Raw genomic sequence first — 118,554 nt, 5'->3', positions numbered from 1 at the left:
GAAATTAAAAGGCTGGTATCACCCTTAATTTACCAACAGAACGTAATCGAATTTAGACCTGGTGAAATCGTAATTTTGTGTCATGCTTTGCAGTTTTACATGGGAATTGCTCCAAGGATACCTGTAGTCTAAATAAACGAGGCTGCTGCACAGTATCAGTATCTCATTCCTCCTGGGGTTAACCTACCTTTACACAATGGTAAAACTCCCCTCAAATGATATGATTAGAAGCAGCTCGGCACAGCGTATATGATATGTTGATATGATGTGTTATTGGAATGCCGTAACACTGTAGGAAACAATACAATTTAATATGACATGGTACAATGTCCAGTAGGATATGACAAGGTTTGATATGGCAGGACACCGCATGAATAGGGGACGGTAGGTACAAAAACGATTAAAACAGTACACAGTATGACAATATAGTACAATGCAGTTTTATACAAACATCAGCATGTTATGTGCCTTGATACAACAGAAAAACACAAGATACAATTCAACAGGAAATAAGTTGGTGCAATGCAGTTTAATTCACCATAGCTCAGTGTAAGATATGTTACAGCACAGTATGACACGTCATGTGACAGTACAGTGCCATATTAAACTGAATAACGCTGCCTTACAATGCATCTCCATTTTTTCCTGCTACTGTAAGTTTGCTAAATGCTGCTTCATGGTGATTAACCTCCTAGGACACTGTAGTACATATGATGATATTACGTTTTGGCTCCCTACAACATCCTTCTGCTATTAGATTTTTTGTGATAATTGTCCAGAATTTCCATAGAAGTCAATATAAATTTGAATATTTTAGGGAATTCGCTCTAAAATTTTCAAGTATTTTTATGGATTTTTTAGGGAAAAATTTTGAAGTTTAATTGGCAGTTTTGGGGAAAATGTATTTTTAAACTTTTTTGGCATTTTCACAGGAATTTGGGAAACTTTGATGTTTGAGGGATTTTCTCCCCCCACTGTCAGCCTTTTTCACTGTAAACTTGGGAAATGTATTTGTGATTTTTTTGGCAGTTTAATTTGAATTTTTGGGGGGAATTTGCTTTGAAATTTTCGAGAATTTTAATGCAAACTTGTTTGGAAGTTAGAAGGAATTTTCTATTATTTTCATGAAATATTGGGGAATGGTTTTGTACATTTTTGGGTTTAAGAAAAATTTCAAGAATTGCTTTGAAGATGTTGGGAATTTTCCTGAAAGTTTTCTGGAATTCATTCATATGGAATTTTAGGCAGATTTTTCACTCTCTATCACTTTTTAACCCTTGGGGGTTCATGATGATGCTGGCATGATTTCATCATCTGCTATTTTTGTCAAATGATGGCATAAAAAAAAGCCACATTCAGCATCGCAATCAGTTGGAAGGTGTGATTTTTAAGCTCTTGTTCTATTTCTGTTTGATGTCAATAGGCCAACAGGAAATATGATCATTCAAAATGGAAAAAAAAAAAATGTACACAAAGGGTGCAGTGGAACATACTGTACAGGACTGCACTGGTATTTTTTCATAATTTCAGCATTTTGTAATTTCTGTTTAGAAATACAATATATTGTTTTAAATAACAGTTTTAAAAAATCAGTTTTTTGGGGGGGTTGCATTTTTTTTGGAGGTCCTATTAAACTTTTTTTTAAAAGTTTTTATTTCATGAAGTTGAGGTAGTGCAGAAAAAAATGATACCAAACATGAGCATGGCAGACATTTTCAGAGTGGTTTATATTTTCACAAGAAAAGTATTAACAAGATGGCAAAATAGCCATTGAGACATTTGGGTAGTATTTGAAGAAAATTGGGGTTACTTTTTATTGAAAATATTGAAAACATTTAAGAATTTCTCAGAAATTTTAGGGAATTTGTGTAGTCTTAATTTTTCAAGAAATTCAGAACTTCTTGGTGGAAATTTTGTTTATGCTTGGCCTCAAAAAGTCCTTGAGGTCCATCATCAAAATAGCAAAACAATGACTCCACTATCCCTCTCTTGACTGACACCTTTTCTTACTGACTGACTGGTCGACACTCGTCCAAAACAAATAACTCAAAAACCTAAATGTATCAAGGTTTACTTATCCCAAATAATTGGAGATGCTAAAAATGCATTCCATACAAAAGTTCAGATCTGCGGAGGTAATCATTGGCTCTTTAGGACAGAGTACACCTTTATCATGTCCATACAGAAACTCTCATGTATCTCTTTAGCATGTTTATGGAGAGGGAGTTAAAATATTTCAGCCTCTTCCATAGAGCAGTGATTGGTTCTTCCTTTTCTGTTAAAGTACAAAACCGTGTTTAACGACCACTTAATCCACTCTTACTTTAATCCTCCTCTGCTTTACCAAAGTAGTGATCTGTTTCATTAGCCACACAATTTATTTACCCTGATTTAAGTTCTCCGTCCTTAAGATACCTCGTTCTGAGAAGCTGCTGTTTAAGTTTCTTCCTGTAATCTTGTCTCTGTGTAATCAGGGTGGAGGCAGACTCAGGTGGACTTTCACCTGTTCATTAAACATTCATAATACCGCTCATAATGTCTTAGACAAAGAATTTATCTCTGCTGCACTTCGTCCAGGCTGCAGCAGCATGCATGTTACTATAATCTGACCTATATCGTGTTATATAATTATAACAGATTATTGAAAAAACATCTGCAGGATAAGGTCACAGAGAAATTATTAGATAAGGGATGCAGGGTGTGAGGTCTATTTAGCACTTTAATTTTAGATCACACAATGTTTTATGTGGTTTGTGTTTGGTGGTTTTAACATCAGACTACAGATGGTTTAAAGGGGCCTCATGCTACAAAGGGCCATGTGATATTAAAGATGTGCATCAGATATGAGGTATTATATACATCTAGAAATACTTTTAGTAATTATGGTTTGTATTTTGAAACACTAGAATAGTTCTTGGGACAAACCTACCCAGCTACAGTTTTGGTGAAAAAGTGAAAGATGAAAATTGTTTTCTGGTCTTTAAAAAGACGTCTCCGTTAGGATGCCCTTCTAATTAAATATTTAAAAGTATTTAAAAAATAAAATATACTCATGAAATTATGGTTGCATTCTTCATCCAAGACAACAAAAACGTAGCTTTCAGAAACTATTTTGGGCTGAGTTTGGACCAAATCCAACTGATTTTATCACATGTCCATGGCATGGGATTTATTTTACATCAATCCAGGAATCACCCCATAGACAGTGATTGGGAAGGGACGAAACTTTTAAAATAAAACTCAGAAGGTGACTGGTAAAGGGTTCTGTCCGTCACATTCATTCTAGGCTAATCAGAGCAACAAAACACAGAAAGTAGTAGGCATGTACCACAGAGAGGTAAACTGCATGATGTGAGCTCGACAGTCATAACCTTGCAAAGAAGTTGATTGATATTCCAGATTCCATGTTTGTCATCCATCTTGCAAAGCTCCAATCTACAACGTTTGTGCTGGACAATCAGCCCCTTTTCAAGGTAACAAAGTTGTACTGTGAGCAGACAGCAATGTTTGCTACTGGTGCAGCGATTATCTTGGATGTTGCTGGCGACACAACTGGACCACATTTCCTTATGAACGTAAGAGAAAAGAACAGCTCTGAAAGCTTTTCATGACAGAAAAGGTGTTTCCACTCTTCCCCCTACCTGCTTTGACATGAGTTTGTGACTGTTACATATGGATTGAGTTAAACTGTGCACCAATGTCTACAATGGCTGCCACCAGGGTAAGAATTAGCTTGGATGTAGCTGTAAAAAAAGTGGCAGATTAATCAGAACTTCACCACATTTCCTGATTAAAGCAAATACAAAGAGCCACATTGAAAGCGTCTCTTATCAGAGAAGATTTTTTTTGCATGACTTCTGATAGGCTTCGACATTATTTTAAGCACCAGCTAGCCTCGCTGGTCAAACACTACGACAGCGTTAGCATGTATAGCTCAGGTTAGCACTGGAGCTAAATGCCTACTACATCATTTTGTCTTGCTGCTCTGATAGGCCTGAAATGAATGTGTCAGACAGAAGGTTCATCCAATCACCTTCAGAGAATTTTTTGTTAAAGCCCCACCCTTTCCAGATACTTTGTATGGAAGGTTTTCTATAACCTTGTTTATATGAGCCTGAGGGTAAGTATAAACTTTTGCTGAAGCCGGTCAGAAGGAAAGAAAACACATATTTTCCACTGAGAAAAGTTTTCAGTGTGGTTCTTTTCTCTTCTTTTAATAAAGAAGTGTTTTCAAAAAGCTGCTGAAGCTAGATCCATGCTAATCTCTTCAGTTGCCACCACTGTTTACAGACTTGCAGTCGTTTTAATTAGACCACGCCCAAAGCTCACGCCGCTTTCTCCTCAAATGATGCTGATTGGTCCAGTCATTCTCTGACCAGGAGCAAGCATACCAGTCTGAGGCTTTGCAGGATGGATCCATCTGATGACAGACATGGAAATTGGATAATCCATCGATGTAGCAAGGTTAGTTCTTCATAAAAGAGAAATCAAAACAGGTTTGACAACAAAGGATGAAAAAACCTAAACTCAAAACTGATCATACTGAATTTAACACTTAAATAGATAATATGGTCTGATGACCAATAACATTTGTGTAAAATATGAATATTACATTCAAAAATGCAAAGTGGAGCAGAATGAGTCCTTTTACAAAGGCTTTTTAATCCCTGACATAAATATACAAGAACTAGAGCTACCGCCTAGTGGGTTGTGTCATCTGCATACAATTGTCAGACAATGAAAGTACAGTGAGGGGTCAAGAAGAAAGGCTGAGGAAATCCCTCAAGGTGTTCATGAGATACTGTACTCACAAGAATGACCTGGACAGTTGGAAAAGGCAAAAGCAGAATGCCTTCGGCTATGTCTATCAATGGCGTGGAGGCACAGATTTCTGTGAGTATATTTGCCTTTTCTTTGTGCGGTCTCTAACTGAGGTTGTAATTTCTCAGAATAAGAACAATACTTTGATGAAATGTGCATATTTAATCAGAAACAGGACTTTGTGCATCCTCCAGTTGATGGTTTATACAACTTGAATTGTCTAGAATAGTTTCCAAATGTTTCCTCACCGCAGCAGTGGCCTTTAATGAAATACGTGTTCGCTGTTAGATCGTTGGGAAAATGAAATGTGTTTCTCATGATTGTTGAAATTCTATAGTACTCGTCCTCTTCAGCCTCGTCACCTTACATAAGCTGTTTTCTTCTTTTCTTGAGGTGAAACTGGAGTTATCCTTCAGTCACATCTGGGTTAGTGTTCCTATCTGAGCTTTTTCAGGTCAGATAATGTTTTTCAACTTTTAAATAGGTCCAACGGTCACTGGGTCAGAGAGAAGCAGAGAACGTCTGGAAGCGGAGATAATGTTCAACTTTGCAGAGACCCTCCTTGCTGACTCAAGGTTTCTAGACTTTATGGACCTCATATACTAACAAACTATGAAGACTTGGTATGGCAGTGTGGAACTAAATAACAAGTATCTAATCAAAAGGACTGCTGGTTATGTGCCGAGATTCAACATCAGTGGAAGTACAGTGGTGGGTCTTGAAGAAGGGCTGCGATGGTTTCTGTGGTCCTGTGATTGCTAGAAATCCCAGAGGCCGGGTCCTCTGGGTAGTTTGGGCTCAAATCCAACCTTTTCCTAAGGCCTAGTCTGAACATGGTGGTGTCTCCAGACAAAAATATTCAGCCACCTGATCATTACACCAACAGGAACTGTAATGACATTGTATTCAAATAAATATACTTTAATATGGAATTAGACCCCTTTAGTTGCTTTAACAACTTCCACTTTCAACCTGCCAAGACAACAAACACTACAGATTTTTGTAAAACTTCCATTATTCACAGTAGGTATTGATCATGAAGGGTATTTGTAAAGTGCATGGTATGGAAACAGTCTGTCGTTTTCATAACTTTCACCCTTTAAACCCATCCCTGCTCATTCGGAGGGTTCATCTGATATTCTCTAATCCTTTTTGGAGATATCAATACGTTTTATGAAATATCTATGCACTGCCCTCTTATCAAAGAGTCTCATACAGAGCAGCATTAGCCCATATATGAACATGAACATGCTGTTCTCTGCAGCTCATGTGATGCTCCATGACGATGATGATGGCCGTGGTGGAGATATAGCCGGGTACCCAATGAGAAGCTGCAAACAAGCCTCTGTTTTCCTCCAATAGGATGGAAAGATACTCTACTCTGCTATATGTGAGTGCGTGGAGGCCACGTGTGGTCAAGAGGAGGATGTGAGGAGATTGGTTAGGATGAGAAGGCGGGGCTTGACAGCTATTACATAACACACAAAGCCCCCTATCGAGTATCCTCTTCCTCATCTCCCTCCTTTTCTCTCTCTTATTCTCTCTCTCTCTCTCGCCTGCATGTTCACTCTCCAGCTCTTTCTGTGACACATTCACACATCTTGCTGGGATCCTGGGGTGTTTTTTTTTTTTCTACCTCATAGTTTGCTGTATAAACATTTACATGTTTTGACTAATCGTCCTGTGGGCTGCACAGCTTGGAAGAGAAAAATCAAAGACGCACAGTTGCTATGCCAGCAAACACAAGTACTGTCCTCGAGTTAAGTTTCTTACAGTGGCCACTTTATTAGGTACAACTCAAACATATCTGGTTCCACATCAAAAGGTGCTTTATTGCTCTGATTCCCAACCTTTTGTTCTTGGGGCACTTGAACACTTGTATCCACGCAAAAAAAAAGTTTTTGTTTCTTTTTTAACTAACTGTTAAGATTTTGTTATGCTTTGTATCTTATTGTGGTTTCAAAGGTTGTGTGTTTTTTGTGTTCCTTTTTCTCCCTTTGTTGCTGACTGGTGGAAGTGGTTTAGAGGCTTTACAACTTTACAGCTGTGAGCTGCCTCAGGCAATCAGCACCTGCTCGTATGCTCCTGGTTAAAGCATGAAAGGTGCCAGAGTATGCCATCTCCATGTGTGGCATCGGGCTCAATTTCGCTCAGTATTTTTTAAAGTTTCTGAGGGAAACTAATTACCTTGTTAATTCTGGAAGCAATTTGTTTCAGTAGGCCCTCATTAAGTAGCTATTCCAAGGCAATATATGTAATTATCTAGTTGTTTCTAAAGAATGAGGTGGTAATTACCTAGTAATAAGGTGCAATTTACAAGTAATAACTCATAAATATGGTGATTTTAAGGAAGTATTTACCAAGTGGGAATGTATTCATTATCAAGTCATTCCTTCTAATATTGTGGCACTCCTCTTGTGATTAGGCGGTATTTTACCTTAACACTATACAACTACGGTGTCATCGGGCATCATGTGGAGGTTGACTGAAGATGAGATTTCCTAACCCGCTAACCCTTACCTTGAAACTAACCATCTCATTGCTATGGTGATTCTATGATAAGTCTAAGGTATTTTAACAAGCAATTTCTTAGAGACAAGATGATCGTTCTCTATATAGATTACTTGATAATGCCAGGCCATTTCTTTACTTTGACCCACTAATTAAACTGGGGTTCTAGCTGAATCATTTTCATGTAATTTCAGGGTTAGTGTTAGGGTTTAGGGAAAAAGGGCCCGGTTGCTTGGGTTGGTCCTTAAGGTTGGATGTGTTTTTACGCATCCAGAGATGGTCTTTATAATGATCTGCATATCTGAAATCATGACACATTCAACAGATCGCCTTTCCTCCCCATCTGATGCTCACTTTCACCCTTTAAACATTGTCTTCATCATGTCTTCATGCCTAAATGTGTCGACTACTACATGTGATTTGCTTGTGTACCTAATAAAGAGACCACTAGTTCTTTCCAACTTTACAGAACACTTAAAGAATTAGAAAAAAGTGTTACAACTAGCCTAAGGTTAATCTGACACAGAGCTAAGCTAAGATGTAATGGTGGAGTGGGGCATCCATGTACTGTCATCTGGCTTTGATTCAGCTTTTTATAAATCCTTATTAAGATATGTCTGTGAGTGAAAGCAGGTAATCCAGTCATAAACACTGTTTGTCACCTTCAATTCCACTCTCACGCCTCAGTTTGTTTGTTTGTGATATCTTTTATTGGTTATCTCAGAGCTCTGTAAACTCTGGAACAGTGACCATCATCTTAAGAGGGCTGGTCATCATCCAACAACAAATGGCACGTGCAAGAGGAGAGAGGTTATTAGAGGCTGAAATACAGTAGCTTTAATATAGGCTTTCTGTATAATGTCCTTTCATACCATCACATAAAATGATTCTACAAGTTCCATGAGTTCATAAAAGCATGTAAGAAAGTCTTGTTTATAAGAAGTGTTTATCTAGTCTTTTTTTTTAAATGTGCATTGTGCCTTCTGCATGTCTGCAGTACCAAAAGAATATAATACATTGACAAGTAGAGTCCTGAATCTAAATGTTAGAGTGCACAAAGGATAGACACAGAAACATCAAAAACAGTACAGCAGAAGCTTTGAGGAATGAAGCAACATGATAACAAAATGAAGGTGCAATGAAGAGCTTTCTCCGTGTTTCATGGCTGCACATCTGCAGGGTCACTGAGTGTTTTCTGAGGTTTTCTGCTGAAGATAATAACTTGTTTTGTCTTTATGTGATTCACACAAACTTTCATGGACTCTTCCTGCAAACCATGGCATGTCAGCTATGGCTGGGAGAATTTTCTGTGCTTACAAGAAAACATTTGGGTTATTTGTGGGAAGAAACTGAGTAGCTCAAAGGGAACTTTAAACCCGCTTCATATGATATGATAGTAAAGACAGAATGCAGATTTCTCCTGCTTACAGAGCCGATCTGTACCAGGATGCATTGTAGGTAATCTGATGCTGCAGCGTCAGAAGTTCATTTTCCAAGATGGTCTGGCTGCAGACTGCAGATCTCAGTTGCCCCACATTGCAGACCACTGCAGTGGGTAAAGATTAGGTAAGAGCTAAAGTGGGGTTTAGGATTCCAAAAGTTAAAATGAAAAAACTGCATAACCTCGTTATAAAATGTTTGATGAGGATAAGTAAAAAGTGTATTTACAGTAAAATAGTTGTCCTCCATAAAAACACTCATATAGCTAAGGCTAGAGCTAACAAAGCTCAACAGAAAGTAGATAATGTAACTACATTACTAATGTAGCATGAACCAAACAAATGAAGCTATGTTAACTACATGGGCAATGGAGCTATGTAACTAACAAAGCTAAAAATAAAGCTAACAAAGCTATATCAGCCATGTAGGTAATGTAGCTACATAACAGACAAAGCTAAAAGTAAAGCTAACAAAGATATGGTCTATATGTAGATAACATAGCTATGTAGCTAAGATTAATAAATCAAAGGAAGCAAGGTCAACTACATAGGTAATCCAACTACATAACAAACGCAGCATAAACTAAAGCAAATGAACCTATGTAAGCTACATAGGTAATGTAGCAAAATAACTAACAAAGTTTAAACTAAACAAACAAACATACAAAGCTACATTAGATTATACTACGTTTGCTTAAGGTAAACCTGCTTTAGAAGTGGCTATGCAAACAATGGCTCACTAGTTACATTGGCTTATGTAGTAACCTTAACTCTGTAGCTAGGAAAACTAGGTTCGCTTTAGCTACAGCTAATGAGGCTAAAGCGAGCCATCATTCGCATAACTACATCCTAAACAGGGCTGAACATGATTTAATCTCAGATTAGTCGTCAGACCTTTTTCTGTTTAATATCTGAGATTTTGCTTAGTCAATAATGTTTGCAATGTGGTTATTTACCTGTGATTGACTGGCAGCCAGTTTAGAGAGTAGAATCGCCTCTAGCCCAGTGTTGGCTAGTCCAGCTCAGGCCCCCGCAACCCCAAACAGGGCAAGCACCATGAATATTTTGTTATGCCTCTCTCTCATGACCTTGTACCAAGGTGGAACACCAGGCACAATCACTGCACACAAAGCAGGACAGTAACAGGAATGAACTGTTCAAAGAGGCCCAGTGAGTGATTTTTGCCCTCAGGGAAGCCTTGAGGTTAATCCAGTTATGCACATCAATCCATTTTGTCCCATTTTGTCCCTAAGAGGACTTTAAATCTCCTATAATGGTTGCTCCCAGTAAAATAAGTCCCCCTTTGAGGAATTCTTGTTTATGTTTTTAGTTGTAGTCACCAAAATAGAGCAATTAAGAGATTAAAGTGCATTAAAAAGCTTAATCCTGATATTTTTAGCCTGTAAATAAACCTCAAAACCCATTTGGTGTTACACCATCTGTGCTCTTTTTGTCCTTGTTTTATAATTCCTCCCTCTGACCTTGTTTACCTCCCGTCCTGCACCAACTTTCTCCCTGACTGATAAAAAAACAATAACCTCTTTGTCCTAATTCTGAGCACTGATTGGTAAGCACTGCTGCCTCTGTGCTGCAGGCATCCTGATTGGTCCAAGGCTCTAACTGCAGGTCAGCAGGTCGACCTTGCAGTAAAGATGTTGATCATCTGACTCAGATATTTACAGTAATAACTGCATTCACAGCAGCGTGTTTAACTCAACAACCAGGTTCAAACACTCTGCTGTCATTATGTAATTTAGAGATGTTTGTTAACGTAAAGACGGCAAGCTGCAGGTAGGAAACATGTCGCTCAATGGGCTGTTTGCACCAAAACACAATGGAACAAAACTGTCCGCAAATTAATGTTTGTATTGCCTCACAAATGACTAATAGCAAAACATGCCTACTTTGATTTGAAAGTAAAAGCTGGTGCCAACTTCATTCTGCAAATAAATTCAATTTCTAATATGATGTTTAATCCTGAGGCATTTGGGAAAAAATGCCTGTTGCAAGAATGAGACACCTATCATTGTGTTTGCATTGGCTTTTAAAGGTCCTGCACTGAATACAAAGTTGGGACTATATGTTAAAATTAATTAAAAAAAGAAAATGTTAATTTTCTTTTCAACCTCTATTCAACTATATCCAGCATAAATCCAACATTTTTAATGTCCAAACTAATTAATTTTTTTTGTTTTTAGGCAAAAAAATGCATTCAGAATTTGATGCATGCACCATACTTTGACAAGTTGGCACAGGAGCATAAATACTGCTGTGTTGCATCTAATTTCTTTTAACAACGCTCTGTAAGCGTCTCCATCGGTTATTGGTTATCGGGTGTTTCCTGCCCCTTATTGTGGGTCAAAGGTTGAATCAATGTGTTACACTTTCACATTGAAGCTCTCTGACTCTGACCTGTTTTCACCCTGCATTACCATCCGCATGGGTGGTTATACCATTAGACAAAGATGGGGCCTTTTGCACAAAGAGGCCTCCAAATATAGTAAATATAAATGTGCATGAGATTGTCTATATGTTTGAAATTACTAACATTGGGGCAAAGAGTGAACAAAAAATGTAAGAATAGATTGTGATCATCCAAAAAGGTCCATGTGGAGGATCCTGTCCCCAACATTAAGGTCCTTGAAGGAGTAGTGAGGCAAAAAGCAGGCACAGTATGCCCCCCTATTGAGTCTAGACACTGGTGGTGGTGTTGATGAGGGATGCAGGATCAGATGAGGAGCGAACTTCTAAGAAGCTGGACCAGGAAACCAATGAGGTGGCTTGGAGGAGGAGACTGAGGTATGCAGGATGAGATGAGCAGAGGACCTGTGAGGATCTGGACTAGATGCTGATGATCTGAACGGAGGTGGCTGGGGTGGAGGAGGGTTACAGTGTCGAGAATGACAGATTTAAAATATAAATATATGTTGTTGTTTTTTTTCCCCAGTTCTACCCAGCCTAGAGACATGTCCAGATATTAGGATGTGCTGAGTTTGAGTTCTGATGCTCTTCAGTCAGCTTTTTATATTGATCATTTCCTGTAGTTCTCTGGATTTGGTACCTGAAAGGAGATGCTTCAGGATGTTATGCTCACTGGCTATGGCTGATTTTAGATTTGTTCTTAGCCCAGGACCTCAAAATTACTCAAACCATCCCTGAACATCCATGCCTGGTGAACAGCTACCAATTTAGCTGCTGTTTATGTGCATTTGCTCTTCATATTCACTTTTCCACTTCTTCTGCAGATAAAAGCCCATCATTTCCATGAGCCTGTGTCCACAGCAGCCCTTGACCTTATTTTCAGAGAGCTAGTACCAGGATTTATAGTTACAAGAGTTGACTTCTGCTTTTCTCCGTTGTATCTGTACAGTCTAGTTTCACATATCCATGTCATGGAATATATTTCACATCTATCTTGGCAAAAATGTATTGATGGTGTTTGAGAAGGACAGAGACTTTCAAAATAAATAAAACTCAAGAGAGTGATGAATGTTCTGTCTGTCACATTTATTACAGGCCAATCAGAGTAACAACACATATGATGCAGTGGGCGTGAACTGAGTTTGACAGTCTGCTGTTGTCATGTAACTCCAGGATTCTGCAGATCACATCAATTGACAGGGCCATCCTTTTACAAATAAGTAAAACTACGAAACCAATCTGTATGAAGGCATCCCATTCTCCATATGCACTCTGAGCTACCAGATATTAAATCATCCTGAGTACTCATCTAACATTAAGGATTACTACTTGGTATCCAAAAATCCAGGATGGGTGTTAATGTAAATCTAAACAGGGTCACAGTGACTTAAAACTTTCTGACATCCAGCTGTTGCTTCATGACTTTCTGAAGCCTTTCTGTGCCACTGAATGTTTCAACAAAATAAAAGTCTGGTTAAACTCTGCACAGATCTCCTCTGTGACTCTGCAGCCATGCAGCTGTGTCCTTGGACAGATGAATCATGGCTCAAGTTCAAGTTTATCAACAAGGTCACTTTTCTGGCTCTGTGGTTCAGAGGCATTTTCCAACAGCTTCCTCCACCTCCTCGCTCACTGAATCTTCACAGGCCTGCCGTGGATTTAAAATCCTCCCCCTCCAAATTCCTCACAGCGAGCCTAGCCCCCACCCCGCCCCCTCTGTTCATGTGACCAGGAGCACGGCTGCTATTTCAGACTGACCTCCAGAACACAGCCGAGGCCTGCAAGGACAATGGATGCATGAATGCACGCATGGACGTGTCTGCACATGCTCCAACACGCCGCCTGTCATGTTATCCTTCTCACCATGAAAGACAGACCACAACGGGCAGAGATCCAGCTCACTGAGGCATCAGATGAATTTTGTCTTTCCTTCAGACAAAGATGGTGAAAAATGTAAGCCTCTCGCTGCTCCTCTGACAAAGCCAGAGCATCAATCAGGCAATAATAACCTGTTCTTGGCAATATTTTATTTGAATTTTTTGGTTTGGTATATGTCTCAGAGTAATATTTCCCATTATCACATTCCTTGTGTTAACATGGATGACATACTCTTTGCCATATTCAGACTTCTGAAGACTTTTGCACTATTTTGGGGATCGCTTTTCACTGCCTTTTGTTGATCCACTCCCTATTTTCCACTCTTGTCCACTAGGTGGCAGCAATGACACTTAAAGCTGGTTTGTGAGTCACTAAAAACAGAAGAAGAAAAAGATATGTACCACCATTCAGTCTCACAGCTGGACTACTCATATATATTGGCTGGATCTGTATTGAGCATGTGCAAAAGTCTGTCTTTGAGACGGGTCTGGCTGTAGGCCCTGAATTTCTGACGGCCACTTTCACTGACTGTCTGTGACGCCATCTATTTCATAACAGAAGTGACATAATTTGTCAAACATATTTCCAGTTATATATATTTTTCAGTTAAACTTTATTCATAACAGAGACTGGCAGTTATATTCATAGAATAACAGCAACATTAAACCATTTCTAAAAAACAGAAAAAGATCAGAGGTCTAATCTGGCATTTAATTATGTACATAGACCCATTTAGAAGTAAATACAAGAAAGGTGCCTCGCTTTAGCTTCACAAACTTTAGCTAAAGCTAACAACACTAAGCTAGCTTTAGAATTAATGTTATTACATAAGTTAGCTTTAGCAACTTGAGCTTTACCAAATGTGAGCTTTACCAACTGTTGCTAAAGCTAATGTAGCTACGCAAAGTATGTAGCAAAGGAGCTTACGTTGCTGCTACATCAGCTTAGATCTATCTATGTTGGTTATGTAGCTTTGTTAGCTACACAGCTAGGTTATCTATGTACCTACATCATCTGCATATCTAAGTAATGTATGTTACTCCCCCAGCTAACAAGGTTACATGAGCTACATTTAGCACACATGAGTTTAAGTGAAGGTGGGCTTAAGCGAATGTAGCTAAAGCTTACATTAGATATAAGGACAACATAGCTTAGTTGCTTACATAGCTGCATTGTGAGCTTTGCTTTAGTTACATTGATTATATATCTACATAGCCACATAGCTACATATTCTACCTAGCTTTTTTTAATCTATGTAGCTTATGCAGCTAAGGGAGTTACATTAGCTACATTTAGTGTATGTGAGCAATAGCAAATGTGAGATTTTGTAAATGTACCTAAAGCTAATGTAGCTATGTATAGAATGTAGCTATATAGCTACATAGCTTATGTAGCTGCTTTGTGAGCTTAGCTTTAATGGCATAGGCTGTTTGGCTAGGTTAATTTCAGAGCTATGTTATCTACGTAGCTATGCTATCTACATAGCTTATGCAGCTAAGGGAGCTACATTAGCTACATTTAGCATACATGAGCTTTAGCAAATAGGAGATGTAGCAAATGTAGCTAAAGCTACGAGTGCACAGCTTTTAGGGTTTTTTTTGCTTCATAAATTCATGCCCAATTTTATTAAAGATAAATAAATACCAGCTTTGAGAGAGATAAATTACAGGTATAAAACTTGTAGTTAAAATATCTGATTTATTAAATTGCTTATGCACCAATAGGGAATTATGAGCTTTTTTATTTTTCCAGCTCATTCCTCCTTTTCTGTTCAAATCTGCTTTAAATAAAACCAGATGGCAAAGTCATAAATGCCAGACTTACTTTATGAGTTTCTTACAACACTAAATTAGATCTTGTTCACCCATTAGTCAGACCCATTTGTGGTAAACCATGTTTCATTTTATCTGATTGCTTATTATCTCCTCATAAAAGCAGTTTAAACACTCTTTCAGTCTTTGTGTACGGCCTTTTGGATGCTTTTGTGCGTGAAAGTCGCTCTACAAATAAACCTCTCTCACCCTGCTGACGCTCAATGAAACCTTTTCATTCAGAAAACCACAAACTGCAGCACAGCCTCGAGTAAACTGTGAGCTGTGAGACGTAACCACAGCTGCAGAATAACTCTGACTCAACATGAGCTGCTGCTTCACTGCCCGCTGTTATTAGGAATGCTTTCAAAATAAATGACCGAGAAATGTCCTCAACATGCCTGACTTTGTAACTTCTCTGTTATGTAATTTAAATGATGTAAGTCTGCAAATGTTTGGGTATACTCGTGGTAAAAGGATTTCTGAATTTTCTTGGTCAAGTGTCTAAAAATATTAGTTATTATGTTTTTTTACTATGTGCTACAGATTAAGAGGTCCATTTTCGCTGGGCTTTGTCTTGTGGAGACCTGTGTGGATATCTAGCACTTTTTCCGGTGTGTATGTGTGGATGTCTCAATTTAGAAACCTCTCTGTTGCTCCAATTGTCATTCGTACCTCTCAAAGGACGTCTTGGGTATACTGGTTTGTCACTGGAACCATAACAACTTCATAAGTCTAGATTTTGTATAAAACTTCAAATTTGCTGTTTTCCGCTTCAGCTTGTTCAACCTCATGTCCCTATCCACCATACCACTGATGTACTGACGTAAGGTCAGCATATTGTGCCACTTCCTCTTTGTGTTTTTGTGACTTTTCTGAGTGTCCATCATAGCGCTGAACGACCTCCTGTTCAATTCTTTAATCTCTGTACTTCTGATCACAACTGCTTTATAGCTGTTGTGCGCTTACACGTACGTGTAGTTAACAACAAGCACCCTCATGGTTTAGCAGCTTTTCTCCAAGCCTCCCTTTCTGCTTATACCGCAACTTAGCCTAGCTTAGCCTCGGCTGCGCTGCCTCTTCTCCATAGACTGTAGAAAGAATTGGACAAACCCGGTGTGATGTCAGTCGTCTGCTTACAATAGGCGGACTCAAACGGCACTTCAAGCCAATCCGTGGAGGCTTCCATATTGAAATCCCGGTCTCAACCGAACTTTGGATCAACCCAACGGCTCGCCCACTAAGCGCAACTTCCTGTCAGCCTGCTAGCTAAAATTCTGGTTGACAGAAACGGAGCCTCTGCCTGCCGAGCTATCTGTCAATCAAATGAGATGCACCAATCAGCTTTCATATAATCCAAACGATCGTGGTACAAAAAAATTCACCCCCCATACAGTGGGAGCACAATAAGATAGTAGCTAATGAGACACGTTAGTGTCAAAACCGGCTGTTTCACACGTGTCCAGACGGGATGTCCGGTGTTCCTGCTGACAGCCTCAAGTGGACACTCGCGGTATAGCAATTTTTTGCACTTCAGCATTGGCTTCATTTTTCAAGATCGGAGGTTGCCGCTTGCTCTTCTTAGAGTGCCAGATGTTCCGTTTTTCCCTGTCCTCCTCTACTGATAATGGTACCTGTGTTACATGTAGTTTATTTGTAGCTCTGGAGGACAGAGTAACTTTTTTGGGAAATGTGGCTCCACACCACTGCATCCATACCTTTATTCTCAGCTCTAGCTAGCCAGGCCCCTGTAGCCGAGGCTAGCATAGCCCCCCTGCAGGTCCCAAGGGGTGCAGGCGGTGGAGGGCTGCAGGGTGAGTGGATGGGTGACACATAGATAGATAGATAGATAGATAGATAGATAGATAGATAGATAGATAGACTTCTATACAGACATTAAAAAGTTTCACAAGTATTCAGAGTACAAAAATGAACAGGAGGTCGTTCATGATGGACTCACAGAGTCACAAAGTCACAAAAATAGCAACAGCACAAAGAGGAAGTGGCGCAATAAGCTGACCTTATGTCAGCAGTATGGTGAATAGGGACATGAGGTTGAACAAAATGAAGCAGAAAAACAGCAAATTTGAAGTTTTACACAAAATCTAGACATATTAATGAAGTTGCTTTGATTCCAGTCTCAAACCAGTATACCCAAGAAGTCCTCTGAGAGGTATGAATGACAATTGGAGTAACAGTGAGGTTTGCAAATTGAGATATCCATACATAAATACAGATAGCCCTCCAATTATAGTAGTAAGATTTCCACACCATTTGTATTTGTGTAGCCATTAGTGCATCCATCTAGGCTTCACTCAGTTGCAACTTTTTCCAATTGAATTTTCCAATAATTCAAATATTATCCAATATCTAAATATTATCTATCTTATTTTGGGCTGCTCAGTAAAAAAATTTTTTTTAACAAATTTGTCACCTAACATCCCTGGACCAGGCTGGAAAAATTCTGTTTATTTCATATGTAGTTCAGTTGTAAAACAGCTGTTTCCCAAAGTATGCTCAGTTTCTGTGGGTGTTGCTTCAATTAAAATGATATGAATGCTTTGTGCCATTGGGACCAAATTTGGTGGAAAAATCTACATCAGATGTCTTAGTGACCATACCGGATTTGGTTGAATATGGCCAAGAGGTGGCATAACAGCAGCATCATTTATCTTATCCCTTTTGCATGTAAAATTTTTAACAATTTGATTTTTATCCAAATCCAATTTTGATTCCATTTTGGCTGCTTCATCTACAACATGAAGCAGTTAAGATAAAATTAGAAACATAGCGTCCATGGTTAAGCTAGAAAAACATACAAGTCTTATAGTTTGATATTCAATACATTCATGCTACAAAAGGCCCTAAAAGTAAACCCAATTGCTTTGACCAGGGCTTATATTACAAAAACTGGTATTCCTCCAGAACACCTCATGCAACGGGGACCAGAACTGGTGGAGAAATGCGGATATGATGTCAGAGTAGCTATGACAAGTTTTGTGTGGCATCATGTGGCACAGTGCATTGTATGGCACTGTCAAGTTACATGGCATCAACCAGATCATACTGCATTTTATAGCATTGCATCATATGGCATAGCATCATACCATGCAGCCATGTGCACCATATCGTACAAACTTTACCCTTTCTACACTCCCAATAATGGTTTTCATAGGGACCCAATTTTTAAGTTTCCATAGTAATTCAAAGTTAATATCATGATCATTACTGTCTGTAAAACACAGAAAAATCAGCAAATACCCTGGGGTTCATAGAGTTCATCTGTGAGTTCTATGCCCCCCTCCTGTGTAGATTTAGCTCAGTGTAATGGAAACATGGTCATTGTTGGAGCTGATAATAAAGGCTGAGGCCTAACTGTCCCTGATGGAGCCCACAGCTGTTTCCATCAGCAGTCTGACGTGTTAAAGACGAAGCCTTAAAATAGAGCACACGCAGCATGGAGTCTGCAGAAGGAACAATAGTGGACTTCATGGATTCACAGGTTAGCTCTAAATGTGGAAATGACGCCTTCTTATCTCGCACATCGTTCATGTTTTATTCAACAAATAGGAAACTCGTAAATGGCATCCATTTCCCATGACCATTTGTAACCTCAAATCCCTGAAATTCACCTTTTTCCATCAGAGGACAGCAGTGATGCTGTCATAGTGAGAGAGTGGTGTACTTTATGAGCAAACAAATGGATTGTAATGACAGCAGAGCTCCGTGTGCAGACCTGAACCAGACCATGACCATTAGAAGAGCAGACCTGCATCCGCTCACCTTCCTCTGTCTGCATGTGACCGATCACACGTCACACTGTAGCTCAGTCTCAAATGTAGGGCATGATTTTATAAAACAATATCTCCAGTTTCCACCTGCATCATGGAGAGTTTTTGGTAAAAACCTCACTGATTTATGGAAACAAAGAATGCATGCAAATCAAAAATATCAGCTGGAGTTGGGCCAAAGCTTCATCTAAATAAGGGCTTCTTCTGTAGTTGTGCTTAATCCATAATCTAACAAAAGTTTAAGTAATGTGTCATATTACTTGATTGGTTTTAATACTTATAGTCTCCCATCACCAAAACTGCCTATCTTTGGTTTACATTCTGATGTCTACAGCTGAGAGCAGCTCTGTGTCTGTACTAAAGTGTGATTTCATATGCTAGAGGTGCCCCAACCATGGCCCAGAGGCCAACTGTGGCCTGCCAGGTCAGGTTAGGAGTGGGCACAAATGCTGATGGCACCTAGCTGGGTCTAACCTTGGCCTTGTTCTGAGAAAGAGGAAAACAGTGGCCTATTTCCCCTGAAGGTGGCTGATCTGTTTCCTTGTCTACTAAACACAGTAGGATGAGGACGCCCCCATGTGGTGGAATACAAGAACAACATCTAAAACGTGGTTGATTATTGTTTGATAAATATTAAGTCAGAGTTAATGAACCTGAGACATCATCTTCCATAACCCTAGATTGTAACATCTTTTATTTTGTATGATTGTTTTAGTTCCTGTAATCTGGACTAGTTTTAGTGATTTGTAGGCCTGAGGCAAAGACCAGTATGCAGGCCTGCCCACAGATTTGACTGGACTCAGTTGTAATTTACCGATCGTATTAAAACCTGTGTTAATCGATAGCACTGGAGCTAGCACAAAGAGTCCAACTATTATTGGGTTCTGATGTTCAAATCATTAGTTTGAGCCACTTTAAACCACTTTTCCTGACCATTTTTGCCAATATTTGTAACTTTCTTCAATTTTGCACACATTTTGTCCATTTCTGTCTTGTTACCCATCTTGAGTTCTCAACACCAGTTTTTGTTCACATTTAAACCCCCTTTAATCACTTCTGCTACATTGTTTTACTTTTATCGTATTTTTGTCACTTTCTGCCTATTTTTACCACCTCCTTTTCAATTTTGGCCAATTTGACAACAACTTTAACCCCCCCCCCCCCAAAAAAGTCTGCTATTTTAAGCCATTTCTGCCACCTTTGTCCCATTTCTTGCCACTTTCTGCCTCTCTTACCCAATTTTTGCCATTTGAATCAAATTTTTGCATCTTTAGACCCATTTCTGCTACTTTTAAATCCAATTCCACCACCTTTTCCTGCCATTTCTACCATATTTTAGCAATTCTAACACTTTCTGTTTCTGCCTCTGTTAACCTGTTATTGCCTCTATAAAGCCCCTTACATCATTTTTTATGCCAATTTTAACCAGTTTCAGTTTGTAATGTCCATTTTTTCCCACTTCTAGGACATTTTTTGCCAGTTTCTGCCAGTTTCTTTTTACCTGTTACTTGCCACATTAAAACTCATTTTGCTACCTTTAAAATCCAGTTTCACCAGTTTTCACCTTTTTTTTATTTTTGCATCGTTTTAATCCCATTTTTGCCTTTTTCCTCATTGTTGGCTATTTTGCGCCACTTTTTTTTTTTTTTTTTTTTAACTTTTATCCCATTTTCATGCTAATTTTAAACACATTTCACTATTTGACTGGCCAGTTTTTTCCACTTTTGACCCATTTTTGCCACTGTCCATTTATCTTTTATGCCTTGGTTATCCAATTTGTAACACATTTTTGCCACCATTCATAAATTTCTACCCCTTTTGAAATTCCATCACACCACATTCCCCACCCAATTTTTGCCACATTTGACCCATTTTAATTGTTTTTTAAGGTTATGTACTACGGGACAAACGAATAAAAAAAATATTTGTTGCTTTGTTAAAAATAGTCAGTAAAAATAAAATAGGGTTATCATTAGATTTTTGGAGAGTACTTAGATTTGGGGGGACTGCGGAAAAAGACATTTATTTTGATCCACTGATGGCATATAACTCCAAGACCTTTTTTATCAGATGTAGACCTATTGATCTGTATATTTAGGAGCATAGTTCTTCAGTTATGGTCCAGATCTGGAGGAATAAATTCTGTAGTTTGTTAAAAATGTGTATTGTGACCACCCTCTGTAGGTTGAAACGGTCTACTGCAACTGAATATTAAAAAAAATGTAGGCTATTACTGAGCTTTTGCTCTGCAAGAAATGTGGTGCCAAGTTTTGTCACCAGAGAGATTAACAGTTAAAGACCTACTTCTTCCATGACCGGTGCTCATCCCACAAACACATGCTCCTCACAAATGTGGCTCCATTTAAAATGGAAATGAACAGGCTTCCAATGATATGTGTTGCAAAGAGCATAGTTAAAACAAAGAAATAGTCTACCAAACACAAATGTCCTTACCTTTTGTGCTAGGTTTAGTAGCAGCAGAATGTGGACGTATTGTGGATATTGTAGTTCTGTTGTCTGACACGGCAAATAAACCAGATTTTCCTTAAAACAATGTTGATAACCTATTTATTGTCTTCACAAGCTCTACTCTGTACCACCTCTGTTACAATGTAACCTCCTTTTTGCAACAAGTGACTAAAAAGTATTGATAGTGGTATCAATAAGGACTCAGATTAAGCAGCATCAATAAGGGAATCCACAAGAAAAAAAAATCCCTTAATGCACTATACTGTACATCATGCTTTTTATTCATTAGCCTAAAAATCTGCCTTAAATGGCCAGTTCGTGATCAATCGGGGGATCTTTAGTTCCAGTGTTACAGAAATAAAAGGAAAGGTGAGCAAACCCTGATCCACGCAGACCAAATACAGACTGACCTCAACTTTAAACCACTGAATGCTAAAGAGGAGATAAAGCAGTCGATGTTTCCCAGGGAGTTTAATTCTTTTATTAGAATCTCAACAATCTTCTAATGACAGGAAATGATAAAACCAGACGGTGTTTTTTTCTACAGAGGAATATCTGCTGTCTGACCGACAGTTCCGGCGTCTCCTCGCTCGTTTTAAATATACATGAGAAGAAGCAGCTCGGAGGAGGAGCCGACAACATAAATATAGAAAACTGTTGTGTGCGCTGTGGAGGAGCTCTGAGGGGGCGGAGACTCAGTGGAGGATGATGAAGAGGAAGGGGCACGGTTTACTCTGTGAGGCCCAGCTTCTTCTTCAGGGACTCGGGCATCTCGGGGGGAGGGGGGCGGGGCAGGCGGAAGTAGACCTTGACGGAGTCGTAGATGAACCACTGCAGGGCGGTCAGAGTACCGATCATGATGATACGGGCGACCAGACCCTTCCACACTCCTGGACGACAAAGACACAAAAACAGAGCACAGGTGAGGACTTGTGTACTGCTGACAAAGCAAGACTTGACCAAACCTGACCAAACACATCAGGCTGCTGAACATCAGATTAATAAGAGCCTTATGGCTTTATAAAATATACAATTATAAATAAATGACAGTTTAAATATTCAAACATCCATGTCCATCCCTACCGGTCACAATAAAGTAGTTTAAGAATCTGAGCGGAGTATAAATTATGGTGTTGAATTACAGATCTATAAATATTATCCATCTTGTAGAACTTTAAGTACTTGTTAAAAAATGAATATATTATTAGATAGCAGCCACATAAAGGTCTTGAACATTTGCAGGTTTCCTAGACACTTTACATTTAAAACATTTTTTAAAGACCTTTCTGAGACCTGAAATAAAAAAATGTATACATTTTGTGTGGAAAACAGTTAAAAACAAGAAAGGTCTGAGACTTCTCATAACACCTGACCAGGATGGAATTTTTTCAGATTTAATGATAAACATTATAAGCTTTAGAGTAATTATGCCTAATGGACTTCATGTACCTTTTCTTTAAATATCTTTATTTTTTTTAAATAGAAGTTTCACCAAAATATCCCTACATGAATCCATACCGAATGATGAATTTAACCAATTCAGGTAATCAGTGGTAATACCCAGGCCCTAGATCTGAGGGTGTAGTGACTTGTTTACAACAAAGACCTTCGCCTTCAGCAAATTTTCTGTAGATTTGACCAGTTGTACAATACTGCTTATGTCGTATTAGTTTCATTTAAATCAAAAGTATGATGCATGAGCATGCACATCGAATCAGATCACATCTTTTAGCACCCATGTGAACAGCAAAGTTTAAATCTCCATCAGAAAAAAAATTAATTGTATTGTGAGAAAATTGCTTTTGTAACTGCAGCTACTGAACTCCCTTAAGTTTGGAGAATCTTTATGAAACAATATCTGGTGGAAATTCAGTTAAAAATACAGAATTATCAATAACAAAATAAAACTACTCCCTTTATAAAGCTTATACTTCAGATAGCTTAAATTTGTGATTTTCAACATGGTCACTTTAAATCAGTAGTTTCATGTACAACAGAGAAGTCAGTTTACTGCTGTACAGTGAATAGAAAGCCTATAGTCACATATCTGGTGGTACGTTGGAGATTTGTTTTACTGCACTAAAATGCTGATGCGTTTACCTGAGATAATCATTTCTCTAAAACCTAACAGGCCATGGCGATAAATATCAATTCAATATAGAAAATGAGGGTGATTGCTCTACAAAGAGGGAAAAGATGCAGAAATGAGGGGGAAAGAGACCTTTAAACCCTTACTGTATAGCCATCACGTTTCTACCACCGTTTCTCATCTAATGAGTCTGTCTTTGTGATTGAAGACATTTCTCCTCCTTTCTTAAACTATTTCACCAATACCTCTTTAAAAGGGAAGGCTCCTTTCTGACAAACTACATACAGGCAGAGCTGCTGTGAATGCTGTGTATGGGCATTAAAGGAAAAAAAGAATGATGTTGATGGAACAACAGAATTTGGCTAGAAAACAAAGATTGGATCAAAACATGTCTTAGTCAAAGTACACTAAAATTTTAAGACCTCTCACAGGTATAAATCAGACTGTTTAGGGCTTGTTATGGCCTTAAATTTTACAAGTCTTTAAAATTTTAAGACTTTAAGGACCTGAAAAACCCTGATTTGGCCAACTTTATCCCATTCGCAGAACGATCCTCTACACAGAAATATCAGACAATTGTCCTTTCTATTGTCCAACATACTGGCTCAAAAGTGTGAGGCACCTCCCACTAATAGTCAAAAGATTTAACTTGTTGCATGAGGAACTTTTTGACAGCACTCTAAATGCTGATCTAATCACACAAGACTGCCTGCAGGGACATAAGCATAAATGTCCGTCCCCCAGACTCGCAGCACTGGGGTCTCCCAGTCAGTTCAACAGGGTTGCCAGTGCTGCAGGTGGGCTGGGGCGACAGGTGGACTGTTCTCACACGCCAATGACTCAAGCACCTCTGACCGTACAGCCACAAAGCTGCTGAGAGCACAGCGCCCTCCAGAGGTGGATCTAAGGAGCGTGTTGACTGATAACAGACTGTGGATGTGTGTAGACATTTTAATATAGATCAGGGTTTATTTATGAACAAGGTAGATACAGACCTTTAGGACCCAGCCTCTTCAGGACCTGGGCTGCAGTGCTGCCCTTCTCTTTGTTCAGCACAGAGACCACGGAGTCAGCGGGGTGAGACACGACAGCACAGAACACACCAGCTGGATAGAGGAAAGGAAAATGTCAGGAGACAATCCTGAAAAAGTGCTCAAAATTAAACAGAAACACTTCCTTGAAGTGTTAAAGAAATAAAGTAGGAGTAGTACAGGGCTAAATCTTCACTGCTCTGAAGTTTAAAGAACAAGGATGAACAAAGGTTAAACTTCAGCTGAGGTAAGTCTGCTCTGCTCAAAACTAGACAAACTCAGGGCTCATTCTCATTTACAGGAAAAGAATCCACTGTGCTAGACTAGAGACTAAAGAAGTCCTGATGCAAGATCTGCTCTTCTCAGAGCTGAAACTCAGAAGATAGGGATTTTGTTTGTAAATTTTAAATGCTGCCTCTGGAAAGGTATCATCTCAGCAAATTTGATGCTTTTTGATTGACTGGAACTGTAATGAGCATGTGCAGAAGGCCTCAGTTTTCAGGAGCACTGCACATTGCCAGTTTCATAGACCGTTTTCTAGGCTTTGCACAGTGACATCTGCAGTGTCTAAAACTGCAAAGGAGAAGCCAAAATGCAACAGAAGGTAACCATTTTCTGCTGAAATCCTCATGTATTCTAAATTTTTATATATTGCCCTGCTTCAACTTTGTATCAGTATTTTCAATCCCAGCTAATTGAAACCTCATTACTACAAAATATGTGACTTAATGCAAAAATTACATTCAAAAATGGAGAAAAAGGCAAAAGTTCAAGACTGTATTTGTTTGTTTTCAATGCTGAAGGAACTACACATCCCTTGAGTCACTGCAATTCCTTTCAATCATTGCAAAGGTAGGCTTTTTAATCCATACATCGATGTTTCTTTGCCATTTATTGTTACAATAGTTCATATTATTAAAAGTACTGTGAAATATTAAGATTGTGTTTATATTAGGTGTATGACAGCATTTATTGTCATCAACAGCTGGCATTTGTCAGTGTCGCAATCAATAGCAAGCTCCATGATTTAGAGACGTCGATGTGACATGAGGATCAAGGGAAGTGTAGTTATTTTCCCCCGCCATGTTTTTCTCCAAAAGAAATTTATATCATACAAATATGGGTCTTCTTCATGGGCATAAACTACCGTTTCACACTCTGGTAGCTTGTGGTTTGTCCATTTTGGATGGTTATCATCATGGCAAATAAAATCTACTATAGAGGAAATTAACAGGATCCTCACCTTTGAGCTCCGTAAGGTGAAGCATTTGACTGCATGTGTACATTCTACTAACATGTATGGCCAATATTAGGGATGCACAACTTACAGGTGTCAATATCAGCCTAACCCATTCAGTATTTGTGCATTTATAATCACCGAAGAGTTAAAATTCTATAAACTGACTCATTTGCTGATTATCTGCAAAGCCATTCCATTGTTCTGCATGTCACTACAGAGCAGTTTGTGAAGATATAAAACAATCCTGGTAACAAATGTAAATACTGTCATGTTCAGGATTTACTCACCAATGTAACCAGCCACGAAGGTGACTACCAGCTGCTCAGGTTTGCTGCACTCACTGCGAGGTTTGGGAACGACATACTTATAGAGCATCTCCACGGTGCGCTCAAAGCAGGCAAACTTCATCATGGTGTAAGGGATCTGCCTCATCCACAGAGGGACCACACCCTTATAGAAACTGGAGAACAAAAGGGGCAGGACCAGAAACGCAACATCAACACGAATACAATCACATTTATCACTGATGGCCATAGAATTACTTTTTAAATTAGGGATGCAAGATATCAAGACCTGCAGATATGAACATTTCTGCCAGGGAATTAATCGGCCTTACACACCAACAGAATGCCATTACCAATAAGTCCAAGATCAGATCCCCCTTTAATTTGCAAACTAATTCTTGTTTTTAACGAAAGTGAATATATGACTGTCGGTATGGTATCTGCTCCAAAAGATTTGGAAATGTTAGCAAAAATCCAGCATCATGCATCCCTACTTCACACATTTTAACATCTTAGCTTTGACTTTTCTTGTTTTTTGTCCGTCCCCCAGACTCGCAGCACTGGGGTCTCCCAGTCAGTTCAACAGGGTTGCCAGTGCTGCAGGTGGGCTGGGGCGACAGGTGGACTGTTCTCACACGCCAATGACTCAAGCACCTCTGACCGTACAGCCACAAAGCTGCTGAGAGCACAGCGCCCTCCAGAGGTGGATCTAAGGAGCGTGTTGTTGATAAAGCTACCTGTCATTTTAAAATGAAAGATGGTGAGAGGAAAGACGTGCACACTTACGCCCAGATCCCTTCCTCGGCGTACATCTTGGGGGCGGCCTCCCTGAGGGTGTTGGCGTAGCCTGGCTGGGTCTGGATACGGACCTTGGCAGCCTCCATGGGAGCCAGAGCGATGTCGGCGAAGAACTCTGCGCTAGCTGAGGCGGCGAGGTACAACGATGTCCTCCATAGGTAAGTGTTTTCCTGCAAGACGGGGAAAAAAAAACACCCATCAGATACGTACAAATACAGCTCAGATATAATTTTGCCCTTACAGGTACACCTGTACGTAATAACGAAGCCTCTGGAAATATCAATAAATCAGCTTTGGGACAAACATTACATGTTTGTGAATATTGGTTTGTTTAAATTCAGAGAACTTTGGATGGAATAGTGACCCAGAATCAAAGTTAAACCAAACCCGAGACACTTAAAGATCTAAACCCCAGTTATCTGGCAGCAAACTTAAAAACAAAAAAAAGTTTCAGCATAGAAAAATCCAACATTTCTCTCCTTTGAGTTTTTCATCTCGGCACTCACCTCTCCCAGCAGGTCGCTGTAGAAGATCTTGAACACCTCATAGAAGCCAAACTTGCAGAGTCCCTGCATGGAGTATCCGATGAAGGTGGGGGCCCAGCCCTTCGCCAGTCCTCTCATACCATCTTCCCTCACAGTCACTGCGAAGCCGTTTCCGATGCTCTTGTATTTATCTGGGTTCACCTGAACAGGTGAAACAACAGCGTGAGTAAGCATGATAACAGATGACTTGCAGCTCTGAGTTCTGCTGTTCTGGGCTGATATTTAGAAAATTATCAGATATTTAGCCACAAATATAGATGTTTTTATCTAGGTCTACGTGTTTTAGCACATATGGGAGTAGAACCAGAAACTACTTTGCTTTATGGACTAAAATTTAAATATTTTTACCATTTTAAGACTGCAAAATATGATTTAACTGACATTTAAACCTTATTTAGTGATATCTGGATGGGAAATTTTTTTCAGGCCATTTTAAAAACGCTAAATTTAAGATATTTAAACAAAGAAACCAAACTTTTACAAGACAACAGAGCAATTCAGGCTTTGACCACATGCATACAGATATTTTCAAGGACCCCTTCCCCAGATTCTAATTCTAAGACAAGAGTAAAGAAAACCTTTCAGAAGCACTTTGTCCTTAAGATAAAAGAACCCTTCACCAATCAAGTCTATCACTAAATCATTGAATCTGATACTTAAGAGCAGATTTTTAAGCATGAGTTAAAAACCCTTAAACTTTTTAAATTTTCCCATTTACCTTTAAAATGTTGGGGACATATAGCAGAATGCAGTTCTGTGTCAACCATGTTTTACTACTGCAGACAACCACGAGTGAGACTGCCCCTCCTTTCCTGTTTTTTAAGTTGCACATGACATCATTTCAATGATGTTTAATTTTCCTTTACCTAACAGTCTTTTAACCAAACCCACCTTGAACACATCATTATAGACCAATCATATCACCTTGTTTGGTCAGCTGTTTTTTCTCCTGCCAGTTTTAACTAGGACTTCATTAGTGAACTGGATTAGAAAAACCGTTAAGGTTTGTATTTGTAGAGAAGGCTGATAAATAAAAATGCCCAATGTTCAGCATGATAGTGTCAGCAGGTGCGTAAAAATTCTGCTGATATTTACAGCAAATATATCAGGAGCTCAAACCAGCAGTAAAAATCATATCTGCCTTAAATGTAGGCAAAAAACCACAACGGCAGCATCAGGTATAAGTGGCTGTCTAGGGCCCTTCACACTCAGGGGGGTCCACTGTGAGGCCTGAACATTTTAAATGAAGCCCAAAACATAAAAACGACCACCAGACTGTCTTCCTCCCTGCTCCTCTCTCACTTCTGCTCAACTCAGCTCCACTTTGTACTCGAGAATGTTTGCGTTATTTACAATTAAAAAGGTGTGTATTTACTGGTAATGGCTAAGAGGAGTCTAGACATATCAGCACATATCTGCAAAAATCTAAAACCGTTCATCCCTAATAATAAACAAAGATTCATGGAGAAGTGGTGGGATTAAATCAGTGCATACTTCTTCCAGCTTTTGTTTTAGATATGCAAAAGTGAACCATGAGTATTTAATAAACTTATCCCACGTTATGCTTTCTATTTCCCCTTCTACAAATGAAAAATTCTAATTCAGTTGAATCGTATATTAATATTATAACCGTGGCTGCTTTGAGAAACTGGGGACAAGCTGACAGTCAAAGATGCTGCCTTTTTAACTGCATTTATGCTTCTTAAGCACTTCGGCAGTTCAACTGTCTGATATAATTACACCACGGCTGACACACAGTGCTTCTCTCAGCTACAGGTATCAATTCTGATGCACCTGCCACATATTTAATGAAAATGATCTGATAGCGTTTGCTGATCAACTGGGGCATCCTTTAACCTTGCAAAGCAGATGGATCTGTCAGTTTTCGCATTTCTGGCTGGCGAGTCTATCTTGCAAAGCACCCATCTGAAGCGTTTTGGCCCGGTGAGAAAGTGACAGGACGAATCAGCGACAAGGGGCAGTACTTTTGGGCGCGGCAGAGTCAGGGCATAAGCAAACAGCAGTTCTTTAAAAGAAGAACAAAGAACGGCAGAGTTGTTTTCTATTCAAAAACGACAAAAGTCGGGTGACATGTCTATAGTCGCCATGGTTCGCGTTACGCTGTTTTATGGAGTACATTCTTCGGTAGCGGCTACGACGTCATGTGTTTGTTGCTCCTATTAGCCTGTAAAGGTGTGACAGACAGAACGTTCATCCAATCACCCTCTGAGGTTTTTTTTTCTCCAAAGGCTCTGCCCTTTCCCAAACGCTGTCCATCAGTGGTTTTCCAGTTGTCAGGTTAGGCAGCCTTAGTTTCACTGTTCAATCACATAAATGCTTCAAGGTTTCAGACAACTGCTGATGGAACCTGCAACTTTTTTTTTTAATAACTGTGCCAAAAATACTTGATTACAAAGTAATACTCTCTGGATCAATGCAAATGTATTTCATAAGTATTTCTGCCAAACCTTCTCCAAATAGCCTCACACCTATGTGGTAAGTTTTAGCTACACTCCTGCAACACCAACAAGACACAGCAACAAAGGGCACGTGCAAACACATCAGATGAACTCATAGACTACTTTTCATGTCCGCACAGATAAACGTGGTCATAAGAAGGTCTCCACCCTCAGCTTAGTCATGTTTTTCTCCTTAACTCCTGCTGCGTGAGCTTAAAGATATCTGTGTACATGTGGACAAAGTGCAGGTGTTTAAAAACTTAAACACCGTTGATACTTCTGAGTCCTGCTCCTTCATTAGATTTGGTTCTCCCAGGCTGCAGGAGATGCCTCCTACTTGTCACTAAGCGTTTTAAGCTTCCATACAAACCTGCAGACGGCACTTGACAAGGTCGAGGGGCACCACTGCTGTGTGTGTGATGCCGCAGCTCAGGATACCCCCAAAGCCGCACAGGGCATAGTACTTAGAGGAGCCAAACTCGCAGCTCTCTGTGGTAGGAGGGACACACAAACATGCAACATGCAGCGTGACATGCACACAAGACAATAATCAACACCACAGCAGAGACACATGATGGACAAGTCCTCACTGTGGGAGGAAAACCTCCGTGTTTCTTAGATATCAGAAATAAATACAGTTAAAGGACTCTTCCATTATTGATGCTCTGCCACTAACATGCCACCATCATTAGGATAAAACACCAAAGGATGATCAATCATTGTACACATGATTTCAAAAGGACATTTAAAAATACCACAGTGATGTCTTACAAGTTTTAGTGCTGATAAAAAAAAAAAAAAAAAACAACCTTACATCAGTATGCCAAAAGTTTTCTAATAACTTGCACATGTTATATGGACGTACTGATTCGGTTTAAAATTGATATAAGCCGTCATCAAACACTGATCAATAATATGACATGAACTGGTATCTGCAGCTAATGTTCATCTGTTGTGTCAGATCAATTTAACACCTACATTTGGTGTACCTAACTGCCGATTCTTTTTTTTCCCCCAGGAAACTTAGTGGACAACTTTAACCCATTTTTGTGGTCAAATATGTTTGCATACTACGAGTCTTATGTGTAATAAAGTGAAACATTGGACAGGCTTAACTGTCAGCCCGCTTTCTTAGCTTGCAACCACGGAGTTTAAATATATTTCAATTATCTTTTTAAGTTGTAGGACAATTCAATGTCCCTTGTAAGCCATTAGCCATGTCTTTCAGACCAAATGATTAATTTCATATTACAGATTTTAGTTGCAGCTCATCTTGCAGCCCTTAAAGGGCTACCAAAGAGCCTTTAAGACCCAGTAGTAGCATATGCACCGTGAGGGACCCCAGAATGCTTTGCAAGAAGCTTGTGGCCTGAACCAGAAAGGCACCTTGTAAGGTCAGCTTCCTTCATGCACACTTAAGAATTTTAAATGTTTATCTATTGTTTCTTTAGTGATTCAAGACGTTTTACTGTCCTTAAACAACTCTGGCTCGCTTCAATTTTTATCTTTAAAACTAAATTTTGGATTTCAGGTCAAGAATTTGATGCATATTCCCAGCAGAACCATGCAAGCAGCTTGAGCCAGGAGGCCACTTTTTAACAGCTTTTCTACCACATAATGTGATATTCATTCATGGGAGAACAGTGTGTTCTGTTAAATTCAACAAACACCCTTTAGAGTGCAGTTTTTTTCTATTGATCTCCCATTTCCCCAATGGGAGATCAATAGAGCTCATTTTAAACGGAAAGAATTATCAAATTACCACCTCTACTCTGATTAATCAGGAGGAAAAACATTGCAAAACGTCACTGTGGTGCAACAAATTTGTGAATTAAATCATAAAAACGCCCATGTTTGAGGTCACAGATCATCAGGATAAAAGCATGTTTCATGTTTTAAACTCATACATTATTCCTTCATTAATCAAAACATTCTGTCTGTTATTCTGAAGAAACTTTCACCTGGAAATTAAAGATTTATCAGTTTTATAAACAATCAACGTCATGTATGTCGTATACCTCTGGTCAGACTGTCCTTAGAGACTGAAACATGTGCTGGTGTCTGACATAACACGTTAAACATTCAGGACATTTTCTCCTTCCCGTCCCACTCTGCTGACCTTCACAAACACCAGTCCTCTACTGTGACCGGGTAGGGGGCTGGGCCGGGGGCGGCGGCAATATGGGCAGAAACAATTTAACACACAGGAACACCGGTGTAGTCATGCAGCCATGTTATGATCACTCCAACACATTAGAATCATGTGAATTAATGACTTCACAATGGGGCTGATACTGTTTCTTCCATGCAGATTTAAAAGAAAAAAACACGAGGGTTATGGTTGGATGAGACGTAACGGTAAAATACGACACCGATCCTCGGGACAGACCTGCATTCTGCATTTGACCAGATCGAGGGGAACGACGGCTGTGTGCGTGGTGCCACAGCTCAGAATCCCACCGAATCCACACAGGATGAAATACTTCTGAGAGCCGAACTCACAACTGTCTCCCTCTGAAGAAAAACAGTGAAACAGCTCTGAGCTTAGAGAGGAGATCATGGTTTGGATGCCTCGATCATCTGCTGAACACTTAAACGAACTCAACTTATCCAACACGTTACCTTCAGATGTCTGACATTCTGAAACCTATACAACCCCGTCTTGCCCTTGAGCAATAAACAAGTGGTTTGACCTGCCTTTCTGCAACTGTTTAGTCTATAAACAAAGCCAAATAAAGCCGGATGAAATCCCTTTGGTCTTCACTTCTAAGCTAGGTTGTCAAAATCCACAATACTTGAATACTTTTTCAGTACCGCAGGGTTTAATGGGATTGAATCTCATTGACCATAGAATGGTAAAGTGAGATCTTCATTCATATATCTATCCAAAAACTATAGCAGGAATCAAGGAGAGAGCAGCATTTGGATTTCAAGTTGCACTGATAATTTTTACAAGCTGACCATGTGTGGGAGTTTTCCTGCATTTTTGGGGGGCATCAAAACATAAAAATACTCACAACTGATTGAGTAGGATGTCTATTTTTATTACCCTGGGACTGGACAGGTATCGGTGTCAATATTGAAGCATAATTCCTGGTTGGGGGTGCACAATATCTGCAGATATTCACTTAAACGGTTCATTAGCGATACTGGCATGAATTGTCATGTCTGCCAGTATATTAGCAGTGAATATCTACAGAATGTGTTCATAAATTTGAGCAGCTTTTACACAATCTACAGACCTACTATGGCTGAAACCTGCTTCTTTATATCCTCATTTTTTGTACTTTAAAGTGTGTATTAGGACGAATGCTGGTCTATGAGCTGAGGAACCATGGCTTAAAAAATGGTTGGCTTGTGGCACTGAAGAGTGAGGCTTTGTGATAGGTTAAATCTGATACAAGAGAGAAATATAATTCTAAATGTATGTATATTAGTATCGGCTTCAAAGATTTTAGAAACATAATCAGCAAAAATTAAATAGAATGCATCCCTAATTCTGCTATTATGATGCTCCACTAAGTAAAACAGAAAATTAAATGACAAATTGTACAAACAAATTGTGCAGTGTGGTAATTTAGCACGTTAAAGTGAAAGACTGCCTTGTTGGGTTGTCACAGTCCAACATTTAAGCATCAGTCTGATTTGAGTAAATAAAATTTATTGGTACTGATACCCATTTGACACCATGCTAATGATACCCAAAGGCACACTAAAGATGTGTGTTTGGTATCACATTAATGTTTTAGATCAGGGCGTCATAAGGCCCAGCCAATGAGCAGGATTCATCAAGCCTGCGACAGGATTCCTACACACTTTTAAAACCAGAACCGACAAAAATAAATCACTTTTACGCAGAAAATGTCAAAAAAGAAAGGCATGCAAGATTTTTCATTACATCAGACCAAGTCCGAATTCTGTGATTTGTTACGATTTGTTGAAAATGTCAAATGGTGAAGGACTAAGACATTTTTTGGACATGCACCCAAATTTAATGGCATTTTAAATCCATTTATTCTATCAATATACTGTATATCAATATTTGTAATACACACACCTGAGCAAATTTGCTAAGCTGATCTTTACCACGCAGAGAATAATATCTTAACATTCAATATTTATATTTTGCTGGGAACCAAAGACTCTAATGTTATAGATTCTTATGACTTAAATTTTAATGTTACAAACCCAATGGAAATTTTTTCAAGGATCTGCAGGAACCCTGTGCAAGATGTTCAGAGATGGCATATTCTGGCAAAAAAATCATTTGTCATGATTTTTTTTTTTACTTAAGTACAATCTGAGTAAAATACATGCACAAATTTAAAAGACGGACAATACATTTTTGACTAGTGATCTGGCTGATTAAATAAAAGCCACAATGGTACCATACGAGCAGCAGTTAAAAGTCTTTAAAAAGCTAGAAATCCCATTAATAGCTGCAAATCTTCAAACACTTGGTACTTTCTAATATTTTTCAATTTCCAAGACAAGAGACTGTAATGATTCAAAAGCTGTGGCATTGCAAAAATATGCAAGTATCAACAATTATTGACAACCTTGGTATAGCAAACAGACTTGTTCTGCCAAGAAGGTCAACAAGGTTACTGTCTGGACCTGAATCTGACCTTTACAGACATTTGACCCCGAGCAGAATGGACATTAAAGTTATTTAGGGTTCAGTTTTTACTGCCCCATCATATTTCATTTAAGCTGGGACAATTTGTTCCCTTCTAGCCAGGGATCATGTGCACTTTAACATTTGGAAATGGTTGTGCAACGTCATTACAGATCCTCCACCAGCACTGTCTCTTTTATACTAAAGATCTTGGAGAACTTAAGTGCGACAAGACGAAACTAGTTTGCTGCAACGTGAAGGAAAGATCCACTTTGTCCTTCCTTGTCCTCCACAGGCACCTTGTCTGCAGCAGAGGCCTGGCAGCTGATAACTTAAAAACACCGTAAAAACAGTCCCTCGTCACCGATAAAAGTGATAAACTAGGAGGCATAACTCTAAAAAGGGCGACTCTGCTTCCCGATAAATCTATCTGATGACTTACGCAATAAGCAAAGGCATTCCTGTGCTAATCTGCTCGGCTAGGCTAAAGTAGCCAGCTAGCTCTGTTAGCCAGCTGCGGATGGTTACCTTCAGATACGGCGGCTGCCGCCAGGTTGCGGCTCCTCTGCCCATGGAGGCTCTGTTGGGGTTCCTCCACCTTCTGGAGGCTGAACAGGGGAGCGCTGAACGGGTTGGCCCGAGCCAGCTGTGTAAGAGCGGTCGGGTACATGGTGGTGTCCTGCCTTCTGGCCGAGCTGCAATGAGCAACAAGTTAGCTTCTCGTTAGCTAGGCTAGCTGCTAACATAGACCCGCCCACACCGGCTCATACACGCGCACACTGCTCACAGTCGAGTGTCCTGTCACGTGCAGGTTAGCGCAGTCTGATTCAAGTAAAACTCGGAAAAACTGCTTTCATGTAGTAAACAAAAATTAGAAATTTGAGTTTTAGGCAAAGAGAGCCAAGTAAAACGGCCTATTTCCTTTACTACGCATTTAATTTCATTAGCTTTTATCGCTTTACCGCTATAAACTGTAAAAACTGTGGTAAAATGCCTCCTTCTTATGCAAAATTGCACCAACATACATTATCTTGTCCACCTCATGCTCACATTATTGCATAATTTCAACTTCTTGATCATGCCCTTTCCGCATCCTTGCAATTATACCATTAAAACAACCACATGGCATTTTTATCTACAGATAATAGACACAGATTAAGGCACAGGTTCATATACTTGTCCCAGTTAAGACAATTAAATGAGAATGAAAGAAGAAATAAATCAAGTAACATTAAATAACTCAAAGTTAAATGACTTTCTTCTAGTTTATATCCTTCTATAATATCCATGTGTCCTTGATTTATGTTTGTCACGGCTTGGGACCTTTCATTATTTACTATCACGATCAAACAAGACACAAAAGGGAATGACATTTCAAATAAACGCTACAAAAATGAATCAAAGAGCGCATATCCTTATGATCTTAATGAAGGCAAGTTTCCCAAAGCTTTTACACTACCCAAAGTTAATATGCATTTTCATTTAACCGCCTTTTTATTGCTGTATTTTAAATAATTATACTCCTTATATCGCAGAAGTCACTAGAAACTCGTTCGAAAATATGAATTCCGAGCATCTGGGCAGATCTTGAATGTAGCATTTCTCTGACGTTTTAATGACCGTGAGGAAACGGTTAGCTTATTGAAGGACTAAACTACCACTCTCACTAATTCATCGTTATTTATACATCAGCTGAACCAGACAGATGTTCATATCTTGCAATGTCAACCTCAAAAAACTATCGCCTTTACGTTAATGTGATTTAAAAATGCCTTTTCTGACTATCTGATTGCAGCGATGCTACATAATGAATGCTAAGCTAAGTTGACCGCTCCAAGGTGGAAGGTCTCCGTTTAACCGAATAACAGAAGAAACAGGACAAAGCGGCTCAAAGACGCAACGATTCAATACAGAAACATACCTTACACGAAGCAAAGTTTCTAAAATAGTACAATAGTAGTATTTTTAAGGACAAATTGACTCACTCTCTTAGTATTGTAAGATGGCGCCTCCGCTTGGCTACGACCGGCTCCTCGGAGAGGCCGAATGACCTCGCGGTAAATCGAGTTGTCCTTTCGTGACGTCACCGGGAAGCAGGGGCGCAGTTTTGCGCTCTCTGACCAATGAGAACGGAGCTGTGAAGCTGTCAATTAAAACTCATTGTCCAATCAGAAAATGGCCTACCAAAATAAGGCGGTGCTTGTGGAAACTAGTGGATCAATCAATTGTATATTTCTTCCTTCATTAAAAGCATTTATATCAACATATGTGTTCCTTATAAACAACATTAAAAATGCGAATCACTGTGTGGAAGTGAGTGATCTTTTAATGACAAACTTGATTTAGAAACACTAATTAGATTAACTGATGGTAGCCGATTCTATTTCTGTCCAGTAATGCTGGACAGTGAAGCCCCCCTCTGGAGAGGACAACAGAGATGGTTCTAACACCTGGCTACACCTGAGGACTGCATGTATCCATTAGCATACACAGGTGCATCTAAAAAGAAAAAACATCATTGAATATTCATTTCCAACTGTAATTTCATAAAAAGTGAAACCTCCACACATGCACAACACTCCAGGTGAAATATTTAAAACACTGCCATTTTAATCCTGATGATTACAGCTTTTAGCTCACAAAGCTCAAATTCACAATCTAAAAGTATTAGAATATCCCCAACACCAATCCAAAAAGTATTAATAATACAGAAATGTTCTTACAAGAATACCCTTTAAAAACTTTTTTTTATTGAAGTCCTGAAGGAGAAACGATAAGGACTGTTTTCATCTCTATGCTTCTTTCCTGTAAATACTCCATACCTGTTCCATATTATAGTCATTGTTCTCATTTTTCATAGATGAATCGGACCATTTAGCAGGTGAAAAATAAAAGATATTTCATCTAATAGCATTAAAATGTCAGCCTCAGTTTCACAGCACATGTATTTTTTAACATCTATCTGAATAAATCACTCCTAGAGCCACAGTAACAACGTTATACTTTATTAACTGGATATTTAATATTTGTAACAGTGATACATAATTAAGTCGAATACACAAAGATTTTCACTTTATTAGAAGGAAACAATAAGAAAATATCGAAGAACATTTCAAAGCTTTGATTCAATCATGGGGCCTCTCTGTCTCATGAACAAAGACGGTCAAACAAAGTACAAAACAAGAAAAAAAAAAAGGTTCAAACTCCGTCTGCAGCTGTTAATGAGTGACAGAGACGGACAGTAAGGCACACTCACACCATGCATGTATGACGTAAAAAATAACCACGTAGTAAAAACTGAGTCCATGTGTTTCTGCGAATGCTACCGTTTATGACTGAGGTTCTGTCCTTTCACAATAAAGCTCAGAGAAAACAGGTCCTTTCAACGATTCGATGATGAAGAAATGAAAGAAAAAAAAAAAATAAAACATGAAGGGCAAAGATGTCGGAGGTAAATTCACAGCGCCCAGGAACAAAACGGCTACATAAAGATTCACACTTTAAGAAAAAAAATTTAAAAAAAAAAAGAGCACCTTGTCTTCTCCCTACGCCTTGCTGTCGCTCGCCACCTCTGCGGCATCACTGGACACCTTTGCAGGAGTGTCGCTTACAAATGGGCTGCTGGTGTTGGTCTCCATGGCCTGATAAACCAAGAAGAGGAACGCCACCACGACAGCTAGCAGGAAGAGCTTCATCAACAGCGACATTCTACGAGGAGCGGCTTTGCTCTGAGCTGCAGGGGGCGCTGCAGACAGCGGCCTAGAGGCGGAGGCATAAACGGAGTTGGTGAGGGCGGCCCCTTTTAAGGGTGTGGGTGTATCCACACCGACTCTGTTGACGGTGCGGGTCTCTTTGTAGTAGGACGTGGAGGAGGAGGAACTGGTTCGTGTGGTTTTTGGAGAGAAGATGTGGTTTTCGTCATTCCACAGGTCACTGGATTTCACCGGGCGGCCTGCTGCTCCTCTGATAGGCCGTCTGCAGGTGGCGCTGTGACAGAAAATTACTGGTTATGTGTGTGTTACTTTTATGCCTGCAGGTAAAACAACAGTTCATTTTTCTCTGACAACAGAAGTAGAGCTCACAGGTCAGGGCAGGGTAATGTATCAGGTTTTTATGATGTACTGACATATTTTCAGAGAAATCTTAATCTGGCAGTTGACGGGTTCACAGTTAAATTGATTTGGAAAAATAAAATGTCTGTCAGGCTTAATGCTTGGTAAAAAGAAAGATTAAAAAGACAGACTAAAAGTTTTTCATTTTTTGCTGAAGCGGTAGCCATCTGCTCAGGAGAAGTTAATGTGTAGAACCTTACTTTGTCTCGTTGTTCTGATTGGCCAATAAAGATGTGACAGACAGACCATTCCTCCAATCACCTTTTAAGAATTTTTTGAAAAGTCCTGCCATTCCCAAACGCTTTATATGGGAGCTTTCCCTAACCTGACACGCCAGATGGATTTGTTTCACACATCTATCTGGTAAACCTCCCATAGACAGCATTTGGGAAAAGGCAGGGCCTTTGAAAAGAAACTAAGAGGGTGATTGGATGAACGTTCTGTCACATTTTTAAGGGCCAATCAAAGCAACAAAACATGTGACGTCACAGCCCCAAACTGAGGCGCGCTGCTACCGACAAGTAAACTCCATACAGAGCTGCATGACTTTTGTCGTTTTTGAAGAGAAAAGAACTCAATGCTCTTCCTTGTTCTTCTTTTAACGAAGAAATAATGTCAAGTTCCGATAAAACTGGCACTTTAGCAGCATCTACACTAATGTCTTCCGCCATAATTGCACCGTCCTCTTCTCGCTGCTTGCTTACGTCATGACTCTGCCATTCCCAAAAGTACTGCCCCTCGTCACTGATTGGTCCTGTCACTTTCTAACTGGGCCTAAACTCTTTAGATGGGAGCTTTGCAAGATGGATTCGCCAGTGAGAAACACGGAAACGGACATATCCATCTCCTTTGCAAGGTTAAGCTTTTCCAGGTGAATGTGAATGTGATAACAATAGATGGAGTTTTAGGGTTCTCCCACCTAGCCTGTTTGGTTTTATTGAGTTTGTTTGTGCTGAGGTGAAAGCTGAACACTGGACTCTGCGTGGACCGAGCAAATGGACTGTGACCTTTCGAAAAGGTGGATCTCAGTCCGCTTCCATTCGCACTCTGGCAAGAGTGTGGTGAGAACACAAACTGACTTCAATTCGGTGTAACTCTGGGAATATTGAGCTTTTTTTGCATTAACTCAGCCTCAGAAACATTCGAGCAAATGTTTTTTCCTCCTCTCATCAGGCTGCTATCTCTGTGAGACATATTATAAAACTAATGGATAGCAATCATTTCCAACACATAAACCTAACCAAGATATATATATATTTACTTTTTTTTTTTCATTTACTTATTTATTCTAGATTTATTTGTGAATCAGAATTATTTTATCTAAAATGCATTTATCTCTGTCCAAAGTGTTAAAACATTGTATGCCAGTACAGTTGCTTCATGAACTGCCAGAAACTGACCAATCAGAGAGCAGGTTTTGGTCTGCTTGTAAATGCCTAAATGTGAATATGGAACAAATTTGATGTCAAATGCAACACATTTGTCCTTGATTTGGACTAGATCAACCAAACAAGAGGTGTTCAAACTCCCATAGAGGGCTGTGTCTGACCAAAACAGGTCAATCTAAGACACAAAAATAAGTAGTTTTACTGCCATGTTGTCTATGTATTTCTTGATCAAGCTAACTCCGTGAGAGCAAAAAGTGCTTCATATTGGATGTCTAGGACTTCTACTTTTGTTGCAGTGGTATCAATTAGGTTTCATAATATTTTGATTTTTACAAGAATCATATCAAAGTTTATCATTCCGGTACTACAACAAGCATTTGTTAATAATTCACAGAATAAAATATCCAGATCCTGTATCAATGTTCTGCTAAAAGATCCAAAGATATAGATCCACATCACAGAACATTATGTAAGACTCTGGTAATTTGTGATCAAATGCTAAATGTGTGTAATATGGGCAATTATTAAGTGTAACTGATAGCAGGAGTAATCTTTGTTGACTTACGTAATTCCTGTTGGACTGTTGATGTCGTTAGGGAAAAGCTCCTTCAGGACGCTTGGCTCCTCCTCCTTCGGAGGCTGCTCACTGGCTGCAATCTTCTCCACCTAAAGACACACAAAAGAGACAGAAAGAATAAATTAAAAAGCAAGAGTATAAATGCTTTTATTCAGGGATCATCAGCCCCAGTGATGCACTAAAACTGCTTGCAGATGCGTGTTTGTACCAGCAGAGGTCTCCCTGCCTGAAATCCGACACCTCTAACCATGTGACCACTTCAACAAAAGGCTGACCACCATGTTGATCCACCTGGTGAATGACCCTCAGCTGTCTACCTTTCTCTCCGACTTGTCCCGGGACGGAGCGGACACAGAGCCGAGCGTGCTCACAGCCCCGCAGGACAACAGGAAGCTGGAGATTTTCTGCTGCTTGTGTTTGAGTGGGAGGACGTCTGCAGGGGGCGCTCTCTCCTTCTAGTCATAGACATTTGTGAGGAAATATTTAAGTAACCAGCTGTCACACAAGTGTGCTTGGAGCCTCAACAGCTGCATGGACACAACCACAAACATAAGACCCCTTACTACAGAGATGGTGAGGGTTATACAGCTCATGTTTCACCAAGGACACTGTTTAGAGAGAAGCACCAGGTGAAGACAGAAACAGAGAGAATTTAAGGATGTTGTAGTGTTGTGATGCATTTCCACCAAGCAGTCCGGTTAGGTTTGGAAATGTTTGTCACTGTTAAACCCTGATCTTGCTTGTGTTTCCACTGCTGATGTCCAGCCTCGTTTGGAGATGGAATCTGCATCTCTGTTTAGACATCTGGATCATTTGGCTCAGCTCAGTAGTATGAGTTGGTCTTTCAGCTCCCAATCTTCATTTGGCACTAGTTTTTGATACCATTAAACAACAATGAAAAAGGAAAAAAGGACACTAGCTCTGAACAAATAAAGATAGAAATAAAGAAAATAAACACAGAAAAATAGAAAAGAAAAAAAGGCATGCTCATTTATCTGTTCCTGATCAAATTTAATGCCTCCTTTCCAGCAATTCCAGACTTTTTAAGACATTCAAAGACCTTGAATAACCAAATTTAATGCATTTTAGGATCTGCAGGGACCCTGGGTGTTGATTGGTTATTTTGGTACCTTCTATGACTTGACAGTTTCTAGTTTTGGGAAGGTGTACTAAACCAAACTGAAACCAGACTGCATGGTAGAAGCTCAGATGTACCTCTCTGCTGGGTTTAGATCCAAACTGGTCCAACTGGGACCAGTGGGAATCTTGTTTCTTTATGGGTGAGATGTGACACATGGGGCTGAAGGAGACCGGGTCGATTCGGTTGATGATCACCACAGGAGAGGATGGTTTGATCGGTGTAACAGCCGAGCGCTGACTCTGCTCCTCATGTTTGTTCTTTACAGAAACAGAAAGGATCATTAAACTCACCACTACAAGGTAATAAAGAAGGAGATCACTAAGAATTCTCGTTTTAAATACGGTACACACCCTCACTGCTGCTCTCAGAGGTTCAGTACTAGGTTCAGGATCCTGAGACACAAACAGAACATCAAAGAGGACAAATCCAGATTTAAGGTTGACCCCCAGTCGACAGCAAACACAATTCAGCTGCTTCTTCAGTAATCAATCAAACATTCACCTGATACTCAGATGGTTTAAATCAGCGCAGCTCTCTCCGGTCACACATTCTGATGTTTAAACTCTGCATGATCACTAAAGCTTTACTTTCAAAGTCAGATCTCTGCTCACTTATTTGTTTGATCCTTTACTGTACAGAGTTCTGCTGGAGAAAAAAGCCCTATACAATGACATTTTTGCAAAATGAGGCCATGTTAATACAAGAATAACTTCAGCTGAAAACTGTAACCAGTGGTGGCATTTTGGCTGGTTATTAAAATGACAATTGTGCTTTTGGTGCCTGAAAATGCAATGCAACTTTTAGAAACCACCAATACGCAGTTCCCCTGACACTTTGAGCATGTGGTCTCTGTAGTTTAGGCTAATTCTTTGAAGTAGTCTTGTAATAAAAAAAAAATTCCTATTTGGTTCCCAAAAACTTCAGGGTAATTTCAAAGTAGAAATCCAAACCTTAGTCTTATTCAGTTTGATCAGTGTGAACATAAATTTACTGTGCTTGGGCGCTGTGACCAAGTCCACTTTAAAGTCTGTGTAAAGTGATAAAAAACAAAATCTGTATTTTAGGTTTGTTGTATGACAGGGCACTGTGTTATGGCCCATCAGGCCAAATTTCAGTCATTAAAAACATCTCGAAGTTTATAAAATTAAGCTTTAAAATCATTAAAATGAGACCGTAAAATCTGCTCTAGGGTGGTGTGAGCGTGTCGGTTGAACGAGCTGAAGCCACACCCACTCACAAGAAATACAATCCTCTAAAATTTTCTCATCCTGTATATAACACTTAAGTTATTATATCTCATTGTATGAGTTATGTGTTATTTCTCTCTCACGTTTATGAGGCGTCTTTGTTGTTAAGTTGCGGCACAAAACACTCCATTTCCTGATGTTCCCCTTGAAAAGAAAAGTCTTCAATGATGCTTCACATTGGAGGCTTTTATTGTGACTAGACTGTGTCTATCATCAGACACTTTACTAAACTTTAGCACTGCTAGGCTAACAGGCAGGAGGAATTAAACCATTGCTGCTTAGAGAGAGACAAAGCCAGTCCCCTTCTTTTAATCATCCAGGACTTAAGAAAAGTGAAATATGGATTAAAACACACCTTCAGAAGGTAAGATGTTTGTTCCTGCAGCATCTGGTTCAAGTAAGAACTAGACAAGCACTCCAGCTATTAGCCTTCTCCCTGACCTTACTGTGAACTCTGGCCAGAGCAGAGATAGAAATTGGGGAATAAATTTACTGTTTTCTGGCACAAATCTCTCTGTTTTGACACTTTCAATAACCTGTAGGCCACTGTGGCTGATAGATTTAGAAAATTTACAAAAACACAGCATGCAGCTGGCTGTTAACTTTCCATAAAGGCAGTGACATCAGCTAACAGCAGACTGTATTAAGATGAACTGCTTGGTGGTTTCATATCATTGTAGCATTGGGGGTGGGGTAATTCCCCATGGGGATCGGGGACATGTTAGGGCACTATTTTTGTCAGGAACCAAGCTATGAATGTGGCGAACAACTTTCTAACAGTCTAAATCAAAAATTTAGCCACACGTAGATCTCAGTATTTCCACATATTTACAGCAACCTTATTCCAACATCCCTTGTGTGCTAAGATACAAATTTCGGATTTAAATTAACATGGACTTCATGAGATGTTTCTTGAGGAGGTTGCTTCAAAAAACATAGCATATAGCACGAGCCCATTTTATTCTTTGAGCTGGGCAATCATGCCTGGTCACTGAATTACCATGCCTAATTGTGCAGGGAATCAACTTTTTAGCAGGGTTAATTGATGGCTTACTTCCTAAGTTACTACACAAAACCCATCAGACAAAAATCAAATTAGCTTAAAGCTGCAATGAACAGAACAAAAAGCGAGTTTTACTCCTCTCAGTAATCCTCTTTATTTGGTCAAAATATCTGATCTGATGACCCAGAAGTTTTAGGAATCCAGTTTTAGCTCTTAAGATCAACAGTCAGAAGATTAGTACTTTAAACTCTTTAAAAGCTCTGAATGCTTAATGGTTGTCATTAATTGAAGACTGAATCTGCTGCCGTTTGGCTGACTTACATAAAAACGATCCAAAAATATGTATATATATAAAAAAAAGCAATCCAACAGGGAACCAATCCACCAAATGTAACACATTCAAGGCTTATAAATCACCACAGTGGGGGCTGATCAGATGTGTGACAAAGTATTGATGTGATCCTTTCAACACAATCCTGCCACAGTGAGTTTACTTGAATATAGCTTCACATTAAACCATGATTTCACCACAGTGCAGATCCCAAACATGATTCTGATTTAATCCAACCTCCATCAGAGCTGTGTCGAGCAGGACGTCTGGTTTATGAGAGGAAACCTTACTTGGTTTAGATGGACGGACAGACAGCTCTTCCTCCTGGAGCTACAGGTTTCAAACAGATGGTGAGCAAGATGAGCTTCATTAGGTTTAGTTAAAATATTGTCATGGCCATGGCCTCCATCAAACGTGCACAAACATGCGCAATTATTGTGCAGCCCCAGGCTTTATCATTTTAAAGATGTTCAATCAAAATGAGTCAAATGTTGACAGCCTTAGTGGTTGTAGCTACCTTCGTGTATCTGTCTGAGGTGGATCGAGGTTCAGCTCGAGCTGGACTGTCCAGTCTTTGAGAAACTCGCCTTTTAGGTTGCAGCTGAACCTGATCGGTCAGTGATGGCCTGAGATCCTCAGGCATGATCTGCCAGGAGAAAAAGGCCGAAGCTTTGAAGAAGAATTACGAAAAGGAAGTGATAACTATGAGCAAAGGATAAGTGACACAGAGGAAATGTTGCCAATAATTTAGTTCTGAAGCACGAGAGTGTGTCAAAATAAAGCCTTCTGCATAGTTTGTATTTGGTTTTCTTTCCAATCTTTTCAACCAATAAGAGCACACAAGAGAAAACTATGTGAGGAATGTGCTGAGATGGAGCCCTTGAAGAATCCAGGTGTGCAGCAGGTGAACACGTGCAGAGAGAGAAACCCCCGCCGTGTGGACGTGAGGAGAAAATAAGAAAGGGATGTACCGTTCTCTGTGATAGCCTCCTGGATCTGCGCTTCACCTGCAGGACTGACTCTTCTTCAGCATCCTCGTCCTCCATCAGCTGGTGTCTCTGCACACATGGTGCACACAGCAGCAGGCAACGTGTTTGACATTTATCAACATTTATGCCTCCTTTACCCTCAGACTGACACCTTTAAAAGTTTCAAGACACTTTAACTGGAGAGATGAAATCCTGCAGTAGTCAGACGACCAGAAAAAGCACATAAAGTCCATTTACTGCCAACGGAATAACAGACTTCACATGAGTTTCATGCCCCTATTGTTCACAGTGACTGGTTAGTTGGCCGGTGGGCGTCTGACGTCAGCACATGTGCATAGCTTGTATGTAAAATGAATCAAATAGTCATTTTTCACCATCACATTACTGTTGATTTACTACCAACAGCGCCAACTCAAAGAGCACTAAATATGGCTAAGTCGAATTCACCTCGTGAGCCTCCTCATTAGATGACAACTTTATTGTTGTAGACAGGAAAGACGAAAATGCGAGCCATGGCAGTGCTGACTAAGGAGAGAAGGTAAGTGGTGGGATTCGTGGAAGCACACAGAAGATCACGCACCTTAATTTACTAAAGCTTCAGTTCCTCTATCTTCAGGTGGTACTGCTCTCCCAGCCTCTCGTATCCTGTCTCTTTCATACTCTTGGAAAACAGTTGAAAAGTGCCCGTATTTTTATTTGTTTTTTCCAGCTGGCCCCTTGTAACATCATTAGACCAAATGTCAATAAGACATTGGTCCGCAGCTTGTTTTGTTTAGGTGACAGATTTACTTTTTCTGGTTCTCATGGTGTTATTTCCTGCTGTTGATATGAAGGTTCAAACTTTTCAAAATAATGCTTTCCCACTGGTCATGTTCCAGACCGTGGTTCAGTTTGGTCTGGACCGAGACCACATCTTTTGGTCAGGCCAAGGTCTGGCTGTTTGGTCAAGACCATGGTCCAGTAAAGGTTTTACACCTCCCATTTAGGTTCATATCAAACTGAAAAGTCTGAAAGTCCAAACAATGTATGTCGTGACGTGATACTTAAAAAAAATCCTTGCGCTTCTTTGTTTTGACTCTATTTAAGCCGTTACGATGGAACAGCCTGCCATTGGTTGTCACAGCCTGTCACCATGCATTGTTGGGTACAAAATGGCTAGCTTTAGCTGCTAGCAGTAGAAATGATCAAGAAATGGAATACAAACTTGATTAAAAAGGCATTCATTGTCAGATTAACTTGAGTAGAGTTCATCTTTAAAGATCAAGGAAAGTCACCTAAGTTCCAGGCACACTAGAAAAGTCTCTGTAAGAGCTACAAAGACATGGATAGCTTCATTAGAACAGCAAATGGCAAGAAGAAAGACTATGAAAAGTTATTAAACTTTTTATAACCTGTGTCACTTCCTGTCGCATATGTTGGTCTCAAAGAGTAAAAAAATAAATTTACGTTTATTATTTATTTCATCATTATAAAATTAATTCTATTTAACGATAGAATCATGGCCTTTTAAACTTTTTAACTCAAGCCCTACTCAGCTTGGACCACTTCTGTCAAAAATGAAAAGTTGTTTTGCCTTTGCATCAAACAACAATGGCAGGTCAATCGAGGAATAAGGACTTGGATTAAAAAAGACCATCGAAAATCCATATCCCTAATTCCTACTTCAAGTGGTTTTCTATAAATGCTTGTTGGAGATCAAATGGACCATAATGCACGGAAATTAGGGCTGAACAATTTGGGAAAATAATTGAATTGCGATTTGATATGCGATCATTTTGTAAGTTCCTTATATTATGTTTTTTTTTTTTTTTTTTACCAACAAACACAAGCAATAAATCATTCTATATCATAACCAACCAATATAAGATAAAACTGGAGCTGATTATTTTTTTAAAATGTCCAATCCTGTTGATTTTGACCCATATTGCAAATTGGATAGAAAGTGATGTATTGAAGGGAGTTATAATTTCTGTCATTCTCATATTAAACAAGAAAAATTTACAAAAAAGTAGGATTATTGTAGACTATTCTAAAAAACTGCGTGTGGATGATTGCATGATATGTAATACATAACAACTCTGCTGCAAATCTTTTTTTTTCCAGGTATTTTGACACAAATTTCAGGCTAAAGAAATATTGCACCTTCTGCGACTTGAAAATTGCAGCAGGCAAAATTGTGATTTAATTTCATTTTCGAGTAACTGCCCAGCCCTAATTGAAATTAAAGTAAATTGCGATATTAGATTGCTGTTACAATTTTAAGTGCTGATGATGATTCCCAAAGCATTCTGGGAGATTTCCAATAACTCAGTTTGAAGTGCTCCACTGGAAAATCTAACTTTGAAAGGCCCTGTAGCCCTAACACTCACCCAACCCCACCATTCAACAACACCCAACTACCAGACGGGGCAGGAGGGGCAAGGGGCAGAATTAGGACTGACAATAACGTGAACACAATAAGAGTACTGACTATTTTAAATGACTCATTTAGGGAGAAAAAATTTTGACATCTCCAATTTTAAAAAGAAAAAGCCTAAGTATCAGCAAGATGGAGCACTATAAAGTCTTCCACAGGAATAAAAAACATGTCTGTAACATGGATCCAGCAAAAGTCAGAAAAGCACTGAGATATTTAAAGTTGAATTTAAAGAAGACAGAAAAATTTAAAGCACAAGGTTGCCACAGCAGAGCTTTCAGCACAACTTAAATTTTGACCTTTACTTCATGTGAATACATCATGGAAAACAGCTAAAAAAGTTCACCTCATCCATCCTTAAATTAAAGAATACCATGAGAGTGTTTACCGGAAAATTCTAGCTAGAAAACACCTCAAAATACACACCTAGAAACACACACCTTATCAGGTCATAGTTGGCACAACTCCAGCTTTTTTATGAGTTAATCCTGAAGGCTCAACAGGTGAATGTTCACCCTCTGACCAGCAGGGGGAGCTGTCACCAACCACATTCAGAGAGCAGCAGCACATTATCATCACATGTGGTGATGACTTCATGCTGATATTCCCCAAAAGACCAAACAGAGGGATTTATAATGCTTCTGACTATCATAGAAGACAAAACAGAGGGTGTGTGGGCGATTTAAGATTTAAAAAAACACATTTTTGGAGGGATGGACACCGAAAATAAGATGAATGGTTAAAAAACAGATATTTGGTCTGAAGCAGAGGAGAGGAAAAGTGTGGGAAGCAGCTCAGTACGAAGCAGCTAATCCACATCATGTGCTTTGAGTCTGACATTCAGCGATCAGCGCTGATACTCTGAACCTGCACGCTCGCTCTGAGCCGAGCTGGGTGTGACTGAAATCCAGGAAAAATGAAAAACCGCTTCCTCTGCCAGCTAGGAGGAAACTCTGTAATCACAAACAGCTGCTGGGAGTCACATCGTACCTGCTGCAGGACGCGATGCAGGAAAAAAATGACTAAACATGAGGAAGAAACCAGGTTTCTGTGCAGAATGTGATCCAAAGTTAATCTAAAGCGTCTGCACATGGAAACGTTGATGGAATGTGTCCATGAAGTGTAAATGACGGAGGGTGATACTGCCGTAGGAGAAAGGGACCAGCTGTGTGCTGTTTTCTTTAAAACCATTTATTATTCTCAGAGGACATCAAGATCCTTTTAATGGCTTTTCTGTCCAATAGAAAAGGAGCAAGGAAAAGGCAAAAAAGAACCTTCTTTGAGAGCTAACTTATGCACAGACAGCCTCTAAAATATGGAGGATTAAGAGCGGAAAAAGTTCAGTTTCTTGGAGTCAAGCACTAAATGCTTTTGAGGGGTGAGGGACTGCTTCCTTTCTTCTTCTTCAAAAAAAGTAGACATCCACATCTTTGATTTATTAGACTTTCAACATTAATCCTCAGGGAAGAATAATGTACCCATCCTGCATGGATAGAAGGGAAATCTTCCCAAAACGCTTGAATATTTCCTACTCTTATGACTCTGCTTTTCTTTCAATTACGCTTAGCTATACACTAGATCAGCGTTTCCCAAAGTAGGAGTCAGGACCCCCAGAAGGACACCAATATGGGGGTCTTAAGATGTCTCAAAAAAAACTATTAACATTTTTATGTGATTCTAAATTGTAGCTTTGTACCTTTAAAGGGACAATGTGTAGAATTTGGCATTTTAGCGACATCTAGCATTCAGATTTTAGAATGAGCCGATCTGTTACCAAAACGTCACATCACTAGGCGACGAGAGCCTGTGAAGACCAAAAAGGATCGTGAGCCGGACATCATTTACAGCAGTGACGAGGTGAGGGTTTATTCATTCCTTTTTGTAACCATAATTTTTATAGATTATAGGTCAGTCTTCTTCTCCACGTGCCTTCCAGGTAGCTTTCAGGACCGGCGGGCAGGTTTGTATTTAAAAATTGTGTTTCTCTCTTTGTCCCCAAAACGTTGCCGTAGACAACATGGCGGTTCAATATGGCAGCCTCCTTGAGGGCGACCCGCGGTAATGTAAATTTATAAAGCTTTTTTCTAATTTTGTAAAAAGAAAACGAAAGTTTAAAGGGGATGATTGTGCACTTATTTTAACATACTTCACATAGATATATAAACATTATATCCCATGTACACCGTTTCTGTTCGGCGAAATGCAACTAAATTCTACACATTGTACCTTTAAAAGCCTTCCATGGCCGGCTGCTTAGAAGCATCCCCACAGCATGGTGCTGCCACTACTGTGCATGACAGGGGGGATGGTGTGTTTGTGCAGTGTTTGCTGTCTGCTAAACGTAGCGTTTTGTCTGATGGCCAAAGGCACCATTTTGCATGAGCATCCCTTTTAAAGTTCACAAATTAGCTATTAGGTTGAGGTCTGGGATTTGACTTGGGCACTCCAGAACATTCACCTTGTTGTCTTTAAACAATTTCTGTGTAGCTCTCTCTGTATGCTTGGCTCATTGTCTTGCTGGAAAATAAATATTCTCCAAAGCAGTAGTTCTTTTGCAGACTGCAAACATCGAAGTGATAGGCACTTCATCCTCTCTTTAGTCAATTTCTCCTGGTTATTCCCAGAGCAGTTTGTTCATTAAGAGGAACTGATGTCACCTCTAAAAAACAGAGCAAACACTGACGACTGAGACTGTATTTCATCAGGGTTTGGCAGATGATAATGCTGGGAACATTATCCCCTACCATAACAAAGAACAAAACCTGGTGCAACAAAGAAAGAAAGGTGTCCTTTCAAATTAAAAGCACATCATAGACTTTTTCCAGACTTTTTGCTCCACAAATGGCTTTGTGATCCTCTTCTGGGTCCTGACCCACCAGCTGAGAACCGATGGTCTAAGGGCATTAGTTCCTAAATGGTGTGGCTTGAGGCAACTCTAGGTATGCCGTGGTGGACTGTTTTGCTTAGATATGGTGTGCCTTGAGATTTTGGCCTGATCTTAGATGTGGTTGGGGCAAAAATACTTAGAAACCATAGATCTGGTTTGTGTTTTAATGTTAAAAATTAGTTAAAACTGTTATGTTTGTCGTCTATAAGAATGGAAGAGTGTCTTGTGTGCAGCCAGCCTCATTGAAGAAGAGGAGTGACATGAATCTGTCTTTACAAGGAAATCTAAATTTGTTTCACTGTTACTGTTGCCAGGATATTAATGGTCAATTTTAAGAGCTGGAAGACTGACAAAAAAACAGAAGTAAAAATTTGTAAAAGGTCTTGAGAAAACTGTACATTGTGACCCAGGGAAATAACGATTGCAAGTGTTTGGAAGAAACCAGGATGGTTGAACACAGTGGTCCTCTTACTGAGAAGGATCCCAGCTGTTGTGCCCTTCACGTAGGATAAAAGAAAGAAAAAAAAACCCCAAACAAACATGGCTGCCTTTTGATGCCGCTGTGCTTTATGTTTACACTGAATTATTGACCTTCCTGTCTGCAAAGGAAGTAAGGATGTTTGGCTTCGTTTGTCTGCTCTGGATCACCTCCGGCTGACCTGTTTCATGTCTTTTTTCCCCTTCTTTCATCATAGATGAACATCGTGCTCTGTTTACATATTTATCAGATCCATTTTTAAGATTTACACGGGCAATGACGTGCAAACATGTCAATATTGATCCTTAAGGCTGTCAGAATAATAGTTACAACCTTTAGAATGTGCATTCAACATCAGCACTTTTCAGTGCCAAAATATTGTCAATGTTTTTATGCAATTCAGACATAAAAATAGACATGAAATAGATACACTTCCCAAGTTTCTGTACTTTTCAATACTATTGAACATCAAAATGAGAAGTTGTATTGTTTAAAAATGCAAGGTATTGAAAAGTATGAGGTACTGAAGGGTTTTACCACCTTAGCTACAAAATCTGATGAATACAAATGCTGAAAACAAGAACAATGGAGAGGAAATGAACAATACTGCTCTACGAGTCTCTAAATCTGACCATGCATAACCAAACAAACTCCGTCTTTCACAAGCTTTTGTACCTTTTCAGATATTTCCATTGAGAGCTAATAAATGCAGGAATTGAAGTGTTTGGTGTTTCAAGGCTGAGTTGAGATACTCTTCCTCTAAATAAAACCATCAGAGGCTGCAGACTTCAGGTAGCTCAGAATGGAAACAACCTGCTTTCTAACGTGTAATTAACTCCAGGAAATAAACAGCTCCCCTATCATTCACGTTTATGGTCTGCAGAGTGCTGAAATCAGACACCGTAAACATCATAACCATGGCTAAGACGGATTTTATAGAGCAGAGTGAAAACAGATTCACTCATGTTTGTTGACACAGAGCTGTAGCCACACATTTTAACGGCTCAGAAATGACAACAACAACTGGAAATAAACTAAATCGATTATTATGAAATAAGAAATAAGGATGCATGGTAATAAGTTTCAGTGACATCAAATATTCTGACATTTTCATGCTTGCCAATCCTGATATCCTCAATATTCTACCCAAAAATCCAATAAAGCAAATAAAAGCTCTTTTAAATGGTTTAATTAGTCCAATGTGTAAATAATAGACTTTCAAGCTGTAATTTTCTTGAAATACACCTCCCTTACTGCTGAAATGTGGTGCAGATAAATGAGCTGTAAATATATCAGCATGATCTTTATTCACTGATCCTGATATCATGCCAATAACAAAATGCGTTCTTGAAGAAAATTGCTGAAGATGCCAGGAACTTTCCTTCCTAGTAGCCCATGATAAAAGGATAGAAAGTGTCTGTGTCAAGGTTAAAACATGTTTCTTACCACGTGGTGTTTGCTGCTGGAGCTGGAGCTGCGGGTGGTGACAGGCGTCTTCCCTCGGCTCCTCAGCGTTCTCTCCACCACTGGGACTGGCTCGGGCTCTGGCTCTGGTTCAGGTTCTGGTTCAGGTACCACTTCTGAAAAAAACAAGGGATAAATCTCAGAGAAATGCATTTTCTTGCCATCTGATCTGCTTTTAGCTTCTAGTCTCATCCATCAAACTTGCAACTGCTTACACGGACCCCTCTATAAGGTTCTGAGAGCCTGTCAGTTCACACCACCGCAAGTGGAGGAGACAATGTATTATTTCCATGGCAACAATTCTGTTCTGCTTTTCATGCCTGACTTATTACGGCATGTAATCCATAACATACATTAAGAATGAGGCACTGATATTGGCTGACTTTTGCTTTTCTAAATAAAGCAAAAATATAAAACTTAAGAAGATCCAGACTCTGGAGCCATCTGTGGGCACTACAACAGAATTCCCAAGGCTCTAATACAAATCTATGCTTTGATTTTGGCCGGAGAGATCATATTTTTAGGAAGAAGGAGGCAGAACAGATCCTAACTGCCATGTCTTTCTAACTGGCATGTGCAGCTGACTTTTTCTCTTGTTTCAGAGGCTCTGATTTGCTGCTGAAACATATGATGTGCCTTACGTCCTAAAACCAGCTGTTGGTGACATGAAAAATGATCTTTGTCAAGTCACCAACCTGTGGCTTCCATCAGGAAGTCAGCTGGCTTGATTCAAGCTGCATGTGCTTAGTTCACACAGCTGCACACTTGACTATGACATCCTAAAGTGGTCTTATTGCATCACAAATCTATCACATCACAAACCTATGAATCGTTTTTTATTCAAGGTGTAATGTTGCTCGTACCATCCTCTTTGTCGCTGTAAAGGTCAGATTCAGAGTTCCCGTTGTGGTTGACTTGTATCTCTGTGACGATCAGCTGTGTCACCTGAATGGGGCCGTCGTCCAGAAGTTTCTGCAGCTTCTTCTCATACACTTTACGGGTGGATGCTGAGAGGACAAGCAGAGGAGAGAGGGTCATTTAAAATGCAAAAGATGACTCACCTAACAGAGGAATAAAGCTGCATTACAGAAATGACAACTATGATCATTTTAATCAACACTGAGATCACATTTATCTATCAGGATTACTAATCTGAGGACTTTTTTGCATTGTTTGAGGTTTATTTTAAAAACATAAATATATCCTGCTACTCATGCTTGCATTGAAACCCTCCTGTTCTTATTAAAAGGTTTCATAGCGATGCTGTTGTTGCAATATCTGTGGGTTAAATTTAGGCCACACCTACTATTTTGGCTCCTGGATATCACAAATGATTTTATTTCCAGCAACATTTGAGACTAAAAATAAGGTAAGCATTGTATTTAAGTGACATCTTGCCTGCACAGCTGTGCCACTAAAGCAGCACATGAGGAACAGCTGCAGGTTTCTGTCTGAGTGTTTTGACTGCAGCTGTTCAGTCACAATGATGCACTGAGAGCTAAATGAACAATCATGTTCACACTTCATAGAAAACGTGCACAGGGGCGGTTCCACGTCTCACAGCTGTGCAAGACGGACAGAGACAGAAAAATGTGGAGGTGTGAGGATCGCTGAGAGAGCGAAAACATTTCTCTGAGAGCAAAGAGTGAAGTCAAAGTGTAACTCAGGCGTGATTGAGTATTTAAATCTAGATTTTGAGCTTCCTCCAGTGCTCTCCACTGGCGTTACCCAGGTGAATTCAGGTGAGCTGGCTGTAAACTCTTATCCAGAAAAGATGTGCATCACTTTTGTACCAGCATGTAGAAACACACATGCATCTGAGCAGGTGTGCAGTGCAGAGAAGAGGTGCGTCTCTGACTAAACAGCAGTTAACTCACAGGATACGACACGTACATGGTGCGATATCAAGCAGGAAAGATTTTATTTTTTAGGCTGTATCACCCAGCCATAGCTGTACTTGTCAAAGAATTAGTCCTACATTGCTAAAAGTGTGAAACTGGGCCTTAATGTATTGGTAAAGATGTTAATCAACATAATTTAGTGACAGAACTCTTGATGATCTGTTGAATAACTTGAGATCCAGTGTAACCACTCATGCCCACATATCTTCTTTGCTTGACAACAGATTTATCATCTCTTTTATCTTAACCCTGCTGTTAATTTTAGTTCATAATCTGAAAAATTGATACGAGTCAGTTGCAGCGCTGTAATGATTCGTTTGATGATTGATGGTTGCTGCTCTGTTGTAATTTCCAGCAAATCAAATATCTTTTTGTTGTAATTAATCTAATTTCTGTTAACATGCTGGCATTGCATGAAACATGAGCACATCTCTTATAACTCACTGTGATTCAGTGTCTGAGAGAAATTTCCTTCTTTCTGTTTTTCCTCTGTTTTCTCCTTGGTTTGAGAAATGTCCATCTATCTTAGTTACTTCTGACAGCTTTTTTTAGGAGCTCTCTTTAGGACTATGATTTAAGGCTGCAAGATTATGGCAAAAATCATATACCAATTATTTTAATCTGAGTTCATCATTATAAAACAGAATTATTTGCTGATTTTACATCTGCATCACATGCATCTAAAAAACCTTGATACAAAAACCTAATAAAAAGGAAGCTAATACATACAGTATACAGCATAGTAAATGTTTAATCACAATTATCAAGTTTTTATAATCATTGGAAGCCAAACTTGTCATTCTGATTAATTGCATAGCACTGTGATAATTAGGGAGAAACTTTAGGCTCTAGTGTTATCTTTGAATGGAAACTCTCAAGGATTATGTGTACAACCCACTAGCATTTGTTTTGGGCATTCAAGTGCTTTGTTTGGAGGCACCTCAATGTGTACTGAAAACAGTTTGTTATCTGATAGTGCAGACGGCATACAGAAGTGGTCTTGGTTCGTCATCTAGACTGGATTGATTGCTTAGACCAGTTGTTCCCAACATTTATTCCTTAATGCCTCCTTATTTACATCTAAGAAAAGCTAAGCCCTCCCATGACCCAGTAGGACAAAATACACCTATAACTTCATTATTTTCATAGACAGAATCCCAAAATAATAGGCCTAACTACACTGGTTCTTGACTAAAGATCTTTGTAAAAACTATTCATTATTATGACCGAGTGTAAGGCTACTTTAGAAAATAATCAAGCAGATCTGTTACTTTGTAAGATAAAACTACAATTTGTTAAGCTTATAAAGTTAATTTACACTAAAATATTACAAATATTTAATCTTAAAAGTTGTAAATGTACCAGAACCAAAACAAGAGCTTTGAGATAATGAAGTTCAAAATTCAGAAATCCAATTACCGTTTTCAGTTTGGTTTCCTTTAACTTCTTGACTTAACACTTTTAAATTACGATTTTTAAACTCTGAAATTTCCAGCTTTTTCTGGCAAATTTCTGACTTTTTAAACTTGAAGTCTGTGTTTGTTTTCTTGTAAATACATGACTTTATAATCTTAAAAAATGTTTTGTTGCCAAAATTTTGACCAAAAAAAACCAAACCAAAACAAAAAACCCCCCAATTTTATTTATTTATTTGTTATCTTTTAGGTTTGCCCTTATACACTGTTTTATATTAGATTTCTGAACATGATTTTAAAAAATATGTACATCCCATTATTTTTCCCAGAGCTGACTTCTGGCTCCCCTAACAGCTCCTTATTTGGTATCGTTTTGCATTTCTTCTATCTCTAAAACAACAACAAAGTGAAAAAGGAAAGCAGCTGTGAACCAGAGTATTGTAAGCATCTGATTCCCAGAACTCAACTCTCTGTGATACACAGTGACGCAGACCAGACCGGCTGGGTGTAGTGCCACTTTTTACCATCTCTACAACCTAACTAGGTCATAATCATGCATGCAAAGAAAATGTGAGGTATACTGTTCAGTAAATACAGCATAAAGAAGTGGTGGTTTGGTGGAAAAGACTCCTCAACTAAGGACAACAAGTGACAGGTGGAGGGAGGCAGAGAGCTGCGAGTCCATCTCACAACAATCACCACAGGTTGAGAGCTAGACTACAGTATTATAGCTGATAGATGTGCAAACTCTATATGGTAAAAACAGACAGTGATAAGGGAACCATCACAAAAGAGAATGGTTTATATTCAGCTATATATCTGGATTTTATGGTATATTTTTGGTTTTAGAAGTCGATGTTTCTTCATAAGTTCTGGGATGTTTAAATGATCTTTCATACTTAACTAAACTACTGAAAAACACCCAAAATAGCTGCAAGCTAAGTACAATTAAGAAGACAATTGTTGTATTATAGAGCTTTTCTACTTATTTTGCAAATGCCTTTCCTCCTATAACACCACTGATAAAATGAAGCCTGGAAAAAACCAACTTACTGAAAAAGCATCGACAAAATCAGACATTTTTGACTGCAAATATCACCTAAAAGTCCTGTCAAATCCTAAAGGGACTTTCTTATGACTTGACTGAGTACTTAATAAAATGTGAAAAATCTGACGTTTTTGATCAAACTTCAGCAGGAGAGTAAGGAGCCCACAAACTAAGCAATTATGTTTTTACAGCGAATTAAAGTCCATAAATGTGCGGAGAAGATCTGCATCTCTTTCACCTCAGTGATTAATGATTTATTCAGAAGAAGACGGCAGAGACTGAGGCATTGTTTCTGCATTTGTAAGTCACGTCTGGAAACACAAATCTGCCCTGATCACTGTCAAACAACAACACGTCAGTTTGTCTTAAAGATTTAAAGGAAACTGATCTGATTTGTCGAGCCTAATTGAGCAACACATTCCAGAAAAATCTCTCACAGACTCGGTCAGACGATTAGCCGACATGTCAGAGTCACGTGTGAATTCCAGCACCTGTGTGTAGCGTGTAGCAGGCACTCACCACGTCCCCCTGTGTGTGAAGTCTCAGCCTGTTACCTCAGTCATGACAAAAAAAAGTTTAAACTTACCAACAATCGGCCCGACGTCGACCCCATGCTTCAGCAGTTCGTCCTTCAGACCCTCGTCTGTCAGCGTGGTCACATCCAGCTCATCAGATCGGACTTTGTCTGTTTTCCTTGTGGCTTTCTGAAAATAACACAAAAACCTGGTTAGTAATGCAATGATGAAGAGTACTGAACTTTTAAAATAAACTTGAGTCAGGAGGATTTATTTTTGTCTAGAGGAAATGTAATCAGCAGTAATGATGTTAAACAGTCAGATGACGGACATTTTCTTTTTCAGGAGTGAGTGGTTTGAGTTCTGTATGCAGAATACTGGCAAAACACTATTAAAAAGTCATTTTTGCGTAAACTACACAGGTCAGATAAAAGACTTACGTTGAACAGTAGCCAAATATATTGATAAAAATGGCCAATGGTATGTGAATAAGAGGAGCTGTAGATCAAACCCTCTGGTTGCAGACTGTACTTACTGAGCTATAGCGATTAATAGTTTTTTTATCGACTTGCTGCACAAAAGATTCACATTTAAAGCAACACAGTCAGATTTTGGAAAAAAAAAACAGCATTTTCGCTGCTGTGAAGTGATGAATGATATCTTACAGGCTTTAGATAAGAGACAATGTTGTCTGTCTCTCTCTATTGATTTCTCTAAGGCCTTTGACACTGTGGATCACTTATCTTATTAGAGCTACTGAGATTTCAGGGCATGCTGATGGATGGTTTGCGAACTCTCTTACTGGCAGAATAAAGGCTGCTCAACAGAGGTGTTACATTACATCTTTACAAATCCACAAGGGGGTACCTCAAGGTTCAGTTCTGGGCCCACCCTTTTTTTATTATTTACATCAATTGCCTTGGATGGTATATTCCTAATACTTAGTTGCACTTTTATGCTGATGATACAGTTATTTACTGCTGTACACCTACTCTGCTGCACAATTGTTAACAAATCTTCAGCATGCTTTTCATTTAGTCCAGATCAGGTTTGTCAGTTGAATATGTTCTAAATGTTTAAAAAACTAAACTCGTGTTTTCACTTCTTCAAGAGCAACAAAAGGAACACTGAGAAAACTGTTACAAATTACGGTCAAGAAATTGAGCTGGTACACTCTTTTAGATATCTAGATGAAAACTTGTCTTTTAAAGAACATATTCCACATGTTGCTAAAAAGCTGAAGGTTTTAGTTGCTTATTTACTACAGAAACAACTCCTGGTTCTCCTTCTGCATCAAAAGAGACTAGATGAGTCTACTTTTCTACCCGTTCTTGCTCAGTGGAAAAAAGGTTGGGAACCACTGCCATAAGGTGTATTCATTTAACATAACCACTGTTTTGGTTTCATGAATTTCACATAATGGGGGAGAAAAGCTGTTCAAAGTGACCGCCTTGGTTAATGCCACAAGTTACAAAACTTTTTAGGATCCATAGCAGCGCATACAGGAGGGCCAATTCTAGCAGCTTTCCTGACTCACTATTAGAAACTCAGCCATGAAATCAAAACATCTCCACACAGCTCGTTGGTGAATTAATACATGTTTACAAGAGGAGTATTGATGATTAAGTATTAAGTCACCAAGCAGTAACTGTTCAGTTCAAATATTTAAGTGTAAACGCCACACCTTCTTGTTCACCTCAACCCTCACCTTGTGAACTCTACCGTTAGCATGCTAACACCAATCCTGTTCCAAAATAAGGTGTTTGTTGAGCCTCCGGACAGTTACAAAAACCTGTTCTCCAGGTTTCTACTCTCCTCCTCCTTCCTCTAGATTAACATTAACCTGTCTGCTGCTTTTAAAAAATGCGAGAAAAGTTTACGAGTGGATCCCAGGAGCTTCATTTCACGCCTGATCTGTGACCAGAAATGTTAAAGCACATGTGAAACTTAGTGAGACACTCATGATTTGGGGAGACAGGCTTCAACCTGATGAGCTTCCTTTAATTTCCTACGACGCCAGAGAGAGAGAGAGGAGGGTAAAAGACGCGGGACGCTGTGAGCAGATGTTGCCTTGGGGCGGTTCATGATAGTAAACAAAGTTCAGGGCTGAAGCTCACCAGCCACCAGGAAATTACAGCGTGTTTGAAGGCAGCTGCAGCTGAAATGAAGCTCTGTGTCTCTGGCTCTCAGCAAATAAAGTATGCATGCAGAAAATGTTAGCAAAAACAACAAGAGAGCACACATGTTAAATGTGCTTTTGTTTTGGTTTAAATGACTGCATAAGGCTGCAGAATCGAAGCAACACTCCCAGTACAGTCTTAGGGTTTGTTTGGCGTTCAGTCCTAAAAATAACGTCAAAAATCAGAGATGTAAAAGGGCTGATCGACACACGCATGACTTGGTTTATTCTTACATGCTGAGGTAAAGATGTGTGGAGGTAAACTTCAGGGAGGGATCCTGAGGGGGGGGGCTTTCTAATACTGCTCTGTAAGAGTCCACATCTACGCTGTTTGACTTATTTATGTGGAAATCTCTGACCAGGAACAAGTGTATCTGCTTAAAGCTTTGGATGATAGATCTGTCTGATGACAGACGTGGAATCTGGAAAATCCATCAGCTCTGGATGGTTGATAAATTCCTGGTTATATGATGCTCTGGATTCCTTGTGAGTTAGAGGCGTTTGTCCCAAAGCCTGCTGCTGTATTTAAACCCTCCACCCTAACAAAGGGTACTTTATCTGTGACAACAGGCAGAGATCACTCCATGGTGAAGTGAAAGTGCAGAGGGAGAGGGTTTAAAAAGGCTCTAGAGGTGAAAAACTCTCGATTTCCTGAAAGTCCAACCACAGTGCTGCTCAAGGACATAATTTGCAATTCATGCAAATGCAATAACCATTAGTCTGGTTTATTGTCCAAGCTACCACAATGGGGATGAGAAATAAAAACATGGGAGGTAGTCAGGAAATAAATCTTATTTGTTATGTAGTAAATTAAACCATTTTCTATTGTTAAATTATTAATTTTTTTTTTTAGATAATAGATCATAACTTGGTGGCAGTGTTTACCACACAATGACAATTCCTGGGTGAGCCAGCCAAGTATATTTGACGACCACTTTTTCTTTTCTTTCAAACTTACACCACATTCCAAATTATTATGCAAATTGGATTTTAGTGTCATTAACCTTCAAATTTTTGTTTTTCAATTAAACTCATGGATGGTATTGTATCTCAGGGCTCTTTGGATCACTGAAATCAATCTCAGACATCTGTGATAATTAGTTTGCCAGGTGAGCCCAATTAAAGGAAAACTACTTAAGAAGGAAATTCCACATTATTAAGAAAAGGGATCTCTCTGCTGCTGAAAAGCCTCAAATAGTGTAATGCCTTGGACATGGAATGAAAACATTAGACATTTCACGAAAACTTAAGCGTGATCATCGTAGTGTGAAGAAATTTGTGGCTGATTCAGAGCACAGATGGGTTTGTGCAGACAAAAGCATAATGAGGAAGGTTTCTGTCAGACAAATTCATCGGATTAAGAGAGCAGCTGCTAAAATGCCATTACAAAGCAGCGAACAGGTATCTGAAGCTGCTGGTGCCTCTGGATTCCCAGTTGTGTATAAACCTACTACTGGGCCACCCCTAACCAATGCTCACAGGCAGAAACTTGCAGTGGGCCCAGAAATACATAAAAACTCATTTTCAAACAGTCTTGTTTACTGATGAGTGCCGTGCAACCCTTGATGGTCCAGATGGAGGAGTAGTGGATGGTTGGTGATTGGCCACCATGTCCCAACAAGGCTGCGACGTCAGCAAGGAGGTGGCGGAGCAATAATTTAGGCTTGAGTCATGAAGAGAGAGCTGGTAGGCACCTTTAAGGTCTCTGAAGGTGTGAAAATGACCTCGGCAAAGTATATAGAGTTTCTGACTGACTACTTTCTTCCATGGTATAAAAAGATGAACCATGTCTTCTGTAGCAAAATTTTCTTTATTCATGACAATGCACCATCTCATGCCGCAAAGAATACCTCTGTGTCATTGGCTGCTATGGGCATGAAAGGAGACAAACTCATGGTGATTCTGTGGGGGATAGTTATAATGCACTAGATGCTCTCGGGTGGGCTGTAACCTCCATCTGGTGGCAGCTCTGCATGCCAGGGAAAATAACTGAGAAATATATATTTTCAAAATAATATGAATTAAGTGAAATCTTCTCATTTTTACAAATTAATGACCATGTGAAATCCTGTCCCGTTTGACCAAAGTTGATCAGATTTTCTTAAGCTCTAGTTTTTGTGTTTAAGTTTAAAAAGTCTCTGCTGCAGTAAGCTGTTATCTTTAAGGGTTTGGTCTTTCATTGAGGAAATACTTTTCTCCAGGAAGAGGAATGTGCACGCCGGCCGTCTGTGTGTGTGTTTTACTGTGTTTGTGTGTGGCAGAGTGTGTAAGCTGTAGAAAGACAAGGCTCGTGTGTAATTAGTTTGTCCTTTGTCTTTCTGCGGTGCATCAGAGTCAACGCTATGTATCTCGTGAAACCAACGATCGTATGTGTGATTACAGGCTGCAGGTATGGTGTGTAGGTGGGGCGGAGAGGGGGACGGGGCAGAAACATTCATTCCTAACATATTTGAGATGGTTCAGTGGAGTCAAAGAGGCTTTTCAGAGTCACATTCCTCAGGACTTTGAGTTTTTCCTCTTGTTTTAATGATATTTTGGAGAATTAGCTGTAAAAGTTTAAAGAATGTGACAGCAGAAATGCTAACATTTGTGGGTAATTCAGCAGAGTAAATCTGCGGCTAACCACACATGTTCCATTGTTATTGAGCCATGCAGTGGGTTACATCATGCAGCCGCAGGTTCCTGCACGCCTCGCCCTGCAGCTCGTCCACGCGGCCTACAGAGACGAGCTGGAAGGAAAGTCTGACAGCGTGTTTTTGGTGAGTTTACTCCAGCGAGCCTCAGTCGTGAGCTCAGGCCCCAGCTATGCCTTTAAAGAACCGGGTGTGGTCTGCTCAGTCCCCTCCTCTTCTTCTCCCGCTCTCGCCTGCTCCTATTATGAAACCGTCTCTGGCTCCAGTCCAGACCAAACCTCGCCGAGGGCCCACAGAGAGCCAGACGCAGAGTAACACAGCCTCCATGTGTGCATGTCTCTGTTATTACACACCGTGGAAGAACCTCACCGCTAAAGTTTGAGCTGATCATCTTTGCATTCCTCACATTTTCTGGTGCAGAGAGACTCCAAACGCACAGAGCTTCATTCTTTGACGGGGGATTTTTGGACTCTAAGCAGTTTTTGTTCAGGGTTTCTTTGAACCTCCAGATGCTCTGATCAGCAAGGTCACACAGACGAGGGTTTCTGTTGCTTTTAAAAGGCAATCAGTCAAATTTAGAGAAAGTTGGGGGGACTACACAAAACTGCAAAGTTGTGCAGAATTCTTGGGCAGTGGTTGAATTTGCATCACTAGATGAATGCAAAAAAAAAAAAAAAAAAAATATATATATATATATATATATATATATATATATATATATATATATATATTATCTGTGCAATGCAATGGCTGAGGATCTGGATTCCTAGCTGATATAATCTATTGTGTCCCCTTGAGAGGACACCACAGAGTTTGGGAGGCATGACAATTTGTCTGGTCTGAAGTTGTCTAAACTGGATACACACAAATTAACTAAACATATCAACTTAAATCTTTATTATTGGTAAAAATAAAGCCTTGACCTCAAGTAGGTCTTCCACAATCCCAAGATAATCTCTCATCTTTGACCACAAAACAAAAAAAGAATTTGCCTACGTACTGTAGATATCTTACTGCTTTTAATGCCTTAGGGTGTCTTTAAAACAACAACAAAAATTGATAAAAATGGCCCTCTAACAGGAGCAGGAACCATCTTATTTTAAATAACTCTTGTACCTAGCCTTGAATAGGGATGAGCACCAAAATCCGATACCAACTTGGCACCAGTGCCAACATGTCTGATACCCACTGAACCAAAGAAAAACACTGAATTCTGTGCCTACTTTTCGGTACCTCACCACCCAACGCAACCCTCTGCCACTCCAAATGAAAGGTTCAGAAAACCATGTGGAATTAGCGCAGTTTATGTTGGCCGACATTTTTTATTTCAGGATTTCTGAAATCCTTCAGTTGACTGGCTATTTGCCTTGCCAACCACTAACTCTTAATCTACAGACTGGTTTACAACGTTAATATCCTTGTATCCTTAAGTACATGAAAGTGGCCCCACTGTTCTTATATATTTCAATATGTGGCCCTAGGTAGAAAAAGTTTGGACTACCCTGATCTAGACAAGTCACATCTGTCTATTTTTCTTTTCCTATGCCCAACTAGCATCTTTTGAAGGTACTTCTCTGAATTATTTAGGCCTACGGTGAAAACATCTGTTAGTTGCGCTATTTTTAATGTTTTAACTGACTCACTTTAGTGTGCTAAAGCATGCCACTATATGGTGGGGCTAAGGTACTGATCATTTTGATTCTGGTCCCAAAATTTCCCTTTTTTTGATGATGTGGGTGGATCATGATTGGTTTATATTAATGGCGGAGGCAGGGAGAGATCATTGATGAGGGATGGCTGTTAATGAGGGAGAGCGTGTCGTATTGAAGAGCTCAACAGAAAAGATTATTCATAAACGATCAGACTATGCAGGAACTTTAAGAACTACCTGAGATACTTTGGCATATGACCAGAAAGGAAGCCCTTTTACAACAGGTAGCCTATATTACATTTTAAATATTAACCAGATTTGGTTTCTTTTTTAAAGGAGGAAATCTTTGACCCGACTTCTGGAAACTATTTATGATGAAGGGGCACATTATGTCAGAAGTTAACTCAGCTTTAGTCACATTGAAAGACAAATGAGGAGCCTTTTGTGAAGGTGAGATTTTTTTTAAAGCAGCCAGTTTGGAAACAAATACTCTCACTCAGACTGAAATGTTCAGTTTAATGTCACACAAATTCTAAAGGGCTTTAAGAATCATCCAAACCACAAGATACAATTCACACCAAAGCTTCTTGGCAAATGTTCCTGTAAGTTTTCAACACTCTATAATAAAATGAATGAAGAAATCAGGGCCTCTTAATTCATACCTGTGTTTCACCAGTAGAGTGACTAAATGCTGGAGGGTTTTATCAACCATCAAAGTTGCTGCAGCACACCAGTGGAGATTAAGTATATATGGAGAGGATTTAAGGCTTGTTTGAGAGAAGGCCTTGTCAGCGTCCTTCATTGATTGGTCACGCCTCTATCACATGACAATTTTCAGAAGAAAACAAACTTCATCCCTGACTTCACAGCTAACTAAATGTACAAAACTAGACAAAGGGTGTTGATGACCTTGCTGTTTAATCCAAGGTCATCATGACCCCAGAATTCACACTCTGATTTGATTCTAGGAAAAATCAGCAACTACATTAACAAACACAGAAATCCTAGAGACCCCGTTTCCTCTTTTGATGATCAAAAATATGCAAACTCTTGTACATCATCTATGCTGCAAAAACATCATCAAAGCATCATTTTTGTGCTGATATTTTTAGTTGTGCAATTTAGACAGCATGCAGATATTTGCCTGCAGTTTTAAATGGATTCTATTCTCTATTATGCATCTGTCTTCTTAAAAAGATATTCATGTTTGAGGCTTTTTAACACTATAAATCATAAAAACACAGAGATAGTATCTAATAATGCATTTAAATAGGGCATGATTGTTTGAGAACAGCAAGCCTGCATTCACACTGATGAAATAAACTGGACCTTGGGGTCATGTGTACTTGGATCTGGGCCTGGGTCCCTGATGTAAAACTTAAAAAAATAAAGCAGATAAAATAGGGCTGATCGATTTGAGAAAACAATCTAATTGCGATTATTTTTTCCTATATTGCGCTTGTGATTTGATATGCAATTTCTTTTTTTAGTTCCTCATATTATGCATTTTCAACCAACCTAAGCAATAAATCATTCTATACTTTAACCAGCATAATATTCAATAGATAAGACTAGGGCTAAATGACTAAAAAAATGTATTTAATTGCAATTGTTTACACTCATATTGCAAACTCTACATGAATTGTTTTTAAAGGTAATGACAGTATTTGTTTATATCATTTTGATGAAGAAAAACATATTAAAAAAAAAGTTTTTTTGTAGACTTCACTTCCTTGTTTCTATGGTGTGTAGAGTATAACATCTCTGCTGCATAAAAATGTATTAAACTGGTATTATGTCACACATTTCAGATTGCAGAAGTATTGCAACTTCTGCAATCTGAAAACTGCAGTTGGCCATATTGCGAATTAATCCAAATTTCGGTCAATTGCCCAGCCCTAGAATGAACATCTTAGCTGAAGCTTTGCTGACACAAGAAACAGCTGATAGGCAAGTACTTCTAAGGTATAAGGCAATCAGATTGTGTTGTGATCAGGACTTCACAGCAGAGTCAAAGTAGCATGCTTTTTATTGATATTTTATCTGCATTTGTTTAAATTAAACGGAGACACACATGGCTAACATCAGGTCTGATAATCAGCTAGGCAGAGACTTGGTCGCCATCTCATGATGTAGGGAATTCCCACATCTCACAGAGATACCAGTTGAACACGGAGCATCACTGCCTCTCACGTACATGCCTGTAAGTGTAGAAAATCATTTTATCTGTGTTTTCAGGCATGTTAGTATGGACTAAAATTAGCTTTGACACAGTTTTACCTTTGAATGACAACAGAGCCGTGTCCCCAGCATGAGAAAGAAGGTCAAAGTCTCTGATACTGATCTGATTGATTTAGACTGCGTGGAGAATGATGTGAAGTAAATATCACACAACCCTGCATGCTATTTTTGAACCAGATTACTCTAAGGTGGGAAAATCGAATAGTCTATGATCCATGTTGTGTTCATGCTGCTGCCCTCTGCTAAAATGTTTTATATTTAATGTAAATGGTGTAAAATGTTGACGTTGTTATGGCTGCAGCATTAGCAAAGAGCAGGAGAAAAACTTCCCACACTCCGACAATAGTAGGGTGGGCCATCCAGGTGTACTTAAAATACATCCTCGTATATCAGCTGGCATTTTTCTTTAAAATCTGTACATCATTGATCACTTTCAGCACCCATGAAAAAGATATCTACTCATGCGTCCTGCCTGTAACAGTCACTCAACAGTCACAGATAATGTATGATATTAAGCTGCCACTTCAGCATTTTCTGCAGCTTCTTGCTGGAAATACCATCCAATACACCTGCAGGTTACCGATTATAATTTCAAAGGGTAATCATGTTATTTGAGCATCTTTATACACCTTGTTAATAAAAGAACTGTAGGAAGAGACAGGACAGAATTACGATCCATAGGAAAAGCTTTAAATGAATTGTGACACCTCCATGCTTTTCAAACATTTTTGAAAAAAAAAAACAACACAATGTTATTTTAATTACTGATAGTATGAATAAGAATCATATTATACACATTGGCTCTGTTGTTTGGTTGCATCACGTTGATCACACACGGCGTAGAGAAGCCGTGGGTCTGTTTCTAAGCTGAAACAGGTGTGGAGCAGGTCATGGCTGGTCTGGACTTGTTTTGGGGCCTGGGTTTGAGGCTAAATGTGGCTTGTATGCCATCTGAATGAAGGGTGTGAGTAAAAACAAAGGCAGTGAGTGAAAAATGACAAACCAAACATGTGGGAGGAGACAGTGAGCGCCATTCATTCTCTGCTGTGTCTGCAGGTGTTTCGCTGCATTTTTCTTCACAGACATGACTCTTCTGAATTCTTCTGGATGCTCTTTGCTTGTAAATTTAAACCAGAGCTTCTGGGGTCACTTTAAAGTCAGTGTAGAGCTTTTCAAAAATTGAAAACCAGATGACAGGTCAAGGGGCATTAAAAATCTTAAAATCTCCCATCCCTACTTTAACCAGCGGAGAGCAGTCTGAGGAACACTTCCAAGGATGGTGGTTCAGATAAACTCCTTATCAAGCTCTAACCAATAAAAGGTCAGCTTAACTGTGCATGCTAATGTACTGCAGACAATGACTTTATCAGTTCACAACTTACTGATTAATTGCTGCAGCTTTACTTCACAGTGTCACAGAGGTGATGTGATTGGACGCTGCTAAATCATTCAAACTAAATGTCTGACATGCGCATTTGAACGCCCGCAGGTATGTAGCCAGAAGCCGTTTCTTTATTACTTTTGGCGGGAGGAACACTTAAAAACAAACAAACACACCTTTATCTGCTTTCTTACCGTTTCTGCACCTGGGCGTGAAATGACGCCAACTCACAGCTCAATCTGATTGAATTATCACGTCAAAGAGAGAATGATTAACATGCAGGAGGAGGAGAAACCTCACCCTATAGATCACAGACGCTGATAACTACAACTTGTTGGTATCCACACAGGAGTTTCATTGAGTTTGTGTTGCTGCAAAAACACTGAAAATGCTCATCCAGCGTGTTGGAGATGATGTAATGAGGGAAACTCTCAAACAGGGGAAGTGAAAGCTGAGGCACTCAGCTTGTGAGACTTTTGGTTTGATGGTTGATGGCAAAGCTGGGGTCCTGGGACCAACAAGGGACTCAGGGGGAGAGGAAAAAGTCCTTCAAGAAGTTACCAAGCAAAGCAAGTGAAGGCATACGTTTCTGTCGTCAGCCATGGGACATATTTGGGCGTGGACACTGGGAGGTGGGGAGCATGCAGATACAGAACAACTGATTTGATTTGGTTTGTCAAAGTAGGCTGTTAGATAAATATTGACCACTTTATTGACTCACCATCAAAAATTAACTTTTCAGCACAGTGCTTGACACAAAAATGAAACAGCAGCAACTAAACTTGGATTTCATGAAGTAATTTAATGTTTTCCATAAGGATAGTGATAGATGAGCCAAGTGAAGTTTAGAACTTAGGCCCATGAGTTGGGTTTATAAATGGGAAAAAAGGCAAAATTTGATTTTTCATAAGGTACTGTTTTCAGTATGGATTCAGCTTGAACAAAAACCTACACCGTGTCAATATTTTCCCCTAATTGATTAATGTCATTCAAATGGTACGTGTTCTTTTTCATTTTCATATTAAAGTCATTAAAGCCATTTAATCAAAGCGTACATTATTCCTGGGTCAGCAAAGGTTCAAACTTTTAGTACAGATGTCAAAATATAATTTCTTGGACGCATCTATTTCCTGAGACTGATGCATAAGAGGGGAATGAATCCATTAAAAGTTGAAGGAAAACTCCTGCACATTATCTTAACTGCACAAAAACACTGGCATTTTTTTCAGGAGCACACATGGTCTTCTTCAACATAATTCTCATATGCAATGAAAAATAAAAATCAAACAACATTTGTTGCCTAGGACTTCTTTTTTGTTGCCAGATCTCCATACTGAGGGATACTTTCGCTCCATGACAGCTCCATCCACTTCTCCAAATGTTACCAACATATGCATGCAACATAGACGATGTTCAGGAGTTTCCTTGCATTTTTTTGAAGATTGAAAGGGATAAATTCCAGGTGTAAGATGTTTGGGGATGATGTTTTGTTGCTTAAATATCAATATCCATTGGCAATACTTCAATAACAAACTTTGACAACGTTTTTGTGAAATTTCAGCTGCAAAATTACATTGCTGAAACACCATCACCATTAATGTTGTCCATGTTTTATGCAATCTAGACAATGTTCTGAAGTTTGCCAGAAACTTTTGGTAAGTAAAATCAATAAATCAATCAATATTTGGTTCTTTCGATTTGTGTTTTTGCTGCTGTTGTAACAAACATTTATGATAAAAATCCATTCTGCAGAGAAATCAAAGTCACTACTTTAAAATAAACTTATGTGAAGTTTAGCTATGTTTAATTCTCACATAAAATAATCCAGAAATACAAAGGCAGACTCACCCTTCCGGAGGACCGACTCCTGCTGGTGGGTATGACCGGCGGGAGCTCCTCATCGCTGGAGAAGGCGTCCAGGGTGGTGGCGGAGGGGTCGGTCTGGTTTTGCGCGGTCAGGTTCTTCAGATACAGCTGCACATAGACGTCTTTGGTCGGGTTCCCGCTCGGCAGCTCCACGTTAGCAGCCAGCAGCTCGCTCTTCAGCTTGTCTTTGGTGAGCACGGACGGGTCCTCCAAGTACTCCGGCATGTCTGCGTCTGAGTGGCGGGGAAAGATGAACCGTAGGCCGGGGAAAGTTATCGAGCAGGCACGGAGAAAGAGGAGGGATAAATGGAGTCAAAGAGTGGGGGCAGAGCAGCTAGCCAGCGCCTCTTACTGGATAAAAATGGTAAAACAAGCACAGCCAACGTGACAGAGCGAATTATTTTAAATGAAAAAATAAGGAACAAAGAATCAAAATACAATAACGTGTCCTCGTTGGTCTCGGTTCCTCTGCCACGCTGAAAAATAGGGAAACGAAACCGCTTCTGCTGTGATGAATCTGCGCCTGGCGAGCGTTGCCCACCAGAACCGGAAGGGCCTGTCCGACGAGGGGTGCTCTGATTGGTCAGGCGCTGGTAGAAGGCGCTTAGTCATTGGATTAAGGGAAAATGCAACTATTGAAAATCAAATCAGTATGTGACGCGGTAAAGGAAGTCAAAGCGATTGTTTCTTGCTTTCTAATAAAAATAAATGAATAAATATAATTTCAAATACGAAAATAATTACCTATTTCACAAAAAATGCTTACGGTATATCATTTATAATAATAATAATAATAATAAAATGAATGCGTTTGATCATATAACTGTGAATTATTCTTGGTTGAACATGAAATAAATTTGTCTTATATACTTCTTTATTTTTAGGTTCTATTACTTCATTTTTGGTATTTTGTGTTTTACAAGTATTGTCATAATTTTTTTCAAGTATTCAGGAATGTGGATTAGCAATACTGTTCATGTTTAATAATATACCTATTTTGTTAAAAAAAAAAATCATCAAATGTGCTTGAAAATTCGAGTTTTACTAATTTAATTTGAAGTGCATACTTAAATAAGCAGCAAACTAAAGCCTTTTTTGCACATTTCAAAAGTTTTCCCCATTTCTAATTTGTAAAAGATATCTTAAGGTAAACCTGGAAAAACAAACAACTTTGATTTCTTTTCAGAGTGTTTTTGTTTGTTTGTTTGTTTTTACATTTGAATGATAAAAAACATTGTTTTATACTGTTGTAAGGGTGACCTTACCTTTTAAGTGCTTAAAACATTGATGCTAGAAATAGGGATACACAGTACAGGATTATTAAGTATACCAATATTTACAGCTTAGCCAGTACTGCGAGTATAAATGTTGTTCAGACTTAAAATTCCAGTCCTTAAAACTTCAAAATCTGAGGAATGAAGATGAACAAAGAAAAAAATGTAAGTTGATGTTGGTCTGTTGGTCCAGACTAAAACTCCAAACATTTTTATTCATGAGCAGCGACTGTGGCTCAGTAGGCAGTCGGCTGTCTCACAAGTGGAGGGTTCTGGGTTTGATCCCCAATTCCTGCTGTCGCATGTTGATGTGTCCTTGGGCTCACTTAACCCCAGTTTGCACCACTGCTTCGCCAGTGGTGTGTTAATTTCTGCGGATGGGATTAATTAATACCAATATTTTATTAATACTAGATATTTACGAGGTGTCATCAAACAGGTGTTTTATACTTTTAATAGCTCACAAATGTGTATATAGTCCCCAGAAATGTGTGCATTCAGATGTTTTCAATGTTAACACTGGTTGAAACGGACTTTTTATCTGTGGTTTTTAAAACTGGTACTGATTTGAAAACATCTAGTGAGAAGTGATGAGGCTAAAAGAACTGCTGATATGACATACTACTGATAATCAAATCACTGTGCGCACTTTTGTTAACTTTGAACTTGACCTATTTGTTAACAGCAAACATGACGCGTGTATTCATGTAAACTTGTGGTAATACATGTGTTTATCTGCAGATTGACTCTGCTTTGATATACTGTGCAGTATAAAAGTATTTGCCCGCTTTCTGATTCCTGATTTATTTATTTATTTTTTGCTTATTTATCACACTTAAATGTTTCAGATCATCAAACCAACTGTAATATCTCACAGAGACAACCCAAGTAAAATACAAAATGAAGTTTCTAAATGATGATTAAATCTATAAAGGGGGAAAAAAATCAAACCTATCCAACCCTATGTGAAAAAGTAATTGCCCCCCTCGTTAAATCATGAGTTAACTGTGATTAACCACAGTTTTTCGAAAGCTGAGTTCAGTTTCACTGGCCACACCCAGGCCTGATTACTGCCAGATTTGTTGAATCAAGAAATCACTTAAATAGAAGCTGTCAGACAAAGTGAAGTAGGCTACAAGAGCTCTTGGATCATGCAGCAGGACAACAACCCAAAACACACCAGCAAGTCCACCTCTGAATGGCTAAAAAAAAAAATTTTAGGGTTTGGAGTGGCCAAGTCAAAGTCTAGATGGAAATCAAATTGAGATGCTGTGGTGTGACCTTAAACGGGCAGTTCATGCTCGAAAACCCTCCAATATGGCTGAGTTAAAACAATTCTGTGAAGAAGAGTGGGCCAAAATTCATCCACAGCGATGCGAAAGACTCATCACCAGTTATCGCCAACGCTTGATTTCAGTTATTGCTGCCAAGGGTGGCAGTAGAAACTGCATTTTTTTATTTACATGGGTTGTCTTTGTGAGATATTAAATTGGTTTGATGATCTGAAACATTTCAGTGTGATAAATATGCAAACAAATCAGGAATCAGTAAGGGGGAAAATACTTTGTCACAGCACTGTAAGTCTGTCAGATCCGCCACTTCTGCCTCCATGATTTCTGGTTTGTCTTTTTTTTCCTGGGAAATCCACATCAGTCACCAGCCTTATCCCATGATGCCACAAGTAAAAACAGAACATAATTAAACACACCAGTTTGCTCTTCTTGCATTACTAACAAATGAAACAGTAATGCTTTTTTGTTTATTTCATCACTGGACATAAATGTCGACAGATTGAAAAGAACTGAAAGAAAAATGACCTTTTTCCCTTTCCATGTAGTCACAAAACATGTTTTCTTTATTTTGACATTAACGTCTTTGTACTGAACCAGAACAGCAGCAGCAAATACTCAAAGCAACAATTCGGAACAAATAAAAGCGCTGTAGCGTCAGCACTAACTGTGCAACAACCTCTAGTATTCTATGAACTGAAAACACAAGCATTGGTCCAGCTCATTTAATACATTAACTTTCAAACCAAAACCGATCTTAGCATCATGTGGGGCGAGTTTACGGCTGGGGGAGGGGTTTATGGGGGGCATAAAATCAGTTCAAGCAGACAGACAGAACTGGACTGATCAGAGAGGAAGCAGGCAGCGATGAGGAGACACTCACAGCTCTACTGCTGCACTCTGCAGCCCATCCTGGTCACACAGCTGCAGTAAATATCTGTGTGTTTAAATGTATGTAATTGTGTGTGTGTCGGTCTATGACGGGCAGGCCAGTCGTAATATCCACATCAGGCTTGATGAATGGAGATGCTCTGGACTGCTCCTTGCTGGGGCCTGGTTGAACACTGGAACACCCCTCCGCTCCACTCGTCTCCTCCTTTTCTTTCTTTCACATTGTTTCCTCACAGCGCTGATTTCTCCTCAGGCCTTGATCTCAGCAGGCGTTGTGTACAGCTGCTCAGAGTTCTCTGCACCCAGGTCCTCTGAGAAGAAAAACCACGACAGAAAGATGTATAATTAGGCCAAGTTTGGTGGTGCATTACCCCGGACCCTTTCATAAAACATTCATTCAGACTTTACATGTTAGAGAAGCTCCAACTTTCTTGCAGCAGGTAGCACATTAGCAAAAACATATAATACACATTTTACTACATATTTAAATATGAAGAGGGGCAGACACTAATCATGTCAGATTTGATGTAAATCAGAAGTTCCATGTAAGAGTTACAGTTCCTGTGACTTCCTGTTAAACGCCGTAATAATGAATTGCTCGCCAGTAAAGAAATGATCCAGTTGTGTCACTTCCTGTTGCCAGTAGATGTGCTATATCAAAATTAAGAAATCAACCTTTGAATATGTAGAGGGACAGACCTCGTTCTTGTATGTGAAATGTGAAGGCAGTCAGATGTTTGATATAAGAGCTGCAAATACTTCCTGCCAAATTGGAGATATATTGAAATGCCCACTTTGTCAGTGAGAAATCCTTCTATGAAACATATCAGTGTTATGACCAATTATTATGGACTTTCTTTTAAAACCAGAGCTCAATAGGTTAAGCACAATAAGAGGAATGAAGATATGACCCATTTGGGTCACTTCCTGTTGCAAGAAGGGGGCACTATGATGAAATTTTTGCATGTGGGTGTGTTCAGTGTGATACTGTGGTCTTGCAAGAAAGAGAAGAAGATCACTGAATATTGTATACTAAAGTTATAATACGTTGAAGTCATTTGGCACGATTAAAAATGGCTCATTTAAAATTGAGATGAAGCTTGTTGACTTCCTGTTGGAATTTGGGAATGGCTCAAAAAGGCCTTTTTTTAGTTCTTATGATGGCCTAACATGACACATCAGATGGATGTGTTTCACACATCCATCTGGAAAACCTTCGATATACAGCATTTGGGAAAGGGCAGAGCCTTTGAAAAAAAACTCGAAGGGTGATTGGATGAATGTTCTGTCTGTCACATCTTTATGGGCCAACCAGAGCAATAAAACACGTGATTTCGTCTGCGCTACCGAGGTGCACGTGCGCAGCTACCGAGGAATAAACTCCATATAGACCTGCATAACGCGAACCATGGCAACTATAGACATGTCAGTACATGACTTTTGTCGTTTTTGAAAAGAAAACAACTCACTACTGTTCTTTGCTCTTCTTTTAACAAAGAAATGTCGTCAAGTTCTGATAAAACTGGCACTTTAGCAGCATCCACGCAAATGTCTCCCACCATAACTGCACCGGTCTCTTGTTGCTCCTTGCTTACATCACGACTCCGCCGCGCCTGAAAATACTGCCCCTCTTCACTGATTGGTCCTGTCACTTTCTAACCGGGCCCAGACGGTTCAGGCGGGAGCTTTGCAAGATGGATTCGCCAGCAAGAATCAAGGAAACGGGCGTATCCATCTGCTTTGCAAGGTTAATGATGACCCATATGCAGACCAAAAATCCTGAGCCTAGGTTGAATGGTGTGTAGGGGCTGAATATTTGAAAGGATATTTAAAAAATCAGAGGTGGAAATGTTCAATTGCCAGCAGGGGGCGCTGTGACAAAGTAATGATATTGATGTATTAACGTGTGACCATCCTTGTGAAATCTGTTGATGATTCACATTGCACTAAAAGTTATATGGCATTACTGGTGTATGTTCACCCCAAAAAAAGTACAAAAAAGTAGTTTAAGTTTGGACTCCAGTCATGGCCCCGCACTGTGGGGGAAACTCACATAGGAAGATACTTTTCTTTTGTCTAACTATGATCCATATGGCGATTTTAATGCCTATAGCTCCTATTCAGTCCCCATCTCTCATTTTAAGCTCTTGTGGGGCCCCTGTTTGATGGACTTTTACGATTCCACCAAAACTTCCACTGGGGGACAATTTTCTGTAAAGTCTGGTGAGGTTTTGAGCATGTTAAAGCCCCCAAATAAGCGATTCTCTGGACCCTTGTCACCGAGTAGGTGCTTAAACCCTTGTTACAGTTTTTGGCTGAAACTGTTAAGGAAACGTGGCCTTAGAGGAATCATACAACCATGCTCATATCACTGACCTAGGAACCAAGCAAATGCACTAAGACTTTAATATTGGCTGCAGGATTTAGAAATGGCTGTCACCTCTACTGAATTATGTTCAGTAACATAAAGCCGTTTATAGCTTTACATATAGAGTGCTTAAAGAGTCCGTACCAGGAAGGACACACTTCCAAAGGCCATATGTTTTCCCCACAGCAGTCTGCCACAGTCGCAGGGTGCCATCCTCAGAGCCGCTGGCATACAGCTCTCCATCCGGACTGAAGCGAACACAGTGAACCGGACCAAAGTGACCTTTATAGGACTCTGCAGAAAAGAAGAGACAGCAGCAGCATTAGATAGTGATTTTATTATTCTTAATTTTCATGCAATCCTTTGTATCCCTTAAGCTTACTTATTTTTTAAAACTCTCGCATCTTTAATCACTAAATCAACTTTTAAACTAAGACCTAACATCGATTGGTTTTTGCTTATTTTGCAGCAGAGAAAGCTGCTCTTTTAAATAAACTATTGTTAACTGCACATGATGCAAGCATTTATTTTAATCCTTTAAAACACATTTTTTGCATTGTAATCACCGTTTGACGGAAACAAAACTTCTCGTCTATCTTCAGTCACTGGTTTCAAAGCCCACACTCTCAAAAACAGTAAAAAGTCCTTTAGCTGGTTCAAAACTTTGAGAAAAGCTCCTCACCCAGCTCCTCTTTGGTGCTGTAGTCAAATTTGTAGAGCTTAAAGTCTTCTCCGCCGGCCACAAAGAAGTCCTTCTCTGGGTGGAGGGAGGCCGAGTTGATAGTAGCCGGAGCCTCCACTGTTTTGATCAAGTCCAGGCTGGAACGAAGATAGAATACATTTAATAAGGTATTTTATTGATTTTAACTTTATGGGGAGATAAAGTTGATCAGATGTAACTGTTTCAGCATTTAAAGAAGAGAGTCATGTACCTCAGAGCATTGTAGAAAGCAATGGTCTTTCCATAAGTGATGACCAGAATCTCTCCATCAGCCATGTACTCCATGCTGCTCACGGACGTGTCAAATGTCAGTGTCTTCACCTCCTCCATGGAGCTTCTGTCCCACAACCTGCAAAAAATGTTGGAGCCCTTGGTCACAGTCAGGATGATCACAGTTTGACACATTATTTCCGAGCACTAATAAAATTCACTGACCGTATGGTTTTATCCTCAGCAGCAGAGAGGATCTGCTTGTCATTGTTGCACCATAAGGCTTTTTTAATGGCTGAGGTGTGACCGGCGATCTCCTGAGGGGCTTCATGAAACACAAAATTGAACAAAGATTATGTAACATTACGTTAATGAGCTTCATTCATCTTGGTTTCTCTGATACACCAAGCTTTAAAGTCAAAGTTTCTGACAGACAGCATAGAAGCATAACAATTTAAGAAACATAAAATTAAGTGTGAGTAAAAATTGAACAACAAATACAGGCAGATACATCTACAGCCAGATGTGTCCGTCTCAAAGTCATTCAACATCCTCTTAAAAGCACCCAGCTAGACTAGCTCATAAATGTACTTTTCTGACCCCAACTGGAGCAAAATTCAGATATTACATTCTAAATATGACTCCTTTGTCTGTTTTCAAAATATTGTATCAGACCATAATCACAGGTCGATGTCTTTGAAAGAGACCTAGCTTAGTTCTGAGGAAAAAATATAAAATCCCCTTTATATTGCCATAAGCTGCAGCATAGATTCAATTCATGTCATTCTACATTGAGACACTGACTAAAAAGGATTGTTTTCCTTACTTTAAAACTAGGACCATCCATGGAGCTTCCGGGTTAAATAAAGTGTTTGTTCAGTGCTCAAGTTCCCACTCTAAAAGTGTCTCTTACCTGCTTCATGGTTGCTGAGATCATAGATACGCAGCAGCTTGTCATTTCCTCCAGTGAGCAGAAAGTTGCTGTCCTTTAAGGAGAGAAAGGGTGTTGTAAATCCACAGCTGACAAATGTATCTATAGTTTAATAAAGATGATATTTAGAAATGTTCTTTCACGTCACTCTGACCTGAGTAAAGGTGACGGTCTTGACGATGTGTTTGTGTGCCAGCGTTAGAACCTCGTCTCCACTCACTGCATCCCACACTTTACTATAAAAAAAAATTAATAACTCAATTCAATGAGCAATATTACTGGAGCCGCTGTGATTGCAGAATGTTTATAATGTATGTAAAAAGTTTATCATAAACTTAAGACTACTAAACACAGCTAGTCAACAGAGAAGTACATGCTGCTAAAAAAGAAATAAAGCTGCACTAATAATATCTGGGGTGATAAAGTCATTTCAACTGCAAACAATGTTTATAATGAGTCAGTATGTTCTATTTACAGTACAATTTGTATCATAAAGATAACTAAAGTAAACACTATTTTTATATAGTGTTTTATGTACCAAAATTAAATTCTTATTCTTATTGTGCCTTTAAAATGGGTGTAAATGCCATCAGTGTGTTAATGTGGTGTGAAAGGGTATGAATGGGTAGGTGTGACCTGCGGTGTGAAAGCACTTTAAGTGGTCAGATGATTAGGAATGTGCTATACAAGCTCACGTCCATTTACCAACTGGATTGGTTGTGTGGGCGCAACAAGTACTGGTATGTATGGACACAAACAACAATGATGATGCTACTTTGTATATGAAAACTCAAACTGATCAGTAATGTAAAATGTAAAAAAGGTCCTTAAAGACACAGCCCCTGTAGATGTCTGTAAGGACTCACGCTGTGAAGTCAGCTGCGGCTGTGGCTGCTTTGGTGGCGTCTGTGTTCAGAGTGGCTCCCCAGACAGCGCCTTTGTGACCCAGAAACGTTCCTATCCAGTCCCCTGTGTCTCCCTGGCGCAACATGGGCTTGCCATCTGAGGAAATAGAAAGCAAATTTAGAGAAGAGGAGAAAGTACAAGAGGATACAAACATCTGAAAAATGAACGTTTCAAGGGGAAACAATCTGTTACTTCTATGATTAAATCAGCTGTACAGAAAATGTAAAGAAGCTTTAGATAAACCTTCTGATCTCTCTTCTAGTATTTCTCAAGTTTTTGTGGCATTTCACGAAGATGTTTAAGTTCTGTTTATGTCTCTTACACACAGACAGCAGGTGATGTAGTGAAACTGGCACATAATAGGTATCTCGCACTTAGATTTATGTTCCTGTGCTATTAAAACATCTATAAATATCGATAAAATTGATTAATATCCTATCGAAGTTTCCCATCCAGATATCGTGACCAAGCTATGACTTTCCTTAAGGCAGTACATTAACCCTGTCTAACAGAGCTACCAGGTTTTGACCACAGTATTCAGCCTGTACGTGTCTTTTTTCCCGTAAAACGTTAACCCCTTCCCCGTCTCTTCTTAAGCTAACAGCGGTCGTTGGTCTCACCCTTGCAGGCGCTAATGAGGAAGTATCCGTGGGGAGTGATTCCGCTGAAGGCCAGGTCCACTACGGGCCGGGTGTGACCCGAGCAGGTCAGCGGTGTCTGTCTCATTGCCATGCCGGGTCAGGAGACGGTTCACGCGGAGGGAGGAGACGGTGGAAGAACGCTAACGGCTAGCTAGCCGGCTACCTAGCTGGGTATGCTAGAAGAAAGAAGACAACGAGCTAGTTGGTGATTGGTTGAATAATTCTCTCTACAGTGGCAGGTTGACTATTAAACTATTGAATATTAATTTCATATGTTTGTTTAAATTAACGGCGGGTCTCCCTCCCAGCTAAGGAATAGCTAGCGTGCTAATAGCTACAACATTGCAACTAACTAGCAACGTGCGACGCGGCCAAACACCGCTCTGATCAAGTAGCCGGCGTTAGCCTAGCCACGTCATGGCTAATACTTCCGGGATCACGATGACGAAATTGTACGTCACGTTTCCAGAGCAACCGGATTCTCCATCCTGTTTTCATCTCCTTTAGCACTCCCGTATTTGAGATATAACTATTTTAATAGTAGGCTAAAGCTGTTCCTACCAACATTGTACCGGAATCGTGACAAATTTCAAGTAGCCTCTGTCTCTATTACAATCTTCAAATCAAAATTGTTTTACACTACAGGCTAATTGCCGTGTAAAATTTGATTTGTCCTCAAGAGAAGTTTATAAACAATTTATTGCCTACAGTATACATATATTCACACAGGTACATCTCAAAAATGTATAATATCATGAAAAAGTTCAATATTTTTGTCACTCATTTTAGAAAGTGAAACTGATATGTTATATAGACCCATTACACATGGAGTGAAATATTTCAAGCCTTTATTTCTTGAAATGTTGATGATGCCTTACAGATAACGAAAACCCGCACACTGTCCAACTTGCAAAAAAGGATGTATTTATTTACAACGTTTCGGTACTAGACCTTCATCAGGCAAACAGTTTGTTCAAAAGGCCAGGACATGTTAAATAGGAGGTGGCCTCACACCTGCAGCCACCTTCTCATCATGACGTCAGAGCTCAATTGGTCAAGACAGTAAAAATAAACAATAGACATCAGTTACCTGACTGAGAGAGTAAATGTGATGGAAAGGAATGGACACCCCGATTACAACAAACTTGTGAGTGATGCATTTGTGGGTTCCTCTTTTGTTATTGAGTTTCAAATAGTTTCTAGCTGTTCCCACAGACTTGCTTTAGATGAAACTTTTGTGCCATTAATCTTTGAATCTATTAAATCCCAAATTTGTTTAATAGGATTCAAATCAGGACTTTGACTTGACCAGTCCATCAGTTCCAGCACTCCAGATTCCTTTTTCTTGGTCAGATAGTCTCTGCACAGCTTTGAAGTATGCTTGGGGTCATTGTCTTGTTGGTATATGAACCTAAAACCAATCAGATTCAGTCCAGACGGGATCCCATGATGCACTAAGATGTTGTGGTCGATTTTCACTAATTTGCCCACACTGTATCCACAAATGGAACCCCATACCATAATGGAATCTCCTCCTTGTTTCACTGTAGGTGCAATGCATCTGGCATCAAAACGTTCTTCAGCTTTTCTGGGGACATAAACATGACGATGCTGACAGAAGAGTTCAAACTTGGACTCGTCTGTCCAGAGTACCTTCTTCTAGTCATCAACAGTCCAGTGGTTGTGCTCCCTGGCAAATCTGAGGCGTTTCTGGATGTTCGCAGGCCTCAATAATGGCTTCTTAACAGCTATTCTTCCCTTTAAGCCTTGTCCCGTCAGTCGTCTGCTTATGGTCATTCTGGAGACTTTCTCAGTCTCTGATCTAGAAGCATTCATCTCTGCCTGAAGATCAGCAGTGGTCTTCCTTCTGTCTCTAGTACTTAAAATCTTGAGGTGTCTGACATCTGCTTCAGTGAAGTTTCGTTTCCTGCCTCTTCCTTGGCGCATTTTGTAAGTACCAGTCTCAGCAATTGACTCCATAACATACCTGACCACACTGTGAGAACACTTTATGTCTTTCCCTATTTGTCTCAGAGATCATCCAGCATCATGAAGTGCTTTAATGCGGACTCTTTCATTTTCAGTGAGCTCTCCACGTTTGACCATTTTGAACAGGAATGAATGAATGAATGAATGAATTCACCTTTTTATACCCAAATTTGAGCCAGCTCACTGGGCTTCTCTGAGAAGTCAGAAATGAATCAAGCATAACATTCAACCACTAAAACTCATTTTTCTCTTCAGGAATGCAAGTAAATAACTATAATTTGACATATTAATCAAGAAATATTAATGTGCTTTACTATTTTTTCAGGGTTTTTTGTAAATCGGTAAATTTGAAAACTCATGGATAACAATAATAATTATATTTTAGCATTAAAAATATCATTTGGGTTAAAGAGCTTCTACATATTGGTGTATTAACCATTGCAGAAACATAAAAAAATGATTTTGGTAATTACCAATGCTGGTAATTTAGGGCAGCTGTGGCATAAACCTTACGTTGGTTAGGGTTAGGGTGGTCTAATAAATTTGTTAAGCACTGTGTATACAAAAATAAACACTACGCAAGATTTAAATTTGTGCTTTTCTTAATAAATGTAGCATTACCTTTTGTATTTTAGGTCAAACATGCTGAAGAATGGATTCTGATTGCGCAACATAGACATGTTTGTTCATCTTCTAATAATAAGTATCATCATGCCCTTCAGTTTGCAAAAATTGGCCCTTTGCAAGTAATAAATTTAGCCCTTTCGGTGGTCAAAGTAACCCATGCCAAGCCAAAAATAAACTTTGAGCTCGTTTAGGATACAAACTGAAAGTTGTAATCCTGTATCATTTATTTTATCCCGCTAATGGGATAAAGAAGTGGATAAAAACTTGTGCATTATGCTGTTAGTGATCTCCAGAGGGCGCCCCCTCCTCCTCCTCCCCTCCTCCCGGTGATGATGCTGTTGGAGCAGAGCTTCTCACAGGTCTGCAGAGGGAGGATGACGGGCAGGAACGGGGAGTGTGCTGCCTTGCTTCACGGCTGCGGTGGGGCAGAGATGGCGTCCTGGAGCCGGTGATTAAGCAGAAAATAGACGAGAGGAGGATGCGGGAAGAGGAGGATGAGGAGCTGTATCAGTCAGAGCGTCACTGAGGAAGACTTTGGATGAAGAAGAAACGCTGTGAGGATTTATCGGAGTTTTTAGTTTATTTTTCCTCTTTTTGATGAGACCTGAAGCAGAGCTGTGACTCCTCGGAGGGGGTTTGTTGTCTACCTCAGCTGTTTCCTCCCCCCCCCGGCGCAGGGAGGGAGAGAACAAGGGGGAGAGGGAGATAGGGGGGAGGCAGAGGGGCGATGGCCGCCGGAGGAGCAGCAGGATGCGGGGACACGGTGGAGCAGTGCCGGGCCGAGGTGGAGCGTCTGACCCGGGAGCTGGCGGAGGCGAACCGGGAGAAGGTCCGCGCGGCGGAGTGTGGACTGGTGGTGTTGGAGGAGAACCAGAGCCTGAAGCAGCAGTATGCAGAGCTGGAGGCCGAGCAGGAAGCGCTCAGGATGGAGCTGGAGCAGCTGCAGGAGGTGGGCAGTGCTGGGGTAGGACTCACATGCTCCAAAAGTACTCTAGATTTGAAGAATAATGTCATAAGTGATACTCCTGGTGCTCAGTGGGTTACTATTGTCCTGATTCAAGAGTTAATCAGCCAGACTTTAATGAAACATACACATGACTTCATTTGTTTACACCCTGCTCTCTTGGCTGCCAGCTCACCTGCTGGACTGATAACAATAGACAGGCCCAGATCACAACAGACAGAGCCAGAAGGGGAGACCGGGGCTGGGTGTCACACTTTTTACTCTTGTGTATCGCTTATAACAAAAGCTTGATACTTCTTGCCTGAGCAGTAATACATGATAGATATATACCTGGGTACTTTTTATTTGTTTAGAAATATCAAATAGTTGCCCCAGTATCCAGAATTATAAACTCTGAGATGATTCTGGCAAAACTCAAATCATTTTGACACCTGTTTGAAACCATGGTGACAGAAAGAAAAACTGCAAACACCCAGTATGAGGCAGGTTTTAGTTTTTGTTCTCTCTGTGGATGCAGAGTATTAGTCATGGCATCATTGCTGGTAATAAAACAACAGATGGTCACTTACCAAGCTTTGTATGATGCATCATGCTGAAGAAAGATGACATTACCTCCAGTGCTGAAGGATCAGAGTATGGATACTATGTGTTAACTGGTTATTGGTCTGGCTGTAAATCGGGGCTCATACAGTGCCTATAAAAAAACATTCACCCCCTTGGATGTTTTACCCTCTTATTGATTTTATAAATCAATCATGGTCAATATAATTAGATTTTTTTTTTTACTAAAAATGTACAAAAAACTCTTTAATGTCAAAGTGAAAACAGATTTGTACAAAGTAATGCCAGTTTACCAAAAATGTGTAATGTAAAATTAGTGACTGCATAAATATTCGCCCTAATTTTTAAAGTGACGCAACTAATTCAACAGCCACCTGGTGCCAGTAGTCTCACAATTAGTAGTATAAAGACACCTGTGTATGGACTGGTTAATCAGTATTCCTGGCTACCATTACACCATGAAAACAAAAGAACACTCCTAGCCAATCAGAGGAAATGTTATTGAAAAGTATAAATCAGGAGATGGATACAAAAAAATCCAAGAAACTGAACATTCCCCAGAGTACAGTTAAAGGGGACATATTATGCAAAAATCACTTTTTCAGGCTTTTCTAACACAAATACATGTCCCTGGCCTGTCCACAATCCCCTCAAGTACCAGAAAATTCCATTCACTCCTCCCCTCTCTTTCTCCACCTTTCAGAAAATGTGTGCTGAAACAAGCCGTTCTCAGATTTTACAACTATTGACCTCACCAGCGGCCTAAGCACCCGCCCCCAGGTTTGGTAGGCCCTCCCTCACTTGGAGGAAAGCTCCGCCCTCCACTGCTGATCTTCTGAGATGCTGGATAGCTCAGTGGGTTACCCTGCTGACTACAGTCTGGGAGACTGATGGTTTGAATCCCAGTCTAAACTTTGGAAAAACAGTGTCTGTAACATCATGACTGCTACATCCATTCCCTGAGAGGGGTGTGGTCAGGGGCAGAGCCAGACAGCTAATTACCATTTAAAGCCGCAGAAACGGCTCGTTCTGAGGAAGGGCTGAAACAGAGGGGTTTTTAGACATGCAGAAATCCAATACTGTAGTGTTTTTTCAGCAATAAACTTCACAGGCATGTTTAAGGGACTTCTGAGACCAATATAGACTTGTCTTAAAAGGGTAAAATATGTCCCCTCTAAATCCATGATCATGAAATGGAAGGAATATGGCACAACAGCTGAGATGGGAGAGACTCCACATACAACTGTTGCCTGGGTTCTTCATCAGTCAAAGCTTTATGGGAGAGTGGCATTGAGAAAGCCACTGTTGAAGAAAACTCATTAAATCTGGACTAGACTTCTCCAGAAGGCATGTGGGAGACTCCATGGTAAAGTGGAAGAAAGTTCTTAGGTCTGATGAAACTAAAATGGTGCTTTTTGGCCATCAGACAAGACGCTATGTTTGGCGGACACAATGATGGCAACATCATGCTGTGGGGATGCTTCTTAGCTGGCCCTGGAAGGCTTGTATAGGTAGAGGGTAAAATGAAGGCAAAGTAAAGGAAAATCCTTCAGAGCAATCTCATTCAGTCTCCAAGAGAGCTACGGCTTGGGAGACGAATTATTTTCCAGTAAGACAATGACCCAAAGAATGCTGCGAAAACTACACTGAAATGGTGTAAAGACAACAAGGGGAATGTTGTAGAGTTGCCAAGTCAAAGCCCAGACCTCAATCCACTGTACTGTATTTGGTATTTGGCTTTCATTTTACCAATCCCTGATAAATTTTATTGATATAAACGGTGGTCCTTTGGCTCTGCTGCATTGTGTGTCTTCCCCTCTGGCTCTGTTTACACTCTCCAAAGTCTCCTGAATATATCACCCACTACACGCTCTGATTCGTTTATTTGATACCATATGAGCTGTCTCTCATATTTTTAAAAATGGGTTAAGATTAAAAAAAATCTTGGTGTGCCAGGCTTTTTGGTGTCATAAACAACTAATAATCACTATTGTTATCAGATGTGAAAAAACAGTATCTGTCACTCTTCCCAGATTCTGGTTCTTAATGTTCCTTTAGTTAAGTCTTAACATGGTTTTTGCTCGTTATGATGAATGATTCAGTGATATAGCGCTCAGACTTTATGTCTCCATGTGTATATAGAGCAAATGAAGGAGCCACAGCAACATTTTGCTGCTTCTCGTTGTATTTCCTGTAGGAGATGACATAGGAGTGACTGAGAGAGCTCTTTAGCAGTGGAGAATCTCCTGATTCCTGTTAGTGCTGTAAACTATGTGACTGCTGGGCTGTGCTCATAAACAAACCTCCAACATGTGATCATTGAATGCGGCATGCAGCATGAGCATAAATCACAACACACGATGGTGGTAATCTTGTAACTCTGATTTATTCTTAGAGTCTGATGATCAATAATGAGCCACGCTAGCTTCATATGTCATCAAATCATTTTCCTGATCAATCAATGAGCAGATCATTTACAGCATGTAAGTCGACAAACAGACGGGGAAATTCTTGGGTTAATTCGATTATAAAAAGATGACTCATTGTTGAATGTGGAAGCTGACTATTCAGTGACGTGTTTTTGTTTGGAAATGGCAAACAGGAAGTAGTTATAACAGATGTTGTGAACAGTTTGTAATGTTTCAGCACTAAAGTTAACTCTGTTGCTCTGTTGGAAGAAACAGCACCTGAAACAGTCGAGCACTTGGGATATGTTTCACATTCATCTGGGCGACGCCCCATAGATGGTGTTTGGGAAGGACTGGCTGTACCCTTTCAGTCATATAAAAGAGTCAGCTTGACACATAAACCAACAATCTTTCCGAATGTTGACTGCCCTTTATTGGCAACTTTGAAAAAATAATTGGAACTGGCCTAATATTTGGCAAAATGGAGGGAAAAAGCTTCATGAACATTCCATCCTGCCTTTGAAGATGAAGTCATTCTGCAGTATCTATAAAACCTTCCATCCTTGCTCTTAAAGATGATGTCATCTTTTAATATCTTGAAAACTTTTCATCCTTGCGTTTTGAAGGCAGGCCAGTCTAGGAGCCTCAGCTGTCATCTCAGTCTATCCCGTTCCCTGCAAGATTCCCATTCCTCACCATTTCTACCCACTTTTCCAAAAATGGCCAACTATGCATTCCATCCTTGTCTTTGAGGATGATGTCATCCTTTAATGTCTTAAACTTTTCATCCTTGCCTTTGAGGATGATGTCATGCCTTAATGTCTACAAAAGATGCCCCTTTTGCCTTTGAATATGATGTCATCCTTAACAGTCTCTCAAAACATTCCATCCTTGCCTTTAAAAATGATTTCATCCTTTAATGTCTATAAAACATTCCATCCTCGCTTTTGAAGATGATGTCATCCTTAAATTTCTAGTCCATCTTTGCCCTTGAAGGTGATGTCATCCCTCAATTGTCTATAAAACCTTTCATTCTTGCTTTTGAAGAGGATTCAATACTTAAATATCTATACAACATTCCATCCTTGCCTTTGAAGATGGTGTCATCCTTTGATGTCTCTAAAACAGTCCATACTTTTCCATGAAGATGATTTTATCCTCTAATGTCTATAAAACATTCCATCCTTGCCTCTAAAGATGTGATGTCTTCCTTAAGGTCTGTAAAACTTTCCATCCTTGCCTTTGAGGATAAAGCCATCATTTAAGTGTCTGTTAAACTCTGCATCCTTGCCTTTTAAGATGATGTCATCCTTTAATGTATGTAAAACTTTGCATCCTTGCCTTTGAGGATGAAGCCATAGGTGTCTATAAAACATTCCATCCTTGCCTTTGAATATGATGTCCTCCTTTAATGTCTGAAAAACTTCCCATCTTTGCCTTTGAGAATGAAGCCATAGGTGTCTATAAAACATTCCATTCTCGCCTTTCAAGCCATCCTCTAGGTGTCTGTAAAACCTCCCATCCTTGCCTTTGAGGTTGAAGCCATCCTTTAGATGTCTGTTAAACATTCCATTCTTGCCTTTGAGGATGATGTCATCCTTTAATGTCTGTAAAACTTTCCATCCTTGCCTTTGAGGATGAAGCCATCCTTTAGGTTTTTGTAAAACATTCCATCCTTACCTTTGAAGATGATGTCAGCCTTTAATGTGACTGCACAACCAGTAGTAGATATTTCGTAACTTTGCTGACAGCCTGATCTGGAGTTTTAAATATTGGACATTTTTAATATTTTTGATTCCAGACCAGGAAGCTCAGACTAGATTATGAATAATTGCATTGACACCACATTTGTTTATTACTTGAATCGGTTGTGCAATTGATGTTTTTTCAAGTTGTACATCAATGAAACAATGTGATAGTATAACAATTTATGGGTTTCTTTTCTTTATATAAGAAGGTTTAGGTTCAGCTTCACACCCTGAGTTTCACACCGTAACATCAGGGTCAACAAATTCTGATGGGTGTAAAGATTGTTGTTTTCTGATCTTTCTGACTTCTTTAGAGTACTACAGTTATTCATTAGTTTATGCATTTAATCTGATGTTTTTGCTCTAAAAGTGTGCAAAATGCCAGACTCAGTCTCAGGATCTCAGGCTACTGTCTTCACATTGAGCCTATTACAGCAGAAATTTGGTATTCAGAAAATCCCCTCCGTCCTTGGACGTTTTTCACTTCCTATAATCCCTCTCCAGTAGGCTGCATCCTCCTGGACACACATCATCTTTATCTAATCTCCATTCAGGACCCGATAACTCGATATCTCTCATTTCATCTCATTCCAGCTCATTGAACGGTCATCGATCGTCTCTGTCACGGAGTGTTCAGCTGCAGGGAGAATGCTTTGACTGATGGGAGAGGGATAATAATTTGTTTATTATCAGTTCCTATTAAAGATGCATGCTACCTAGATAGATCTTTGGGTGTTGGGGCACTTTTCAGAGAAGTATCACTGGCTTAAAGGAGATTGATTTCAAGGCATGCTGCACTGAGAATGAACTGAAGAAAGAGTGACTATATGGAGGATTAGACAACCAGTAAAGGCTGAAAATGAACATCTTAAGGGTCAAAACAACCGTCTTTCTTTCTCTTGAACATCCAAGGTCATTAGCACAGAGCTTCATCCGAGTATCAGCTCCATTTACTTTGCGGTAGCAGTGAAAATAGCAACACTGTTTATTTATTTTCCATAAACAGATGTACCACCTTAGATTTGCATTCTAATTAGAAGAATAAACCACACATAACTCACAGGATTAATCCTAATGAAAAGACTCAGACAGGCCTCCTCCGTCTGTCTAGGGGCCACAGAGTTCAGATCTGAAGTTACATAAAGAGTTTCTTCTATAAATGATTCACTGTAACACACTTTCAGTGCCGTTGCATGGGCTAGATGGAAACATTACTTTTTCATGGACAAGGAGGTGACTCAGTAACCATTCACAATCTCATTTACCAGCTGTGTTGGGACAGTATGGTTTCATCTCATTTCTTTGCATAAGGCTGTTGGATTTCCTTGAATACATTGCATGCATGAGCCTACGTGGAAAGAATTAAGCAGTAAAAGCATGCATTCCTGCTCTTCCTATGCCGATGAGAAAAGCCTAAGGCCAGGAAAGAAGCAACAAAAACTCCAGAGCAAACCAGGCATCAATGAAAACTGAATGATGTTGATTAAGTCAGAAGCAAAATAAAGGAGGAGCTGGGGTGGAGGAGGGTTGTGAGAGCACCTTGCAGAGAAAGAGGCAGAGCATAGCCAGGCATGAGCAGTTTGAGGCCCCATGAGCAGTTTGAGGCCCCGTCCACACAGAAACAAATTCAGGTGTATACTCATAAGTTTTTTGTCGTATCGGCATTTCATCCACATGGAAATGGCGTTTCTGTAAATTATACTTTTTGAAAATGGGTCCTAGAGTGCATAAATCCGTAAACGACTACCGTTTCACCTCCGTGTGGGCGGCTATCCGCATCTTTCTTGAAACGATTACGTCACACATAGCATAGCTCTCTTGAGGCGCCTGCGCAGGTTCGGCCAAAACAATCTTCTTCTCTCTTTTCGCGCATTTCCGGTGCAGCGTTACAGCGCCACTTACAGGCTTGGCATATGCACTACATCGTTTTCAGTCATTTTCAGTGGTTTCGTGTTTACGCGAAAATTTCCTGAAATGGTTCTGTCTTTCTGTCAAAACGAAATGGCGACTGGCCGACTGGCTGTCAGCTGATGAGGGCTTGTGTTAGATCAGCTGATCTTAGTTATAGAAGTGCTCGAATCCATGGCCTTGGTTGAGGGATTTGGTTTGTTTTTATTTTGTTTTCAAGAAAATACCTTTAAAAGGCCAAACATTTGAAAAATATGTTGTGTAGCATACAGGAAAAGCTTATAACTGGACATTCACTTACAGTTAATGTCTCCTGTTGTGACCTTTGTCTTATTCAGCTGTTGTCTTCTGCATTAGCTGATTGTGACAGGAAGGGCCTGGGTTAATGAAATAATCGAGGACGAGGAGCAGGAAGACCCTGCTGGCTTCATCAGTGGGATTTAAAGTGCTAACCACAGCTAACTGCTAATTAGCTCAACAGGACTCCATCATATTGATCCAAGCAGAGGGAGTCAGCTCCATAAACAGGTGCAGAGCAGCTCAAGTAATCTACAGGAACAAGATTTATCATTTATATCTGCTGTTTGGAGAGGTTTTATGCTGGGTTTATGTTTAAAATCTACAAGCCAACTGGTGGTGTACTCTACATAGTTGAACAGAAAACATTTACTGTTGTATAGATAGAAATAATCATGAATCTACTTATTTTAGTATAACCCAGTATATGAAATCAAAGGAGCATGAAATGACTTCAAATGATGGAGCATGAATAGATGAGTAAAATGAATTAAATATGTTTGTGTTAGTATTATAGTGACTTTCTTGGGATGTCACACATGAAGATTAGGTTTTAGTGATGTAAAAGTTAAGGGGGTTTCCAGCACAACATGGGACGTGATCGGGAGATGATACAGGAAAAACCTGGGAAACACTGGCAGGCATTGGCAGGTATGACCCATAGGATCTTGGGGAAGAAGACCGGATGGTCACCAGTTCATGGTCTAGTACTGACCAAAGTAAAAATGCCCCCTTTGCCTTTGAAAATGATGTCACCCTTCAGTGTCTGTAAAATATTTCATTCTTGCCTTTGAAGATGATTTCATTCTTTCATGTCTATAAAACATTATTTTCTTGCACGTCCTCCATCATTGTCTATAAAACATTCCATCCTTTCCTTTGAAGATGATTTCGTCCTTTAATGACTATAAAACATTCCGTCCTTGCATATGAAGATGATGTTATCCTTCAGTGTCTATAAAACATGCCCCCTTTGCCTTTGAAGATGATGTCACCCTTCAGTGTCTGTAAAATATTTCATCCTTACCTTTGAAGATAATTTCATTCTTTCATGTCTATAAAATATTCTGTCCTTGCATATGAAGATGGTGTCATCCTTCAATGTCTACAAAACATTCCATCCTTTCCTTTGAAGATGATGTCGTCCTTTAATTAGGGATGTACTGATCCACTTTTTTTCAGTTCTGATCCGATTCCGATAAATATGTGCCGATACCGATGCTGATTCTGATATATATATATGTATATATCATTTTTTTTTCTTTTAACAATAATTATTGTTGTTGTTGGTATAATGTGTGAGGTTACATGAGGCTGTAATAAACCACCCAGCTCCTCTTATTAAAAAGCAAAAAAAAAGTAAAAATACAAAAATGTATTAAATTTAAATGTATTCTAAACAAATTAATTTGAACTATTATTTAAAAATAAGTATTGACATTATCCAAAAAACAACAGCAACTGAGTCTAAGTTCTAAACAACAATGCTTACCCTAAATAGCATAACTCAAGTAGGTTAAACTACTACTTTAACAGTTGGTTAAACTAATTACCTGTCATTATTTATGAACACAGGCTTGAAATCCCTGTCTATACTGTCTTTAATGAACCTCCGCCACTAGAGACCGCTGTAGCTTCAGTTAATGGCTGCAGCCTTCCTCTCTGACCCTTCACCGGATATAAACAATGAGAACTCGACGGTGGCTAAGCTGTTAGCATATAGTAGGAAGACCGTAGAACAGACGTTTTCCAAAGTAGTAAATGGAAATAAAGTGGTATGTGGGCTGTCGAGGGTTTAGCTCATGTTTGACTACTCACCCAAGAGGCCAAATATCAAAGCACGACATTAATCTGCAAAGAGGAACGAAGGTGGGTGGTGCTATCTTTCAATGCTAGCCATGCTGTAGAGAATATATCATACTAACGTCACACCCACTCTTCTTTGTGTTCTCTCATCTTTAGACTAGTTTTGACTATTCTAAATATAGATTTACGTTTAATAGACTAGGTAATTATACTGCTAAGAACATCCTAACTAATACTGGCTCAGTTACATACAGACTGTCTCGTGTTAGACTGCGGTGCGTTCATGGTCTACCGCAAATTGTAGGATTGATTTGGATCGGTCACCTGGATCGGTGCTGTCAGTCAGATATCCGATCTATTAATTACGTCCATGACCCGATACCGATATTGGATCGGATCGGTCCCATCCCTGCCTTTAATGGCTGTAAAACATTCCATCCTTGCATACAAAGATGATGTAATTCTTTTATGGCTCTAAAACATTCCATCCCTGCCTTAGAAAATGATGTCATTCTTTACAGTATATCAAACATTTCCATCGTTCCATTCCTCAGGTATCTACCAAATACAATTTTTTTGCTTTCATTTTTTCAACATTATTGCCAGTGGAAGTTCAGAAGTCTTCAGCTATGGAATCAGCAGTGTTGGTGACTTTTACACACCGTGCACCTAAGCAGTCGTTGACCCCACTCTGTGTTTTGGTCTTGTGCTTCATGACTGAGTTGAGTTGTTCCTAAATGCTTCCACTTTTCAATAATATCATTGACTATTGACTGTAATGACTAGCAGAGATAAAATTTCACAAACCGTCTTATTGAAAAAGTGGCGTCCATTACAGTTCCAGGCTTGAAGTCACTGAGCTCTTCAGAACGACCCATTTTATATAATAGAGAAAGCATGGCATAGCCTTATTGAAACACCTGAATTTAACAATTAAGAGGTGTAGCCAAATACTTTAGTCCATATAGTGCATCTGAAAAATGCTTTGAAAGATTTTCTTCAAACTTTGCACAGATTTGTGCTCTGACTGAAGGATGGACTGATTTGATTTTGGAGGACAAAGGTCAAGGTCGCTGTGCCATATGTGAATATCTATCTTCCTTCTCATTGTAATTTTTTCCTTCATGAAGGTGTAAAACCACCAGGCACTAGTTCTGGGTTTAAATATTAAACAGAAGTCCCATCATTCAGTTAGTTTGTGTTAAACTGTAGCATGTTAAGATGATTTCAGTTTGGATGCATTCATACTTTTTTGATTCAGAAAGAAAGTCAGGAGCAGCATGTTATCTACTGTACATAGTGCATGGTGTTTTAGGGTTAGTCCCCGTCTTCCTGTTGTGGTTAATTGTTAATCGGGTTTGCAGACCAGCAACTTGTGCGTCTGCAGAGGGAGGAGATGAAAAATGCAACAGAGCAGCCGTCGAGGCTAAAAACAGAAGGGGACCAAGCGACCCCCCCATGGGACGCTCTGTTACTCCTCTGTGACGTCACTCAGCCAATCACATGCCTCGTTCTCTGCTGCTGTTGTCACTGGACACTGACTCCCATCAGCTCCCTGCATCCTCCACCACTGTGGAGAAGTCAGCGTTGATGCTGCAGACAGCATTGTGTTGTTTTTCTAGCAGACATCGCCCTGCAGCCTCACATGCTCTGTGGTCGCTCTTCTGATGATCCTGAATGTGACACAAACACTCAGACGCTCTTAAGAGCAGACTGGATGTCTGAAAGAAGCATGTCTGAATGTGCACAGACACAGAGGGAGCATGGAGGGCGTGGTGAATTATTCAGGAACCATGAGGTCATGATGAATTCATGATGACTCCCAAAAACAGACCTTTAGCTGAATTTAGGGTTGATACAAGGCCAAACTAGGAAGTAGGAAAGGAGTAGAGTCTTGATAACAATGCTTAAATTGCTTTTAAGTATTTTTACAAAATAATGCTGAAATGTTGATCTCTTGTCTCATATTCACCTTTTGATGTCAAACCCAAATGTTTTCAGGCCACAGCAAAAATAAAGGAATTTGCCTTACAGTCCCAATACGTATAAGGGAGTGTATAATATTACACTCTGCACATTACCGCCCCTCTCTGATCTCATATAAAGCCACAGCTTTGTTCTTTGATTCATCATGGACTACTTACAAGCAATTCACGAGTTAAACACCTATAACAGCTGTTTAAGTCATTATTAGACAAATGTGCAACACTGGACTCCAGACAAACCAATCACACTCGCTGTATGTTGCTGTTATTACAAATTCATTTTACCTGTTTACTGTCTTTAATTACAACAGCTTGAGTGGGCAGTGTTCAATTAGTTAAGCAGCTGCTTGTAATAATAGAGAAAATGTGATGATTACTGGACTCAGACTGAGCTGTTGTCTGTCACATATCATTTGTCAGTGAGTAGTCATCAGAGTGACTCCATGTCTGTTGAATGGTTACCAGAGCAAATCCAAATCTCTTGAGAGGTCAGAGTGATTCTGTGACTGTTGAGTGGTCACTAGAGTGAGTTCAAGACTCTTCAGTGGTCACTAGAGTGACTCTGTGGCTGTTGAGTGGTCACCAGAGTGAGTTCAAGACTCTTGAGTGGTCACCAGAGTGAGTTCAAGTCTCTTGAGTGGTCAGCCAGAGTGACTCTGTGACTGTTGAGTGGTCACCGGAGTGACTCTGTGTCTGCTGAGTGATCAACAGAGTGACTCTGTGTCTGTTGAGTGATCACCAGAGTGACTCAATGTCTGTTGAGTGATTAGCAGAGTGACTCTGTGACTGTTGAGTGGTCACCAGAGTGACTGTTGAGTGGTCACCAGAGTGACTCTGTGACTGTTAAATGGTCACCAGAGTGACTCTGTGACTGTTGAGTGATCACCAAAGTGACTCTGTGACTTTTGAGTGATCACCAGAGTGACTCTGTGACTGTTGAGTGGTCACCAGAGTGACTTGGTGACTGTTGTTTGGTCATAGGATTAACTCTGTGATTGTTGAGTCATGCCTACTGGGTGCACTACAGCACAACTCTTGCATTTAAACTAATGATGATGGAACTTCAAAAAATCCATTTCTTGCCTGAAAGTTTCCCACAAACCTTATTCTAATAAATTAGGTTAATTCTATGAACTATATTTACTGACATTCCCAAATTCTATCTCAGTTTTATTTAATTTCATTACATAAGAGGCATTTATTGGTTTAAGTTACAATTACTTAACTGAATGGGATGGAAATTTTTCATGTCATTAAAAAACGTAAAACTGACAAAAGAGGCCGTATTATGAGTGTAGGCTGTATTGTTTGTTGGATTTAAGTGGCGTTCTCGTCGTCAGAGTAATGGTGTAAACATTCAAGGCTGAAACAACTGGCAGGAAGTATAACAAAGGAGATGTGACAGGAAGTGATACGAAGGAGCATCAAATGTGATTATCTCCTGCCCCTGTCATCTATCCCTCCCTCTTTCCTCTCCTCTTTCTACCCCTCCATCCCTCTCCTTTCCTCCTTTTTCTTTTCCCTGTTGGTTAAAGGAAATAAAGCAGCGAGGAGAGACGGTCTGGGACATTTTGTCCTTTTCTCTCCTTGGCTCTCCTCCTCTCTGCTGCTGTCTTTGTCTGTTTCTGTCTCTTGGTCCCAGATTAAAGAGGACGTTTTTCTCCCACAGCTGCAGGCTTTATATTGATCCGTACGTCTTCAGGCTGTTCACACAGATAAAAACAACTAATGTGGAGAGAAAGAGGGGGAAAGAAAGATCATCTCCTTCCAAAAAACACCATCCGTCGGCATTATTCCTTCTCTTAGAAACCTCATCACACTGACTTATAGCTATAGTTTAGATAGAATAAGCATCATGAAGGAAACAAATCAACACTTAGACAAGAAGTGTTTAGTTTAAGAGCAAGAATTAGCCTTAAGCTAAATCATTGTTGCTGTTTCCCTTAGAAATAAGAGCAGGATTATTTTTCTGACCTAAGAGAGCAGAAAATCAGAGCAATATTTTGAATATTTTCACATAGGATTAGTTCTGCTAGCAGTGATGATTTTACCTTGAAAGCTTTCTAACTGGGTTTAAACTATGATGTCATTTGCAGCGGTCCAGACTTGGTCCTCATCCAGCTCAGGATTTGCTCTTCCCCAAGGTCATGTTTGTGGTTTCTGGATCAGTGCTGCAGGAGGGACAGTGAGGCGAAGCTGGCCAAACACGAGATGATTTTAGGGAGATGTGGCGTGATTAAACGTGTGTAAAATCTGGTTATTTGTCCAAATAATCCTCAAGTGTAGGTGGCCAGTATGATTCAGCTTTAGATTCATTTTATTTTCTATGCTTTTTGCCAATATAACCTTAAATACATCATAATGTAGAACTGGTTAATCAGTATTCCTGGCTACCATTACACTATGAAGATGAAAGAACACTCCTAGAAACTCACAGAAAAGGTTACTGAAAAGTATAAATCAGGGGATGGATTCAAAAAATATTCGAAGGCAATGAGCATTCCCTGGAGTTCAGTTAAATTTATCATTAAAAAATGGAGGTAATAATGCACATGTAAATCTGCCTAGATCTGCCTAGATCCTCACAAACTGAGAGACTGTGCAAGAAGGAGATAAGTAGGAGTGAAAAAACTCATGAAACCTGGACTAAAGTTCTCCAAAAGGCATGTGGGACACTCCAGGGACAAGTGGAAGAAAATTCTTTGGTCTGATGATACCAAGCTTCAAGCGTTTTTACCAGTCCAGATGAAGGGTACTCCCAAAGCCATCATCTTCCAGACTGGAATCAGTTTCATGTTCTTTAAGCCACGTTTCAGTTAGAGCAAGAAGACAAGCACTGTTATAGCCCTGTAGAAACTTCATGTCGGCTCGAAGCTCATCAACTTTATCACGACGTTGGCAAGGATGATTTAGGGAAGTGGAGTCCAACGGTGGCCCTGTCCCTTCAGCCTCTGGCATCCTATGGCATCCGGATGATTTCCTTAGGAAAAACTGCCAAGGCCTCGGTACCCATTCCAGAGTCATGCAGCAGCAGGAGAAACACCAGGCCCAATCAAAGAGGCTCCTGATGCATACCAAATATTCACAGAAAGTGATGATGGTAGCAGCATCATGCTGTTGGGATGCTTCGTGGCAGCTTCTTGACCTGGAAGGCTTGTAAAGGTAGAGGGTAAGATGAATGTGGCAAAATATATGAAAGTCCTGGAGGACAATCTTATTCAGCCTGCAAGAGACATATGACTTGGGAGAAGATTAATTTTCCAGCATGACAATGACTCGAAGCATACAGTCCCTCTCTCTCTCATACATTACTCTTTTCAAAGTTTAGTATGATTATAAGAGCAAATTCTTCTAGAAAGAGGCTCATGTAAACATTGACGGTAGAGGAAGGAGGAAGTGTGTTATTGTGTGTTACAGTGTTAGGATGACAGAGAGAAGTGTTAATGTTAGAGCACGCCTGCTGTCTTTTTACACCAGACTCCCACAGAGAGGCTCTAAATAATCATGTAAGGGTGTGCTGTATCTATATCAGAATAATTGGCAGTGAGATGACTTTGATTTATCATACATCCAAACCTGTCTGTTTTTACTCACACAGTTGAATCAGCTGCCTGGCAGTGATATTCAGCATGAGACGAGTATCGATCTGATCAGAAGTCATGCTGGGAGCGTCATGACTCAGCACACAGACGATAAGAAACACCTTTAGGGTGCGCTCACACCAAGCAATCTATGCCACACCCTAAGATATTCAATCCCTAAAGGTTAGTCTGTTTGAGTAGTGAGAAGTCCCTGCAGCATGCTGGAGAGTGGGACACCTCCATGACCCTGGTTTGGAGAGAAGGCATTGGCTTTGTGATGCTCATGTATGATCATGGGACTGAGCATCTCATTGATGTGTAGCCAAAGCAACCTTGCTTATAAGACTGATGTGCAAAGAAATCCAGTATCATGGTAAGACTTTTGCTAAGAGGTTAGATTACACCAGGATGTGAATGTACTCGTCTGGCTTGCATAGAGACGACTGCAGTGATGTTTTCCTCTCAGCAGGACGAAAACATGATGCATCTGAGTGAGTGAAAGAGCAAAAACCAGCAGGAGATAGTGAGAAAGTGCGAATGTGAGTGAGATAATTGGGACGCCAGGGCAACAAATATCAAACCGGCTTCCTTTGTTTGACTCCGGGTCAGACGGAGAGTCTGCTGACTCCGATCACGCTGATTCAATTAGAGAGACGAGCTGCAGGAAGCAACAGACGTCAGCTGTGCTGATAAATATTTGAACAAAAAGCTTCAATCATTCAACAGGTTATTTAATGTGGCTCTTAAATAGTTTTATATGGATGATTTCTGAGCTGCATAATGGATTTATATCTAAAAAAGAGTAACTAAATGATGTCTGGGTGTTGTTCTTTGCCGTTTTCAGCAGCAGATTTCCCATTTCTCTCTCCACACGTGAACAAACCCAGACTCCTTTCTGCCCCATAAACCCTCCTTGATGTCTCCCCACAGTGTCACTCAGCCAGGGACAGTTTTATGGGTAAATGTTCAGTCCAGTCTCATTAGTATGCTGACGGAGCGGCGAGGGAAGACACAAAAGAGACAGACAGCAGAAAGAAGGAGACGGAGATAAAGAAGAGGGAAAATTAGTCATGTTTTTGTAATTATGGATGAATTGTGTTAATCCTTTTATCACTTTTGTCATTGTTTGTGTCCTCAGGTCTTCGTGTCCTCTCTCTGTGTTTGATTGGTCAGGTCTGAGACACGATGAAGTCACTGTTGGCAGTAAGGCAGTGTGTCAGAGAAGTAGGACAGCGGTCTCAGAGCGACAGCGAGGGCGAGTGGCACATTAACACGTCGCTCCTGGACATTTCAGACCTCAAAGAATTCACCTCCAACTTTTTATCAGCACAAACGAGCTCTTTTAAATTTTGACCCACTTACAGGGACAGAGATCACTTTTTTAAGGAGGTTTGGGGCAAAGAGTTTTACTTTGACTTTGTCTAAAGAGCTACTTTTAATAGACCCCATCGTGTCAGAGTTTTTGTATGTGTCACTTCACTTTTGGTGTTTTAAATAAAAACTGAGCTGAAATCATGTTAAATCATGTTTCTGCACAATATTGACTATAAGCAGAGTTTGTTAGCTCTGCTCAAGCCCCTGAATTTCAAATCTTCTCCCAAGCTGTACTTCTCTTGCAGACTGAATATGATTGTCCTCCAGGATTTTCCTATGTTTGCAGCATTCATTTTACCCTCTACCTTTACAAGCCTTGCAGGCTCAGCTGCTAGGAAACATCCCCACAGCATGATGCTGCCACCACTCTGCTCAACAGTGGGGATGGTGTGTTTGAAGTGATGTGCTGTTTTTGGTGTCCATTAGGGCTGGCTAAAAATATTGATTAATCGATGCATTGCAATACCCCAATTCAATATGGATTTAGCAAATTCTCTGAATCGATTCACCTCCTGGCCAGTGGGGGTCGCTGTGCGTGTGATTCGCGTTGTATGGACGGAGGCCGCACTCAACCAAACAACAACCAACCATAACCATGTTATGTGAGGTTTATCACAATTTCCAAGAGGAAAGAAATATTATTTAAGTTTACATGCACTTTACTTTTTCAGTGTTTATACAGAACTGTCATGCTTTTTACTTTTGAATTCCATATGCACAAATAAGTTAATATTGTGCAAATTTTTATTTTCAGATGTTTTATTGCTCAAAAATGTGAGGTGACTTACCACACATGTTCACATGGGCATGACAATAATTATTAAAACATTGACATTGAAACATTAAAATCAATATTGAATCGAATCGCAACCTAAAGAATCGAAATCGAGTTGAATCGTGATGTTCTTAACAATGCCCAGCCCTAGTGTCCATTTAGAGTCTTGACTGATGGCCAGAAAGCAGAATTTTGGTCTCATCAGACCAAAGAATTTTCTTCTACTTGACCATGGAGTCTCCCACATGCTTTTTAGTGAACTGTAGTTGAGATTTAATCTGAGTTTTCGGTGCAGAACCTGGTCTGGTCTCTCCTATGTCAGCTGCTGAAGCTTATACCTCCTTCAGAGTAGTCATAGGTGTCTTGCTGGCCTCTCTCTCTAGTCTCCTTCTTGCACAGTCGCTCAGTTTGTGAGGACGTCCTGATATAGGCAGATTTACTCATGTGCCACATTACTTCAGTTTCTTGATGATGGATTTAACCAAACTCCGGACGATGTTCAGTGCCTTGGATTTTTTTGTTGTATCCACCCCCTGACTTATACTTTTCAATAACCCTTTCTCTGTATTTCTTGGAGTGTTCTTTTGCCTTCATGGTGTAATGGTAGCCAGGAACACTGTTTAACCAGTGACTGGACCTTCCAGACACAGGTGTCTTTATACTGCAAATACTTGAGGCACATTCATTCCACTCAGGTGATCCACATTTCACTAGAACAGAACACATCCTAAAGAAACAGACAAAGCAAGTCTCACAATCACAGAGATGAAGAGGGAGTGAAAACACATCCCTGCAGTCTGAGATCAGTTCAGATAAGAAAGTCCAGTGTGAAACTGATGACCGTAAAGTGTGTGATAGTTCTGTGTTTTTCAGGGTCATATCAGAGCAGTTCTACATTTTAATGCCCTTCAGGCAGCTTTTTGTTTACTTTTAAGTGTATCAGAAATTATAATGTGTCTGATTTTTGTTTATCAGAGCTTAGAGTAGCTCTGGTTCTTAATCTCTCTCTCCATCAGTCTGCTCTCCAACAACACTGCTGACTCACTGGAGACAATAAAGAGCTTCTGTTATTTATCTGCACAAGAAGGAGGAGGATCCTTTAATCCAACACTCTCTGATTTGGTTTAAAACAGAATATTCCACTATTACAGCAGCCCTATTTTCTTTCTGTTTGGGTTTGGTTCTTGCTTTTTTGAGAGGTTGTTTTTGGGAAGTTGTAGTCTTTAATTTCTGCCTCCTCTTGCTTGTTTTTCCACCTTTGCATCGGCAGCGACGAGGTTCAGAGGCATAAACCCTATCTACAATTACACAAAACCCCTGAATTTGTCATGTGTGAATGCAAACAGCAGAGTTTTTAACACCCTGACTGGCCTTAAATTTCCCTGCTAGGTCTCTTTTCCCCTCCACACCCCTTCCTTTACTGACAGGCAAGGAGGAAAAATGTTTAGGCTTATTTGTGCCCAGAATCATGTCTTATTCTGGGGTTTTATTTGTAAAATATGAAGCTATCTGTGCAGCTGGATACTACAATATTGTCTCTCTCACTGATGCCTGTGTCAGCCATATTTCACTTTAACAGCAGGCTGTAGCTCGAGGTTATTGTCCTATGAAGTGAATGGATGTTATTATAGTGCTGACATGTGCATATTGTTATTCTGTGTCACAGTAATGGCTTTAACAGCAGAGCTGTGACCATGAACACACCGTTACCCTGCACAGGACTCATAATTATGAGCTGGTGGCTGTTACAGAGGAGGATCATGGGTAAAATCCACATGTATGCTCAATTTCATCTTCAGCTGTGGTTTAGATGATTCCTGTTTGATAGAAACTCATTTCAGTGTAAACGTGGACTTAGACTACATTCCATCTATAGGTACAGGAGTCACAGTGCTGTAGGTGTTTTTAGAGGAGGGTCATTAATCTCTCACATTAACGCCATCCAACATGTGTGCAGACAGTAACGCCTCACTACCCCACCGTGTGAGTGTCCAGGTCCCAGCTGACTGCGTTTAACTGTACTTACTCTCTGCTCCTCAGGGAAATACAAAGTGTACTTTCTGCTTGTGTGCAGCGTCCGCTGCAGCCAGTGAGAAAAGCAAACATGGGCAGAGTTTTCTCTGAGCTACAACACACATAAAAGAAGAAAGTGAGAGAGTTTCCCACATAATCTTTCTTTATCTGAGTCCAGCCATGATTCAGCCTTGTTACTGAAATAACCACACGGAAAGCTTCTCATGGTGGAAAAGATGTTTTCAGCGAGGCTTCAACAAGAGTTTAATTTATTTACCGGCTCCACTGATAGTGAACAATCCTGGATTCACATGACAGCGGTTGACTGTTGAGATCATGTTAGTTTACTCCTTGGTGGCGGCGCACACCTACTATCTCACATGTTTTAGTGCTCTGATTGGTCTGTAATGAATGAGACAGCCAGAATGCTTGTCCAATCAATACTTTTTGCCTGACTCCCCTTTAAATCACTGGTCTACGGGGTGTTGTCCAGATGGTTGTGGAATATATCCACAAACTGAAACTGGGAAGTCAGGTTGAGATATTGCTCCTAGATCAAGAGCTAAAACTTGTTAATATACAGAAAAAAGATGCATTTCACAACATTTATTTAGATGCTTACCAAGAAGATTTTTTTTTTTACTACAAACAGAAGGTTGAACATGAGTATGAGTCAATAAGCAGGCCTGCCCACAGAGCAGCCTCTCCACAGCTGTGATTTATTGATGATATTAATGGATGTGTGTTGGATCAGTAGCATTGGTACTGCTGTCTTGACTAACAGTTCTCTCATGTTGGAGTTCAGAAGTGTGTGAAACTGTCACTGGGTTTCAATTTAATTATTTATTTCTGCTGCTTTTTAACCCGTTTCCCCACTTTCCACTTCTTGCTACCACTTTTAACCCATTTTTACCTTATTCCCCCATCTTGCTACATATTTTTTCTACTTTTTGCCATTTTCTGGGCTTTTTGCCCAATTTTGCCACTGCAACTTTTTGCTATTTTTCCTTTTTCTTGCATTTAACTAGATTTTTGCAGTCCTTTGCCAAGTTTTGCCATATCTCACCCATCTCTTTTTCATGTTTTTCCAATCTTTGCAGCTTTTTGCCCAATATTGCCACTTTTTTCCACTTTTATCCTGTTAGTGCCACTTTTGACTATTTTTTAAGCACTTTTAACCAATATTTGCAGCTTTTTGCACAGTTTTGCCACATTTCTCCTGTTTTTGGCACTTTTTTTCTTTTGCGCTGCTTTTCACTCATCTTTCAACACTTTAGAACAATTTTTGCCCCTTTTTGCTATATCTCACCCATCTTGCCACTTATTTTTTCGACTTTTTTCCAATTCTTGCAGCTTTTATTACTACATTTTTGCGACTTTTATCCCATTTATGCCATTTCAATCTTTTTTCTCCACTTTTTGTTGCTTTTTGCCCATCTCACGACTTTTTCCCAACATTTTTGGCTTTTGCCATGTTTTTGCCACTTATACTATTTTGCCACTTTTCACTTCTTTTTACCATTTTAACTATAATTTACAGTTTTAGGCCCATTTTTGCCACTTCTCACCTATTATTGCCACTTTCCACCACTTCTGTCCCATTTGTGCTGCTTTTCACTTTTCTTTTAACACTTTTTGCTGCTTTTTGCCATATCTCACCCATCTTGCCACTTCTTGTTTCAAATTCTTATGGCTTTTATTACCACTTTTTTGCTGCTTTTATCCCATTTATTCCACATTTCAATCTTTTTCACCATTTTTAACTTTTAACATATTTTTCAATTGAATTTTTGCAGCTTTTTACCCAATTTTGGCATATCTTGCCATTATTTTGCTGCTTTTTGTGACTTTTAACCCCATTTTTGCAGCTTTTTGCCCATCTCACCACTTTCTTTTGCATTTTTTCCCAATTTGTGTGGCTTTTGCCACATTTTTGCCACTCTTGTACTATTTGTGCCACTTTTCCCTTCTTTTTACCATTTTTAACTAATATTTACAGCTTTTTGTCCATTTTTGCCACTTCTAAGCTAATTTTACCCATCTGTGCCACTTTTCACCTTTTTGCCACTTTAAATTAAATTTGCTGCTGCTCCTTTAAGCATTTTTTTGCCCCTTTGAACATATTTTTTGCCTCTTTTGATAACTTTTTAAATATTTTCCATTAAAGTTGTCTCAGTTTCTTCTACTTTATTTAATGGTATTCTAATGTTTCTGCATATCAACGCTTAGCTCTGAACTCTGAGATTCCTTTCCTCATTATTTAAGTTTGTTTGCCAGTCAACATTGTAAAAATTACTTATGAACATGTAATTCTGTTTTAAGAGAAAAGTTTTCATTGTTTAAAAGACAATATTAATTTTTGTAAAAAATATTTAGATGTTTACTTTTCAGAAAGTGTTTGCTTTTAAAATGTGGACACTTTAGTTATCTTAAAATTTGTTATCAAGCTTTTCCCACACTGACACAGATCTGTATAAATAGTATATTTTGGAAGACAAACTTCTAATTAAGATCATTTATAATCCTGGAAACACAAATCATCCTATAATCACACTGTGGTGTCTCTTTTCCTCCTCATCTTTGCTCCAGGCGTTTGGCCAGGCCTACTCCACCCAGCGTAAGGTCGCAGAGGATGGAGAGACCAATGAGGAGACGCTGCTGCAGGAGTCGGCCAGTAAGGAGGCGTACTACATGGGCCGACTGCTGGAACTGCAGGCGGAGCTGAAGCACAGCCGAGCCACCACCTCCAGCTGCCAGTCTGACAATGAACATCTGAGCGGGCTAGTGCAGGAGCTCAGAGAGGTAACGTACACACAACTCTTTGCCATAAAATATTCCTTTATGGGTAAAAACAGGAGATGATAAACTTTGTGGTGTTTGAATGGTTTCAGCATGCCTTTTTCATGAGTTCTACATGATAGAAGTAGCGTGCACCTCCCGTCTGTGTCTCAGCAGAGTAACGAGATGTTGGAGCTGCAGAGGAGTCGGATGCGAGAGGAGATCAGGGAGTACAAGTTCCGAGAATCTCGGCTCCTCCAGGATTACACAGAGCTTGAGGAGGAGAACATCTCTCTGCAGAAGCTGGTGTCCACGCTCAAACAGAGCCAGGTGATTCACAGTGACTAATATCAACACTGCAGCACGAGACACAAATCAAGAGCCAGACAGTTATAAATCCAAGGCTTGCCGAGGTAAAAACATCCTTGGCTCGTTGGAAAATCAACCAAACAGACATTGAGAAGGGGAGAGTGCAGCAAAGAGCACAGGCTGAATGGTCAATTAGCTGCTCAGCTGTAGCACAAAGACACAGCTGAAAAAGTTCATTACTGTTCAGAAACACTGCTAACAAAGCCGTGTCCTTCCACCGTCTGTGTTTACATTTCTCATCTGTCAATCAGCCCAGTGCTACAGCCAGCAGAGGCTGAAATACAGAAGGATACACGTTGTCGTCATTTGTTAAAAGTGGGGAAACATGCCATAATAATACACCTACAAAGGCAAAAAAAAATATTAGCAAGAAAATGCTTTGTAAAGGCCGGGAAAAATAATGACTTAGGTTATTCATTTTTCTTGTTAGTGAGCGTGGCTTCAGCTCATTCAACTGACACGCCCACACCATCCTAGAGCAGATTTTACTGCCTTATTTTTCATTATATTGAAGCTTAATTTATAAACTTAGGGATGTTTTTCATGACGGAAATTTGGCCTGGTGGTTCATAACACAGTGGCTGTCACACAACAGATCTAAAATGCAGATTTTCCATCGCTTTAGAGGGACTTTAAAATAAAAAATTGCCCACCTTTATCTGAGTAGATTATTGTTACCGGTCATAATTTGGTCCATCTAAAAATCTGCATACTTTGGCCCTTTTGGTTATCCAGTGCTAGTTTTGACGGTTGGTGTGAGAACTGATCATCAGGGAATTTGATGTGAAATCTGCTGGGAGTCGAGTATTTGGTCACGGCAGTAGAGTTACCCCTAATTTCCACATAATGATCTGGGCGGCACTGTTGAGAAAATCACTCCCTCTCTAGTCAATCTTTGCAGTTTTACTGCAAACGCTCTGGTATGACTCCAGTGCGTGCCAGAAGTGCCACTTGCGCCAGGTCTATTTTCATTGGATGTCACTGCCAAGCCGTGTCAATCCACATAGATTAGATCCAAAGAGGAGAAAGAACATGCAAAGCACATGTTCAGTTTCAAAATAAAACACAATGCACAGTTTTCTGATCCTTAATCCCATCACTACATCAACCATGGCTGGAGCAAGACATGTTAAATATCCGAGACTAAGCCCAAACAAAAGACAGTTGGGGGGGGGGGTTATTTTGCTTATCGGGTAGTTGTCTGCACTATTTTTACACAATTTAAAACACAAACTTAAACTAAGAGAAATATGAGGCGGTTAGAAAAACCATCCTCTGGTGCATCCATCATTTTTTCTGAATTTAATTGCACTTAAAGTGTTAATATCATTCTAAAATCATTAATACTAGGGATGTTATGATATCAAACTCTCACTGTACGATAACATCTTGGTAACAAGTCCAAAAATACTCCCAAACAACAAATGAACATTTGGAAAAAAGGGATGTTGGCATTTGTTAAACAACAGCTGCACTTTGAATATTACAGTATGGCAAAAATAGTGTTGTAGGTGTGCATTAGGCTTCAAAATATATACTTAAACTTTGGCTCCAGTGTTTACAAACTTTTTAAAATCTTCGTTGTCCACCACTGAAAACAGCTGTTGGTCTTTGGTGATAAATTCACTGATAAACATTGTGATCTGTTGAGACCGCACGGTGTTGTGAACGCTTTCTTAATAGTCTTTTGACCTGGCTGGATTCTATTCCTCGCATCTTGTTAATCTTTTCAGGATGATGATTTGCCAAGTGGCTGCATGCTGTTTTTTCATTCGTCTTTTCTTATTTCTTGAAGACTATTCAGAAGATTATTCCTGTATGAATTAGTAGTTCTTCTGTGATCATGTGATCTCACGTTTCCAGCTGCCAGAGGCTGTGCTTCATTGTGTATCACTCTAGAGATGGATCCGGTAGGCAATGTTGGTCAGAGAGAAACCCAGAAACACCCAGAGCACTGCACGGAATCGAATGGTGTGTTTCCAACAACCAGTTTGGTGGTCTGGCACAGTTAAACCCTGATCTTGCTTGCATTTCCATGGCCAAATGCACCCTAGGTGGGGGTGTAAGCCGGATTACAACAGCTGTGCCAGCAGCCTAATAGTGTTACATAATATCCTGTATCTTGCCAATAAATTCATTGAAGAGCATGAAAGAAAATGCAGCAGCATTGCATGTTCTTCCATCGTTACCGTCCATTAGGTAAAACAATTACCATTTCTTCCAGTAGACGCCACTCCTGGTGTCATGATCTGTAATTTTTCTGTACTCACTGCAGAACTATAAGCATTTGGTCGAACACCAATCAGATGTCTGCAAACCACTCTGCATCATTCCTGATGACACCTGAAAGGATCATGCGTCTAACTGGCTGCAGTGAGTCTAGCTCCATCCTTTTTCCAGGTATTAACCCATGACTCCTCTCCTTAGGTTGAGTATGAAGGGCTAAAACACGAGATCAAGGTCCTGGAGGAGGAGACGGAGCTCCTGAACAGCCAGCTTCAGGACGCTCTGAGACTGAAGGACATGTCCGACAGTCAGCTGGAGGAGGCGCTGGAGTCTCTGAAGAATGAGCGCGAGCAGAAGAACCACCTACGCAGGGAGCTGGTGCACCACCTCAGCATGTGTGACGTAGCCTACACTGGCAGCGCCCACCTGACCTTCACCTCCGCCCCACCCAGCGGCAATGCTACCCCGACTACTCTGATGTCCCCCAACACAGAAGAGCCGACTAGGTGGATATCACACAAATAGGAAACGGGTGTGGAATAAAAATGCTAAATTTATGTCATCAGTGAAGTGTATATCCTGCATGAAAGACTCTGTTCTCTGTTTTTTTTTCCAGGTGTAACGGTCACCTGCAGAGCGCTTCTACAGCAGGATCAGCAGCCGGGTCTGGGTCCAGGTCTAATGGAGAGTACCGGGGGGTAGGTCGTAAAGCAGAGGGGGCATCAACGTCAGACCTTTTCAGTGAGATGAACCTGACGGAGATCCAGAAACTCAAACAGCAGCTGATGACGGTGAATATAGTCTCTATCAAACTCTAAGTAGGTTTACGATGATAGCTTCATTTAGATATTTAACTGGACAGCTGTTCTTGTCCCAGAATAGGAACACTGGGTGGATATCTATTAACAGAAGCAGGACAGCCTACAGAAATGGCTGGGCTCCTTAAAAGCTCGGGTAATGGGCCATCCTCAGTTGTGATTTATTGGTAACAACACGTGCTGGGTCAGCAGCGTAGGTTTTACCATTTACTTCCTTTTGATGCTGAAAGATAGCCAAAAAAGTTATTGTTGAGTCCAAATGTTCCCCAGAAGATTCTTCCATTTTCTTTCTTTCCATCCTTTCTGGTATCCTGGTTTTAGTGCAGGTCATGGCATAGCAATGAAGTCTGACATTACAAGCTAAAAGATTTGATCCTCTATTATTGACATAACCCCTTGTTTCTACATATGTGACTGATGTCAGTACATCCATAGATATGCAGATGATACCTCCATCCGTCCAACACTGTATTCTGTTACAGATGAATACAGACCTGATAGAAACTACCTGTAACCATGGGGAATCCCTGAAAACCTAAAACACACCAGTGCTGGCTATTGTGCTTTCAAACGGTTGCCCTCGTTATTTTCTATGAATGAACCCATACCAGCAATGGCCAGGTGCACCTGAACGCAGCAATTTACACCACTGCCTTATTCCCAGTGCATTGTATTGATATTTTTCAAGTGTACTAAATAAAACACTGCATTTATAACAGCAGACCTCCGTGCACCATCTCCAAAACAGATGCTACTGGAGGCGTGTGGCTCGTAAGCTGTGCTGTTAGCATTACCTGTGCTAGCTCTTAGTGTCAGTAATGTTTACATTACCATTTCTGACAAATTGTCTGCAGTGTCTATGGAGCCCTGAGTTACTCAGCCTTTGCTTTTTCCCAAAAGAAGACAATGAGAACACACTGTGGATTCTACAGTTCCGGGGAAGCGGAAGCCTGACCCAAAGTGTTTGCTAATTGTGCAAAACTAAAATGATGTAGCCTACTTCAGGAATGGTTCATATGCCCAACACAAGAAGAGACAAGAGTTATTTAAAGTTAAGAAACTTTTGAACCAGACATTGTAGCGACTCCACTGTGCAGTTCTAATTATGCTATACACGCTTTCATAGCTTTTACAGAACGTCTTCTAGTGAGTCTGGAACTTGGGTGACTTTCTGGAGTCTTTAAAGATTAAATCCACCCCAGTAACTCAAATATTGAACATATTTTATCCATTTATAATCCATTTTTCGATCATCCCTGCTGCTAGCCTTTAGTTTTAGTCACTATATCAATTTCCCACAATGCATTGTGACAGTCTGTGACAATTAGTGGCAGATTGTTCCATTGTCACGCCATGTTTTGCCAAACAGTGCTTAAGCAAACACTTTGAAACTGGAGAAGAGAGCCTGAATGACTCATAATGGAGACAAATATTTTTAGCTATTGCTACTGAAAACCTAACATTTCCTGCTGTTGCAGCTTCCCTCAAAAAAAAAAAAAAAAAAAGAAAACATCTACTGGCAAACGCAAGTTGACATTTATTTTGAAGGAACATCAGACTGCTTACAGGAAATGCCTGGGTTTAGCATTAGCAATGAATTGTTCATCAAAAAGTGTCCAGGCAACAAGCAAACAGTAAATATTTTTAGATTGTTTTACAGCAAATCAGTTTGAAATATATCACTGCCACTTTTATCATATTCAACTGTTACATTGGTTTGGACATTAAAAAATGAATCCATTAGAGGGTGCCATCTCTCACAGACCTGTTCCCAGGTGAGCTAACATCATTGTAGTTTATTACAACTCACACTATATTCAACAAGATTTACCCACAAAGTTCCAGCAAAATTCCACAATTTTTCAAATTATTCTTCTTCGTTGTGTTTTGCTCCTCTGGCTTGAACTGTTGGCCACATTGCTCAACACTGCCCCCACAGCTGCTGGTGGTATTGCAATGTTTGTAAGTTTTAAGATAACCTGCAGAAACCTGGATAAAATGAAATCAGAGTATAAACAAAAAGCCTCGCCTATGTAAACATGGAAGAAAGAAAGAAACTTAAAATGTCATCAAACAGGTTAATTTTGGTCACATTTGTCTGTTTTATTCCTCATTTTCAGCATCTTTTGGCCCATGATCCAGTGAGCGTCCCCTCCTTTGTGAAAATCCTCTGAATAATTTAGAGTAAAGCCAGGCTGACAGACAGTATTCCCTCTGCGTAAAGCCCTCTGCCTCTCTCACAGCTGTGTATTGTTCATACACACATCACCATCCCAGTTCCTGTAGGTGTAATCTCATCCCTCTCTGCTCCCAGCAGCCACTCTCATTGGTTGATCTGGAGGAAGAGCTTATTTTTATCTCAGCTGACACACGACACGATCGATCAGCAGAGGGGTCGCTTCTTGCTGCTGTCTGAGCTGCTCTTTATAACATTTATAAATACATATTTGAGCTGAAGATTGATCTTTAACACTGTGTAACATCAGATACTGGCTTTAAAAGTCAACCTCAGTCAAAGGACAGACTAGTTTGTGAAGAAATCTTTGTGTTGTGATGATGCTTTAAAGATCTAGAGAGGTTTTATGTTGCAGTGTGAGATTTGAAGTGTTTCAGCTCTGGCTTTATGTCACAGATGCTTTTGATTAGTTTTTGGCTTTCCTCTGCTGCTCACAATCTGTTCACTAAAAATAGCCCTCTTATTTTATCCTCTGTGTTGATGCAGGCTTCAACTAATGAGTATTTTTCAGTCTTTATTCTTTATCAAAGGAGTTCTTAGTCTTTAAAGTATAAGAAGTTGCTGAAAATTAACGTCTCTTAAACCCAGCATTATGTCTGCAAAATCTCATCTTGCTCATCTCCCAAAAGTCTAAAGTTAACAAACACAAAAGAGGAAAGAAAGTATTCAGCTCAACCTTCTGTTTTAAAATTGCTCACTTCTGGCTGCCAAAAATAAACACGACACTGATGTTCATTTAGGAAATTATGGTTGTTTTACAGACAAATAGACCAAAACAGCAGTAGAATAGTTAAAGTAAACTTCTACCTCCAATAAAACAAGATGTACGCTGCCGAATTACAAACATAAATGTGCTATATGTAAATTTCACGACCAGGTGAGTCTTAATCAAAACAATAATAAGTCTTTTTTCGCTCCTGAACAGTTCATAATTTGGTACCATTTTGCCTCAATTTGATTGTACATGTTTAACACCAAAACTGCCAATGGGTAAAATTTACCCAAAGCTGATCTTTAACTGTATCTTACTTGGTATGTATACAATCTTACGGACTGTTAGTCTTGGACTTTTCCTAAAAGTTTGTTTTTTTAGCACCTGGTGTCACAGAAAAAATATTTGCCTAAACCCAAATTTTGTTAATGGGCATTTATATTTTGAATCACCATGCAGGTCAAATTTACCCCATAAGAAAGCTTAAATGTCAAAAGGTAATCTTAGTGCTCTTAATGAGGAAGAATCCAGTGATGAGGAAGTTTCAGGATTAGCAATCAGTGAATTTTTCTATGTGACGGATCATCTTCCAACAGTGATCTAGTTTGCTATCTGTGGCTAATAAGCTGTTCAGTGTCACTACTTAATTAACAGTCCTTGATCAGTGCTATTTATGAAAATAAAGGCAGTTTAATGACAGGTAAATTTGACCCATTGGCTGTTTTAGGTATAAAGAGATCCATGGCGGCTCTAGTGTTAAGATTATTCTCTATATTAACCTCCTGACACCTGAGCTCTTGTTTCCAGTGCATTTTAGCTTCTTCCACTTTTTTGGGAACAATAGGACCTGATGAGCTTTAAAGCTCAGCCTTATCTTCGAACAGGAAGTAGTTTTGACCAAAAATGATGCCCATAAATCTCTTGAAGGTCCTGTTTCTATAAAAAATACTACACAGGAACAGCTGTGTCAACTGGTTGGTCAGCTCTTGGGGGTTCCTGGTCTTTCCAAAATCGAGACTCGTAATATTGTAGCAATTCTCTCGTATTTAGGTGGTAGTTTACCCTAACCCCTTAGCCTCTTACCTAGCCCTTGTGATATTATGGAAATTTAAAACTAACTCTAACCTTCTTACACTAACCTTCATACCCTTGTTGAAATTCTCTCATTATTAGGTGGTATTCAACCCTTACCTTCTTACCTAACCCTAACCCTCGTAATATTCTGGCAATTACCTGAAAATTAAGTGGTAAGTTACACAGTAATTTCTTGGAAAAAAATGATTATTTTCTACGTAAGTTGCTAGATAATTCAAAGATGATTTTTTTTATTTTTGCCCACTAAATGAAAGGAGTCCTTCCTGAATAATTTCGATTTTAGGGTTAGGGTGAAATACCATGTTATTACCAGAGAACTGCCATAATGTTATAAGGAATAACTTTATAATTCATTCATTTTCACCAGGTAAATACTTCCTAAATATACTTTTTATCCACATAATTACATGGTAATTACCACCTTATTCTTGGGTAATTACTAGATAATCATGTGATATTATCAAATTACTATAAAATCACAGCCCACTAAAATAGTGTTACAAACATGTTTTATGCAATGCATTTATTTACATTTTGACTTAGCAGCTTCTTAGTTGTTAAAGTCACTTGTAAAATTATTTCGCGCTTTCTTGGGTTCCTTGCTCAACTTTACAAAAAAGTCTTAATCATGTGGGCATTTGTACATGCCATTTTGATAATTAAAACCCCTCAGGTTTTGAGATCCCCTTGTTCTTTCCTGCCATCTCTGACTTTTCTTTGTAAACAAAAAAGACATACACAACAGGTTTAGTCTTATTTTAAATTAGTTAAGACATTTCAGTGCAAAAACATGTACTTAATTTACTATTAAGGATTCAAAACCTGGCATTAAATCTGACAATGTTGCCTTTTTAAAGCTGTATATTGAAAGACAGTCAAAATTTAATGTGTTGAATATATAAGCCTGTAAAAGGTCTGCCAGCGCCTGGGATCATATGAAAAATACAGTGTGCTATGTTGTGCCTAATGTTTGCTGCTGCCCCCTGCAGGTTGAACGTGAGAAAGTAGCTCTGATGACCAGTCTGCAGGAGTCACAGACTCGACTCCAACACACCCAGGGAGCTCTGACGGAGCAGCACGAGAAGGCCCTACGCCTTAGCCAGAAAGTCATCAGCCTCCGCCGCCTACATCGCAGGGCCCAGCTCCACCAGGAGGCCTACAGCTGTACCTCCTCCCAGATCCATCAGGAGGCCCAGATGGAGCTTGAACAGGAGGAGGCGGAGACGGAGGAGGAGGAGGGGAGGACAGAGGAGGAGAAGAGTGAGACTGTGAATAAAAGTCAGATGTTTTCATATCAGACGCCTGGTCTGGAGATCCTGCAGTGTAAGTACCGGGTGGCTGTGACGGAGGTGGTAGAGCTGAAGGCGGAGGTGAAGGCGCTTCATGACAGGCTGGCTCAGAATGCAGCAGGAGCAGCGGAGGAAAAACCGAAGAGGAACGGTCAGCTGCAGAAGTTGGAGAGGCAAGTGGCGTCTCTGGAGAAGAGCTGCAGGGAGGGACGGGAGAAGGTAACATGCCATGACGCCACGACAAATACATCCCTGAGTCCCCACATTCAATAATACTGCTCTGAATGTCAATACAAACTATCCTGGTCATGATTTTTTTCCATAATCAGTGTCGACTGTGTTGCCAGACTTCCAGAAATGAAGGCTCTTCTTTCCTGTTCTTTCAGATTTCCTCCCTGGAGGCAGAGCTACAGACTGCTCAAACAGCAGCCAATGAGAGCCAGGGGGCGTTGACCGCAGCTCAGGATGAGTTGGTGACACTGAGTGAGGAGCTGGCCCAGCTGTACCACCACGTCTGCTTGTGCAACAACGAGACGCCGAACCGCGTCATGCTGGACTACTACAGGTCTGATGGCGCTCTGTTGGGGTCAAAAAGAAGCAAGATGAGTCGGAAGATATGCATTAGAGGGAGGGATGCTTGAGATAAAACCCTCAAATCGTTCTCCATGCACATAATATCTATAATGGGTAATGGAATGGGTGTGCCACTGATTTCCAGAAGCTGTCCTGATATTGAAGATGGTTAAAGTGGCTTTCCATGGATTAATCTTCTCTGATGAGGACAGAATTTGCATTGATTCCTTAAGGTCTGAAGTCTGAAAATATTTTTAACTCTCCCTCTAAAGGCTGCAGGGTTAAGAAAAGGAGCTATGTTTGGTCATATTCAGATAGCTGATTAGCCTGGTTCCAGGGTTTAAAATATTGATTTAAGGATTTTTAGAAATGAAAATGGAGGATTTGAATGGGGAAACTTACCCCTGGAATAAGTCAAATGTTGGAAAAATCTCCCTGAAGTAATCTCTGTCACCCTGTTTTCTCTTCCAGGCAGGGCCGAGGGCTACGAGGCCTCAGTGCCAGTCTTAAAGCCATGTCGTCAGACAACAGCAAAGTTCTCCTCACACCTCGCCTCGCCAGACGACTGGCCGCTGTCGCTTCAACAACCTCAACCCCTGCTGAGTCTCGGAGCTCCTCAGAGTCTCCATCCAAGGAGCCGTTATCGAGGGAGGGGGGCAGAGAGGAAAAGGAGGGTGACAGGGAGGGTCAACAGGTGCCCCCTGAGCAGAACCTGCTGCCCTGCACGCCTCCAACCCGCTCACCCAGCATCAGTGCCTCTTCATCATCGTCATCATCATCTTCGCCTGCCCTGGAGCCAGCCGGGGAGCTGCGCAGGGAGCCAATGAACATCTACAACCTCAATGCCATCATCAGAGACCAGGTATGACACAGATCCTCATCATCTTCTTTTTTCTTTAAATTCTTCTGAATAAAGATCTTCTCAATATCAATCCTTGCTTCTACTCGTCTAGGTGAAGCACCTCCAGCGGGCAGTGGACCGCTCTCTGCAGCTGTCCAGGCAGAGAGCTGCAGCCCGAGAACTGGCTCCTCTCCTGGACAAAGACAAGGAGAGCTGCATGGAGGAGATCCTGAAGCTGAAATCTCTGCTGAGCACCAAGAGAGAGCAGATTGCCACACTCCGACTTGTGCTAAAGGCCAACAAACAGGTGAAATTTTTTATCATCTTCTAAGAAGGGAAAATATTTAGGATCCTGAACACAAATAATCAAGCATTTGAGCAAAGGTAGCTTGACACGAACAAGGAGAAATAACTGAACTCTGGGGGATGTTCAGTGCCTTGGAAATATTTTTGTATCCACCCCCGAACTTGTGCCTGTCAGTAACCTTTTCTCTGGGTTGCTTGGAGTGTTCTTTTGTCTTTATGGTGCAGTCGGTAGCCAGGAATACTGATTAACCAGTGACTGGACCTTCCAGATAAAGGTGTCTTTATACTACAGTGACTTGAGACACATTCACATGGACATAAAATGAGCAATGCATTGATGCAGAAAGGACTGACCTTGATTTGTATCAATTTGAAAGTTGTTTATTTGGCTGATTGACTTATCCCTATTTTCTTTTTACCACCAAAAGTCCCAAAACAGCAATCCATGAGGATTTAATAATGCTTTTAGGGAATGAGACCAACCGTTTATAGGCTATATGTCTGCAGGCTTCCCTGAAATACATCAATAAATAAAGCTAACTGAAGGGCTCTTTTGGCTGTCCAAACCATTTCATTCATTGATGCCAATTGATGTTGCCTGCTTTATTAGGATACTCCCAAAAACACAGGCTACAGCTCACAGTATACACAGTCAAAGGATAAAACACATCCGTAAAAACACAATCTGCATTAATATTCTAACTGAACATAAGTTTGCTTTTTTGGCAGCAGATTTGAGATGTTTATTCTGTTGCTAAACATGACAGTTTGTGATCTTTGTGTTCACTCAGACAGCAGAGGGTGCCCTAGCCAACTTGAAGAGTAAATATGAAGCTGAGAAAGCGATGGTGACAGACACCATGATGAAGCTTAGGAACGAGTTGAAAGCGCTGAAGGAGGACGCCGCCACTTTCTCCTCTCTACGGGCCATGTTTGCCACCAGGTCAGAGACCACTTATTGCCTTTCAAGTTCAACATTTTTGTTTGTAAAAAAGGAAACTATGTTGGTCCAGGAAACTCACATTTGAATAGCACTAACTTTATCATCCACTTAGAAATAAGATATATGTTTCCCAAACTACCTGACTTGAACTTTTTCGTCTCTACTTATTAAAGCCCATGTTTCATTTGTTTATCTTCCAACTAATGTCTTGTTCCATTATAAGGTGTGATGAGTACGTGACCCAGCTAGACGAGATGCAGAGGCAGTTGGCTGCAGCTGAAGATGAGAAGAAAACTCTGAACTCCCTCCTTCGGATGGCCATCCAGCAGAAACTGGCCCTCACACAGCGTCTGGAAGATTTGGCCTTTGATCAGGAGCAGACCCATCGTACACGTGGTAGTCGGCTGACTCGCAGGAAAACCAGCACACCCAAAGTAAGTCCCCCGACCTCAGCTTCGGCCTCTGACCCAGCTCAGGGGTCTTCTTCATTTTTGGCCCCCGTCAGCCTCCCTCTCTCCAGCCTTACTAGTCCTACGTCGATCCTCTCTGATGACCCCATGGCGCCCCTGAGCCCATCGGTGGTTAGTGCGGCTGCTGCAGCTTTGGCCTCAGCGCTCACCTCCCCTTCTTCGCATTTACCCCCCCGTAGTCCGTCATCACAGGCCATCACTTCATTGGCTGGTCCTCTGGCACAAGAGAGCCCTCCATCTCTGGAGGCCCCCTCCACGCGGACACCACCTTCAACCCCGTTAAAGGTGGCTCACTCCCAGTGGACTCTGGGAGTCCGGACGTTTGTGGTTGACTCCCACAGTTTCAGTGTCAACATCTCCCCTGCTGTCCCCTCCAGACACTCCACCCCAGACACTCAAACCTCGCTGTCGCCATCCTCCTCCTCCACCTCCACTTCCACTTCCACTTCCAGTTCCACCACCAGGCCCAACCAGCCAGGATCAGCCCCCTCCTCTCCCTATCGATCCCCCATTTTAGGGCTCAGACGCTCCACGTGGAGCCCGTCACCTCGAACTCGGCCCTTGTCCAGTATGTCTCGCTCTTCTGTTTTCCATACGCCATCTTCATCCTCCCCGTACTCCTCTTCCCACTTCCCTTCTTCCCCCCACAGCTACTCTTCCGCCTACTACAGCTCCTCTTCAGCTTTTACCCCCTCCAGCTCCTACAGTCACTCTTCCCACTACACACCCCTTTACCCTCGATATTACAGCTCCTACCGGCCCAGACACTAATGACCCTTTACTGCTATGGCTCCTTACTGACACCAAAACCTGGACCGCTCCCATCGTAGTCTCAGCTGAGAGACTGGGGGCTCACAGAGAGGAGGACAGACTGGTTTCCTGTTTCCAGTGCCTAAATTTTGGCCGATGGGTTCTGAATGTTCACTGACTTTGCTCAGGGATTTGACATGAGGAGCACAAGCAGCCCTGCCTTCCTTTTATTCTGAGGCTGCTGATTGGTCGACTGATTGAGGACGAGACTTTTTAATGAGAGTTTTTAGACTTTAGATTCTTCAGGTGGAGATAACTCATGCATGAAGTGATTCGAACTCTCAGACATTGACCGGACACTCGGTGGACACTTTCATGACACATTCAGTCCCGTCTGTCTTCTGTATTCACTGTAATATCCACTCTGTTTTAAATAGTAGCTCATATACTGTATACACAAACACTGTTAAACACACCTTTGGTACAAGCATTCTTCTTTGTTGATGATGGTTGGAAAGCTTAAAGGTTCAATATGATTCAAACAGCCAAATGTGTCAAAAAGCAAACTTTAACTAGGTCCAATTCCTCCATTGGGACCAAGTTTTGGATGTCTAAAAGTGAAGCCTGTTTGGACTGAATCAGGCTCAAACTAAAAATTTTTTAAAATCTTAACTGGTTTTAGAAAAATTGAGGGACCAGACAGGTGAAGCTGCTCCAAGTGTCCGAGTTGGAATTACAAGTCTAGAGGGGTTGACCCAGTATTTTTAAATTCCAAGATCAGCTGGACTGAAGCATAAATGAGGCTAGCTATTAGCCACCTTCTAAATCCATTATGCTAGCAATTTTATTCCAGCTCCTCTCTCTGTCTGATGGATTACATACCACGTTGTAACACTCAAGTTGTCGCCAAAAATCAAGAAGTTGCTCTTCCATTTCCGGGCATCCATAGGAATTTATGCTTCATGATTGCTATTGTTGCCATGACTGTGTTTGTTCTGCTTCCTCCTTCAGTTAGCTTGCTCCCTGATTGGCTATCATTCCATTACAGAATGCATGCTCAGTTATTTTCATTGTTCTGCCAACTCCAGGATTTCTGATTGTAAATATTGAACATGTTTTATATATCAAACTGGCGCAATTCCGATCATTTTACAACCAGATTGAGAGGGTAAAATAAATCTAAATACACCTCACACCACAGGAAAATCTGGTAAGATAATCTTCAGAACCATCCAATAATAGAACTTTTACTGAATTTGGTCAGAAAGGGGGGGATCTGGACCAAGATCAGCACAGTTATACCTTATATCCTGTGTCCCAGATGTTATATTTGTCGGCCAGGGGAAGAAGGAATCACATACTGGCTAGAACAAGTCTTTGTAATGGGGAAATGGTGACACTTTGCTGTGACATAACCAGACTGAAAATGTTTGACCTCCTAAATGTGACACAGCTATTGTCATTCATCCAAACCCTAGCTGTAATTGTAACACTATTGACCAGGTTTGTTTCATTGACCCTTTAGTTGGTATATTGTTTGAATCATACTGACTCCTTTAGTGTCTCAGCCTTGATACCACTGAGTAATCTCACACATAAAACTTTGTATGATGAGACACCTGCGGGCAAAGGCCCAATCCCAACTCAACATCTTGGCCCTAACCCTTGTTTTTTGGAGCAGCCTTAACTCACAGCTCTTAAAATTAGATCTGTAAGGGGTAGAAAACTGTTGATAGCACGAAGTTCTATTGGCGTTGGGACAAGCAGTTCTACCAAAATACTTGGAAAAGATCTAATATCATCAAAATATTTCATTGCATCACCGTTAAACAATATATACAAGCAAATTTTAGGAATTATGCATGGTTTGTCTTTAATATACTGACTTCTTTATCCACACCGATATACATGTTACGTGTCAATTCAATGATTTGTTGGAATTTTCTTGTACCATTCCCTTAAAACTTTGCATCCACAACTTAACCCTATCCAAACAATTTGCACCGTCCTGTCTCAGGGTAGGGTGTCCCGATTCTTGCTGGAATAAGCAGCCATCTTGCTGATGAAGGCTTTATGGAAGATTTTCCTCTCTGTTTGGAGTGTGCCTGTGGAAAATGTCCATTTGAATGGCCATGTAGCCCTACCACTTCACCCTACCCCTTCAGTCCAACAACATTTGGGACACCCTACCGCTAGATGTGAACATGCAAAAAGTAAGGGTAGGGCTAAGTGGTATTGGGATTGAGCTTTTACTCTTCAGAGGGCTACATGGCAACCATTCCTTCTTCTATAGGATCTCTCCACCCCTTTATGGAAGTACTCAAAATGGAGAGATAGTGCTAAGTGGTAGGGCCAAGGACCAGGATTGGGATTAGACCTTTGAGTACTGGGCCAGTCATTGGTACATTCCATATTTGCTGTCAATATTTGTTTACCTCAGTGAGCATACTTTATTTCCTGTGCAGGGTTGTTGAAATTATCCGCTAAAGCAAAGTTTGTCCAACTCTTCTAAACCTGGCGGTTTGTTCTAATATACTCATGGACACAGTTATGCATGTTCACCTTTGGATGCTCCAACTGCAGACTTCTTCTTCCCTTAATATATTAAAAATAACATATCAGGCAGGTTGTATGAAGGGTTACAGCCGAGAAGAAGACAAGAGGAGAGCACTCAAATATGGCATACATCCAGTGTACAATCACCTGAGTAGGCATTGTACTAGGGATTTGTTTTTGATTTTTGGGGGGGTCTTGAACCACCTTGATGAGGTAAAATTCCTTGTTCTATCTCGTTTCATGGCTAAGGCAGACTT

The 118,554-nt window shown here is 40.1% G+C and overlaps 4 protein-coding genes and 2 non-coding genes across 13 annotated transcripts; 1 reads left to right on the top strand and 5 right to left on the bottom strand.

Moving 5' to 3' along the window:
- Nucleotides 1-21,599: 21,599 nt before the first annotated feature.
- On the bottom strand, nt 21,600-36,326 carry slc25a3a (solute carrier family 25 member 3a). 2 transcript variants are annotated; one of them, XM_041780471.1, is made up of 8 exons: nt 36,191-36,326; nt 34,734-34,900; nt 31,977-32,101; nt 27,090-27,269; nt 26,572-26,753; nt 25,789-25,961; nt 24,226-24,336; nt 21,600-22,031 (listed from the first exon to the last, which is right to left on the bottom strand). In XM_041780471.1, the coding sequence occupies exons 2-8, from the start codon at nt 34,873-34,875 to the stop codon at nt 21,871-21,873; spliced, it is 1,074 nt and encodes a 357-aa protein (XP_041636405.1). In that variant the 5' UTR covers nt 34,876-34,900; nt 36,191-36,326; the 3' UTR covers nt 21,600-21,870. The 2 variants fall into 2 exon arrangements, with proteins under 2 accessions (XP_041636405.1, XP_041636406.1); XM_041780472.1 differs by lacking the exon at nt 31,977-32,101 and adding an exon at nt 29,958-30,076.
- LOC121505841 lies at nt 23,959-24,147 on the bottom strand. Its single transcript, XR_005991590.1, has one exon. It is a non-coding gene; the product is annotated as a small nucleolar RNA SNORA53 (small nucleolar RNA).
- LOC121505837 lies at nt 26,320-26,508 on the bottom strand. Its single transcript, XR_005991587.1, has one exon. It is a non-coding gene; the product is annotated as a small nucleolar RNA SNORA53 (small nucleolar RNA).
- A 537-nt stretch (nt 36,327-36,863) lies between the features above and the next one.
- Nucleotides 36,864-69,603, bottom strand: tmpoa (thymopoietin a). 7 transcript variants are annotated; one of them, XM_041781153.1, is made up of 12 exons: nt 69,051-69,603; nt 57,189-57,306; nt 53,102-53,245; nt 52,221-52,354; nt 44,976-45,062; nt 44,522-44,650; nt 44,242-44,334; nt 41,774-41,815; nt 41,498-41,680; nt 40,600-40,737; nt 40,271-40,371; nt 36,864-38,192 (listed from the first exon to the last, which is right to left on the bottom strand). In XM_041781153.1, the coding sequence occupies exons 1-12, from the start codon at nt 69,291-69,293 to the stop codon at nt 37,751-37,753; spliced, it is 1,854 nt and encodes a 617-aa protein (XP_041637087.1). In that variant the 5' UTR covers nt 69,294-69,603; the 3' UTR covers nt 36,864-37,750. The 7 variants fall into 7 exon arrangements, 4 of the variants coding, with proteins under 4 accessions (XP_041637087.1, XP_041637089.1, XP_041637088.1 ...); XM_041781154.1 differs by lacking the exon at nt 40,600-40,737 and having other exon boundaries at nt 36,866-38,192; XR_005991577.1 differs by lacking the exons at nt 36,864-38,192; nt 40,271-40,371; nt 40,600-40,737 and adding an exon at nt 41,925-42,068 and having other exon boundaries at nt 41,604-41,680.
- A 2,450-nt stretch (nt 69,604-72,053) lies between these two features.
- LOC121505520 (serine/threonine kinase receptor associated protein) lies at nt 72,054-78,712 on the bottom strand. Its single transcript, XM_041780915.1, has 9 exons — nt 78,279-78,712; nt 77,619-77,754; nt 76,907-76,988; nt 76,735-76,807; nt 76,047-76,146; nt 75,823-75,960; nt 75,573-75,709; nt 75,035-75,184; nt 72,054-72,833 (listed from the first exon to the last, which is right to left on the bottom strand). Exons 1-9 carry the CDS (start codon nt 78,388-78,390, stop codon nt 72,772-72,774), a joined length of 990 nt encoding a protein of 329 aa, XP_041636849.1. The 5' UTR covers nt 78,391-78,712; the 3' UTR covers nt 72,054-72,771.
- Nucleotides 78,713-81,642: 2,930 nt separating this feature from the next.
- On the top strand, nt 81,643-116,187 carry LOC121505519 (protein bicaudal D homolog 1-like). Its single transcript, XM_041780914.1, has 11 exons — nt 81,643-81,864; nt 102,925-103,137; nt 103,291-103,443; nt 105,910-106,214; nt 106,325-106,499; nt 111,559-112,077; nt 112,245-112,423; nt 112,903-113,293; nt 113,385-113,579; nt 114,370-114,521; nt 114,745-116,187. Exons 1-11 carry the CDS (start codon nt 81,643-81,645, stop codon nt 115,760-115,762), a joined length of 3,522 nt encoding a protein of 1,173 aa, XP_041636848.1. The 3' UTR covers nt 115,763-116,187.
- Nucleotides 116,188-118,554: the final 2,367 nt, after the last annotated feature.

The sequence above is a fragment of the Cheilinus undulatus genome, linkage group 23, assembly GCF_018320785.1.
Source record: "Cheilinus undulatus linkage group 23, ASM1832078v1, whole genome shotgun sequence".
Lineage (NCBI taxonomy): Eukaryota > Metazoa > Chordata > Actinopteri > Labriformes > Labridae > Cheilinus > Cheilinus undulatus.
Note: the sequence above shows the minus strand (reverse complement) of the source record. Positions and strands in the feature narration are given on the sequence as shown.

What these genes read in the sequence shown, in the direction of transcription:
- slc25a3a (XM_041780471.1), bottom strand. Translation starts at nt 34,875, where the DNA reads ATGTACCCGACCGCTCTTACACAGCTGGCTCGGGCCAACCCGTTCAGC. An exon ending in TGGTCAAATGCAGAATGCAG is followed by an intron (nt 27,270 to 31,976) that starts GTCTGTCCCGAG and finishes TCACCTGTTCAG; the next exon opens with GTGAACCCAGATAAATACAA. An exon ending in GAAGAGGCTGGGTCCTAAAG is followed by an intron (nt 22,032 to 24,225) that starts GTCTGTATCTAC and finishes TTTGTCGTCCAG; the next exon opens with GAGTGTGGAAGGGTCTGGTC.
- tmpoa (XM_041781153.1), bottom strand. Translation starts at nt 69,293, where the DNA reads ATGCCGGAGTACTTGGAGGACCCGTCCGTGCTCACCAAAGACAAGCTG. An exon ending in CTCTGAGAGCAGCAGTGAGG is followed by an intron (nt 41,681 to 41,773) that starts GTGTGTACCGTA and finishes GTTTCTGTAAAG; the next exon opens with AACAAACATGAGGAGCAGAG. An exon ending in GATCTAAACCCAGCAGAGAG is followed by an intron (nt 40,738 to 41,497) that starts GTACATCTGAGC and finishes GTCTATGACTAG; the next exon opens with AAGGAGAGAGCGCCCCCTGC.
- LOC121505520 (XM_041780915.1), bottom strand. Translation starts at nt 78,390, where the DNA reads ATGGCAATGAGACAGACACCGCTGACCTGCTCGGGTCACACCCGGCCC. An exon ending in GCTTTCTACAATGCTCTGAG is followed by an intron (nt 75,710 to 75,822) that starts GTACATGACTCT and finishes TCTTCGTTCCAG; the next exon opens with CCTGGACTTGATCAAAACAG. An exon ending in TTGGAAGTGTGTCCTTCCTG is followed by an intron (nt 72,834 to 75,034) that starts GTACGGACTCTT and finishes TTTTCTTCTCAG; the next exon opens with AGGACCTGGGTGCAGAGAAC.
- LOC121505519 (XM_041780914.1), top strand. Translation starts at nt 81,643, where the DNA reads ATGGCCGCCGGAGGAGCAGCAGGATGCGGGGACACGGTGGAGCAGTGC. An exon ending in ATGCCATCATCAGAGACCAG is followed by an intron (nt 113,294 to 113,384) that starts GTATGACACAGA and finishes CTACTCGTCTAG; the next exon opens with GTGAAGCACCTCCAGCGGGC. An exon ending in TGCTAAAGGCCAACAAACAG is followed by an intron (nt 113,580 to 114,369) that starts GTGAAATTTTTT and finishes GTGTTCACTCAG; the next exon opens with ACAGCAGAGGGTGCCCTAGC.